Below are 144,179 nucleotides of genomic sequence, written 5' to 3'. Positions count from 1 at the left end.
CTTGTACACACAAAGACAGACCTTCAACATAGCTAGAACAAGGTCGCAAGCATGACATTGCAACCAACATGCTAACAGATGACCGGTGATTGGTCAAGAAAATAGGGTGTAAAGACTCGACAAGAGCTCATGGGATGAGCCCGAGTGTTTGCAATCCTCAAGGGAAAAACAAGGAAGGCTCTGAAGTTGGATGCAGGCCAAAATTTTGGAGGGTGTTGCATCCGCTACAACACTTGGCGACACACTGGTTGAATACCAACTTCTCTATTTTGGTTCATTGATAGCACAGGGCCTTGGTCTATCAGGGAGTATTGAATCGATGTGTGGGTCACTTCAGTTTCCTCACTTAACCCATGGACAGACACAGTTCACCTTTTTCCAACTTAGTCAAACACAACAACAAGTTTCATCTTGATCACAGTGTTTCAAAATATGGAAGGGTAGTTTTCCTCACGAGTTTAAAATTTTCAGAGTATAAGTTTTCATCTCTGGTGTTGCTCCGCTTCCAGCAGGCCTGGAAAGTACCCTGGAGGAGTCACGCAGGAACACATGCATTTCTCCACTACCAGCAAGCCTGGTCAGTACCCCAGTGGAGTTGCATGCTTCATCTCTCTGTGCAGGAAGCCTTTCTCTTCTTTCACCTTTGTATTTTTTGAAAAGAGGACTGTGCATAGGCATTTATTTATTTTGGGGCGGAAGAGGGATCCTGACTTATTGAGAGCAGAAGAGGTTGTTCCTTCAGAGAAGCATGTAAGACCTTTGAATTAGATTTGCTCATTTAGATTTCCCCTTCTCTATTTCTACTAGTTGGATGAGCTTGAACACACAAAGAAAAAGACTAAGTACAGGCATGGGGTTTTCCAGTGTGGACACAGGTTCACGGTTGGACTAGAGCTTCCCTTACAGACGGATCATATTTTCCGTCAAGACTTCATCATCTGAAGGTTATAACCAAGCACAGAGAAGATGGACACAGGATTGGCCAAGTGCTGCAATGTCACAAGACTATTTTGATCTTAGCCACATACTCATTCAAAAGCCAAAACTCAATAGAGTGAAGCACTTATTGGAAAAACCAAAAATAGAATGATATTAAGCAAACAAAACAAAGCAAAGAAAAAAATAGCAAATCAAAACGAAAAGACAAGCAGTGAAAATACTATGTACACAACGCGGGGCGTGGCCCCAGGTTACCGAAAATAATGTTTTAATTCTTGGTCATTGATAGGAAGGGTTCCAATCCTCCCGTCAAGTGATTGCAGATGATACGTGTGTGGGCCAAGGTTTTCCTAAACAGTGTATGGACCAATCCACAGGGACTGGAACTTAGTATGTTTTCCTTTGTCTTCATGGGGTTTGTCCCATTTTAAGACTAAGTCACCCACATCGAAGTTAGCGTTCCCTGCTAACTTCTTGTCGAACCATATCTTGATACGGTTTTGGTGGAGTGTGATTTTTTCTTTTTCTTTCATCCATTCTTCCTGCACCTTGTGAAGTGTATCCATCCTACGTTGAACTAATAGACATGGCTTGCCTTGAGATTCTTGGGACAATTGGAGAGCAGGCAAGTAGATGTTTGGCAGGAGGATGGCTTCTTTCCCATAAACTAGGAAGTATGGCAAAGTGTTCAAAGAGGGTTTGGGTGTTACACAGTCAACCCATAAGGCATTCGTCAAAGTAGAGTGTCAGTTTCGTTGTTCAAAGTAAATGGTCTTCTTGATAATGCGGATAAGGTTTTTATTCGTAGATTCGATGAGACCATTTCCCTGTGGGTAGTAGTTAGCTGAGTGTTTAAGCATGATACCATATTGCAATGAAAAATCATAAAGATTTAAAGATGAAAAGTAAGTTGCATTGTCAAAAACAAGTGATACTGGAATGCCAAATCGTGAGATGATGTTCTGTTGAAGGAAGTTGATGACTTCCTGGTCGTTCACTTGCTTAAGTGGAACTGCTTCTGTCCACCATGTGAAGTAATATGTAGCTATCAAGATGTAGCGATGTTGCTTCAAAGAGTGTGGGAATATTTCCCCAATTATGGTTAAGCCCCACTATTGAAATGGTTCACTCACTGCAATAGGGTGCAGCGGGGCTGCTGACCTTCGTGTTCTATCGGTGAATCCCTGACAGACCAGGAACTTGCGGGAATAAGCATGTGCATCCTTGAATAATGTGGGCCAGTAGAAATGAGCTCGCATGACTTTGTGTGAAGTGGTGTTTCCCGCGAAGTGACCCCCGGCTGGTCCGTCATGCAGATCATGTAAGACCTTCTCTGGATCATGTGCCTACAGGCACCTGAGCAAAATTTTGTTGTTGTGCTTTTTGTAAATCACTTTGTGCACCAACCGATAAGGTAATTCTTTGAGGTGGAGTGCCCTCTTTTGTCACATGGAGAAGTGAGAGGGCATGATGCCATGATCAAGGTATTGGTGCACATCTTTGTACCAAGAGTCTCTGTATGGAGTGGGTGGTGCTCGCTCAACATTGTACATCTTGATTTCTTGCTCCCAACCAGCGAGCTCTTGTTCTTCCTCTTGTGCATGGACTGCTTCGGCTATGAGTCTGCAGAGACCATGACCCTTTATAGTGTGAACTGGATTTATGTCAAGATCATACTCTTGCAAGCCTGTCATCTAGTTCACACGTCTTTCATCCATATCTTGTTGAACAAGCAGTGTTCTGATTGTTGGGTGTGGCACAAAGACTATGCATTGGTTATTCAGAAAGTAGGGTCTGAAGTGTTTCACCACCTTGTATATTGTGTATGCTTGTTTATCGACTGCTAGGTTGTTGAGTTTGGGTCCCTGCATGCTTGCACTCATGAAGGAGATGGGACGTTCGTTATTCATCTCGTGCTTCTGAGTGAGTAATGCAGCAAGCGAAGTGTCGGAGGTGAAGGTCTATAGCAAGAAATCCTTGTTAAATTTTGGGTTGTAAAGTGTAGGTGCATCTACTATAGCTTTATTGATACGGGTGAATGCATTATTTTCCTTCTTACCCCAGTTGTATACTGCATCCTTCTTGATCATGTCTTGCATAGGTTTCACCATCTGTGCATAATCTGAGATGAACTTCCGAAGGAAGTTGATCTTCCCCAAGAAGGATTGCATGGATTTCTTGTTGGCTGTGTGACGAATCTGTGTGATCGTTTGAACTCAGTCTTGATCAACCTTGATCCCACTCTTGACAATGATGTGCCTGTGGAGGTTCCCCTCAGACACTGCAAATATGATCTTCTTGGGATTCAAGGATATCCCGTATTTTTGGCATTTCTCGAATATCTTATTCAGATGGCATATGTGGTCTTATCGTTTTCTGGAAAATATTGTCATGTCGTCAAGGTAAACCTCTACGCTATGTCTGATAAGTCCACGAAAGGCGATTTCCATGGCGCGTTGAAAGGTTGTGCATGCGTTCACAAGCCCAAATTGCATCCTTCTATAGGTGAACGTACCCCACTTGGTGCGGAAGGTAGTTTTCAATCTATCAGGTTCCACTACCAGAACCTGGTTGTATCCTGAAAAACCATCGAGCAGAGGAAACATTTTTGCTCTAGATATTGTCTATAAAATATGTTCCTTTAACGGCACGGGGTAGTTATCTTTGTTTGAGGTGGGGTTCAAGTTTCATAAATCAACGCATAAATGTATCTCCCTGGACTTCTTACGTACATGAACTAAGTTAGAAACCCATGCAGAATGATGAATTTTGTAAATGATCTAAGCATCCAACAGCTTAGTCAGTTCTTTTTGTATAAGGGATTCAAGTGACAGATGTAATTTTCTCATATTCTGTTGAAATTTCTTGACCCCTTCTTTGATCGGAATCACATGTTGGATTATACACATGTCATATGTTTTAAGATCATTGTATGTCCACGCGAACACATCACGGTACTATTTGAACAAGCAGACAAAGGCTTTTCACTCCTGCAGGGTGCAACATGTACCGAGACTGATGAACTTCGGATCTTGTTCTATTCCCAAGTTGATATGTTCGTGCATCATGGTGGAACTGTGGGTTTTTCTTTTCCTAGGACCTTGGAAACGGTTCTGCAAGTCATAGATATTTTCGAGAGATACCACACCCTTGGAGATGAGGTTGCCTTTCTTATCATTAGTTGTGGCTTGCTAGGACTGCTCATTCTCATCTTCATCAATCTCTGCGTCCTTGAAGACATCAACGTTGGCCATGAAGTGTAGTATCTATTGATCATCGTCAAAAACATGTAAATTAGTTATGTTATTAGGGATATAAGGCTTATACAAAATTTCAATAGTAAACCTATCCCTAAGCGGTGTCATCCTAACAGTTGCGTTAGCTAAGGCATCAGCAGCTGCATTACGCATTCTTGGAACATAAATGATATTGAAATCTTGGATGTTATAGATCAGTCACCATACCTCTCGTTAATAACTTTTGAGGTGAGGTGAAAAATAGTGTGTGGTGTTACGTACTTGTCGTACCACGATTTCTTAATCACCTATCACTTTGACCACAACAACATTGAGGCTAATGGCTTTTGCAAGCCTAATACAAGTGCTTCATATTCAGTAGTTTTTTTCATGCACTTGAACTCCAAGTGGCTTGAGATCAAATGTTTCCTGTGCATTGGGTCTATCAAGACACACCCGGCTCCAGAGCCATCCTGTGTCTTTGATCTGTCAAAATACATGGTCCACAACTCATTTGTACACGGACCGCTTGTTGCGCTAGTACTACGATTCCTACTGCTACTAGTGTTACAATGAACTGTACATGTTTCATTTCCATCAGTTGGGCAAGGAAGGAGACCTAAATACGTGTCTGGTGGGGTTGGGGCTGACTATGCGAGATAGCACCCCAACTGTGTTTCCAGGAGGCAATTGTCGAACATGAGTTTCACGAAATCCAATGGTTCGTTCTCACCATTGATGGGAGTGACATTATGTTTCATGTATCTCTCGGGTAACAACTAGATCTGATTGCTTTTACCCTCGTACAGAACCCATAAGTGTGACCAATCTACAAAAAAGTATCCATTCAACTTGCTGGACCAGTCTCTGCTAAGTAGTAGGTCGTATGCTTATGATATGTCCACAATGACAATGTTGATGCATTTTTGAACTCAGTCGTCATGAGATAATCATATGATCACATCCCATAGTTCACCAATGGCTGGTACGCATGTCCGATCTAGTTGGATGATCTACACATATGTCTTGCTCCATTGTGCATTGATCCTCTTGGCAATGGAGAGTGGCATGATGTTAGATGATGCGTCAGAGTCAACCAAATAGTTGTGAACATTGCAATTAAAGATCTCAAATGAGAGCAAGAATGGAGGGAAAAAATTGTTTGCTTCTTCCATGTGGAGTGTGTTGAGCACAGTTGTATGTAGACCAGGAGATGTGCTTTCTCTCTTGCTAGTATAGGTTGTGTTGTCCACAGATGTTTGCCCCAATGCGCGCAGTAGAATATCTTGCTAACCCTTGATCTTAGCTAACTCGAACAAAGAGATATTGTTTGCACGAGTTTTCTTCATATTATCAACAATATTGTAGTCAAGAGTGGGTAAACTCACTGAGGTGTTCGGGGTTAGACTCATGTATGTAATTTCCAGCAGAGTGTTCTAAATTTTACTACTCATGGACTCTTGTCAGCAGTTGTCTTCCCAGGCTTGCTTTGTGTTTTATGCTTTGGGACGGGTGGTGGATCAACCTTCCTCATCATTTTAAGATTTTCTTGCACCTCCCCAATAGTAAGGGGATCCCCTTGACTTTTGAGATTGTATCGGCCATCTTTCTTTGGGGTTTGCTTCTTGGTGTTCATTTTCTGTGTTGTGCGTGCACATTGATACATGTTGATCACCTTCCCAACACTTGGTGCTTCATCAAATGCAGCATCTTCTTTGTCATCTTCATCTTCTATCTGACACTATGCATTGTTTCCCATGTTTCTCATACCATTATACATCGAGTCTGCAACTCAGTTCCAATCCAGACAAGTCCTTTCTGGGTGATGGTCATTATGGAATGAGAAAAAATTGGGGTTCACACACATTTTCATCTGGACCACTGAGTTGGACCTCTGCGCAGTTTTAGCCAGGTAGTTGTTGTTTCCTGATGACATGCTCCTCTTTGGTTGTCTGGGAGGTCAATTGCTAGAAGATGCCTCGATCGTTTCTTGCTTTAGTTCAAACACTTCTATTGTCAAGGTCTTGACAAGATGAGTAAGGGTTTCAATGTCACTTGCTTCCTTGTCTTTCCCCTTACTCGCAGCAGCCTGGGGCCTCCTGCTCACATCTTTGGAGTCCTTCATTGGTTCATCATCCTTGATGACTCCAATCACGCACAGGTCTTTTTCCATAGCGATCGCCTCTTCGCAATTTTCAACTAACGTTGGTTTTGCAGCACGATTGACGAACTACGCAATGTTGGTCGAAAGTGCAGACGTGTAATAGTCAACAGTGATGGAGTCATGAGGTTTTGTGTCTGCTGTAAACTTGTTCAAGATGCGTGAAAACCTCTGGTTAAATTCTTTCACTTTCTCTTTCAACTCCATCTTGAGACTGCCCAACTCTTTGAGCAACATGGCAGGGGTCTTGTCATCAGCAATTTTTTCCAAAAACATTCTCTTGAACATACCCCAGTTTTGGATGGAGTTGATAGGAAGGTTGTGATACCATATCGTTGCTCGACCATCCAAGGTACACAAAAACAATCTACATGCAACGTCATCGTAACGTACCTCGAGTGTCTGCGAATGTAGGTAGAAGTTGTCCATGTGATCTTCTGCCTTCACTGTTTTGTCAGGATCAAACTTTGTCAACATTATCTCTGAATGCTTTGGAATCTTGTGCAAAGCACCCAAGAAAGCCAATAGTCCCTGAGTTATCCATTCCGAGTTTTGTTCAGCCTTGTTTTCTTTTTCTTCATCCTCCTCCTCTTCTTCAGAATTTGATGGTTCCACCTCTTATTCGATTGGTTTGACTATGCCTCCACCTCCTCTACTACCTTCCCCTTTGTCTCATGTACCGGATCCTGAGTCGACGATCACGAGGGTGTTCTCTTCTCCTTGTCAGGAGACTGAAGGTTCCTCTCCATTCTTAACAGCTCTACCAGAGCTTCAAGAGTGGAAAGAAATACTTCTTCCACTGATGAGACAAAAACTCCTATGGGAGTGGTCTATGGCTTCTCTGATGCATATGGAAGATCTTGTATTCCTAGGATCAGTCTGACTACTTTGAAAAATTGACGGGTGATGGGACGGATAGAGCATAGGTGCTGATATGAAATATCATGTTCACGTCTAGGAGGTGAGGAGTAACCAACTTCATAGTTGCACATAGGTGAGAGGGAGAGAGATTTATTGCCTTGACCAAATGATTGATGAGTGGGGGTGAGAGGACATTTATCCATAAACTACTGGTGGCCCTCCTTCTAGCACTAGAAATGCTAATAGTGCTAGACCCGTCAACATTCGAGGTATCTCCCCGATATGAAGTCCAAACTAGACCTCACACCATTTGGTGTAGGAGTCCCATCTGGTATGATGGCTCGATTTCCATTATCTTAAAGATATGCCTTAGCTCTTTCTTTTCAGCACATGAGAGTGGTATACTTATTCTTCAAACAGCAAGGTTCATATGTCTATTGAGTTCTTAGTGTAACGTGTCTAAGTTCTTTCACTACAAAGGGAGAGGGTGAGAGTGAGTCTCAAGACGAGAGGGAATAGTCCCAACTCAGGTAGAGACACACAACATAGTAGGATCTATGCAGCTTCTAGCGGAGTAGTCCACACAGATGCGGTAGTCACAAACACAAAGTGAATAGATAGCACGTACAACACCCAACGGAGTAGTCCACATGAGTGCAACAAATGTTATAACAAGTTTACAAGAATGAGTCTGTCTAGTGTCCAGTGGAGTAGTCCACATGGGCGAGACAGTGATAACAACTAATACAACACATTTCCAACAATATATGCACTAAAACAACTGAAATAGTTCAACTATCTTAGTACAAGTTAAAGCAACATGCATTACAAGCGTCCAAAGAATAGTCTTACAAACGAATACAATACATGTGTGAAAACATGTTGGCTTGTTAACAGAATTTTGAATTAAGCGAAAGTTCCAAGACACATATTTACACCATACATCACTAACCCCAGTAGTGGGGTGTTGGAGCCATTGCTTGCTCCTGAAAGAAAAGACTACAGAATCTCAAGGCTATGTGGGAGGAGCCGAGGAGAAAAGCATTTTGCATGTACAAATGAGGGGTATATATAGCCAAGGGTGAACTTGACCCTTGTGACTCTTCTACTTCCCTCATGATTGTTTGACTTACATGACTCTTCAACTTCATATGTGGGTCTCTTGGAATTCCAGGTTACATTACATTGATTACAGTAGTATGGCCCATAGTAGTGATATGTTGGAGATGACTCATGACATGACTTGACATGACATTGTTGGTATGTTCATGTTGATGGTGGTGTCCATGTCAAGTTGTTGTGATGTTGAGTGATGAGTGTGCTCTTGGTATATCATAGCTTCACCTTCGCATGAAAAGGTGTGTGAATAATTTGATGGTCTTGGTGTTCACTTGATGTTGCATGTGCATATGTCCCCTTCGCTGGCACTTGGCATGCTTCATGTTTTCATCCGTTTGTGAAGAAGTCTCCTAGCATACGCTCTGTGTTCATCTCGTTCATCATCGCACCATGTCTCATTCATGTACTTGTTTCCGCAATCACTCATGATGAGATGACATCAAATCCAGAAATCCCCTAGTCTACCATGATACATCATCTTTCGTTTTCGGGTGCAGGTGACCAGGAGAGAGGACAAGGCTATGAACTGCGCGGATAACATTTCAGGCCGGGATGTGAGGCTCTAGAGCACTGTAGGAAAAACTGCATAGAGGTCACTAAGAGGTTGGGTTAAGAAGTCTGGGATAGCATGTGACATCTGCGGGATATGACTCAACTAAGAGGCATAATTACGTCGTTTTTCCGAGGAAGGTAGTGTGGGAAGCAGGAGGCATTGGCAGTCAAACTTCCGCAGATTTCCAAAGGAGGCCGGGATCAGGCTACGGGAGCCTCCTGGTCAGAACTGCGCAGATTTTGGAGGCAGTCAAGCAGGACATGACCGCGCAATTTCTGGGTTGAGCGGGGTACCGGGAAGCAGGTGGACTGTCAATGAAAACTGCACAATTTTCAAGAGGAGTGTAGAGTAGGCTAGCAAGGGGATTGCTTAACAAAACTACACAATTTCCTGGGACAATGCAGTGATAGGAAGCGGGTGCCTGTCCGTCATGTCTATGCAATTTCTTTAGGCAGTGCAAGCAGTCTGATAGCTTCTGCGCATTATTGGAGATGAGTGCAGCCCTAGGTCACTACTCAAGTCAAACTCTCTGGTTGACCAGTGGGAGGCTTACAGGAAGCACAGACTGAGATGGCTTCTTGGGAAAATTTTTGTATTGTTCTGGGTGGCATTCAGCTAGGTTGATTCCATAATTGCGCAGTGCAGACTTCCTGGAGGGAAGCCTCAAGATTTGCACAGTTCTGGGAAATAGTGCTTGGTCACTAAGGGTTGAGACTGTGCAGTGTAGCTCAGTGGAGGTCCGGCTAATGGAAGGTGGTCTGATCAACAAATCTTGAGAAAAATGGTTAAGTGTGTGAGAGAGTGAACTCGTGTATACATGACCTTACGAACACACACTCAACATGACTCAACGACAAGACACCTCAAACAACAAGACAACATATGCTCAGTATGACCGGCTAAAGGGTGAGAGCGACAAGTGCAACGCTTGAGATAGATCATTGAATGATCGTGACAACAGTTGCGTGACATTGTTTACAACGTCATGTGTGAGAGCGACAGATGATTACATAGCGAACACAACTCGTACACACAAAGATAGACCTTCAACATATCCAAAACAAGACTGTAAGCATGACATTGCAACCAACATGCTAATAGATGACTGGTGATTGGTCAAGAAAAGAGGGTGTAAAGACTTGACAAGAGCTCATGCGATGAGCCCGAGTGTTTGAAATCGTCAAGGAAAAAATCAAGGAAGGATTTGAAATTGGATGCAGGCCAAAATTTTGGAGGGTGTTTCAGCCGCTACAACACATTCCAAATTTCCTAACAAAATGACAACCATTTCTTTACAACATAATCGTAATAATACAAATTTTATTGTTAGTCATTTTTATTCATCCTAAATACATTACGTAATATGGGATTTCTTTCTGTAGAGGATTGATCTGATTTAGAATATTAGTTTGCAATGCTAAGGTCTTCCTCGGATTATAAACAAAACGCTTTCATTGTGCTTAAGGATTCATCAGTTTTTGCAACTGAAATGAAGAGTTTTTATGTTAATTTTATGAGCAATTTAACATAAACCAGAAACTAAACAGCATCATAAACATATACAAAGCAACATCAAAAACACATTACAACAAGCACATGATAAAGGAGTTCACCCCTCCTGGGCTACGTCTCCTTGGTCCAGCTTCCAATGGCTTGGGCCTCCCTATTATGCTTAAAAGTGTAAAAAATTGTGTTTACAATGCTCAAATGCTTCTGAAATCTACTCCAATTAGTCCATAATACTCAAAAATGGCTATCTAGCCTCTTTTTACATCCAATTTTGTGGAAAACTAAAGAAGTTATTACTTGCTCTTGTTTTCCCGCTATTCATTTCACAAATTACTTCAAACCTGAGATGATCCTACAAATTAGCTCTGAAAATCTGCTAACTAGGCAAAAATTTCATCGTGCGGCGAGCCATAATCTGTCAGAACTGACAGTCCATCACAAATTGCAATCGGCAAAGTCTGGCGAGTCTTATTGTCTGTGAACGCAACGAGTGATGTGAGATTGCGATACGGCGAACCCGATGGGACATTAAATTGCATCCTAACCTTATCACATTCGGGATATCGCAATCGGTGGAAAACCAGTGGTCATATACATATGCTGGACATGTCCTGTTGTCATATGCGATTGCGATATCGCATCACAACCCGAACCTTCTGGGGTCGATTCTATAGTGCCATGCGAGATGTGTGATTGCATCACAAACCAGTACCTATCTGGGGCCGATTCTATAACACCTCCCTTCACCGATGTGTGATTGTGATCCATCACATCGCGCCTCCGGCCGATTCTTGAATCCCTTCCCACCTGCCTTATCACATCGCAACCCTTCCCTGCTCGGGGGCCGAGTTTTAACACCGACCTGCCTACGATTTCGATTTTAGACATGCGGGGAACAATGTCGCTTGGCACTTGGCGCCTCCTCATTTGCTAAAAGACCTTTCCACATCATCCAATCCGGCCATGTGTCCAAGTCAAACCTGAATTTTGACTTGCTCTAACTTTTGCATATGAGCTCGGATTTGAGTTCCATTCACACCATTGGAATCATAATAACGAGTTCTTCGATCTGAAGCTAAGTTTATAAAGATTCTGGAACTTTCGTTTTCTAGCCAAATTTTGAGCACTTGATCACTCCTCCCCACTGGAAACCTTTTGGACCCAAAAAGGATCACTTTCAATTGTTCAGTAAGTGAGGGTACAGTTCCCTCACCTTTCCAATCTCGATCCATTGATCATTGAATTAGAACTTGTGATCTCCGCAATTCTTGTCGTGCCTTTCTGTGTACTTGCCTTTAACCTTTTCAAGTTGTTCTTGCACTTTTTGATGTACCATTTAGATTCATTCAATGAACTCTTTGGCCTTGTCCATGTTACTATCAATAGTAACATCCTTCTTACCAATATGATACAATACATTATGATGCAAATGGTAAACAAATTCCTCCACTTGATTCCTTTGAATCAAGCTTGAATATACATCTTGAAAGTATGTATTTTTCTGAACAAAACTTTCATGTAAAACAAAATGATGCATGAGGAAAGTAGTTATACAAACTATAGGCCTAGAAATTACATCAACAAACTTGTTGCTTATACCTTTTGACCAAGTGGAATAGTAGAAGAAAACCCATCCAATGGAAGTTCCTTTTTCGATGCAACTTAAACACTTTATCATTGAAAATTTCTATATGAAAATAAATGGGCTTACCATATTGAAAAAATACTGCACCCATGGCATAGTCAAATACAGCAACCTAAAACTTAAATGATTGTCTCAAGTCTGGAAAAGCAAGTACTGGAGCTGTACTGATATTTTGTTTTAAATCATCAAATGCCTCTCGTTGTTTTCATCCCCACTGGAAGACCTTTTTCACAACTGCCAACGAATGCAAATGAACTACAATAGAAGAAAAATTAACAAATTTTCTCCTCCAACATTGAGTTGCTCCCAAAAAACCTCTTATCCAAATGACTATCTTTAGCATGCCTGCATAAATTTCGAGCAGAGCAAAGGAATTTGTGGCTTCACAAGGATGTATGATTCTTTCACCTGTGTCTGTAGGAATGGAGTCAATACCACCACAGACTATTACAACATCAATCTTGGAGAGGTATAACTTCAACTCACCTTCTCCACCGCCCACGCAGACTGCCAAAAAGCCCTTGTGTTTTGGAGAATTTAGCATCTATGGATAAATACTAATTCCCTAGATAAGTAGTTGTATCTATAACAACAGTTTAAAGTGTTTTAGACCTTTCCTATAAGCAATAGATAAGATGAGAAGATAGAATGCTTACCTATAGTTTCTCTTTCCTCTCATCTCCCTAGTATCGATTTCGTCACTCCTTCCCATACTTAATCCGCTTGAGAAGAACCCTGTAAACACAACAGAAGACAAAAATTGATCAAAGCATACGATCTATTTACTATAAGTGAAAGGAATCAGATACAATTCACACACATAAGCATTATGAAACAATACAAACATATGGGGAAAAGGTTCAAACACTTTATTAGATACAAGAAGGAATTACAACCATGGGTGTCTGATTCAAAGCCATTCCTCCAGCTTAGATCTCATCCACATCAAAACAAAAGCATGAAAAACTTGTAGCATTACAATACTTGCTTCAAAGCCAAATCTCATAGCAGCATTATCTCCTTGCAATTCAACGTAATCTAGCCCCTGATCACTTAGATGAGTGGTCAAGTTATAGGAATATGAAGGAGGTTTTGTCATTCATGGTGGCATTGAATGGCCTTCCATGCTTAGAATTAGTTCCATGTAGGAAGGGATGAGAGGATAGGATGCACCTTAACTCATTCCTCATCCATTTTCGAGCTCATAAGAGTTGATAAGTGAGGGAACCTTCTAGATGACTCCAAAAGATAAGAATATTCCCCAAACCCTATGTGAATTTCTCTCATCCTCACCCAGCGCAGGTGAAAGGAAGCCTAAGTGCTCTGTAGAGCACCCTGGCAGTGAACTTAACTACTCTGCAGCGTACCTTCATAAGGGCTTACCTGCATTGGTCCCTCTAGAGGCTATTTCTGGATGTCTTCAAGTCATGAAACTGTCTGGGAAGGAGGCATTCAAAGGGGTGACTTGTTTAGGGCACGAAGCAATTGAATTTAGGGTTTGATGAGCCCTAAAACACTGATCTAGATGTTCGGATTTGTTGTGCCCAAATGGATCTGTATTAGTTGACCCCTAAAGCATGAAGTCGGAAAAATGCCAATGTCGAATGAAATGCTTTACGATGTGATGAGGAGGTATCCAAGTGGAAGGTGACCTACATCAATTACAATACATATATCATTATTTTTTATTTTACATGAATTTCTTAGGGAAGGCATACCCATGCTCAGCTTATAAACTTTCATTACATGTACATAAACAAACGTCTATAGATATAGACCCATGATCGGAATGACCATCAATGTAAAGCCATTGTACATATGATTTAGTACTCCTGAAATTGCAGCCCGGATGGATGAAACTAGATCTAGGGTCTTCAATCTCGTTCAAGCGTTCACTCAAGTACGAGTCTAACCATGTGAATATGTGATCTGAAGTCGAACATGGGAAGACACCATCTGATTACCATCCAATGATTTAAGTTGTTAACAGATGCGAGAGAAATCATCGATAATGATAATGATCCACAAGGTACTGTAGTACATTTTGCATGGTGTGAATGGATGATTTGATGTCAAACACCATACAAAGTCTTTCAGTCGAAGGCCATTGATGTATGCCTATCACCGGAAGCGAAAAACCCGCCATTCATGCATGCAAGCCTCAAGGTACTGAATGGGTGTTTCTAATTCAACTTCTTGGATAATGTGCTAATGTCGACAAGAACCGAATCGTCACAGGAGGGCCTTGATGTATCCCACATCAATGACATGAAATGAGTGTAGTGATTTTAGAGATGGAATTTTACTGACAACATAAGGTTCAGGAATGGCGGTCATAAAAATGAAGGTTTATGGTATTGCAAGAGATGAATTTTCACTAAATGACTTCTCTGGAACATGTCGGTGACACTAAAGTGAATTGGTAGCATTGACCCAAAACAAAGTGATGGATGGTATGATAGACCAACGGTGTGATAACCATCAAGCTAATAACCCAACCCAAATAGTCACAGTGATGGAGTGAAAGTGTCATGTTCAAAAGCAACCTGCTACCATAAAGTGGTTTTCCCCTTTTCCTATTTTCCCCAGTCATTGCTGACTAGTACCTCTTTATTTTTATCAAGCTTGAGAAGGATAACATATGTTTGTTGTATAATTTCACCCTTTGGGCGAATCCATCACTATTTTATATTTTAACGAGTCTAGCGAAGGTGAAACTCGGTCTCGTCTAGATGGAAAAGTTTGTCACTATTTGATGTTTTAACGAGTTTAACGACAAAGATAACTCGGTCCATTTCATGTTTAGAGAGTTTGAAAAGGGACAAAAAGAAAACTCCACAATTTCTTTTTCGTAAATTAATCTCTCAAGCCTGAAAAATCGTAAAATAATACAAAATAGATGTTGTTTCCAATCCGTTAACGAGCTGTAAAGGACAAGAGCTCGACAATCTTTTCATGTTTAGAGAGTCTGAAAAGATCTTAAAGAGGACTCCACTTTGAGGAACGAGTGGTGTCTAGGATAGCAACTAGTTCCTGTGATGTTGGAGCTTCTCAAAACATGTTGATTTATGTGAAGAGGTTGGGTAATTAGACCACTCATTGCAGTTGTTCCTCAAAAAAGGGTAAAACAACCAAGTGAAAGGGTATGATCGGCCGAAGGGATGGTGGCGATGGGATGAAAACAACCAAGGCTCATTTGATGGAAAAGGCTAATAAAATGGAATTCACGATGGTTAAAATGGAGATGGGTTCATTTTTATACAAGCTTGAACCATAGGGAACTATGCTTGGATTCATTTTCATGTTTACACAAGCTTGAAACGAAAAACTATACTTAGATTCAGTTTCATTTTTACACAAGCTTGAAACGAAAAAAAAACTATGCTTCAGATTGGTTTGCATTCCCCTAGCATGATGAAAGGGATATTCTCCTGTAACCATATGGAAGTCGATGCGATGAAGCAGGATGGTTATCCAACACCTTTCTGGCTTCGTCCAGATAGGGACAAAGGTGAATGGGGTGATTCCTTTCACATAACCTACAAGAAAACTTAACTTTACCACTAGGTGCATGCCCCCCAAGCTTCATTACATTCACCTAAGTAGACTACTTGTGGCTATCCGGTGGATGGAATGAAGGTTATTTTACAATATCAAGTGAAAGACTCAACTGGGATTTTACGATATCTAATCAAAGACTTGACTTGAAACTTTGCTCCAGGGGACCTTATTTCATTTTTTAATGAGCTTGACACAAGACAAGGAACTATGCTTATACCCTTTGTTTCATTTCTTAACGAGGTTGACACAAGACAAGGAACTATCCTCATGTCCATTGGTTTCATTTTTTAACGAGGTTGACACAAGACAAGGAACTGTCCTCATATCCTTGGTTTCATTTTTTAACGAGGTTGACACAAGACAAGGAACTATCCTCATGGACCTGTTTCATTTTGTAACGAGGTTGACATAGTAAAAGAACTATCCTCCACTCATTGTTTAATTTTTTAATGAGGTTGACACAAGACAAGGAACTATCCTCATGGGAGTTGTTTCATTTTTTTAATGAGGTTGACACAGTAAAAGAACTATCCTCATATTCCTTGTTTCATTTTTTAACGAAGTTGACACAAGACCAGGAACTGTCCTCGTACTTCTTGTTTCATTTTTTAATGAGGTTGACACAAGATAAGGAACTATCCTCAATTTCCTTTGTTCACAACTCATAAGAGGTCATGAAGGAGAGATCTGGTTCCAATGGCCCCAGTACATGATGTACAACATCACTAAATTTATCGTCAGTTGATGTAGGTATGGAATGGGTTGCCACATAATTAACCCATGGCGGGAATGATACCACTGGTACAAAAGGAACATTTATGGAATATGGTTGACTAGGAGCCATATTCGGACTGGGAAATGAAAACTAGTCAACGGTGACAATTCTGCCTTCATGCAGGAAACAAATAACTGGAAAGAGTGTTGAAACAATAGCTCCCATATCATAAACATAGTCGCGCCCAAGAAGTAAATTGTAATATAAAGGGCCTAGGACTACCATCACATTCAGATAAACGATTTTTCCTCCCAAAGAAATAGGCAACTGAGGAAGGATCCCTAATGGTTGATTGGTTCCTCTGTTAAAAGCTAACAGATTCTAGGTAACATGCACAAGCGGCGGCAAACCAAGCGCTTCCCAATCAATGGAGGAAAGGATACTCACAGATTCTCCTTCATCTATAATAGTGCTAGATACAATCATATTACAAACCTGTACTATGATCTGGGAAGGCACATAAGAAGGAAGTCGGAATCTTGCCAGTCGATTCCAATCAAAGGAAGTGACCAGACTACTTGGAGGGGGTACCGTAAGAATGGGAGAATTAACCCCTTGAGTTACGAGAGCAGGAGGATTTTCCTCCTGTCTGGATGGAACAAAAGGATTGCCCCCAAGCTCATTAGAATCTGAAGAAACAAAAATAACTTGAGTGGTACCATATTAACTCTCTTTGGGAAAGGTACAATTAGTTGAAGGTGAAATCAGGTCAACTGTTACCTCGACCTATTGATTTTGGTCGGGTATAGACTCATAGGATTTACTTTCAGAGAGAGTGGGTTTGGCCAATGGTTGATTTTGGTCAGTCAATTCATAAACTAGTGAAGGATTAAGGGATAGTCTCCTGTAACCAGATGGAAGTTGTTGCGGTGAAGCAGGACAGTTATCCAACACTTTTTTGGCTTCATCTAGATAGGGACAAAGGTGAATGGGGTGATTCCCTTCACATAACCTATAAGGAAACTTAACTTTTCCCTTGTTTCCATGAACTTTACTACCACTAGTTGATGGTGTGTCACTAGCATGATCTCCAAAAGTTGATGGCACAGGATGATGTGAATGAGAAGACCATTCTTCTAAGATCTAAGGAATATCAGGGCAATTTTGAAGAACATGGTCTCCCGCAAAAAGTTTGCATGGATATCAAACTTTGTGAGGCTTGACGGATGGTTTCTCATCAGATGTTGTATTCAAAGAAATGGTTGCTTGGTTGTCCCTCTGCTGAATTTTCTTCTTCTTCTTCTTCTTCTTCCCTTTCTTCTTCTTCTTAGCCACCTGGTTACTAGTACCAATACTTTCACCAAGCGAAGAGGAGGAAGGGGAGGAAGAAACAACCGAGGAAGAAGGCAAAGGGTCAACTTTAGGATCAACTAGAGGTTGATTTTGTCCAACTGGAGGAGTACTCGATTAAGGAGAAATCACGACATTTTGAACCAAGGAGGTTGAAAACAACCATACTGGAAAGCCAATGGTAAATCTCGGAAGGGACAATGTATCCATATAAGGAGCACCAATATTTCCAAAAGGAGGAAAAGGACTAGGATTCCCATCAAAAGGAATTCCTTGATCGGTGGGCTCCGGATTTGTCGCCATATGTTTCAACCTAAGATCAACTAAGGAGTGAGCGTGGAGGATGTTATCTGCAGTCAATTAATTTTACTTTAATCAAAGTAGCATAATAAAACAAAAGAGGGATAATCTAGGCAAAAGGTTTACCAAGCAACTGTGAACTGCAGAATACCTCCTAGCGAACCAAGAAGTACGGGCAGGCAATCTCCCCGAATGCTATGTTCGGTGTATCATAGTGTACAAGGTAGTCGACACAGTTACCTAACGATGGATAGAAACCTAGTGTTTTCCTCCCATATATACCCAAAAGTACGTGGAGGCCCAATCCGTATAAGCGTTGTCTAATGCAAAACCGCACAGTGAGAGCATTCCCATATACTTTACATACTGTAACACCGCCCTATATACCCAAAGGTACGTGGATGAGCTATGATATACTCACATATGTGGAATGAGGTATCACACTCAGGATGCATTGCAGACAAGTTAGCGATAGCTGCTTTGTTTTACGACGCCGGAACACGTCTCTAGCCTAGAACCACTAAATGTTTTTCGTTATGCAACAATGCTCCATTAGGTAAATTCAGATAAATTTTAAGTTGATATTATTTATAATTTGCCTTTCAAGGTTCACCACGTGATGTATGTTTGCATTTCCTAAAATGCAACTAATATGATAAGCATTATTTTCATTCAATTGAACAATGAAAACCTTAGCAAGCAGGGATAGAGGAATCAGATCTTTGACAAAGAGAAAAGAGCACATCTAATGCAATCTCCCTAGCTATTCCTTTCAAGCATTCACAAACTACAATATGAACGATGCAAGTTTTTATTTTTGAATCCCTTAATGTTATGATCAACAAAAATGAAACTAATGCAATACAATTAATCAATCTTTTTATAAGAAAGAAGACTTTACGACAATTCAGTTTCGAAGGAAAAGAAGACTTTTACGACACTTTCTTTCGAAAAAAGATTAATTGACTATAATCTAACTTTGATAATGGATCGATAATGACAAAGAAAACATTTAAGAAACGTTAATCAATCAAGTCAAAGTAGGTCTGGACAAGGAGATAGAAACTTGTTTTCTGAGACATGACATTCATTGATCAATCAGCAAGCAATCAAACAGAAGAAATTTGGAAAAAACTCAATCCAAAGGTGGGAATTTGACCTAAGGGTGCTCTACAAAGCATTGTCCCCTGACCAAGCCTGCGCTGATTCTTGAGAGGCCACTCAAGAGTCATCTAACCTCAATTTTTTACCAAAATTCAATGCAAAAGGGCTGGAATACAATCAATGAACAGAAGTAGGGTCTACAAGGATGTCTTAGGAGGTGAATAAGCTACTAGGAAAGGTGATATTCCCCATCGGAGTTGCAAATTTGTTTTGGAGAATTTAGCATTTATGGATAAATATTAATTCCCTAGATAAGTAGTTGTATCTAGAACAATAGTTTAAAGTGTTTTAGACTTTTCCTATAAGTAATAGATAAGATGAAAAGATAGAATGCCTACCTATAGTTCTGCTTTCCTCTCGTCTCCTCTGTATCTATTCCGTCGCTCCTTCCCGTACTTAATCCGCTTGAGAAGTACCCTGTAAACACAACAGAAGACAAAAACCAATCAAAGCATACGATCTATTGAATATAAGTGAAAGGAATCAGATACAATTCACACACATAAGCATTATGAAACAATACAAACATATGGGAAAAAGGTTCAAACACTTTATTAGATAGAAGAAGAAATTACAACCATTGGTGTCTGATTCAAAGCCATTCCTCCAGCTTGGATCCATCCACATCACAACAAAAGCATGACAAACTTGTAGCATTACAATACTTGCTTGAAAGCCAAATCTCATAGCAACATTATCTCCTTGCAATTCAACATAATCCAACCCCTGATCACTTAGATGAGTGGTCAATTTATAGGAAGATGAAGGAGGTTTTGTCATTAATGGTGGCATTGAATGGCCTTCCATACTTAGAATTAGTTCCATGGAGGAAGGGATGAGAGAATTGGATGCACCTTAACTCATTACTCATCCATTTTCAAGCTCATAGGAGTTGATAAGTGAGGGAATCTTCTAGATGACTCCAAAAGATAAGAATATTCCCCAAACCCTATGTGAATTTCGCTCATTCTCACCCAGCGCAAGTGAAAGGAAGCCTAAGTGCTCTTTAGAGCACCCTGGCAGTGGACTTAACTACTCTGCAGCGTACCTTCATAAGGGATTACCTGCATTGGTCCCTCTAGAGGCTATTTCTAGATGTCTTCAAGTCATGAAACTGTCTGGGAAGGAGGCATTCAAAGTGGTGACTTGTTTACGGCACGAAGCAACTGAATTTAGGGTTAGATGAGCCATAAAACACTGATCTGGATGTTGGGATTTGATGTGCCCAAATGGATAGGTGCTCGACTGTTAAGGAGAGGAGAGGGCTCGACCAACCTTTAGTTACTTATTTGAGAGGGGCCCACCCAATAAGTAAAATGAATTTATTGCTTGCTCGACAAAAGGAGAGCAAGGACCGGAGGGCTTGCGCTTCCTAGTGCAAGGACCGGCAATATTAAGGGGTATCATTCCGCCCGCTAATAAAAATGCATATAGATGTATATCCATTCCATATCCACGATGTATCCGGATGGATATGGATCATCTATATCTTTCTGAATATATCTATGAATAGATCTCCCTATCCATTACATGTGGATCTGGTTATACATAAGGATATATATATATATAGATATCTATATATAGATATCCGTGTATAGGTAGATAGATGCCCATCTCCATATCTAACTAAGTATATGGCATGATATGGTATGATCGATATCCTAGCCGTTCTGTAACACCTTGGGAACCTGAACACACTTGGAAGAACCAATTTCACAGCTCAAGTACATCAAAGAAGTTTTATCCAACATATACTTTGACATCTTCAAAAACAAATGTTCTTGACATACGACATCAAGTATTTTTTTCTCACACATGACATGTTCATAATGAAATTTTCTGAAAATGAAAATGTCCTCCAAATAAACTATTTTGTCTAGAAATGGCTTCAACACATCTTTCTTCATATGCGTAAAAGTAGTAGGAGCATGGAAAATACCGAAAATCATAACAATCCATTCAAACAAACCTTGATTGGTTTGAATATCATCTTCCCTATATCTCCTTCAACAACTCTACTTTGATGAAAACCACTTCTTGAATCCCATTCAAGGAAATTCTTACCATTCTTCTCGCCGTTGTTACGGGAATAAGTACCCTAGGGCTTTGGGTTGGAAGCCCAACATAGTAAGAGAAAACTACAGTAAGAAACACTCATACAACTCAGGAAAAATGCTTAAATAAACAAACTATGTGAGAGCAACCATACCCATATGTCCTTCATTCGGGTAGATCTCGCAGGGTTCAGACCCTCTGCAACTCCTGATGTTCTCCAAACCTGAAAATTATTCAATTCGAACATACATAGCAGTATATAGATAAAGCATTTTAATGAAACTAACTTTATATCATAGAATCAAATGATTAGTTATACATCAAAATAACATTCATATATGAATTACAACAGCATCTAATGCATAAACACAGTTAATATAGGAAACAAGACAGCGCTTATTTTATTGTAGAAAGTTATAACTAACACGGAGAGAATTCACTTAAGTCTTCTTCTTCCAGCTCCAAGCAGAACCGTCCTCCATATCCATCCAGTCGTAGTCTTCAACAGCCTCCTTCCATAACCAATACCATGATATCTCAATAAGAGGAAGAATATCAACAATCAAGGAAACAAGGGTTTCCTGAAACTTGGGGAAGTGCTTGAAGCACAGGGATACTTCAAAATCAGTCAGGGATAATCTCAGTATAATAACTCTATCTCTTCTCCTCCTTAATGCCTTCCCATAGAAGTCTATTTATACTCTTCACAATTAGTTTTTTAGTTGGGAAACAGGAGACAGTTGGGCCATGGGCAATAGGAGGTAATCAACGGGTAAAATCGTGAACTTCGCCCACCCTGATCAGGGGAGAGCACCCTGATCTGATGCCAGTTGATGGTAAGGAAATTTAATTTTTTTAAGTGTTTTAACACATATATGTGGGTTGGTTATCGACTAACCATGTGAACACGCTTTTATCTCAGGGAAAAGTAGCGTACAGGGGATAAAACACTGTTTTTAACATATTTGGACCAAGTCTGGAAGGAGGGGTTTCCCTAGGCCATAAACCAAGCATCACAAATACCAAGGGTGGTAAATGGTGTTATAATAGATGCCCCCTAATATATGAGGTCAAAAGGGGTACATGATGGCCGAAATGTATTAAGTATATGGAAAGAACCCTACCGAGACTGAGAAGGACTTCACCATAATTCATCTTGCAAAGCCATCAAAAAAAAATCAGAAAGAAATTGTTGTCTGAGGCGGGCATACCCATGCTCATAGAAAGTAAAGCATGTTCGCATATCAAGTACAAGCAGATACACTATGTATACAAGTGTAAAGAACTAAAAGTACATAATGGATCATCTAATCGTGATTGAAAAAGTACATGTTTGAATATCACATATAAGATGATGATCAATGAAGTTGAAAGATGAAGCTGATCACTGATGTCAAAAATTGATCCTAATAGTACCAAATGAACATGATGGAATAAAATTATACTACATCGCAACTCGTATGCCAGCATATAAGATGTCGTTGTGAAGAACTGCAACATATATGGTGGACGGTGTCAACTAGCAGTAACAGGAGCAACTGACAAGTGAACAAAAACATGCTGATGCAACCTGAGGTCTTCACTGACCGCTGTGGTACATTTCTACACAATGGGAATAAATGATTTGAGGTCTACCACGTGACAAATCATTTGATTAACGGTCATTGATGTATACTGTTAACAAACGTGAGACTACTCACCGATAATGATAATGAGAGTCAAGGTACCTAGTACAATCTAACAAGTGTGAATGAATGAGTTGAAGTCAAACACCTGGAAGGATCTATCAATCAAGGGGACAATGATGGTTTCCCACTGTGGATAGCGAAGTAATCTGCCACTAATGACTGCAAACCCCAAGGTACTACCAAACGGACTCTAGATCTTTGTCCCAGAGCAATGAGCCATAGTCGATAGGAAAAGATCCGCTAGAAGGAAGGCATTAAGGCATCCTTCATCAATCTAGCGCGAGTGTAACCCGTAGGCCAATAATGTGGAAGGAATCGGATAAAAAAGATGTAGTAATCCAACCGAATCACGTTTCCGACGTACACAAGATGTAGCTAGTGCACGATAGAAACCCTCTGAACCAACCAATAATGAAAGCTGACACAGAGGCGAGGAATCCCCCAATATGGTCAAATGGAAACCAAGGCACTACATGAATCCCAATGTATGATAATGAAAGATGATGTTGAACACAAGGGAAACCACTCAGTCAAAGACCCATGATATTGATCGATGCTGAGCACAAGGTGACCTATCAATAATGAAAATAGGGCCAGGGTGCGGCTCTAGGCCTACCCTCAGAGCAATATGTCATCATCGATAAGGACAAGACCCGCCAACAAGAAGTCAATGGAGACCTTCTCAAACTGGCATGAGAAAAGGACCAATATAACTGATGTGATGATAAACATGAAACTGACAACCAGGGATGGCCGACCAAAAAATAGGTCAAGGGACACCACAGAGAGGCCGACTCAGGATTACTTCCCTTGAACAAAAGCACGACTCAATGATGACTATATGGTAGCATATGATAACTCTGTATAAGTTCATCATGCAGGAGGCACGAGCGAACTCTCCATATGATTGGAAGAGGTAACCAATCGGAGGAGAAATGACTCAATAACAAGGTTAAGGCGTACCTAAGTCAAACTAAATCCCGCCCAAAATGGAGGAGAGACTTTCTTTTGAGTGCTTTGTTCAAGGGCGACACGACTGACTCTAGCTGCCAACAATATATGGAAATGTTGTCCCGTTCCCACTCTTTTTGGAATATATAATTTTTTGTCTTTTTCTTTAAGCTGGAAAAAGAATAAAAGAATGCTATAATACAGTGGAAAGAACGAGTGTCAGAGAAACAGATGATCTAGTTCCTCGGATGGGAACAATCCTATGCTTAATGCAGGGAGGTGAAACTGGCCAAGGACACTCAAAGGGATGTTCCTTCCACGGGTCAAAGGATGTGTCAAGTTGCAAAAGCTAAGTGATTGCATGGTTGATTTTGCAGAAGACGTGGTCAAATAAGTGGCTTAAACACGATTCCAATTGAAGCTGACTCAACGCCAAAAAGGTTCAAATAGTCAAAATGCAATGTAACAGTACAACTGAACACAAAGGAGCCTCTAGGGTATAAGGCCAGAAATAACCATAGAAGAAAGAAGAATGTGTCTTCAACGCACAAGTCATGGCAGGACTAAAGAGGACTCCCGAGCCTACTCAGTATAACAGCATGGGCAACCAACGTCATCGAGTTTCTAACTAAGATGCCCATGCAAAGGATGGCTCTACCATCGCATCATGATTTAAAAATTGGTGAATGAACATGCTTTTCTAACCAATACACGATGGGGTTGATCCTATGGCTAATGTATCACTGAACGGAGGCTAGTATGCAAGATGCAATGGAAAAAATGATTTTCCCTAACCTGTATGCCAGTGAGTGAATGATACCTGCCATGATGGGTCAGCGGTCATGAGACCGAAATAACATCTCGAAGAAGTCTCCAAAATATCCTGAAAAATAACCCATTATCGACAATCCAAGCCCACAAGTCAAAAAATTCATGAGATGAAAAATCAAGTTTTGAAAAAATATTTTGCAATTTCAAAGCTATATAATGACTTTTGGACTCACAATTTTTTTATTTCTGTTTGGAGCAAAGAGTTGTGGATCAAAAGGAGAAAACTTGCCTCTGAACAATTGGACCGTTCAAATTGCACCAAAGTTATCAAGTAACCCTCAAATCATGCTTGCAATGTTTTGTGATAGTTTTTAGAAGTTTTCATTAAGTTTTGACCGTGGGAATTCATGCCAAAAAATCCAACTCTACGTACACGCGGGTTGGATGTGATCAACCTGTGTATACAACGGCCCTACACGTGACTATGTGTAAAGGGAACCCGCGTGTACGTGAGTTGAAGTTTAAACACAAAATCTAATAGTTGAAACTCAAATTTTTTCATGATGACCATCACATGGAGAGAGAGAGAGAGAGAGAGCATACCACAATTGACAATGAGGTAATGAATGACCAAAATGCACTAGATGCATTGAGAGGGTGTGGTTTACTGAAATTCTTCAAAATGCCGAAAATGAAAGCCAACACACGCCTGCTCGAATTGTTGATCCACTACTGGAGTGTAGAGGATGACGCCTTCATGATAGATCATATGCCTCTACAGATTGAGGTTGAAGACATCTACTTTATTACAGGTCTCTCTCGGAGAGGGAGGTCATGGATCTGACTGGCAGGACAAGAAGTAGTCTTTCAGTAGAAGACTATGTACATATATATTGTCCTGGACACCCAGAAAATATTGGAAGTCAGATTCCAATCAAACACGTGGATAGTTTATCTCTAAGGATTTTTTTGTTTACCATTACGATGGTAAATGGATCAGCTTCACTGCATCAGGCTTCACGAGTGTTCATGAGCCTGGCAAAGAACTTTGGATATGGGACTAACTTATGCTCCTTCTTCTTCAATAAGGTACCTGTGCCACATCCCAAAGTATCTGTCTCCATCAACAGCCCTCGAGATCCTTGGATGGGTAGATGGGCTGACTTGATGAAACGCCTTGGAGGTGGGGACATGCCTAGGACGACTTTCGATGATGATTTTTTTGCCTGGTGGGACCAACAGATCATCGCAGTCGACGACTACCCGTATGCTGGTATGGATTTTCGATGGCATATAGACATGGTGTTGCCACCAAACGCAGCATGGGGAGACATAGGTAACAATTTTTAAGTTTTTGTAAATTTTTAAGATTTTTTTCTTTTTTAAATATGAAATGAATTTAGAAATATTTTTTATGGGACAAAATACTGACAAAATGACCATGTTCCAAATGTGGGTCTAGTGAGACCAAATGGATTTCCGAGGCACAGGCGTCGCAGAAGAGGTGCCGAAGAGGCAGCAGCTGAGACAGAGAGAGTCCTATATGCAGTTCAGAGAAACTTGGTGAGACTGACTCACTAGGTACTGATGATAGCCATAGAGGATCTACCTGAGGAGATGCAGCGTCGCATGGTAGGGGTACCACGGGACTGGGTCCGCATACTTCGGCGTGTAGCCAATGCAGTAGTTAACTTTTTAGCCACTCATCCTAAGCCGGGTCGATAGACAGACTGGACATGATTATGGGCATTTTGTCCCAATTTTGTATATTATTTTTTGAACACTTTATCTATACACAGGCAATTTTATGATATATATACAGATCCAATTTTTTTATGTTTGTTTAATTTGATGAATGATTAATATGCCAATCTAATGCTTGATTAGCAATAGAGTCTGCTAATGAATTCTCAGATCGTGGAATGTGAACATATGTAATATAAACAAATGATCGTTGCAACACTCTCACTCTCAAAAATTGGCGATATAAATAAGGATCACGAACCCGATAAATGTTATTTAATTGTGACACTACCAGCTGTGAGTCAAGATAAACTACCAATGAATCAATCCCATAAGAAATTGCTTTGGATAGTAAATTAATAGCGATAGTATATTCGGAAATTTTATTTGAAGCAGGACCAATACATCCCTCGACACCATCAACTTTCCAGATGGATAATAAATCACCCAAGCTACGGAAGCAAGATTCCAAGTGTGCCAACTAGCACCATCGGCAAATCCGAAATATATCAGATCATCCATCAACACCTGCCAAAGCAGATCAAAAAATGTCAATATCACAAAATGCCCGACAAATATGTACAAAAATACAATATATACAAACAAGCAATTGCTCAGTGGGAACCTAAGCAAAATACTTCTTAAGGTAGAGCCCATTTTGGGGCTCCACCAGCTTGTTCCCTTCAAAATCAACTAATTCATAAGCCCCTTTTCCCAAAACTTGTTTTACTATAAAGGGACCATACCACATAGACTTGAATTTGCCTGCCCCCAAGGCGTCTTTATCTTGGTCATAGACTAAGACAAGGTCGCCTTCAGAAAAGACCCGAGGAGGAAGCTATTTATCATACTGAGTTTTAACCCTTTTCTTATGGGCCTCGCTTATTATGGCGGCATCTCGACGCTACTCATCAAGATGTTCCAAATGAATGAGGAGTTCTTTGATACTAGATGTCTCTGGAAGAAGTTCTACAGCTAGTTTAAGGGACGAAATTTCACATTCGATAGGAAAAATAGATTCTAGCTCGTAAACTAATTGAAAAGGAGTAAAACCGGTGGCAGTCTTCACCGAGGTTCGGTATGCCTAGAGTGTCGGGTACAACATGATGTGCCAATTGGAGCGATTTTTGTCAATTGTCCTTTGCAGGATAGTCTTGAGGGACTTATTCACGACTTCGACTTGCCCATTGGCCTGAGGATAATACGGAGACGAATGCTCCTGCCGAAACCCAACTTGAGAACCAATTCGATCATCAGTTGATTCTGGAAGTGACTGCCATGGTCAATGACAATCTCTCTCGGGATACCAAAACATGAAATAACCTGATTGAAGAGAAACAAGGCTGCTATTTCACTATCGTTTTTGTAAGTAGGCATGGCCTCAGCCCACTTCGTAAAGTAGTCTACAGCCACAATGATGTACTTGTGATTCGCTGTCGAAGGCGAATTACAAGTAGTAAAGTCAATGCCCCACTTCGTAAATGGACCGATAGTGATAACAAGAAAAAGTGGAGCTGGATACGCACGCATTTTCCAAGTATAGATTTGACAAGGGTTGTTGCAAGCCTTGATAGATGACTGCCACAAGCTCCACTGTGGCAATCATTGAGTACAGATTCTACTTCTTCCAAAGTTAAGCAACGCCTAAGGATTGAATCAACCCCTCTGCGATATAATGTATCACCAATGATAACATATTTTTTGGCAAGGTGACATAACTTTCGACGCTCATCCTTGGAGGAAGCAGGCGGGAACTTCGAAGTCTAGAGATATATGATGATATCTCCATACCAAGGATCTTGTGAAGAAATGAGGAATAAATGTTCGTCGGGGAAATTTTCCTCATAAACAATGTCTTCCTCACAAGGCAGCTCGGAAATTAATTCCGCAAAAACCAATGACTTCTTAGACTTGGCTGACAAGAACTCGAGTTCAAATTCTTGCAAAATAACAATCCATCGATTGTATTTGCCCCCAATCACTCGCCTACTAAGGACAAACTAAAAAGGATTGACAGTCGCTAAGACAAACATTTTGTGTAGCAGAATATAATGACAAAGCCATTGGATAGCATGGACAGCTGCCAAGGCCAATTTCTCGATAGGAGAATATCGTTGTTTAGGACCTACTAAGCCTCGACTCAAGTAGTAGATTACATGCTCAGTGAGAGCATCATCCTCCTAAACCAGAACCATACCTATGGTTGATTATGCCGCTGCGAGATACAAAAGGAAATCTCTGCCATAATCTGGTGGACTCAACAATGGGGCAGAGATTAATGCCTGCTTCAAGGCATCAAAATATCGTTTTGCAAAGTCGTCCCATAAAAATGGAACTCCTTTCTTAAGCAAATGCATAAATCCTTTGGTAATATTGTTGTAATTTGCTATAAATCTTCTCAAGAAATTTGCCTTTCCTTGGAGATTTTGAAGGTGACGGATGGAAGATGGAGCAGGAAACTGAATTATTGCCTCAACCTTGAAAGGATCTACTCGAATCCCTTCAGTCGATATGATGAATCCTAACAACTGACTAGATGTGACCACAAAAACACACTTATTCAGATTCAACCGGATTTTATAAAATCGACATCTCTCAAAAACTAAACGAAGGTGGCTGGGATGATCAATTCTCTTTCGAGAACAAGAAGCTAAGTCATCCAAGTATGCTTCTATAAAATGATTGATTTCATGGAAAGAATAAGACATGGCCCGCTAAAACGTAGCTCCAGCATTTTTAAGACAAAAAGGCATCTTCTTGTATGCAAATGTGCCCCAGGGACAAATAAAAGGTGTCTTATGCTAGTCCTCTAGACGAATAGAAATTTGATTGTAACCAGAGAATCTGTCCATGAACGAAAAAATTTCATTACCCGCACATTCATCAAAAATTTGATCAATAAAAGGCGTGGGGTAATTGTCTTTTGGACAAGCTTTATTCAAATCCCTAAAGTCAATGCATACTCAGATCGTTCCTTGCTTTTTATCTACCGAGACTGGATTGGAAACCCACTCCGTTAGAGGAACGGGGTATATGAAACCCGCCTTAAGCAGCTTTTCAACTTCAGATTTAATAGTTGTTTCTTTTCGAGGATTGACCAGTCGAAGCTTCTGACGAATAGGCTTGGCATTTTCATACGTCTTGATCTCATGCTGGACTATAGATGGATCAATACCAGGCATTTCCTCATAAGACCAAGTGAACACATCTCGAAACTCTTTAAAGAGGTCGATGTAAATTTGAATCTCTTCAGGGAAACAATCGGCTCCGATGAAGGCATTTTCTATAACATTAGGATTCCTAGAGATGTTTATAGGTACATTTTTTGAGATAATCGACATATTACCTTTGAAAAATAATTGTGCTAGAGCCAAAGGGTTTGAAACTATACAAACATCACTAGTAAGCAGATTGGAGAACCTAGATTCGACTTCATGCAATGGAGGAAGAAAATATGAACAATGATGTAAATCTTCCCACGGTCAATCTACACCCATCATTGCTTCTAAAATTGCTTCCTCAGATGGTAAAATTGTATCTAAGCAATCCAGAGCAGAAGTAGAGTCAAGGGTCCAAGCTGGAGCCACATCACCATCTAACTCCTCTGAAAAAGGAGTGGGATGGTTGTCTGTAGAGTTAACGATAGATTGATAGCTAAGTTCTACTGCAGACATGGGAAATTCCATTCCACCAACCTGCCCTCCATCTAATGTGGTCGTAGATGAAGGTAAGGTCCAAGGGTCTGAAAAATAATGAGTTCAAAAGAACTCTTTCCGTGAAGGCCCCTTGGAGGATGAAATTGCATTGATTCTAGCTGTAGGAGGGGGAAGGTCAAATATACCCATCAAGGAAGAGTACATCCCAACTCCTAAATTCTCAATAGGTTGACAGGAGTCACCTGGAGAATAATCTAACTGGTCAATTTTAACAATTCTCCCCTCATGAGAAAAACAGAGGATGCGGAATAAAGATGAAACTGTGGCATCCATCTCGTAAATCCAATTACTTCCTAAGATGTGGTTGTAATCCAGGTTGGCATAAACAATTTCTACCTCAATATTAACGACCTTTCCTCCAACACATATAGGAAAGGCCAAGATAATTCCGTGTGGCCTATGAGAGTGTCCATCAAATGTTGTTAAGAGAGTCGGTGAAGGAACAGTTGAAGGTGATCCAATGGCCTTCCAACATGACATAGACATTACGCATGTGGAAGCTCCCTCATCTATAACTGTCCAAAAAATATTGGTTTTTCGGTAAGTGGACTTTATTTGGAAAGCCATATGGTGAGGAAGTCTCTTTTTGACATTTAGCATATCAAAAGTGAGCACTAAAGAATTCTTTGGATCCACTACCTCGATTGCCGAAAGCAAAGCACTTCTCTAAGCAAGACACAACTGGAGTACCTCCAATGCAGACATAGCACAAGGACTTTGAGCCAAATCTTCTACAATCGAGTAGTTCTGGGCTGCCCTAGCATTAGGGTTAATATTCAAGCACTTTGCGGAACCTTTTGGTATCCAAGGTATAGACTCAGCAGAGGGTCGCTCAATATGAAGTGGGTTTGTGGTTTCGAGAATAGATTTAGCCTTAGATGTTTCTGTTTCACCATAATCGCGTGCTCGTGTAGCAACGTCAACATGAGAGTTCATCATATAAACATTTGAGGAATTTTCCCCTTCTTGGTTGCCCCCTGCGGAGGTACCAGCGTTCGAGTTCGCACCAGCAAGTAATTGCTGCCCTTGGGGAAAAGGGTTAGTCAGGACAGCTTGGGAGCTAGAGGACCCTTGCTACACTAACAAGCACTGAGCATCTTGAATCTTAGGGTAGAGGTGAGTCAAATGATCTCCATTGCATAACTTGCATGGAAATTTAACCTTTTTCTTGGACTCTTTTCTACCCTCACCGGCACCGTTGTCGGGCTTGTTCGCATTACCCTTCCCTTCCTGGTTCTTCTTCTTACCTCGTCCCTTCTTCTTCCCATCGGATTGTTGATTTCCTTTGGGGTTAGAGGCCTGGACGACATTTATAGAGGTAGGTTGGGAAGGCGAAGGTGTAGACGATGTTGCTTGGTTAGAAGAAGCAGTTTGTAGAGACAACTGCTGCAATTGGTTCAAAAGGTTCACCGTATTTGCGTCAATTGATCCAACTATACCATCGGTGTGAGGGCTTGGCTTCGGTTTGGCTAAATCAACCTTAGATCTAGGAGCATTAGGTAGGATTTTCTGAAGAGTCCCAGACTAAGAATATATCAGTTCTAATTGTTGGGCTTGAAAAATAGCCTGCTCTTCCGAATAAACACCAAAAAGAGAAACATCCTTTGAGATCTCAAGTTGTAATGATTTGAGAAACCATTCGAGATGGAACTCTGGTGGAATTTCAGCTTTGATAAGCCTTTTTCTCTGTCTCCATTCCTGGATATGATCCAAAATGTGAGTTGTTGTGTCTTGATGAAAGTTGGCCAGAAGCTCAGTTCTGGCTTCATAGCGGACAGGCAACTGAAAATGGTTCAAGAAAATATTAGCCAAATCAGCGAAAGAAGTATAGGTGCCCCTGGAAACTCTATATACCATTTGGCCACATTCCCGGTTAGGGTGTGCTGAAATAACCTCAACCTGATCGAATCATCTATCAGGGAGTTGGATGAGCACCATAAGTGAAATGTGGTCACATGGTCTCCTGGGTCTTCACCACTCTTCCATTCGAACTTTGGAATATCCAATGGAAGTTTAGTTGGGGCTGGAGGCCAAGCCAGATTGTACCTAATTGGATCATTCATCAATTTAGTTAAGTCTGGCAAATTAAGAATGGCCAGAAAAAGAAGTCGTGTTGGACCTTGGGAATTCCATCCAGAATGGGTGGGGTTTCCGAAGGTCTAAAAATAATGACCTGGATTTTGAAAGGCACCAGGTTTCCTGAAGTAACTCGTAGAGCCTACTGAACCAAAAGGTGATCCTTGTGGTCCAGCAAAATTCAGAGTTTGACCAACTCCTGCCGAAAATCCTCCGTAACCAGTGAAGTTACCCCCTAACGAAGTATTGAAAGGAGCTGACAGCCCCTGATAAGGGTTCCATGTGTTAGCAAAGGGTGAAAAACTTTGAAATGAATTAACTGAAGAATACGGCACATTCCCTTGTTGGCCAAAAAATTGATTCCCAGCTCCTATCCCACTAACCGCAGGGTTTGTCCAACTCTGGAAGGGGTTACTACCTTGACTTGTAAAAGGAAAAGGCATTGACCCTACTGTCAGATTGGAATGTGGTATATGACCACTTCCAAATGGGAAACCCTAAAAATAAGTCAATCCACTCATCATGGATGTAGAGGCGGTTGATGGTATATTCAAAGGAACCGAAGGAATACCTTGAGAGGGCATTCCAAAAGGGAAAAATCCAAAACTGGATGCATTAGCTTGAGAACTTCCACTCATCGACAGAATGGAAGTAGACCCAAATATAGTTGTGCTAGGAGTGTTAGAAGGGATGGAAATAGTTCCTCCCCCTTGTACAGATATGGGAGTCTGCATGCTCGCAACACTTGTCGTGGATGCCATGCTTCCAGTAGTGGTCATCGAAGGGATAGATGTATGTAAACTTGGGCTTGAAGGCCTATGAGTCAGAGTTCCAACGTATAACAAAACGTTTGGATGATCAGGAGGGAGAGGAGAATTCAGATCCACAACCAACTCTAAAAGCTCTTCTACTTCAATACTATCTTCCGATTGGAAGAGTACTCGAGAAAAAGATGGTGTGTTCCTCTCTAACTTTGTACTAGTACCAGGTCTATATTATGAACTAATTCCCCCAAGCAGAGGATTAATCTCTGATGCGCCTGTTGCCACTGGTTGGAAACCACTGGAAGAATCACTCCTATGCCTTCTAGGAGAAGGCTTCGGACTCATAGGTGAAAGCCCACGAAGTCTCCGAGACCGTCGAGATGGTCGGTCAGCCACTTTGAATTATTTAAAAGATCTACTTAAAGACTCAAGAAAATTATAAAGCTAGGTCGACTAGGAGCATAGAACACTCATTAAAATGTCCATAAAGATATCAGCAATCAAACAACTTCCAAGTATTTTCGCTCCGGGTGATTAGGACCGGACACCACAATACAAGAAAGTTAATAATAAGGGCCTTCTGAAAATAGACTGGGGTAATTACGCCCCAAGCCTACTAGCGAAGGTATGAGAGGTAATTGCGCTGACCTCCAGACAATAGCCTTTATCGGTTCAAGCCCCCAAGCTTCGCAAGGGTGCCCTCCAGAAGTACTGTTGAATGTGATACAATGTCAACCTCAGGTGCCACAGGATTCCCCTCCACAGCCACCTGTGTGGTTCCTAGGATAGGCAACTATGGTCACCAACTCGTATCAGAAGCTGGGTGGAACAGTCGTGAGGTAGGATCCGACAAGTAAGAGAGGGGGTATCTCTCGTCCTTATCTTCACTAACCCTTGTGCTTTACTCCCAGTCACGGAGCTTTCCCAGTCTCCTTAACACTATTGGATTTCTCTCTTTAATCAAACTTTTATGTTTTACAATTTAGAGCGGCCTTGGAGAGTTAACTCTCCTCTCGCCTAATCCAAGGCCCAAATAAACCTAAACTTCTTGGCATATTTTGATGACAATACAAAAGTTCTAGTTTATTTTAATTAAGCGCTTGATTTTTAATGGCTTTTCTTTTAAGTCAAGGGTATAAATGGAAATGAAACCAATGGTGTTTGTATGACGCAAAAGAAATCAATGAAAAACTAACTACATGAATGCAATCGTTTGTTCTTTGATGAAAAGAGATCTCTACGTGGGTTCTACGAAACTTCTATAAAGCAAAAAACTTTTTCTTTTCTTTTCTTAAAACACACTTCACACATACAAAAACTAAAAAGACTATTGATGCTTTAATAATGCAAAACTACCCTAATGCAAGGTGTAATGAAGATGCAAGATCCTAAATTACTCTAAAAAAGAACGAAAGAAATTGTTTATAACTATTAATAAGCCAACTTAATTGTTGAAAAGAATACAAATTTTGAATACAAAATTCTCTCCAAACAAGAAGGAAAAATCCCAAAAGATCACAATTCACTTTCAAAAAATCAAAAGAAACCAAAATCAAACTTGGCAAAAGAAAACAAAAACAATGTTTTTTAAGATCTTTTCTTTTTCAAGAAACAATCAAAACAACCTTTTGAAAGCACTCTAAATGCCACTAAGACTCAAAGACCGAAAGAAGAGCACAAGGAGTCTTTGCAAGTTACAAATTTGACAACGAATGAAAACTTGAACAAAAAGGCTTCAACTTGTACTAAATGACCCAAATAGTAGCAAAGAGCTTGACAAACTAACCAAGAAGTCAGGAAAGAAATACTTTCAAATTCGTCAAAAAAGACTTCCAAAAAGCAAGAAAAGGTATAAGGCCACAAAATGACGGAAAGCAAAGCAAGTAGACCAATAACTGAGCTTGACACTAAGATTGAAAACAATCTGTTGTTCTAGAGGACCAGAACAATCAAGAACCTCTGTACGAAGTCTTGTGTGCCAAAACACAAATCATAAAACTCACTCAAAAGCAAACCTAGGCCAAATCTTTTCAAAGCGGAAGAGACTTCAAAACAGTAAGCTTGTAGAATAATAAAATTCTAGAGAAAAAAATCGACCATTCAGAGACTAAATAGACCAAGAAACAAATCTTTCTAGGCAGAGAAATTTGAAAAACAATACAAAAAATGGTATACGCAACTATGTTCAAGCACAGAGGCGTGTTCACGCGCTTCTGATAAAGGAAGCTCGTGTATATGTGGGTTCACTTCACAGAAACTAGCATGTGTATGCTACTTAAATAGAATAAAGTGTGTATAGAAATATTTGCAAGAAAAATAAAAAACAAAGCCAGATCAAAAAGATCAGACTTAAGGTCTGATATTCTACTATACCAAATAATATTGTCATAGCAAGCAAACCAAGAACTGAGCTTTGGTTGACACTGAACAACCCAAACTAGGAATAACAAGATTGTTATCCCCAATGGAGTCACCAATTTTGTTACGGGAATAAGTACCCTAGGGCTTTGGGTTGGAACCCCAACAGAGCAAGAGAAAACTACAGTAAGAAACACTCATACAACTCAGGCAAAATGCTTAAATAAACAAACTATGTGAGAGCGACCATACCCAGATGTCCTTCGTTCGGGTAGATCCCGCAGGGTTCAGACCCTCTGCAACTCCTGATGTTCTCCAAACCTGAAAATTATTCAATTTGAACATACATAGCAGTATATAGATAAAGCATTTTAATGAAACTAACTTTATATCATATAAGCAAATGATTAGTTATACATCAAAATAACATTCATATATGAATTACAACAGTATCTGATGCATAAACACAGTTAATCTTGGAAACAAGACAGCACTTCTTTTTATTGTAGAAAGTTATAACTAACACAGAGAGAATTCACTTGAGTCTTCTTCTTCCGGCTCCAAGCGCAATCGTCCTCCAGATCCGTCCAGTCCAGTCTTCAACAGCGTCCTTCCATAACCAATACCATGATATCTCAAGCAAAAGGGAGAATATCAACAATCAAGGAAACAAGGGTTTCTTGAAACTTGGGGAAGTGCTTGAAGCACAGGGATACTTCAGACTCAGTCAGGGATAATCTCAGTATAATAACTCTATCTCTTCTCCTCCTTAAGGCCTTCCCATAGAAGTCTATTTATACTCCTCCCAATTAGTTTTTTAGTTGGGAAACAATTGGGCCACTGGCAATAGGAGCTAATCAATAGGTAAAAACCATGAACTCCGCTTAATTAAGGAAATTTAATTTTTTCAAGTGTTTTAACACATATACGCGGGTTGGGTATTGACTAACCCGCATGTACACGCTTTTATCTCAAGGAAAAGTAGCGTACAGGGAATAAAACATTGTTTTTAAAATATGTGGACCAAGTCTGGAAGGAGGGGTTGCCCTAGGCCATAAACCAAGCATCACAAATACCAAGGGTGGTAAATGGTGCTATAACAGGGGCCAAAACAAGAGGTGCACCACCTGGTAAAGTAGTAGGCCGAATGATCCTTTTATTCAATAATCCCTGAATTTCCTTCTTAATTTCTGCTCTTTCCATCACTGACATCCTGTACATGCCAATGTTAGGAAGAGGACAATCTTTTTTCAACTGTATCTCATGTTGGATTCCTCTCTTGGGAGGTAATCCCTTTAGTTCTTGAAACATCTCGTCATATTGGTTAACTACGTCAACCAATTCATATTTCAAATTCGAATCACAACCTTTAAAAGCTTCATCATCAACATCATCCTTGGGTTTGATCATTAGAAGCACAAAATTCTTGCTCGAATTCACTAGTCTTTTCATCTGCCTTGCATTAACAAGCGAAGGATTTATTTTCTTGCTATGAGCTCTAACAATATATTCTACTCCACCTTTGAATAAATGATATTTTTTTTCATGTCTATGAAGATAGATTTTCTGTCATAAAGGTACGCACTGCCTAAAACTATGCTACAGATATCTAACAGCACAACATCAAGCTCCACTTCATCCATGAAATTTACAGTGAAAGCGAATTTCAGTTTTCAATTTCTTGTAACCAGCAATTGTGCATTGTCACACACTCATCCAAGTGGATACGGTTTATGATGTGGAACATTTTCCAAATTTAAACTCTTGACAATGTTTTTAGAGATAAGATTGGCTTGAGAGCCGTTATCGAAAGCGTATCAATCTTGTTATGTTTTGAGATCACCCTAATGTGAAACAATTCTATTCTCCTCTTTTCATTTGGAGTTTCATTATGTGAGTTTGAAGAACTAGTGTTGGCAATGGATTCCTTTCCTTGAAACCCCATGGCTGTGATTTTTGTTTCATCACCCAATTCGGATCCCAAATCCTCTTCTTGAGTGATTGCAGTTGTCTTTTCTTTTCCTTTGTTGTTGAATTTCTTTGGTTTCATTTCGGGATGAAGCTTCCAACAGTGAAATTCATCGTGACCCTCTCTGGAACAATGTTTACATATTGTTTTCTCTCCTTCCTTTTTAATGGAAACTCTTTTCTTTCTCTTTACCCTTAAACAACTTTTTACTACCTTCTTCTGAGATGTTTTTCCCTCTTGCCTCAAGATGAGTGGCTTGCACACACACATCATCTAGATTATTGGGATTAAACATTAAGATAGTATGTCTAAGGTAACTGTGTAAACCCCCTATGTACTTCAACAATGTGTCCTGTGACTGCAAATCTACACCTAACATCAGAGACCCTTTTCTAAATTATTGGGTCTAATCTTGCACATTTTGACCTTTAAGATGTCTAAAGTTCTGCCAATTCATGATGGATTTATGCATATAAGCTAGAGGGTAGAATTGTCTTTCAATTGCAACAATGAAATCATTCCAAGAAATAGAGATCTTATTGTGTTTTTTAATCCCCTCTTGGGTCTTTGATTCCCACCATACTAGTGTTTCACCCTCAATTCTCAAGGAAGCTAACTGAATCTTTATGTCGTCCTCTTGAAGGTTTTGAATCCTGCAATAGACCTCCAACTAACGAATCCAATTATCAAGCTTATTTGCATTCACTTCACCATTATACATGGGCAACTCAAATTTAACATCAAGTTTTAAAAATGATGATTTACCAGTTCCTTTTGAAGTATGATGATGAGTATGAGTAAGGGTTGTGTTAGTGGAAGAGGGTGGAGATGCTTGTGAAGAAGAAGATGAAGAAGATGGTGGAGAGGATGGAGGTTTGTCTCCATTTCTATTACCTCCTTTTCCAATACCTCCTCCTAAAGATCCTTCTTCTTTGGGAGGTTTAGAACTTTCCCCTTGCAACCTATTACTCCTCTCTTCATAGAGGACCTTCACCGTCTTTGTCATATCAAAGAAATCCTTTCTAAAGGTATTCTCATATTATGTCATGTTTGTAGGTTCTCTTTCCTGAGACATGATCTCTAGAGTCTCAACTACAACTTGAGGCTAAACTGGTGTTGGAGATTGTGGCAACCTTGTTCTCCTTCCCCTTGACCCAACTTTAGGGCTTCCAACCAACTTTCCTTCACCTTTTTTGAGTTTTAACCTTGTAAACATGACATAAACTTGCAAAAAATTAAATACTTCTTTTACAAAAAAAAACCTAGTGCTCTGATACCAAATTGATATTATTTAGAATATTAGTTTGTAGTGCTAAGATCTTCCTCGGATTATAAAAAAAATGCTTTCAATGTGCTTAAGGATTCGTCAACTTTTGCAAGTGAAATGAAGATTTTTTATGTTAATTTTATGAGCAATTTAACATAAACCAGAAACTGAATAGCAACATAAGCATATACATAACATCATCAAAAACACATTACAACAAGCACATGATAAAGGAGTTCACCCCTCCTGGGATGTGTCTTCTTGGTCCAGCTTCCAATGGCTTGGGCCTCTCTAATATGCTCAAAAGCGTAAAAATTTGTGTTTTCAATGCTCAAATGCTTCTAAAACCTGCTCCAAGCAGTCCAAAATACTAAAAAATGGTTATCTAGCCTCTTTTTGCATACAATTTGGTGGAAAACTGAAGAAGTTATGACTTCCTCTTGTTTTCCCACTATTCGTTCCACAAATTTCTTCAAACCCGACATGATCCTACAAATTAACTCTAAAAATCGCTAACTGGACGAAAATTTCACCGCTCGGCGGGCCATAATCTGTCAGCATCAACTCTCCATCGCAAATCACAATCGGCGAAGTCTGGCGGGTCTTATGGCCTATGAACGCGGCGAGCAATGTGAAATTGCGCTACGGCGGACCCAACAGGACATTAAACTGCAGCCTAACCTTATCACATCTGGGATATTGCAATCGGCAGAAAACCAGTGGTCTTATACATATGCGAGACCTCTCATGGTGCGATATGTGATTGCGATATCATATTGTAACCCGAACCTATAGGGGTCGATTCTATAGTGTCGTGCGAGATGCGCGATCACATCGAAACCTGGTACTTGTCGAGGGGAAATTCTGTAACACCTCCCCTCGCCGATGTGCGATTGTGATCCATTGCATCACGCCTCCGACCGATTCTTGAATGCCTTCCCGCCTGCCTTATCGCATCGCAACCATTCCCTGCTCAAGGGCCGATTTTTAACATTGACCTGCCTGCAATTGTGATTTGTGACATGCAAGGGCCAATGGTGGCTTGCCACTTGGCACCTCCTCATTCGCTAAAGGACCTTGCTACATCATCAAATCTTGCCATGTGTCCAAGTCAAACCTGAACTTTGACTTGCTCTAACTTTTGCATATGAGCTTAGATTTGAGTGGCGTTCACACTGTTGGAATCAAAATGACGAGCTCTTTGATCTGAAGCTAAGTTTATCAAGATTCTGACACTTTGATTTTTGAGCCTAATTTTGAGCACATGATCAAGGATAGACATATCTCAAATAGCCATATATTAAAATTTTAAGAAATCTTATGTTGTTTTATAGTTTCGCCAACAATTGTGCTTTAAAGTAGTTTTTTAACATTATCATTTCTAACTCTATTTCAAAATTAGTTTATTGGGCTTATTATTCAAAAACAGGGTTGCGGGGGAGCATGCTCTCATCGGGAGTGCTTCGGGAGGTAGTCAAGAGCGCGCTCCCGAAATCGCTTCAGATGAGGGAGTGATTTCGAGAGCACACTCCCTAGAAAAAACAAACAAAAAGAAACAAACAAACAAAAACACTCCCTGGTTTTTTGAGAGCATTTAGTCTTTTTTGCAAAAAAAAAAATGCAGTAACATTCCAAGTGCAATTTTTTTCAAAGAAATAAATAATTTTTGAGTGGGGCAACCCAATGATCAAGCCTATCACCCTAGTATTGATATGTGATTCATGGTAATGTTAAATTCTTAAAGTAAAAGTGGCATTCTCCTTAATCTTCATTTTCATCCTTTTACTTAAATTTTTAACATTACCATGAAATGACTCAGAATGTTTTAGAGTGGTTCTAACCTCATTGGATTTCATATGGACAAAGTAGAATTTTAGATCTAATTCAAAATCCAGCAGACTTATCAGTTTTTCAGGATTGCACGATTGGGGGGATTGTAATGTTTTCATTGGATTTTTTCATGTATTAAGGTATGGAACTCATATTTAATCAAGAGCACCAATCCCTCTATCTACCTTGATGTTAGTGACATTGGTTTTTGAACTCCTCTATCATGAACCTCCAAAAAATGTACGCATCACTCGAAAAAAATCTTGACTTGACATGCTATGCTTTTTCTATCTTATGTTAATGCTTAGAGGGTGATATTAATGACAAAGATACCTCTGGATATTAATGCTTAGAGGGTGATATTAATGACAAAGATCCTGGTTTTCCAACAACACTAAAAAATTAGACATTTCTCGTGGTGGCAAGAGGCCCAAACATTAGCAATAGATAATAGATTTACTTGTCTTTTCTAGTTTCTAGTAGTTTTTATAACTATTGAATCTTTCATATTTATTATGATATTTTTTGTAAACAATATATGACAATTTAAGTTTGAAGTTTGAAGTTGGCAATTATAACTCACTAGTAATGAATTGTGAATATGATGCTTCGTGAAAGTTGAAAGTTGTTTCATTTCATTTCATTTTATAACATTTCATTTCATGTTAGATATTATTTGTTGTAATGGTTACACTTAGCTTACAAGTACAACTTTGGTGATCAATGAAGATAAATGTTATATATTGAATTTTTAAAGCTTGAAACTTTAAGATTGATGAATCATGAGACTCAATATGTTGTATGTTACTATGTTACTAACTTATGGACGTGGTTGATGAAGATTATAACTTCTAGATGATTGTTGTTATATGGTTCAATCTATGTTTTTTATATCTAATTCATCATTCTACATGCTCTTGTTGACATATATGCACCAAAATATAAAAAAATATATATTATATAAAAAATCACTCCCCGAATCGCTCCCAAACCCAAAGCTTCTGAAAATGTCGCTCCCGCTCCCCACTTTCGCTCCCCATTAATTAAAAAAGTAAAGATATAACAATTTTTAAAACAAATCTCATTAAGTTGTCTTGTAACATTTAGTTTAAAATGAATTGTTAATTTTACATTCAATATATTTACATATAATAAAAATTTAACCTTTTTGGCAACGTGTTTTGTTCATTCTTCAAAGATATGTTAGTACTTATTGATTATTAAATTAAAACTCCAAAAAACTTATTCCAAAATAAAAATACCAAAAAACATAATAAACTTTAAAAAATTTAAAAATTTATTTCCCTTCATTTTACTAAATTGTCATTAAAATGTAAGATATTATTTACGTATTGATCGTTCAACAATGATTCAGGGTTGAAGTTAAAATTGTAAAATTGTCATTAAAATGTAAGATATTGTTTACATATACTAACTGTTCAACAATGACTCGGGGTTGAAGTTAAAATTTCCAATCACGTGCTAATGCAATTTGAAAATGTCATCCTTCCCCACAAAATTACATCATGTGAAACGTGATGAATATTTGGGATGTTGAGGATTTATCTTTTACTTTTGTTGTGTCTCCTAAAAGGTTCTGGAGGTTCATAATCAAAATATCCATTAAGAAAGTGTTTGAAAGGTCATAACGTCTTGCAATTATTTGTAGCGATTCAAATAGGGTTTGAGTTTAAACACCATGTCGCAAGGACTAAATTGTAACTACAGCAGAAATAGCAAGCCAAAGACATAAGAGGATCAAAAATCAAGTGCAAGTTATCCGACTTACATTGGTGTCAGCAAGAAAAAGTGGGGGAGTTAGGTTTATGAAATTAGGAAGCAATCAATCAAGGGTAGTTTCTCACCTCTTATTCTACCACAGAAAAGGAAGCTTTTGTGCATGATGTTGCAGCTTTTGCTCTGAGAAACTACTCTGCCATTCTCAATTTTCCCCATTTCATTTAGTACCTGCCTCAACCTGCTACCTCTTCTCCCAAAGCCATTAAAGCTCGTGTATTAGGAGCAAAAACCAAAACCAAAATTAGTTTAATAATCGGTGAATCATTTCCATAAAGCATAAACCTAGATGACATAACCAACGAAAGTGCGCGAGATAATGGAACCGATGAATATTCATATTTCGTTGTGAATTTTAATCCAACGAGACAATTTTTTGCCTCCATATTATTTGATGAACTAACGTGGAAGAAATATGTTAGGAGGATCCATGCATCAGCAACCCTGCAAATGACTAGGAATGAAGATCGGCTTATTGTGGACTCTTCTAGTTCACTTATGGATCCTGTAATAACTAGTATGTACTCACAAATTGTCCAAATTAACTCTTCTTAAATTCAAATTTTCAAATTATCCAAATTCAATTCCACTTAAATTCAGAATAAGATGAATAAAAAATAATTAAAAATTCTTACTCGCATTTTCAATTTCAAATTCAACTGGTATAACCCTCATATTTAACATGTATGATGCATCCCCCTAATGAGGGTGCTCATGCCGACATACAAGTGTCTCATGACAAGCCATCGGGCCCTACTCCTCCTCCACGCGGGTATTAACTCCCCCATCATGAGTTGTCCCGTAATTCATTCCTCCTATATGATGATCTCCCTCACGCAATCTGCAATTAAATTCAAAGCCTGGAAAGTGACCCACTTGAGATTGGAAGTTTGGGCAACAAATTTGGGTTGGAAGGCGAGTGGAAGTGTCTGGGTCTATATCTATGGCACCTCATTGGGGTTTTTGCCTTGTATGAGCAGTGCAAAAGACGACTACAATTTTTGGGTGTGGGTTGGGATATGTCTCCTAGTCTTCCCTTGGGATCCAGGCACCCGAACAATCGCAGTTCGGTGTTGTTTCCACACCTTCGCTAGCTATAAGGCCTCTTCGCTCATGCGGCAGCTTCTGGTTCCACTGTCATTCACGAGGACTCTTGTTGGTCTTCACAAGCATGTGGGTATCATTCTGGTCACTGGTAAATTGTGTTATGGGTTTGGGTCTCCTCTTTGGCCCAAAGATAACAATAGCCTCTTCTTCTGTAATTGGGGTTGCGTTTTTTTTTGCGCCAAGCTTCAAGGTTGTATACGGACATTGCTCCACTTCGTTACCTGGACTAGGTAAACTCTTGCATGTCTCGCCCCTCTAGTTCCAGTGTCAGTTTGGTGATTCATACTTGTTTGAGGCAGTAGGTTCGTGGTATTGGACATTGTTGTGTTTTGTTCAGGTTCACTAAAGGTCTCTATGTTGACTCCTCATGTAGCGGGTCGTCAACCACCATTACTTGCATCATGCCACGACAACGGGGTCATCCTCATCGCGGGAGGAACCAGCATGCCCAGGCATGGCATCCCGAGCCAGGTCACCGTTCGTCCTTTGCTAACTCAACCCTGAGCCAGGAAATAAAGGACGTTGAAGAAATTTCTCCAACTACTTCGCCAAGCCACCTTGTGGCCCCTACTTCCATGGAATCCATTGCAGGGCAGCTGCGACACATGCAACTTGGAATTGACATTCTTAGGGACCACAAGTATGAACATTGTAACGAGATTGCAGCCTATCTTGTTGATATTCAATATAGTCAAAATATAATTCTGGAGCAATTGGACAACCTCTGGCACAATCAACACCACACAAATGACCACCTCCATAGCTTGGAAGCACAGGTGGAACATATTGACTTTCATATTCATGATCGTGTTGGTTACTTTCCAACTCTCCTTGTAATTCCCCCCTCATCCCCCTCCTTGATATTTTTTTATCAGTTCAAGTCCCTTTTTGTGTTACTCCTAGTATGCTAAGGCCACAACGCCCTTCAAAAATAATGTATGCAAACTGACTTTCCTGGTATTTGTTGAGAAAGGGATACAAGAAATTTCAGTTTAATTTGTCCTTGAATTAAACTAAGAATTAAAATCAAATTATATTCTCATAGCAACTTGTAAATAGTTAATTAAGTTTAATTAACTTAATTAGCTTAGGAATTTCGAGTTGGAAGTCATTCTATAGTCATGTATATGTTCCCTAAATTTTAGGGGTCCAGTATGAGTTTAAAATGAGTTGGAAATTAGATCACTCAATTTGTTGAGTTAAGTTCAGATTTGTTTTTGGAACTAATAGAGGACTAACAATCAGTTGGTGCACTAATGCATCCACTAGTGCTACTCCAGTTAACTGAAGATTCCCTCATGAGAAACTCATGCATGTCAGTTCAAAGAAAGACCCAATTGAGACTAGAGTGCAGGGACAATGTATTATCAGTGGTATTATTTACTAGAGTGTAAATATCATGCATGCATCAAAGATTGATCCTATGTTTGGATTATGCAGTTTTGGAAGCATGAATTCCCTTTAAATACAGGTTATTCATCCTAGGAATTATGCAAGAGATTAGGGGCTTGGAGAGCTGCAGAATTGGCTAAGTGTTGGCCAAGATCTAGCTTGTGAGCTGAGAGAGTTGAGCATACTTGTGTGGAATTGTTCTAGTGAAAACAAGATTTCTATATTCACTCATATTTTTTATATATGCAATACAGATAGAGGGTTTTTGAGCAGTGGCTTTCCCCATATACATCTTTTGTTATGTGTCATTGATTTATCTTCTTCTTGTTCATATTGTTTTCATTGATCTATTGGCTTTCGTTGGTTAAAAGTAGAAGTAGATTCTTGTCTTGTGATTTAGTACATTCCATGATCTTGTGAATCTACAGTATTTTCTACATGGTATCAAAGCTTAAGAACAGTATACTAGAGGAGATTTCGAAGTTTTGAGTTTTGGGTTATAAGTGAAATTCGAATTTTCAATACATACTTCAGGATCTGTAGATGGCGTTCTATGGTTTGTGGATTGAGTATGCCTTGGAAGGTAGCTCAAATTTTATAGCCTGGAGTGAAATAATGGAGGTTTTGCTAGAGGATAATGGCTTGAAGGAATTTGTTGATCAAGAAATTCCTAAGCCAACAACATCGGATGCACAGAATTTGATCGAATGGAAGAAGTGTGTGGCGAAGGTGAGGCCGATAATCCTTGAAGGAGTTTGAGACCACATTATCTCAAGTCTCCATGGTAAGGAAACTTTGAATGTTATGTGGAAAGAATTGACAGACTTGTATCAGAACAACAATGACCAAGGGAAATTGGCACTGATGGACAAACTTCGAAAATCAAAATGGAGAAAGGTGAGACAATTCCAAAATACTTGACCAAGTTCACTCAGTGTCTTAATGAACTTGGAAGTGTTGGAATCACGGTTGTCAAGGATGATATGGTGAGTCTTGCTCTTCTAGGACTCCCAAAGAGTTGGCATAGTTACTAGGACTCTTTCAATGGTCGGGAGAAGCTGCCGGATTGGGAACCACTATGTTCGGATTTGATGCAGGAGGAGATTAGGAGGAACACCAGGGATGGATCTTCATCAAAGACTAATAAGGAAGAGAATTGTGCCTTAGCGATTAAGGCGAAGAAGGGGAAAGGGAAAGCTTCCCGTTCCAAACTGGATTCTTATCATGGAGGTAAGAATAAAGACATGACAAAAGTTAAGTGCTTTCACTGTCATGAGATGGGCCATTTTGCTACAAATTGTCCACTCAAGAAGTCCAAGAAGAAGTCCTCAGGAGGAGCGGTGGGTGAGGCTTTGGCCTCTCAATTCGATTTGGACTTTTCCCTCATTGCATGCATGGTGTAATCAATGATGGGAAAGTGTATAGTACTTAGATAGTGGAGCTTCATTCCACATGATTGGTGACAAAGAGTTATTCAGTGACCTAGAGGAGAAGGATCTCCAGATGCATATCGAGATGGGTGACGGCGGGAAGTATAGTGTTACTGGATTGGGCACGATTAATTTTCAAAGGGAGCATGGGGATCCACTCACCTTGAAGAATGTTATGTATGTGCCTGGGCTGAAGAAGAACTTGGTATTCGTTGCCATGCTTGAGGATAGAGGTTATGATGTGATCTTCTCGAAAGGAAAGGCATTCCTTTGACACATAGCCACAGGTCAAGTAAAGAAGATAGGGATTTCGGGTGAATAATCTCTATAAGTTGAAGGTAGAGGAGTGTGTGTCTTTGAGCAAAAAATCATAAAGAGTGCAGAGCCGAGACATTGGCAAGTTGTGGCATAGGCGATTGGGCCACTTGCATCATGGGGCTTTGAAGATATTGCAGCAGATCTCTACTGGTCTTCCCAAAGGTACGCTTAAGCAAGTTGATACATGAAAGGGGTTTACTTTGGGAAAATACACCAAGTATTCCTTTCACGATAGAGAAGTCGAGCAAAGGCTATTCTAGAGCGAGTCCATTTAGATGTGTGTGGACCATTCTCGACAGCATCCACGGCCAAATATGGGTATTATGTTATATTTGTTAATGACTATTCTCGTAAATGTTGGATACTTTTCATGGAGAAAAAGGATCAAACTTTCACAAAGTTTTGTGAGTTTAAAGAATTGGTGGAGAAAGAGTCGGGAAAGAAGGTTAAATATCTACAGAGTGATAATGGTCGTGTGTATGTCTGAAACGAGTTTAAGAACTTATGTGTAGCGGAAGGGATTAAATGGGAGTTGACAGCACCCCATAACCCTCAACATAATGGGGTGGCCGAGAGGAAGAACAGAAGAATAGTAGGGGAAACAAGGGCGACGTTGCATGATTAGGGCCTACCACTACACTTATGGGTTAAGGAATGCAATACAGCGTTTTGTGTTCAGAACCGTAGCCCACATCGGATACTTGGGATGAAGACACCAGAGGAGGCTTATTCCAGTAAGAGGCCAGATGTTGGTGACTTCAGGATTTTTCAGTCATCGGTATATTTCCATGTGACCAAAGATACATGGAAGAAGCTTGAGCTGACAACAGAGTTGGGAATATTTGTGGGGTACACTGATACACCTCACAACTATCAATTGTACTTTCCGACCAACAGGATGACAGTGCTTCGCAGGGATGTCAAATTCAATGAGGAGAAGGCCATGTGACTTTCCCTTGAGAGGGAGCTTGAGCTACATGCGGATGAGGAGATTTTAGCTCCTAAGGTTGACGAGCCTCAAATTGATGTGGAGCAGCCACATGCAGAGGATCCAGGAGTGGAGACATCCACTCAGGCAGAGTCTTCCAGAGAGGGAAGAAAGCACACCAGAGAGGCTGACAAATTGTTGGATGATGCATGGGAGAATGTGGGAGAACCCACTTCTCAGCATAGGTAGAGGAGGTCACCTGAGAGGTACACTCGATACATGGCTCTTATGGGTGATTGTGTTGCGACAAAGCCATTTTCCTTTAAGGAAGCAGTGGAGTAGTCGGTTTGGGTTGATGCCATGGTGGAGGAGTATGACTCCATACTTCGTAACAGTGTTTGGGATGTGGTCCCGAGACCAGAGGATAAGTCAGTGGTGAGCTCCCGTTGGATTTACAAGGTAAAGAAAGCTGCAGATGGTAGTGTGGAGAAGCATAAGGATAGATTTGTGGCCTGTTGCTTTTCATAGGTAGAGGGGATTGACTATGATGAGACCTTTGCTCCTGTTGTAATGTACTTGTCAATCAGATCTATATTGGCACTATCAGCACAGATGGGTTGGAAGATACATCAGATGGATATGAAGACAACCTTCCTTAATGGCAATGATTGAGGAAGAGGTATACATAGAGAAGCCTAAAGGTTTTGAAACCTTTGACCGTGAGTCGCATGTGTGCCAGCTCAAGAGAGTGTTGTATGGGATGAAGAAAGCACCTCATGCTTGGTACACCATGATAGATAGCTACTTCACCGGGTTGGGCTTCACGAAGAGTGAAGCGGATGCGAACTTGTACCACATAGTGGTGGAAGGTAAATTGTTGATCATTGTACTTTATGTTGATGATATCATACTGACATGTGATGATCCACTGATCAAGTATTGCAAGGAGGATCTTGAAAAATATTTTGAGATGAAGGAAATGTGGCTCATGCATTACTTTCTTGGCATGGACGTATGGTAGGGAGATGGAGAGTTGTTTGTGTCTCAGGGCAAGTATACCAATGAGATACTCAGGAGATTCTGCATGGAGAGCAGCAAACCCATGGAGACTCCTCTAGCAGGTAACTGGAGGAAGGAGGATGCTACTTCAGGGGAAGTAGTGGAAGCTACTGTTTACAGGCATCTTGTGGTTTCACTCATGTACTTGGTGAACACACAACCGGATATGTGCTATGAAGTTAACCAACTTAATCAAGCGATGGTTAGGTCTACCAAGTTGTATTGGAAGGTGGAAAAGCATGTGTTGAGATACCTCAGGAGAACTTCTCATTATGGATTATGGTACAGACAGACATAGAGTGTGAAGCTTCAAGGCTTTAGCGATGTAGATTGGACAAGGATTCCTTCCGACCGGAAGAGCACATAAGGAGGGATCTTTAGTATTGGGCGAGCGGTAGTTTCTTGGTACAGCAGGAAATAGATATCGGTTGCACTCAATTCGGCAGAGGCGAAGTACATGGCTGCGAGTCAGGCAACATGTGAGGCCATATGGATGAGGAAAATCCTGGTTGGTTTGTTTGGTTAGAAGATGGGTCCAACTGTGATTTACTACGATAACCAGAGTTGTATCAAACTCTCTGAAAATCTAGTTTTTCATGATCGGTCCAAGAATATTGATATCTGATATCATCATCTCAGAGATTGTGTATTGAGGCGGATTATTGTTAGAGTACATTCCCACGTAGGAGCAAGATGCTGACGTTTTGACAAAAGCATTATCAACATGTAAATTCGAGTTTCACAAAGACGGGATCGGGGTAGCTGATAATCCCTTTCTTGTTGAGAGGGAGTGTTGAGAAATAGCAACAACAAAATCCAGTTTAATTTTTCCTTGAATTAAACTGAGAATTAAAATTGAATTTTATTCTCACAGAAACTTGTAAATAGTTAATTAAGTTTAATTAACTTAATTATCTTAGGAATTTCGAGTTGGTAGTCTTTATATAGTCATGTATATGTTCTCCCTAAATTTTAGGGGTCCAGTATGAGTTTAAATTGAGTTCGAAATTAGATCACTCAGTTTGCCGAGTTAAGTTTAGTTAAATTAGTTCTAAATCATTTTTGGAACTAATAGAGGACTAACAGTCAGTTGGTGCAATAATGCATCCACTAGTGCTACTCCAGTTAACTGAAGATTCTCTCATGAGAAACTCATGCATGTCAATTCAGAGAAAGACCTAGTTGAGACTAGAGTGCAGGGACAATGTACTATTAGTGGTATTATTTACTAGAGTGTAAATATCATGCATGCATCAGAGATTGATCCTATGTTTAGATTGCACAGTTTTGGAAGCATGAATTCCCTTTAAATACGGTTATTCATCCTAGGAATTATGGAAGAGATTAGGGGCTTGGAGAGTTACATAATTGGCTAAGTGTTGGCCAAGAGCTAGCTTGTGAGCTGAGAGAGTTGAGCATACTTGTGTGGAATTGTTCTAGTGATAACAAGCTTTGTATCTTCACTCGTATTTCTAATATATGCAATACATATAGTGGGGTTTTGAGAATTGGTTTTCCCCAGATACATCTTGTGTTATGCACCATTGATTTATCTTCTTCTTTTTCATATTGTTTTCATCGATCTATTGGCTTCCGCTGGTTAAAAGTGGTACATTGCATGAACTTGTGAATCTACGGGATTTTCTACACTATTCTCCAGCCCCCAATCTCAAAAATTATGGTCAGAATGAGAGAGTGGGGACTGTTGAGATCATTTTTATATGCTATGTTATTTTGAAAATATAATGAAATCCGTTTTGAATGAAAAAACAAACAAACAAATCAAAACAAAACAAAAAAAAAAAAAGCAAAAAGACAAAAAAAACATGTATGATGCATCATCTAAGTCATTGTCACCTCAACTTTGACAGGAAATTAATAGGGACATGACTTGGTAGGACTGACTATGACTAAGTAAAGAGGATAACGGAGCTCACAAAGTTAAGTCACGTTGAAGATAATATGTTGCACATGTTTATAATCTATGTATGACCATGTATGGATAACAAGGCCATGCACTAATCCAATCATTGGCTTAGTGCATGGCTCTTAATGTTTGTTATGAATTTGCATCACAAATGTACATATTAGTGAAGTGGCTATACTCATCGATTAGTGTTTAATTAATGTCATAGTTTAATATTTATATATTTTGAGGTTTTTAGGGTACATTTTATGGTGGAATTTGCTTGAAATTTGATAAGGATTTGTTTGAATCATAAGTTTGACTTGTGAAATCTCCATAGTCCAAGTTCCCCTGAGGTTTTTCAGGGTGTTAAATCCATTTATTCATTAAAAAGACATTTTAAACAAGATGAGGTTTTTCAGGGTGTTAAATCCATTTATTCATTAAAAAAACATTTTAAACAACAAGATGTAGTAGTTGTTATGGATTTGACGGAAAGATGTTTTTTACAATTATGTATGGCACAAATTAAATGATTATGTAATGAGAGAAGGATCGATTAAAGGCACACTGGTATGGCGAACATTGGTTAAATTTGATGGGTATTTATTCATATTTCACTTTTTTAATCGTGATTTACTAGCATTTTTGAACTTTACACATCATTAATGAAGTGGTATGGCAAAAGGTCGTTAAATTTGATGGGTATTTACCCGTATTTCACTTTTTTAACCCTCATTTACTAGCATTTTTAAATTTTGCATGTCATTAATGACATTTAATTAATTCAATTTGACTGGTATATTTAAAATTTACCATATATATATATATATATATATATATATAGATATATTCCCAGGGAAAAATCGTAATTGTCCATTAATTTGAAAAATTACATGTAGTAGATGCCATAGGCATATGCATAACTGTTGGTCGAAACCAGGTTCATAGTTGTCAAAAAATAATATATGTGCCGAAGCCATAACCATTAGAGTGTTGTACATATTCACCACACAGGGTGTTTAGAGTTTGCGTAAAAAGATAGATTATCAACATAAATATATACATATATAAAAAAATTGAGTTGTTATGTCCATCAAAAATTTTGTGCCTAGTCCCTCTGAGGATAAGATCTGTCGATGTAAGGCTGGTGGTAGAACTGATATTGTTCTGCTCCATGTTGTTCTAGTATCATCCACAGTCCTCTGGGTTGTGTCGTGGTCTCCTTGGATAATTTGTCAGCAGCCTCGTTATATTCCCTGTAAATGTGTTGGCAGATGATAGAGTTAAATTGAGCCTTGTAAACCATAATCTCATCCAGAATGTTTCTGAGGGAATGTGCATGACAGGTATTTATGCTTTTGAACCAGTTTATGATGATTTTTGAATCCCCAAAAAATTGTATGTTATTGTATGAGTGTGCAAGTGCAAAGTGCAGTAAATGTCTGAGTAATCAGTTCTGCAAAATTGTTTGTACCCTCCCCCAATCCTATTTTGATTTTGTAATAATGTTGATTAGATAGGTATAGAAGAGATCCTCCCCCACATCCCAAGAATGGCTGCACCATCGAAGTATGCCCACGGGGTAGTTCGATCAATAATTTTGGGGGCATGAGGACGTGCTGTAGAGGGTTGTGTCTCTTCAGGAATTTCATGATAAGCAGTGATAACATTTGCAGTGATGAGAGGCCATCGAGCCAGAGAACCTTGGAAGATGATTTTGTTTCTAGTCAACCAGATCTTCCAGCATACGATGAGGGGTATGCATCGAGTCTTGCTTTCTGAATGCACTCTATTCCAATTTATCCATGCCTCAGTGATCGATAGTCCATGCCAACTGCCTTGTTTTTTGAGGAGGTGTATTATTTGTTGCCACAGCTGAACAGTGAGAGGGCAGGTTAAAAAAAGGTGTTCATTGGTCTCTGCTGCCTATGTACAGAGGACACACCAGCGCGCCCAAATTGTGATCTGCGCATGAGGTTTTCTCCAGTTGGAGTCTTGTTGCGAATCACATTCCACATGAAAATTCTGGCTCGAGGGGGGACTTTTAGTTTCCAGATTTTTGACCACCATTCAAGGAGAGCACGTGGTTGACAATCCAATATCAGGTATTGATATCCTGCTTTGGGAGAGTATTTCCCGTTCTCTGTCGGGGACCAAATTAGTTCGTCAGATCCCTCTGTTATGCGAACATGTGCTTCATTGAGGGCATGTATATAACCCTCCCAGAAATGATGCCAGGGTTCGGGTATGCCCAAGTGTCGTGCAGAGAACCAGACTTGTTCAAATATGGAGTTGTTTTCCCTGTCTGCGATCTGTCCGATCGTTTTAATCTACCTCTGGTTTAGGAATAGTATAAGATCAGGTGGTAAGTGATGCATATTGCCCCCACCATACCATTATATATATATATATATATATATATATATATATATATATATATATATATCCACTTTATTGGTTTTCCATAAAGTAACAAAAAGTTTTGATTTTTCTATAAAAAATAGCAAGTAGTTTCAATAATAACTTTTCCATAATTAATAATGGAGAATTTGATTTTTTACATAGCTAATTATTGAGCCAATAGACTCTCCAGCCAAGTCTGTAAGAGATGTTATAATGTTTGGTTTTGCCCATGGTATTTGTTATGATTAAGCCTATTTAAATGCTTGAGGAAGTCCATTATGGAGATGTTATAATGTCTGGTTTTGCCATGGTATTTGCTATGATGAAGCTTGTTTAAAAGCTTGAGGAAATACATTATGGAATGTAAGAGTAGTGTAAATCACTTCTATATATCAATCCACTCAATCACAACGCACCCACTTGATGCCAAATATCAATCCACTCAAGCCCAACACAACAACTTGATGTCAAATATTAAGTTTTAATTTTTCAACTAGTTTAGATTTTTTTGTAAGATAGTTTTGTTTTCTCAAGGATTCATTTATTTTGATTTGAATTGATATTAATGAATTTTATTTAATGTATTCAAGTTGTTCGTGACTATGAATCTACCAATTTGTTCTATGAGAAAGTTGTGACCAAAAAAGAGGAGAGGTCTGAGGAGCAGCACTATAACATGTGATTTAATTTGAATTTGTTTACTTTTAAAGTCACGTGTATTCATAAAAATTTAATGGTTGCTTAAGAGTGAAAGTATGTTTTAAAATTATAGTAATTTAATTTTTATTTTAATTTATTTATTTCTAAAGTCATGTTTATTCATAGAAATTTAATGGTTGTGTAACAAGAAAGTATGCTTTAAAATCATAGTAAATAGTCTAATAAGATAAAGATGATTATTCAATATTTAACTAATAAAAATATTTAGCCTCTCTATTCTCATAGCAGAGGGTGGGATTATACAATTCCTATTTCTCATAACTTACCCAAAAAAAAATTACTTATTTATTTCTAAAGTCACATTTATTCATAAAAGTTTAATGTTTGCTTAACACTGAAAGTATGCTTTAAAATCATATTAAATGAGTTTTAATTTGAACTTGTTTATTTCCAAGTCACTTTTATTCATAAAAAACTAAGGAGTTGTCTTTAGTGCGACTTTTTGGACTTTCGGGAATCCGTTGAAAAAAATTGAGGTGAAATCTTGATTTGTGTTATTTAAATTGGTTTTTTGATTGCATATATGGATTCAACACCTTGAAAAACCCTAGGGCACTTCGATTGTGAAAGGGTTACCTATCAAGTTGTGATTTCAATAAATTCTTGCGGGATTTTAGAGAAATTAGAGTGGAAAAATCCACAGGAAAAGCTTCCGAAAAGTCTCACTATAGACAACTCGAAAAATAATGGTTGCCCATGATTGAAATTATGTTTTAAAATTACAGTAAATAATTTAATAAGATAAAGATGATTATTCAATAATTAATTCATTTTAATTTACTTTTTATTATTATTTAATTAATTAAAATAATTAGTTTTTTTATATGGAAATTTATTTTTCTCCTCAATTTTTCTCCTACTAATAAGGTAAGAGAATTTTCTTCCTTAAGAAAAAAAATAGGAAATTAAATACATAGTAAAAAAAAATGTGATAAAATAACCTTTGATATTTTTAAAGTAATTTAAAGCATAAACATATATTTAAAAAAAAAATAAACAAACAAACAAAAAAACAACACACAATTTATAATAAATAAAATTGTTTTTATATTCACAATAAAAAATAAAAATAAAAATAAAACATGTAAAAAAAATTAAACATAATATAAATAAATTAAATCTTAAAAAAATTCTTGACATAGAAGTGCCCATCAAATTGTGCAAGCCAATGGTTGTAAGGCATTGCACCCGCAGAGTACAGGCAACTAATTATATGATTGCACTGAATTTGACCATTGAATTATGCGGGGAGGTACGGTGTTGTAGTGAATGAGTATGAAAAATGGTGTGATAAAAATTTGATAGATGTATAATTGGATTAATTGAGTTGAGAGGTTTTTTCTATAATTTAGTATGAGAGATGTGTAAGTTTATTAGTTTGTTTGTTTTTTTATCGAGTTGACACATGTTTTTTTAAATGAAAATAAATTTTGTTTTTTTTAAAAAAAAACAATGTTATCTATAATAAAAAAGTTTTGTATATATGATGAAAAAAAAAAAATTGTTATGGTTGAAGTGTTTATTTGATTTTATATATACTTTATATAAAATTCAAAATACAATTTAAACAATGAAAAATTACATATTATATTTATGTTTTAAAGAAATTTACATGTGAAAAATTTTGATTTCTTTCTATTTATATTAGATCCATATTTAAAATAAATCTATATTAATTTAAAAATATCTACGACTTCTTATTAACTAATTTAGTATGATTATGTTTACGACTTTTTATTAAATAATTTATTATTGTTATGTTTACAACATATGCAGATATAAATCCACAATTTTGAACATGGGCACGGATCATATTCAAACAGATATTTTTATAGAAATATAAAATGTATTGATGGATCAAAATGAAAAATGAATAATAATAATAAGTATGGGAAACTAGTCGGTAATTTAATGTAAGTTAATGGAATTTAATTAAAGTATAAAAATTATTTATCAAAGAGAAGTACGTGAAGATTGGTTGAGCTAATGTAGATTGTTAATTGTATTATATATTTTAAGAGAGATTATTAAAGTATAAGGTTTATACGATATAATAAAGTCATCGATTTATTATAACTAGTATAATGATAATTAGATGTTGTAAAATTATAATACAATATAATGATTTTAGATGTTGTAAATTTTATAAAATTGTATTAGTAATATAATTATTTATTATTAATATAAAAAGAGGATCAACCTCACTATATTAAACGATTTTATTATAATAAAATCATACCTTCTACATGAGTTGACTTCTAGTCATGTTTGCAAGCTCTTTTAGATGTTTGAAAAAATAACATTACTAAAAAAGTGGAATATATATTGGAATTTTAGGTTTAAGATGTTTATTCAATTTTTCATTTTATTTTCATTCTTGTTAGTCGTGGCTTGTTTGTATATCAAATATTATAATTAATATTATTATTTTTAATAATAATATTTTTTTAGATGAGTGTGTCTAAAACAACTTTCACATACCAAATTTCAATGCTTTTAGACTATAATTGTTCAGTGACTTTGATGTTTTGGATAGAATATTTACTCCTTACATTTTTGCTCAATGGATTTAGTGTATTTCATAAGTCTTTTTCATTCTTGCACAATAAACAAAAGCCACGTGGTGGCACTATAAAAGAAAAGCAAGAGCAATGACATTGCCACCATGTGGCTCTTGTTGTATTTATTATTGTTATGTTTACAACATTAATGTTGGAGATGTAAATGAAAGACTTTGAGCATGGCTAGGGATCAGATTCATACTGGCATGAGTATACATACTATATCAACTTTGCATGTGCATCTACTTGTAGTTGTTGTAGATGTAAATGCAAGATACTTAGTATGACTTGGTTGGATGAGATTCAAACTCAGGTTTGTTGCACATCACCTTATAATTGTTCCAGATGTAAATACAAGATACTCATCATGGTCAGGTTGGATGAGATTCAAAATCAAGTGTGTTGGTGTTGTTCATACAATACCAGCCTTCCATGCACATATCGTTTTTGTGGAGGTACATGTAGGAGCCCCAGCATTGATAAAAAAAATATTTCAGAGAGTCAACCCATTGTAGCAGTTATCCCTCATGGTTAATATTTTTTTGTGGTTCTAGTGATCCTTTGGTTGCAGGGACATATTTTGTTCTGTTGTTCCATATAACCCAATAGGGGGAAGTGGTGCCACATTATCTAGCTTCCCAACTATAGAGAGTGGTGTTGACTCATAATCCAGCTTCCCTGCTAGAGTGATCTATCTCAACTCATCTTATTGTAGTCTTAAGCATGTCAACTTATTGCCTCAGCAAGTCTCTCAAAAGTGACTTTAGACTTCTGAAGTTCTAATATCGATACCAAAGTTCATGAACTAAAGGCACATGAGTGTCATGATAAAGAAATGTATTAGGCATTGCATGCATTAAAAAAGGGTAATCATCGAATCGTCCCCACAATTTTCACTAGGGACATTTCATCGGACTACTAGATGAAATTTTGGCCTTCTTGTTGATCAGGTGCTCAAAAAATAGCTCAAAATTCAAAGTTGTTGGATTGGTGTGGAACCTAGATGACCGCGTAGTTCTCGCCATCCTGAATTAGGCACAAATCGTTTCACACAAAATGGACTCCGTATGACTCTAGAAACAAGTTTTGTTCACTTTCCCAAACAGACGAATTTTCAAAAAAATGGCAGCCCAGGGAGCAGTCTGTGATGCTGACGTGGCGCTGCCTGGGCAGGTTATGTGGATGTTTACTTGGTCAATGGGATCCTCATTAAATCACCAAGTGACACATGGTTTGGTTTCATTGGTTGGATTTTTGTGGTTTTAATTAGTTGAAGGAGTGGCCAACCACGGGTTGACATGTGGCCCAACCAAAGGCCGTCACGTGGTAGCCCGGGAGGCCACCAAAAGTTTTGTTATAGTCCAAACGAAGGCAGCGGAAATTGAACCTGCGACCTCCCAACACCAATACAAAGGCCTTTCCAACACACCATGCGACATGGTTCTTAACTATACATGTTGGTGGGTTCTATTTGAATTATGATGACCACGTTGTTCGGAGGAGTGGGCCAGCCCGTAGTTACAGTTACGGTTAACTGCTCATGTGACCACCACAACGGAGGAGTTGGGGCCCGGTCGGAGGGGGCGGAGCATTGGCCTTAGCCCCCGGGCACGTAGCCCCCCCACGTGGCCTCATTTTTCAAAAATTAAGCGTTAGCGGTCTTTTTAATTGTCCGACAATTTCGCCTGATTTCGGCGAAATTGTCACTCCGTTAGCATGCTTTGCCGAAGAAATTGTAGGATGATGCCGTATGTTGGGGAATTTGCAGTGCGATTAGCAGAAGATTGGGAAAGGTCATAACTTCTTCAGTTTTTGACCAAATTAGGAGTAGAAAGAGCCTACACAGACATTTTTGGGCATTTTGGAGCCATTGGAATAGGTTTCAGAGCATTTTGGGTATTGTAAACTAATGTATTCACATTTTTTAGCCTAATAGAGAGGGTCAAGCCATTGGAAGTTGGACCAAGGAGATGTAGCCCATGAGGGGTGAACTCCTTCATCATGTGTTATTGTGATACTGTTTATGGTGATGTTTATGTCTATCATTTTTTGTTGTTCAGTCATTTATTTATGTAAGTTTGCACTTAAATAAGTTTGCACTTAAAAATTACATAAAAACACTCAAAAACCCATGTTATAAATTGCAAACAATCTCACAAATCCTCAAGCATATTTAATATCATCTAAAAAGGAATTTTAGCAAAAAAAAACTAATTTTCTTAATCAGATCAAGTTTGGTATCAGAGCTCTTGGTTTTATTTGTGCAAGAAGGATTTAACTGTTTGTGAGTTTATGTCATGCTTACAAGGTTAAAACTCAAAAGAGGAGAAGGGAAGTTGGTTGAAAGCCCTGAAGTTCGGTCAAGGGGAAGGAGGGAAAGGTTGTCACAACCTCCAACACCAGTTCTTCCTCAAGTTGCATTTGAGGCTCCAGTGAGTATGTATCATGAAGGAGAACCTACAGACATGATAGAGGATGAGAAGTTATTTTAGAAGGCTTTCTTTGATATGAAAGAGATGGTGAAGGTCCTCTATGAAGAGAGGAATACTAGACTGCAGGGTGAAATCTCCAAACCTCCCAAAGGAGAAGGTTATTCTAGAGGAGGAGATAATGGAAATGGAGGTAAAACTCCACCCTCTCCACCATCTTCTTCTTCTTCTTCTTCACAGGCATATTCACCCTTTTCCAATAACACAACCCTTAGTCATACTCATCAACATACCTCAAAAGGAACTGGTAAATCACCCTTATTAAAACTTGATGTTAAATTTGAACTGCCCATGTATAATGGTGAAGTGAATGTAGAGAAGCTTGATAATTGGACTCGTCAGTTGGAGGTCTATTACAGAATTTAAAACCTTCAAGAGGATGACATAAAGGTTCAATTGGATTCCTTGAGAGTGGAGGGTGCATCGTTAGTATGATGGGAATCAAAGACACAAGAGGAGATAAAAAAACACAGTAAGATCTCAATTTCTTGGTCTGATTTCATTGATGCAATTAATAGACAATTCTACCCTCTAACTTATATGCAGAAAGGCATCATGAATTGGCAGAAATTTAGACAACTTAAAGGTAAAAATATTCAAGATTACACCCAATAATTCAGGAAAAGGTCTCTAATTCTAGGTGTATATTTGCAATCACAAGCACATTGTTGAAGTACATAGGGGGTTTACACAGTTACCTTAGGCATATTATCTTAATGTTTAATCCAAATAATATAGATGACATGTGTGTGCAAGCCACTCATCTTGAGGCAAGAGGGAAAAAAACTCTAGAAGAAGGTAGTAAAAATCCATTTAAGGGTAAAGAAAAATAAAAGGGTTTCAAGGGAAAGAAAAATGCATCCATTAAAAAGGAAGGAGATAAAACAATATGTAAACATTGTTCCAAAGAGGGTCACAGTGAAGCTAATTATTCATCCTGAGATGAGGCCTAAAAAATTTAACAACAAAGGAAAATAAAAGACAGTCACCATCATTCAAGAGTATTTGGGATCCGATTCGGGTGATGAAACTAAAATTTCATCCGTGGGTATAAAAGGAAAAGAATCCATTGCTAGCACTATTATATCAAATTGTCACACTGGTACTCCAAATGAAGAAACAAGGATTGAATTATTTCATGTGAGGGTAATCTCAAAACATACAAAAATCAATGCACTTTTTGATAGTGGGTCTCAAGCCAACTTAATATCTGATGACTTAGTCAATAAACTCAATCTTGGAACCATTTTACATCCCAAGCCATATCCATTGGGTTGGATATGCAAGGACACAAACTTACAGGTTACAAGAAAATGCATTTTTCAATTTGCAATCACAGCAAACTTCATTGACGAAGTTGAATTAGATGTTGTACTGCTTGATATATCGGGAATTGTTTTTGGTAGTCCTTACCTCTATGATAGAAAATAAATCTTCTATCATCATGAAAACAAGTACCACTTGTTCAAGTATGGTGTGGAGTATATTGTGAGAGCTCATCGCAAGAAACTAAATATTTCATTAGTTAATGCAGGGAAAATGAAAAGACTAGTGAATTCAAGCAAGAATTTAGTGCTTCCTATGATAAAACCCAATGTTGTTGTTGATTATCAAGCGTTCAATGGTTGTAATTCAAAATTGAAAACTGATTTGGTGTTTCAAAAAGAAAATGGATTTCCTTCCAAGAGGAGAATCCAACATGAAATACCATTGCAACAAAAGTGTCTTCTTCCTAACATTGACATGCACCAGATGTCAAGAAGGGAAAGTGTAGAAATAACAAAGAAAATCCATCGATTGTTGAACAAAAGGATCATTCGACCATCTCCTTCACCATGTGGTGCACCTATTGTTTTGGTGTCCAAGAATAATGGAGAGCATTTCATTGAATGGGAATCAAGGAGTGGTTATCATCAAAGTAGATTTGTTGAAGGAGACATATGGAAGATGAAATTAAAAACCAAGCAAGGTTTGTTTGAATGGCTTGTTATGATTTTTGGTATTTACCATGCTCCACCTACTTTCATGCATATGAAGAAATATGTATTGAAGCCATTTCTAGACATGATAGTCTACTTGGATGACATTTTAATTTTCAGAAAATTTCATTATTAACATGTCATGTGTGAGAAAGAAATACTTGATTTCATATGTCAAGAACATTTGTTATTGAAGATGTCAAATTATATGTTGGGTAAAACTTCTTTGATGTACTTGGGCCATAAGATTGGAGAAGGTGAGATGAAGTTAGACCTCTCCAAGATTGATGCCATTATGGATTGGTCAATTCTCAAGATAGTCATTTGGATAAGAGGTTTTTTTGGAGCAGCCCAATGTTGGAGGAAATATTTTGTTAATTTTTCTTCTATTGTAGTTCATTTGCATTCTTTGTCAGTTGTGAAAAAGGTCTTCCAGTGGGGAGGCAAACAATAAGAGGCATTTGATGCTTTGAAACAAAATATCAGTTCAGCCTTTATACTTTCTCTTCTATATTTGAAAAATTCATTTGAGTTTGAGGTTGATGTATGTGACTATGCCATGGGCACAGTCCTTATGCAACATGGTAAGCCCATTTCATTTCATTCAGAAATTTTCAATGGTGCAGTGATTAATTTGCAGCGACAAAGGCACTTTCATTGGATGGGTTTTCTTCTACTATTCAACTTGAACAATGTAAATTTTGAAACAGGAACTCTGTCCAAAAAACCCTGAAAAAACATCAAAAACAGTGCTAAAAGCGAAAAGTGTGTATACTTGAACGATGTTTTTTTTTTAGGGTCAATTTTGAACATGTTTTAAAAATGGTAGTGAAAACAAAATTTTCGTGCAAAAAACACCCTGAAAACGAAAAGTGTCAATACTAGAACGATGGTTTTTTTTTAGGGTCAATTTTCAACATTTTTAAAAAATGCCAGTAAAACCGAATTTTTATGTGCAAAAAAATAGTTGTTTATGAGGAAAAAAACACACTAATGTTTTTGGTAGAATAACATTTTTCTTTCCTAAGTATAAATTCAACATGTTTTAGTAATGACCATAAAGATAAAATAATGGGATCTGAAATACATTAAAATTCTATTAGTTTTCATCCATGTTGTTAAACATATAATAACATCACACTAAAGATTACTAAAATTCTAATTGTTTTCAACCATAACATTAAAGATACAAAAAAAATTGGAATTTTTTCAACCATAAAATTAAAAAACCATGACATTATGAACAAATTACATGACTAAATTAATCAAAATGTCATTATTTGTATATTGAATGAAACATACATTATATCTCTAATTTAATGTTGCATTGTAGATATTCTAAACAATAAAAATCATCATAATTAAGACATATAATCCAACAACCTAAAATGACTCATAACTTTTGATTTAACACCATATGGAAATCAAAAATTTTATTTCAAGATACAATGCAAACATCAGTTATATAAATTGTCTTAGACAATTATTCAAAATCACTCATATTTTCTTGCACACCATCAGAATTCACATCTTCAGATGAATGACTGGATGCAGACGAAGATGTTCCATATTCTTCTCTTTCATCAACTAGTGCCTCATCTGAGTCCACATGCATGCCCACCATTTCAAGTTTCAAAATTCTTCTAGATCTACAACTGGTTTTAGCAGACTCCCATCTCAACATTGTTCCTTCTAGTAACAACCTTTTCAGAATTTTTATCGTCTTGAATCGAAGGGTTTCTCTCTTTGTTAAATTGAATTCATAAACAAGTATGTCAACATCCTCCAATTTTAAGAGGTCCGTGCGGCGGCGATTTATATTTGTACCCTTTCTTTTTCTCTTTCCGCTAATTTTTTTGTCAACTACCATCTCTAGCTCATACACACCATTGAATGGGTGTGTGTTTGTGGCATACCAATGTACTTCAACACCTGTAACATCCTCATTTTCTGTAAAGACCTTTACAACCTTAGCAACCCATAATGGATAGCCATTGGGATCTCCATCTACTAGCACTGCGATCATGCAACCATCCTTAATACCCTGTACTGAACCCTTGTAAAGGTCTTCCATGATTTCACGTTGTGCACAAGATCTTCTGGAACCAATATACATCTTTCTTTCCTCTACTTGTGAAGAATTAATAATACCTTGAGATTATTGTTGTTCAACAATGTTTATTTCCTCATGTTCATTTGACACATTTTTTGGCCAAATAAATGGATTTTTCAAAGGTATATCTTCATTTTTTGTTGTTGAAATGATATCACTTTGATTATTGAAAAATGACTCTCACCAAACTGAATCAGCAATGTCAAAGTACTCATATGTATATCTAATAATTTTTTTAATTTCTTCTAGGCAATCAGAATAATTTATATCTTTATTCTGTTTGCGTGCATTATGAACTTCAACAACTGATTGTAATAACAATATTTTTGATGCAAATATTGGATGCTCTGGAATGAACTTCAAAAATTCCAAACCTGATGACGATGCCCATTCTGCAGTAGTTGAATACTTCTTGCCCCATATTAGTGTTTTCCAATCAATTTTTTTGATACGAAATTGATGTTGGAAGCTAATCTCATTAATTTCTTCACTGCATTTCTCCTCACCATGCGATCCCAAAATAAACCTTCGCATGTCAACAGTTTCTTCCAACACATCAAAATTAGGCTCTAGGATGTATGATTTCTTAATACATTCCATTAATGATGGCAAGATCCCAACTTCCTTCCTCCTCAATGTGACTGAAAAACGATTGAACACCTGATCAATATGGTCATGAGTGAACTTGATATAAAGCGAGTAGAAGTGAAGTTCAATGTTGGGAGCTCTGTAGATGCTGAAGACGGCACCCATGGAGGCCCTCGAGGCCAAAAACCCTGGACTTGATGGTCATGGTTTTATCGCCTTGCTCGCCTGACCTCTACCTACATTCTCCCCAACTCTCTGCGGCGTACATCCCTCCATCTCGTTGTTACCTGGTCTTCAGTGGCCTCACTTGGCAGTTACCTGGTTTAACCTCCATCCCGTTTACATACCTCGACATTTGTAGTTCCTCCGACCGTTTATTGTCGGCTACAATGGATCTAAACGATGTTGACTATGAGGCAGACCCTCATCCCAAACAGATTATCTGGTCTCACCATCGAATCGTGTCGGGCTCTGGCCCCTTTGCTGCCACCCTACGCCTGTTGTCAACTGCTCCATCTGTTCAGGATCGTCCTGGTCCTTCTGTGAATCATCCCCCACCCTCAGTACACATTGACGATGCTCCTAGATTGGATTGTCCCCCTCTGTCTCCGACTACCCTAAACCTGCTTGGAACCTACCTACATCCCTCGCCCACCTTCGATGCTCCCTTACCCGACCTCCCCCATATCTCTGCATCCCATTGTACCACCTCCACCTCCCGCATCCCTTCATCCGGGCCTCCTCCCCTCAGTAATCGTGCCCTCTCTAGTGCAACCCTAAATCCAGGAGGCTCAAACCCTAACACTCCCATCTACTCCGGCTGCTTCATCTCCCGGATCCCTATCCCTAAATCTACCCCGTCCACCCCCCAAAATATTTATTAGGGTTGTCTTGGTCTTCTCAAGGACTATCCAACTGCTCATCGCTCAAACAAACCCAAGAAAGGCAGGTGCCTTAAATCAGTGGAAAAAGACATCAACTTAACTCTAGGCAAAGACATTCTGATGGACGAAGTTGCAGAAACTGCAAAGAAGGTTCTGGTGGGTCGTGTGTGTGGCAGGAACTACTCTGTAGAACGTCTTCGACTCTGGACCTCAGAGATTTGGGGCTCCCTGCTCAAAAAATTTCCCATCATTAGGGTACTGGCTCGTGGGTGGTTTGCCCTGCGTTTCCATAGGGAAGAATACACCGACTAGATATTATCCTAATTCTAGCATAGAGTTTGCTCCAGCACTGTAAAAAATATGGGATCCTTTATTTGATCCTGAGAGGGAATAGATGGGCTCTGGGACAATCTGGGTCTGTTTGTCGGGCCTTCTGATGTAGCTCTGGACCCCTATAGTTTTCAAGTGCATTGGAAACGCCCTGGGAACCTATTTAGAACATGATCAATCCTTCGAAAAGATAGGAATCGTGACAATGGCACATATCCTGGTACATATGGATACTAGGGGAGGGCTAGAGGAAAAGATAACCCTCCATTGGAGACATTTCTCGCATCGTCAAAATCTGGACTATGAAGGTGTTCCCTTTCGTTGCAGAAGATGCCACAAGGTAGGCCACCTATACAAGGACTGCCCACTGCTCACTCCTTCTTCACAGGTGACTGCAAGGGGAACGAAACACCGCCAGCCGAAAGACTCGATTGTGGATGAGCAGCCCTCAGGTTAGGATCACTCAAATGATGTGGATGGATTCATTGCCCAGCAAACCAGTTCTCCATAGATACACCTATATCCCCTCCACTGACTCAATCTTGGTCTGCTGTGGAGGCTGCTCCTACAATGGGGAGCGTAATGAAGGTGCGAACAAGCTATCAAAAGAGGTAATGCATCATCCTCGAGGAGAATGGATGATCACAGAGCACACAACTAAGCGGACCTATCAGTTCTTCCACAGACCATATATGGATCAGGAACTACGGAGGCTAGACAGACCCTAATATCAGCAGTGTTTATGTGTTTTTTCACAGTTTTTCTATTATGTAACTATCACTTTTTGGCAACAGAACAGGGAACATCATTGGTGAATTTTTGAATATGTAATTATTTATATATGTACATCAAACACTAGCACACCCAACAAGGTCTTTTTGTAGAACTTACAGTTCATACTCCACACAGCTGACTACGTTCACAGTACTTGCATATGCCTATGGCATTTACATCATGTAATTTTCAACAAATTAATGGAAATTATGATATTTTATCCCCGAGAAAAAAAATTATGGTCATGAGTGTGCCCAACAAGAAGGAAACCAACCTTTACCTTCTGAAAAATTCTCAATTCAACAAGCATGTTTAGATATCCAAAAACAACCTGATTTTTGTTTTCACGACAAGTGTTGTCCAATTGTAGATACAAAACTTCAGGAAGATTACCATACCAATGAGAAATCACATCATGAATTATGGTTATTTTCATATTTGCATCATTATGAATATTTTGAGTTGTGAAGTACACCCTTGGCAACATTTTCCCATTGAAGACCATACAACCGACCAAGTTATATTGAATAGAATTTTCCTCCTGTAAATTTTTGGGTGTGCGAACAAAATGTGGTAAAAGTGTTTTCTTCTGGTCCATACCATCAATTATCAAACCCGAATATTTATTCAGATTATCATAACACTTCTTTCGATGCTTGTACAACTTTTTCCTTTCACTTGTTTGTTGTTCGTGATGCTCATGAAGTTCTTTGACAATTGAATCTACACAACATAAAAGAAAGCCATTAAGAAATACGTTTTCATAGTTGATGACTATACAATTTTAAAAGTTAAAGTTATGAATGCTTACCTCTTTCTGACCCTTCACATTTGTTCCTTTTTTATTTAAGAGAAGCACATGTACTGCAAATCTCCATCCTTGTCTACTTAGGAATATGGACATTATTGATTCTTTCTTCCGTACCTCCACAAAATATTGATATGTAATAAACCGACCATGTCCCTCAGAACCTTCTGCATATTCTTTGTATAAGTTGTAGATTTCTCATCTTGAAAAATTATCTGGAATATGTATTGTCTCTCTATTTGGCATACACTCTCCATGCTTTGAAAAGAAATCCTTCATCCATGACATTGCAATATTTGATAATGTCCCAAACTGTCGTTTATGACGTACTTCTGAATAAAATGTGGGATCCTTTTCCAAATTTTCTTAGATTCTCGAGAGACGAAAATTACCCATCGAATGAAACATTTTGAAAGCCTTTATACAGATAAATAAAGACCCAATATGATAATCATAACCCGAAAATGTAGATTGCATGCACCCAACTAAATATGAATTTTACGTGCTTTTATTCATTGACAAATATCTCTTCCTTTTCTCTAATGCAAATTTGAAATCCATATGTTTCAAGCAATCTTTTTGACAACATTCACTTGAAATGAGAGTGCTGATAGAACTTCTTCTCGTCAGATATTCTACTCTACCCCTTGTATAACTAGAACATCTTGGATTGATACGAAAAGGTCTGCTCCTACTCCTCGATACAATATTTCTTGGCAACATCTCCATCATTGGATCATCATTTGTATAAGCATTTTCATCATCATTCTGAGGAATGTTATCCACACTATGATCAGTTGTGATTTTCAAATACTAACTTGGAGGATATTCTTCATCTTCCCCTTCTTCAGTGCTATTGTCATAGTCCTTAGAATTGGGACTAAATGGAAAATTTGACTCAATGTTTATTGGATATTCTTCCTCATGTGCATTGTCAGTGCTACTCTCATAGTCCATAGAATTAGGACTACGTCAAAAATGTGACTGTTTACTTACTAAAAATGCTACATCCTATCCTTTGTCACTGCTACTCTCATAGTCCTTAGGATTAGGAATAAGTGCTTCATCATGTCCTTCATCACTACTGCTCTCATAGTCCATAGGATTAGGACTAAAAGAACACCATGACACTCCATTCTTTTGAAATTTTTCATCACTGCTACTCTCATAGTCCATAGGATCAGGACTAAGTGGACACCGAGGCACTCCATTCTTTTTAAATTCATCATCATGCTCTTCATAATTGTTTCTCTCATAGTCCATTAGATTAGGACTAAGAGAACACCGTGACACTCCATTCTTTTGAAAATTTTCATCATGCTCTTCATCACTGCTGCTCTCACATTCCATAGGATTAGGACTAAGTGGGCATCGTGACACTTCATTCTTTTGAAATTCTTCATCATGTTGTTCATCACTTTTTCTTTCATAGTTCATAAGATTAGGACTAAGTGGACATTGTGACACTCTATTTAGTAGAAATTTTTCATCATTGTTGCTCTCATAGTCCATAGGATTAGGACTAAGAGGACATTGTGACACTCCATTCTTTTGAAATTTTTCATCATGCTCTTCATCACTGCTGCTCTCATAGTCCATAGGATTAGGACTAAGTGGACACCGTGACACTCCATTCTTTTGAAATTTGTCATCACTGCTACTCTCATAGTCCATAGGATTAGGACTAAGAGGACACCGTGACACTTCATTCTTTTTAAATTTTTCATCATACTCTTCATCATTTTTGCTCTCATAGTCCATAAGATTAGGACTAAGTGGACACTGTGACACTCCATTCTTTTGAAATTCGTCATCATGTTCTTCATCACTACTGCTCCAGGATTAGAACTAAGTGGACACCATGACACTCCATTCTTTTGAAATTCGTCATCATGTTCTTCATCACTGTTGCTCTCATAGTCCATAGGATTAGGACTAAGTGGACATTGTGACACCCCATTCTTTTGAAATTCTTCATCATGCTCCTCAACGCTGTTGCTCTCATAATCCTTAGGATTAGGACTAAGTGGAAATAGTGACTCTTTATTTATTTGAAATTCTTCATCCCGAATTTCATCAGTGTTGCTCTCATAGTCCTTAGGATTAGGAATAAGTGGAAGAATTGACTCTATTCATAGTGGAAGAATTTCCATTATATTCATCAATATGAATAGAGTTGTTAAGCGACGAAGATGTTGATGCTTCACAAAGCGAAACTTCACTATCAGAAGAATCCATCGCTTTCAAATAGAAGAGGTTGAATGATACAAATGCAGACTCTCCTAATGATAGTATATAGCTTAAAGAATGAAATTTTCCCTCCAAAAAGTTTCGACGAAATTTTTCCCTCCAAAAATTTCGTTTCATGTATTTCCCTCCATTATTTTATTCTACAATTTATTGAAATTTTTTAACTAAAATTTTTTATGAAATAAATCTTTAAATTTAAAATTGTAAACCAAATCTTTTACCTAAATTAATTTAATAGTTAAAAAATATAATATTCACTAGACACTTGAATGTTTTCTTTAATTTTTATAATACCTTCTAAAACAAATTAATCTCACATTCACCATGCTGTAAAACAATTTCATAATATTCGCTTTATCATAGTTTTCTATATCGCCATAACAAAATTAACATGTTAAAAAAAATTTAAAAACAAATTAACCTCACATTAACCATACAGTAAAACATTTTCGTAATTTCACCTATATAATAAATTTCATTATCACTATTACTCACATCACATCAAGGTTTTCTGAGGTTCGTTAAAAGACTTGGAGAGAATTTGTAGAGCATCTACATTGTTATCAACAACATATTCAACGGAGGATTCTCACATTTGAAAGCTTAATTAATTTTTCATGCTTTGCATATTTTAAAATTAAATAAGTTTAATGAAGTTTAAAAAAAAAAATTGTGGGCCAAATTTACCCACTATGTCTGCAGTGGGCATGGTGGGCCTGGTAATGCTCATGGCATCCAAACAGGTCTATGGGTTAGGGGTGGTGGGGCTAGTTACCTAGTACCCTGCCCCACCTCGGCGGCCCAAAGGCCCGCAGGGGTGGCGGCCGATTCTCGGAATTGGTCGCGCCACAGTCCTCGCCCCACCCTGGCAGCCCAACGGCCTGCAAGGGTGGTGGTCGATTCTGGAATCGCCCCGCCACCCCCGCAGGTCGTTGGGCCACCAAGTTGGGGCGGCGGCTGCGGCCAGGCCCTGCCCCACCCCGGTGGCCCAACGATCGACCACCACCCCCGTGGGCCATTAGGTTGCCAGGGTGGGGCGGGGGGCTATAGCCAGCCCTCGCAAGCCGTTGGGCTGCTAGGGTGGGCTGGGGGGGCGAACCTAACAGTCGGCTCAGTTGGCCAGCCGATTTTCAGGGTGGGGAGGCAGGGCAATGTATTTTTTTAATTTCTTATTTTATTTTATTTTAAATTGTTATGGTTTACAAAATTAATTATCATTTATCGTTTTTGTTGTTAATTTAAGTTTTTTTTTTGTGATTTACTGATTTATATGCGTCTTTTTTTCAAGAAAATGGCATCAAAGAAGATTTATGTGAATCTTTCGAGGCCAAAGATGCTTAAAGGTGGATCTTCAAAAAACATTGTTAAACGAACCCCACCTGAGCTGATGGCTACAAATATTTCAAGTGCCTCAAACGATAAGAAGATGATTTCATCCTGGAAAAAATCAAAAAAAATGAAACTTCCAACAAATGTCTGGGATGTGAAAGAAAGAGAGCCAATATGTGCAGATATATCTATATGTTTGTTATGAAACCAGCTCACAAAAAGATAGAAAAGAGAGATCCACGCCTTAGAATTTAGCCTCTTCGAGGGGGCAACCTCCTTTACATTACATAAATGAGCAATTCTTCGATGATTCAAATGACAAAACCTCGTTTCTATATATAGTAGTCTAAGGAGTCACAATATAACCAAGCCGACCTAACAATAATAATATAAAGCCACAAAAATAACAATAGAGGGATTCTATGGGGCACAATAATAAAGATATGGGGACAATAGGGGCACAACAATATTAATAAGGGATACAAATACAATAGTAATGGGGTAATCACTAGTATTATAGGGACCCAACATGCCCCTCTCCTTCAAAAAAGTGTTGTCCTCAACGCTTCAGTAGTTCTGGATGCTTCTGTATAAAATTTTCATCCTCCCATGTGGAATCTTCAGCGGATAAGTTCTTCCACTAAATAAGATACTCCAAAATTGATCGATTTCGTAACTGTCGAGTTCTTGTTTCTGTGACTGCTTCTAGTTCCAATATAATTTTTCCTTCCTCATCAAGTTCTGGCAATATTGTTTGAACTGGGAGTTTGTCACCTATAACCTTCTTTAAACATGAAACATGGAAAACTGGGTGCAATCGAGAAGTTGCAGAAAGCTCCAATTTGTATGCCATAGTACCAATCTTTTGCAACACCTTGTACGGACCATAATACTTTGGTGATAATTTATTATCCTTCTTAGCTTGCTTGAGGGACATTTGCTTATATGGTTGTAGTCGTAGGAATACCCAATCACCTACATCAAAACTTCTTTCACTGCGATGTTGATCTACCTGTTGTTTCATTCTATTTTGTGCCAACACGAGGTTATCCTTTAAGAGTTGGAGGACTTGTTGTTGATGTTCGATGTGATGTTCCACTGCTTGAACCTTAGAATTTTCTCTTAAATATGATGTGATGGATGGTGGCTGATATCCATAAAGTGACATAAATGGGTTCATTTTTGTTGTTGTATGGAAGGAAGTGTTATACCACCATTCAACCAGAGGCAACCATTTGACCCATTGTGTCTGTTTATCAGATACAAAGCAACGAAGATATCCTTCCAAACATTTGTTTACTATCTCAGTTTGCCCATCAGATTGAGGATGATAAGATGAGCTATGAGCTAACTGAGTACCAAGACAAGAAAATAATTTTGTCCAAAAATTTCCAGTGAAAATGGGATCTCTGTCACTTACAATAATCTTTGGGTTTCCATGTAGCTTTTGAATTGTTTCCATAAATGCAGTAGAAACTGTACTGGCTTTAAATGGATGTGATAATGCACAAAAGTGTGCATACTTGGTAAGTTTTTCAACTACCACCATGATGACACTCTTTCCCTCAGACTTGGGTAAACTTGTGATAAAATCCATTGAAACCTCCTCCCAACGTTGGCTTGGAATGGATAAAGGTTGTAATAGACCCGGTGTCTTAATTGTTTCAACTTTATTTTGTTGGAAAACCAAACATTCCGCCACAAACTTTTGAATATCTGATTTAAGGCCATCCCAAAAAAATTCCTTCTTAACCCTGTGGTAAGTTTTTAAAAATCCTGAGTGCCCTCCTAAGGGAGAAGTGTGCAATTCCATAAGAATCTTTTGTTTTAGCTGGGAATTCTTACATAAGCGATCTTTGTACCATAACGAATCATTTTGCCAGCTAAATGTATCAGACGTACTGGAATCTTGTTGTAACTTTCGAATAAGTGCCCACACTTCTTCGTCATTCTTCCATTCCTCCCTTGCTTCATTTATCCAATCTGGTTGGATAATAGAAATGGCGCACAACAATGCTTCCACATCCTCATCCTTTCTTGAGAGTGCATCTGCCACCACATTTTGCTTCCCTTTTTTGTAGATGATTTCAAAGTCATAACCCAACATCTTTGTGACCCACTTTTGTTGCTCTTCAGAGGATAATCTTTGTTCTAAAAAGTATTTAAGGCTATCATGATCCGTTTTTACCTTGAAGTGTCTTCCCATTAGGTAGGGTCGCCATTTCTTAAGTGCATGGAGTATTGCCAACATTTCCTTCTCATAAATAGCTTTGTAAAAACTTTCCCTTGATTGGACGACTTTCAAAAGCAATGGGTCTTTCATCTTGCATTAAAACAGCACCAATTCCATTTCCTGAAGCATCACATTCCACAATAAAGGTTTTTGTGAAGTCTGGTGTAGCTAAGACCGGTGCTTGGCACATTGCCTCTTTAAGATGTTCGAAGGCCTTTGTTGCTTCTGGAGTCCATGAAAATGCATCTTTCTTCAATAATGTTGTTAGAGGTGCTGCTATTCTCCCATAATTCTTAACAAACTTGCGATAATACCCTGTCAACCCGAGAAATCCTCGCAGATGCTTTATGGATGTGGGGATTTTCCATTCCTTAATGGCTTTAATTTTGCTAGGGTCTACCTTAACTCCTTCATGAGATACAATATGACCCAAATATTCCACCTCTTGTACTCCAAAGAAACATTTGGATCTTTTTGCATATAATTGTTTCTCCTCCAATAGTTGTAGCACCCTGTCAACATGTTCAACATGATCCTTCCAAGACTTGCTGTAGATTAGTATATCATCAAAAAATACTAACACAAATTTTCTAAGGAATGGTTTGAAAATGGAATTCATCAAACCTTGAAATGTTGAAGGTGCATTGGTAAGGCCAAAAGGCATGACCAAAAATTCATAATGACCCTCATGAGTTCTAAATGTTGTTTTCGGAATGTCTTCAGTCTTCATTCTGATTTGATGATATCCTGAACGAAGATCCAACTTGGTGAAGTAAATTGATCCATGCAATTCATCCAGTAATTCATCAATGACAGGAATGGGAAACTTATCTTTAATAGTGAGCTTGTTGAGCTCCCTATAATCCGGACACATGCGCCATGATCCATCCTTCTTGTGCACCAATACTACTGGAGCAGAGAAAGAACTTTGACTTGGTTGAATTATACCAGCCTCTAGCATTTCTGCAACCATACGTTCAATTTCACTCTTTTTGGCATAGGGATATCTGTACGGCCTGATGTTTGGAGGAACACTTCCTGGAATCAGATGAATAGCATGATCATGATCACGAATAGGTGGGAGACCTTTGGGAGTCTCAAATACCTTGGAATGATTGTCCAAGACTTTTTGGAGATCTGGAGAAATAGATGATTCCAATGTGGAAACATCTAGCGAACATAATTGTGCAATTACACCTCTTTGTTCCTTTTTTAGAAGCTTTGTCATACCGTTAGAGCTGATTATCTTTCCTGGTTTCCCTGCAATACCCCTTAATTCAACTTCCTTTCCTTCCACAGAAAATTTCATGAAAAGTTCTTGAAAATTAAAAGCTATTGTACCCAAGGATTGTAGCCATTGGACTCCTAGTACAACATCAGCACCTCCCATTGGAATGGAAAGCATTGGGCTAGTCAATACATATTCTCCCATGGATAGCTTGATATTATGGCACTTTCCAGAGCAATTTATTGTTCCTCCATTTGCAACCATCACTTGACACTCTGGTGCTGGATATAAGAAGCAATTCAATTCTTTTGCTACCTTACAATGAATAAAATTGTGGGTACTTCCTGAATCAATCAACACTATTACCTTTTTCTTCTTGATTTGTCCTTCTATCTTGATGGTTTGAGGAGTGGTAATTCCTACCAATGCATTACAAGATATGGTCGGATTCATTTCTTCTTTATCTAGGCTTTGTTCCTGGAGTATATCCTCTTCTTTTGACCTTTCTTGCTCCTTTTCTTCTTCCTCTTCACAATCTATGTAGAATAATTTCTTCTCAGCACACTTATGACCTTTAGTGTATTTTCTATCACAACTGTAACAAAGCCCTTTTGCTCTTTTTTCTTCCAATTGTTGTGGTGTCAACCTTATAGGTTGTGGAAGACTAGGAGCAACAACACTTCCATCTTTATAGTTGTGAGTGGTATGCTTCCTGGTTGCCATAATTTTGCTTTCCATTTTTCTTGCTAACCTGAATGCCTTCTCTAATGAATCAGGTTTCCAAAGGCGAACATCATGTTGGATATTATCCTTTAAATTCCCTATGAACACATCAATCCTATGCTCCTCTGGAATATTTTTTACCCTTATGTTCAATTTTTGGAACTCCTCAATGTGCTCCATTATTGAACCCTTTTGTTTGAGACTTATCAATTGGCTAAAAAAAGTGTTGCTTTTTGTATCCTCATAATGTGCTATCAATTCTTCCATAAAAATTGCCCAAGTGATAATTTGTTTACGAGAGCAAAGCCATTGATACCATACAAATTGATTTGGTTCCAAATATAAAGTTGCAATACGTACCTTTTGTGTGTTTTGCACATTATTGAGATCGAAAATTGCTCCATTTGTAATATCCATGTTGCAGGATCCTTGCCATCAAACTTCCTCATATCAATTTTTGGAATATGGTGGGTCTTCGATCCAACATTAGAGTCTATGGAATCATGATTAACATTTCTTTTGTTCTCATCATGAGTTTCCTTTACTACCCTTTCACCATTAGTGACCATTTCTTGTAGCAACTTATTCATATTTATCTTCAATTCTTCCATCTTATCATCCATGCCATCAATTTTAGCATCCATGCCATTCATCTTAGCTTCCATGCCATCCATATTAGCTTCCATGCCATCCATATTAGCTTCTACACCTTTCTTTAAACAATCCATCTTAGCTTCTACACCTTTCTTTAAACCATCCATCTTAGCTTCTACTCTTTCCTTAAACCATCCATCTTAGATTCTGTTGCTTTTTGTACAAGTGACACTTGTTGCACTTGGTCTCGTAATTTTGATATATCATGTTGCATTTCTTCCTCTTCTTCATAAGTCATGCTAGAGCTTTCAGATTGCTTACTAGGTGTTTTCATTTTCTTTCTTCGAGGCATCAATTACCGATTCAAACTAATTTTTCAAACCAAGCTTATGCAAAAAATTTAAAAAAACTACACACCTTTTTTCACTTTGTAGAAGCTTGATATTGAATCTGATGTATCTTTGCATTCGGATCATCCAGTTCTAAAATTGTGACCTGTAGTAGCCCTCTGTGTCCTCTTTCCAATGCCACCAATCTGATCCAAGTTGGATTCTCCAAGAAATAGTTATGCACAATCTCCCAAGATGACCTAATTATAGACTAGTTCAGTAGAGCGAACTTGTACTACGTGCCACGAGTCACTGTTTCTACCTTTGGATCTGAAAAAGATATACAAGAAACTACAGTTCGTCCTCTTTCTGTACCTTCTTACAAAATTTCAATTCGATGCTCAGAGAGAAAGTTATGACGATTTTCCCCAAGTCACATGTTAGGAATGTAATTCAGGATTCTGCAAAAAGACCAACTTCCTCAGATCATATCTCCTCAAATATAGCGCAAAAAGATTTGAAATTCAGACCCAAGATTCAGCGCGATTTCTTCTCAAATGGGTTTTTTTTTAGCTTTTGAAACGTCGCAGAAAAAAAATTATAGCGAAAATGCCACGATGACCTGTTTGGAGCAGCGAAACCCTAGAATCCAAAGCTCTGATACCAAATGTTATGAAATCAGCTCGCAAAAAGATAAAAAAGAGAGATCCACGCCTTAGAATTTAGCCTCTTCGAGAGGACAACCTCCTTTACATTACATAAATGAGAAATTCTTCGTTGATTCAAATGACAAAACCTCCTTTCTATATATAGGAGCCTAAGGAGTCACAATATAACCCAGTCGACCTAACAATAATAATATAAAGCCACAAAAATAACAATAGAGGGATTTTATGGGGCACAGTGATAAAAATATGGGGGCAATAGGGGCATAACAATATTAATAAGGGATACAACTACAATAGTAATGGGGTAATCACTAATATTATAGGGACCCAACAATGTTGATAGACCTAATGATAATGCAACTTATGAGGTGATGGGAAAGGTCATAGACATGTGTTCGGTATCGGACAATGAAGTTGTTTACATACTTACAAAACCGCCCAAGTCATATGAAAGGATTAAATACCAGTTATCATATTTATTGTATGACATGAGAGAGGTATCTACAAAGTTGTGTAAACAAATTGTAAATGAGATGACACAAAATATCATAAGTATTGTTATTTATATTTTTGTTTTATGTTCTTGTAATTGTCTCACTATATTTTTATAACTTTGTTTTTATTGACATATGATATTTTGTTTGGCAAAATTTTATTGAAAGTTGTTCAATTAGGTTGGGAGTTATTCATTTCATAGAGCGTGATATTATGAAAGTTGTCAACATTTTCTACTCAGTGTCAGAAGAACATTTGGCAAACAAGCAAAATGTAGTAATTCATAATGCTACAAAACTACATCCAAGGGATCAGAAAAAGAAAGCCTCTAGTGGATAAATCTAGCAAAGGTAGACAGGTTACTTTTGAAGATGAGGAAGTTGAAACTAACAATGAAGAATATGTTGTCGTTACCGAGGATGACATTGGAACTGAGAAGAGCCATAAAAGACCAAAAGTAACAATGCCCAAGAATAAATATGTTCCAGTTAATGATGAGAATGTTATGAGGAAGAAAAGTAAGTTGAACATTTTGAAGTAGTCATTACCAACAGTCAAGAACCTAGTGAAACTTCAAAAGAACGCAGAGAAATCATTACACCAAGAGCTGATTTAGAGAATGGAATTATCAAAACAAAACAAAATGTCATTCGAAAAAACTTGACAAAGAGAAACTTAATTGAAGGTGGTCGTACATTTCATCTTAATGTCAGACAAATATATAAGGCAAGTGAAGGACAATGTAAGTATCAAATCAGAAATCCACACCATCTGCATGTTCACAACTTGAAGACATTGATGAGGTACAATCCATATGCTCATGTGGTTAATTATGTGCTTCTTGTTGATCCAGTTCAAGTTCCCAACTTGTCCTGACGATGAACCACACTAGTTGGTTCGAAACGCGTTGACAAATGATAGATCTTGTGATTTATGCCGAAAAATATCTCGTAAACCTGATATGGATCATAGAAGCCTCAATTCAAGCATTTGATAAGTCAAAATGTTTTCAATACAATTATTATGTGCTTGGGGGGAACCATTATGTATAAGCTCAAAGACAATTGATGGAGGAATATCCCAATAACCCACGTTTTGAAGCAATTAAATGTATCATTTATGTTGGTTTATCAGATACAGAAGCAAAGTTAGTGGCATGGGATCATAATTTAGATAATAAATATAGGATGTCTATGACTTTCATCCAAAGGGTTAGATTTATTCATAGTGAATTTGAAGAAAAATGTGATGGGGATAAGCTAAATGTTACTGTAAATTTCTAAAAGGAATGTTGTATGGAAAGAGGCTATCAAATTGAAGAGAAAATAAATTCAAAATGCGGCAGAGTTAGTGATTTATTCAGAGGTATTGATAACATTTTCCAGTTGGCATTTAGAACTCAAGAGATATGGGAGTTGATTAATGATATTTTTAGCATGTGGGAGAACATTGGCATTAAAAACTAGAAGGTCAAAAGATATAAACCATTGATATGTAGCAACAGTAAATCAGGTCCTGAAATGAAGCAGCTTCCAGAAGATATGACTATCACACCTTGGAGAGCATTGCAAGGAGTGAAGGATGAAAAACTTGTCAAAACAATATTATCTCATATGAGGTCAAGAGAATTATCATTGGAGGAAATGTCTGAGGAATTTCAAAATTAAGTTTGTTGAATTATTTTTATTTATTTCTACATTATAAATTTCTTTTAAATATAACATATTGTTCTTGGTAGTATTTGTTATACATATCATTATATTAACTTTTTTTACTTTATCTGTGTAGTCACAAAGTTTACATGAAAATTCAAGAACAAATGGTCAAATTATTGAATGAAGATAGTTGGGATGATGTTGTATGCAACTATCTAAATTCAAGTTCTAAATCAACATTAAAAAAAAAATATCTTGCATTTAAAAAGGTATGTTAATTTATACATTCATTTTTATTCATCTATATACTATTTTTAATTTATAACTTACACATATATTTGTTATTTTATAAAATATGAAGAAGGATGCAAATGGAGCACCAGATAGTTTCAGAGCCTTAATTGAAAACATTAAGATCGAAAGACTGAAGAAGCAACGTCTTAAGAATGTTGAACTTGATCCAACTCTTACTCATTTCACTTGGAATGGGCTTGACACTATTCAATATCAAGTAATACAAAGTGATTGTGAAGACATTGCTAAACTCATACCTACAAGGGATTATGCCCTAGTTATTGCAGATATTCCCCATGGTTTCAATATTCCAAACATTGACTATGATAGTGACCGTTATACTTATCAAGCTCTTAGTAAAGTGGTTGTGGGATTTCTATAAGTCACGTCATCACCATTATAGAGATTTGTGACATTTCATTTAGACACACAATTGGCAATGTTATTGTCAAGCTTCAAGGGGAAAACAAATTCAAGGATGCAGCTTACATGGTAAGACGTTTAAAATGTATATTTGATTAATGTTAAAAAATTCATTTATGTATAAGTTAATTGAACTTTTATTATTTCATGTTACAAGCAAACGTCAAATCTTTTTAACCGTGAAGATCAACCATTTATAAATGATTGTGAGTTCATCCATATTGATAGTTTGGAAAAAGATAATAGATATATGTCTATGATTTTTAATCGAGTAGATGGAAAGAGTCATAGCCAAATATTGACTTATGATGTTGTGAGAAAACTAATATATGAAGACAAAGAAACAAAATGAGAGATAGTTAACATTTATCAAAAGCCACAGTTATTGATTAACTATCTTATAGACATATGTTCAAATGAAGGAGATTGGGTTCTAGATTTATTTTCTGGCTCAGGTAAGTTTTATTATATGGAATTGAATTTCAATATGTTATTTCTTAATTTATATGTCATTGTACTAATTTAATTCATTATTTCTTTTGTGCTTGATAATTAGGTACAACACTAGCATGTTGCCTTCAAAAAGGAAGAAATTGCATTGCCATTGAAAAAGATCCAATACAGTGAAATTTTATTCAGCAAAGAATTAATGCTCTTCAATTTCTTCCAGATGCAATGGAAGAAATTGGGTTGAAGAAATGGGACTTTAGTGAATCACGTGTGGAAAAAAAGGCAAAGGAACCCCAACCACCATTACACGGAATGATTGGAAAGGCATACATTGGGAGATTCGCAGACATCAAAGATCCATTAGAAGAGAAAAATGATCAAAATGAAGCAGAAAATATTGTGGAAGAAGACAATGATGAAACTCTAGAGGACGAAGAGTTTGGATTATGTGACATTGTTGATTAAATTTAGGTTATGCTTGGAAATCAAGCTCAATTTTTTGTAACTATTAATTAGTTATACTTGTAATGTTTTGACTTTGACATTTTATGAGAAGAATAAGTACTCAATTACTATTGTTATGCATTCAATATTTGTATTATGTGATTTTCGCGTTAATTTTTATGTTAATGATTATTTTTGGAAAAAAAAATAGTGATTATTATTATTTTTTTGACATGAGAAAAAAAAAAGAAACAAACAAACAAAACAAAACAAAAAAACACTATTATTTAACCATTTTTAGTTTAAATTTTCCTATAAAATTTGTGATTTTGACATGTCATTTCTAGCAAAAAAATTATCAAAATGTGTAGTTTTTTAGTTATATTTATGTTGAAAATGGTTCTTTTTATGTCAATTGTTAAAAATTATTGTTTTTTAGAGACAATTATTTCATGTGGATTGAAAAATTAATTAAAAATGTATAAATATGTAGAATATCAAAAATTCAAAATATTGACTTTCTTCTTTAAATATGCAAAACAATAAAAACCTCACTACCTATATATATATATATATATATATATATATGAAGAAGAAGACCACTTCAAAAATTATTAAATTTAGAAAATAATTATTTACATTTCATACATTAGAAAATTTAAAATCAAAAATAGGTCTTTTAAAAAAAGGGCCTAATGCAGAATTACCACTTTTTAAATCAGCGTGAAAATCACTACCATTCTAAAACGTAATCTGCATAAGAAAATTAAAGTGCCAAAAACTATGCTCTAAAAAAACATGTGTGTTCTGCATCACCCCTTTTCAAAATCGGGTCACTTTTTTGCTATCTCTATGAAACAGGTAACAGTATCAGTTCCTGTTTCAAAGTTTACTTTGTTCTTGGTGAAAAGGAATAAGGAAGGTATAAGTGACAAGTTTGTTGATGGAATTTCTATGCCTATAGTTTGTATAACTAATTTCCTCAAGCATCATTTTGTTGTGCATGAAAGTTATGTTCGGCAAAATACATACTTTCAAGATGTACATTCAAGCTTGAGTCAAGGGAATCAAGTAGAGGAATTTGTTTACCATTTGCATCATAAGGTTGTTGGAAATAATACTGAGAGGGGGGGTGAATCAGTATTATCAAATCAAACACTTTTTCATTTCCATACTCAGATTCATATACGCTACTTCAGTGAAGGGAACCTGCGTGTACACGTAACTGTGTCTAATGCAACTAGCGTATATCCAGTAAACTTATGATTCAGTTAATCCATTAAATGTTGATCTTTAGTTAGTGCATCAGAACTTTTATTAACCATATGAACAGTAAATAGGTGCAGTAAAACAGAACAGATCATCACACACAAGAAGCACACATGAACACCATGATGTAAGGTGGAAACCTAATGTGGGTGAAAACCACCTACTGCAAGTCATCTCTATCTTCTTTTAATAAGAAACTTCTTTTTACAATATTTTTTTACTGGTGCAGTCTTATACTAGTACACAGGCTTCTACCTGCAGAAGGCTACAACCTTCTCTCGTTCTCCAGTTTCTCCTAGAAGGGAGCTACAACCCCCTTAGCTCTTGTACTAACCGATGTACTAGTACGTAGGTGTCGGCCTACTGAATGCTCCAACCTTCACTCATTTTCCAGCTGCTACTGGAAGGGAGCTACCACCCCCTTAGCTCTTGTACTAGTTGATGTACTAGTACGTAGGTGCCAACCTACAGAAGGCTACAACCTTCTCTTTCATCCTCCAGGTACCACGTTTCATAAATTTTCAGACTGGATACTCTTGAAGCACAACATCGTAATCTGAAAGGCCACGTTTCATCCAATTTTCATACTGGACCCATCAATATCATTGAAGCACAAAATCAATCAACAATAGCATCATCAATCTCTAAATCACCCAATACTGAATCACTGAAACCCAGTCAACAAACTGCAATCACCAGAACACAAATCAGAACATACAACTCTGCAACAATATTCAAAACCAACTGTATCATCAGAAATCATGCATATGCTACTTGGAATAGTCGAACCAGCATGTATATGCAACTTCACCAAAGTGAACCAGCGTATATGTCAACAATTACTTACTGATAACTTCGCTGCACTTTATGACTTCAGACATACCCAGATCATTACATATGCAAGGATAATACATATGTTAGCAAACAGATCTAGTCCATCAGATCACATAAAGATAAGTCATTATGATCCTGATCCATTATAGATCTCACAATCAACCAAACTGAATATGCAGAATACTGACACCAGTAAACAGTCACCAGAACTCAGACTTTGCATCAACAACCAGAACCACCTGTAACTTCAAACATCATAGTTCATATTGTATACGCTACTTAGATGTATCTAACCTGCGTATGTACGCGCTTTTATCAAAGTCAACCAGCGTATACATCTGTAAATATTCATTCATGTTTTGCAGCTATTTCAATCTTAAGTTATACCCAAATCAGAACATTACATGCTTCAGTATACATATCTAGGAAAAGCATGATCAAACCATATAGAGATGATTCATTCCAAACCATTTGATCCCGATCTATCCTTAGATCTTGTTCTCCATCAATTGCTAAGATTCCTCCTTAGCTTAGATCAAGCAAAGCATCATGAACCCATAACCTGCATACTAGATCTCATACATCATCAGATATTCAAGACTTTCTGAATGCCTTTGCCTAATGATCTTCTTCTCCTTTTATAGTCTTAGGCCTTACTCAATACCATGGTCCAAAACCATTTAGAACCAATACTAGGGACCCAATACCTGGGTTCAACACTTTGGACGCAATACCAAGGTCCAAAACCATAGGTCTAAATACCACGGACCCAAAAATAAGCTTTCCCACATGTACACACTTTTCCGTGCATGAAAGTGCATGCATACGCATACGCGACTTTTGATCAGCAATCCCGCGTGTATACGCGCCTTTGTATATAGTGAACCTACGTGTATAACCTACGTGTATACACTACTTGGTATATAGCGAACCTACGTATATACACGACTTGGTATATAGTGAACCTGCGTGTGTACACGACTTGGTATATAGTGAACCTACGTATATACTTTTCTTTCTTCATTCTTTGTAGTCTGATCATCAATTCTTTGCTACTGACCTGCTACACTATGATCTGTCATCTGTGTGAGTTGCCATCAAGGACAACACTTGTATCATAATGCCAACAAAGGTATTGTATCATCTTGGTAAGAAGGATGTTACTATTGATAGTAACATGGATAAAACCAAAGAGTTCATTGAACGACTCCAAATGGTACATCAAACAGTGCAAGATCAACTTAAAAAGAGCAAAGGCAAGTACAAAGCAAGGCACGACAAGCATTGTGTAGATCACAAGTTCCAAGTCAATGATGAATGGTTTAATATTGGAAAGGTGAGGGAACTGTACCCTCACCTGCTAGACAATTGAAAGTGATATTTTGGGGTCCAAAAGGCTTTCAATGGGGAGGAATTATCAGGTGCTCAAAAAATAGCTCAAAAATCAAAGTTGTCAGATTGGTGTGGAACATGGATAACCGTGTAGTGCTCATCATCTTGAATCTGGTGCAACTCGTTTTGCACGAAATAGACTCTGTATGACTCCAAAAACAAGTTCTGTTCACTTTCCTAAACAAACGAATTTTCAAAAAAACAGAGGGCCCAGTTAGCAGTTCGTACTGTTGATATGGCGCTGACTGGACAGGTTATGTGGATGTTCACTTGGTCAATGGGCTCCTCAATGAATCACCAGGTAACAAGTGGCTTCGTTTCATTGGTTCGATTTTTGTGGTTTTGAATGGCTGAAGGAGTGGCCTACCGCGGGTTGACATGTGGCCCAGTGGGAGGCCGCCACGTGGAAGCCTGGGAGGCCAACAATGTTTTGCTATTGTCCGGGTGTAGGTAGCGAGGGTCAAACCCGTGATATCCCAACACACCATGCGCCATGGTTCTTAACTATACATGTTGGCGAGTTCTATTTGAATTATGATGACCACGTTGTTCATAGGAGCAGGCCAGCCCGCAGTTACGATTACGGTTAACCGCTCATGTGACCACCGTGATGGAGGAGTGGAGGCTTGGCCGTCAAGGGCAGGTCATTGACCTTAGCCCCCAGGCACGTGGCCCCCCCACTTGGCCTCATTTTTTAGAAATTAAGTGTTAGCGGTCTTTTTAACTGTCTGACAATTTCGCCTGGTTTTCGATGAAATTGTCGCCCTGTTAGCACGCTTTGCGGGCAAAATTGTAGGATGATGCGGATTTTGGGGAATTTGCAGTGTGATTAGCAGAAGATTTGGAAAGGTCATAATTTCTTCATTTTTTTACCAAATTAGGAGCAGAAAGAGGCTACACAAGAATTTTTGGGCATTCTGGAGCCACTGGAACAAGTTTCAAAGCATTTTGAGCATTGTAAACTGATGTATTGACACTTTTTAGCATAATAGAGAGGGCCAAGCCATTGGAAGTTGGACCAAGGAGACGTAGCCCAAGAGGGGTAAACTCCTTCGTTGTGATACTGATTATGGTGATGTGTATGTCTGTCATTTGTTGTTATTCAGTCATTTTTTTATGTAAATTTGCACTTAAAAATTACATAAAAACACTCAAAAACCCATGTTATAACTTGCAAACAATCTCACAAATCCTCAAGCATTTTTAATATCATTTGAAAAGGGATTTTAGCACAGCAAAACTAATTTTCTTAATCGGATCACTTACACATCCAAACAAGCTCAAGTAGGTGAAGTGTGGCTTTAACTTTAGATAATGGCATGTGTCTATATATTTCGCCCATGGATTTCATGGCATCTTCATTTCACATAGAGGTGTTTTACAATGTAGTATGGGAGAGATTATTACATCAAAAAATAAAAATAAATTATAAATTAAATTTTAAAGTATAAAATATAAAATAAATTTATTATAAATTTATATTTATATTAGCCATGCACATGAAAATATAAATAACTTGTGAACCTTTAAATTTCACACCCAATATAATTTAAGAATTCATAGCATGTTATGAAATAGTTCTGAAATGTGGGTCTTGGATGTGATTATGGAGTTAGGGTTTCTCTAAAACGCTATCAAGTCGGTAGGCCATATCCAATCTATGGATCGGCCCAGTGTATGATCGAAGGATGCATTTAGACATGGAGGAGATCATATATTACAAGCTAAGTCTGCAATGTGGAAGAATATCTCTAGGGTAGTCACCGAAAATGGTTTTACCAAATAATATTTCCAAGGGTGAGTCAAGTGGGCTATCATGCTTACAGAAGATAGTGGAAGGTGGTTCATGTTCCTCCTACATGCAATCCAATCCTTAACTCATGGCCAGTGTCGCCTCAATTTCAACGCCCTTCTTAAATGCTCTAGGATTTGACCTCCCGTCATTCCCTCTGTTGGCTAATGAAGGTGCTAAGAACGCCAAGGAACTAGAACTCCCCCCTCGCCATTGTAGGAGAAACAAGGTTATCAAGCAACAGTAAGAGGTGGTAAGTCTCACAATAGGGAAGGATATCTCCCTTTCGCACATAATGGATTTTGAAGGTAAATCCTTGGTGGGTCGGTTCGAGGTAAAAACTATTGCAATTTCAGCACTAAAACTATGGGTTTCTTCATGACTCCCTCTCTTATGTTATGACTTTATGATTCATACTATGGTTCGTGGATGGTTGGCCTTTGTTTTCATGACGGATGGGGACTACCACCTAATTATGAAGCAAAATTGGAGTTGGGATATGGAGGGTTTGCTATTAAAGCCATGGTCTATTGCTTTTGACCCTGAGAAGGAGCCAGAGGACAAATAAATGGTTTGGGATCTTATTCCTGGCTTACCACTTCATTTTTTCGGTATGGAGACCTTCACAACCATTGGAAATAGGTTGGGTTCTTTTTATGGAGTGGAGGAGAGCTAGCAAGAGAAAGGGACATACATATAGTGTGGATCCAGGTTGACATATATCTTATGTCGAGACTAATAGCTAAGGTGGAACTTTTGTTAGATGGGAGAGCATGGAATCAGAGGATGAACTACTGTGATTTTCCCTTTAGATGCCATCAGTTTCATGGAACTAATCATTTAATGAAAGATTCCTTCAAGCAGGGACCCCTTGGGCTTGCAAAGGAGTCTATTTGTCCCAAGAAAAAGTTGGGCGACTTTGCTAAGCCAAAGTACTTAGTCAAGCTAGTATCTTGTCTAGAATTTGGTACTGTGGTTTGTGAGGAGTCTCTTCCTTCCTCATGTGAAAAGAAAAGGTGCGTTTCATCGGGTAAGTCTTTGCCCTCAACCAAGCCGATAGCATGTCTAGAAGCTAGTATTATGGGTCGTGAGGAGTCTCTTCCTTCCTCATGCAACAAGATTGGGCATGTTCTATTGGTTAAGTATCCTCCCCCTCTTTGTCATTTTGATTTATGTCCCTTTCCCCCTTCAATTTCACTTGGTCCCTCCCAAGCTAGGGAGCCCCCTCATGTCCCTCTCTCTATTCCCTCAAACTCCCCTCACGCATATGTGCATGCGTTTCATGTTCCTTCTGGTTCTTTATCCCCTTCCCCTCGGTTAATCCCCCCCCTATAGCCCTGGTGATTCTTGTGTCCCAAGATGCCTCTAAGATCTATTATCTTAAACCAAGCAAACTTGAATCTATCATCCCTCCATCCTCAAGAGGCCTCGCTTTGGACATTCCTACATCATACTTTGTAGGTAGGAAGTCCAATTCGCACAAATATCATGAGAAAGAAAGGAAGAAAATCAAAATAGGTAAGTAAGTTTCTATAACTAAGATGCTTAAAGCAAAGGAAGCCATGTGTAGAGGGATTCCATGATAATTATCTTCTTTAACTTGAGGGGGTTACGGGGGGGGGGCAAAAAAGCTTACTCTCAAACACGACATGTTGGAAGTATGTTATTTGAATATCCTTATGATTCAAAAAACCATGTGTTCCGGCCCAAAATCCCAAAAAAAAATGAAAAGCATCTGAAAAGACTAGACATATTGTCATTTCTGAGGTAGTGGGTATGTTAGGAGGGTTAAATACTGGGTGGAATAGGGACTGCAAGGCCCTCACTTCCTCTCTTCTCCCTTCTCCTATATTGGTGAATCTTTTATTCAAGGATAAAGTCAATTATTTTTCCTTGCTTAATGTATATGGTCCTTATGCTGATAGAGAATTGTATTGGGAAGGATTTTTTGAAACATGTGCTTTTTTGAATAGTTATGTTATTGTTGGCGGTGACCTAAAATTTACCTTGGGACTAAGGGAAGTTTGGGGGCATCACCCTCGGTTGGATCTAGCTAATGGTTTTTTCTCTTAATTTATCTCCAATAATCATTTGGTGGATGTGGAACTAATAAATCTCCTCCAAACATGGTCCAATGGACTCTTAGAAGGTTCGGAGGTTTCAAAGTGACTAGACCATTTTTTTGTTTCAGAGTTTCTAACATATTCTGGGTTGTTATTCAAATCTATGGTTTGGATCATCGGCCTATTATTATTCAGGTATCAAATGGGGAATCCCCTAAAAGGAGTCCTTTCATATTTCTTCCTGCTTGGTTAAAGGAGGCGTATCACTCTTTGGTATCATGCATTTGGCTTCATCTTGCTCCTTCAAACTCCACTCCCTACATGTAGTAATTTTCTAGTAACTTGGACTCAGTTAAGTGAGCATCCCAAAAATGGGACTTGGGCTTCCACAATGGAAAGAAAAAAAAGGCTAGGAAGTTGAAAAAATGTTAGAGGAGAGTGCCTCAATGATGGACCCAAGAATGATTTTGAGTGAGCAGTAGGAAAGGTTGAAGGCTCTAGAAGTAGAAATTAATGCTCTATTATTGGTAGAAGAAGAACAATGAAGATTTAAAAGCCAAGCATTATGGTTGTTTTTTGGGGACAATAATGCCATATTTTTTCACAACTATGTGAATGGAAGTATTAAGGGATCCTTGGGGGATCTAAAGGTGTCTTTCAAGGACAAAGATGAGGAAGGGGTAAGATTCTTTCGAAATATTTATTCAGATCCATAAGGATGCCCAATTCTAGAGATATTACACGTGGTGGAAAAATACCCTAAAATTGTAAATGAGGAGATGAATGCTCACCTATCAGAGGTTGTCTCAGAGCAGAAGATATACGCAATTCTTTCTTGAATGCAACGAGGAAAAATCCATGGCCCTAATGGTTTCCTGGTGGAATTTTATTTATGCTTTTATGAACTGTTAAAGGAGGATCTCATCAAGGTAGTGTGAGAATCCATCAAACATAAACTATTAGATTTTTAAGAATACGGACTACGATTTTTCTCTGCACCCTCGACCTAGCTCTGATGGCGTGTTTTCTCGCTACCTTGGCCTCCAACAACAGCCATGGCCCCTCTGGATCCTCCCCCAGATGGGGTTCCTCCTCATGAATATTCTCTCCTGTCTGAGCATCCTCCAAAAGAGTCTTCCTCTACCTTTGCCTCCTTGATATCTTCTCTTGGTCCTCCTCGATCAAGGCCATCTATCTCCAAATTTGTTAAGAAACTCGATGACATTCCAGAAATCATTTTAACACCCTCTCTTCCTTAGTGAGATGCCCTCTCTCTTTTAGAGCATGGTTTGGTGGGTCATTTTATAGGCCTCTGGCCTTCTCCTAGATTAGTGCAGAAGTGGGTCGAGCAGAATTGGTCCCCTTCAATCAATGGGAAAATATCCATTCACTTCTTTGGAAGATGATATTTCACATTCCACTTCGAAACCAAAGAAGACAGAGATCTCATATTCAAGAACGGGCCATATTTCATGGACACAAGGGGACTTTATCTAAATCGATGGACACTAGATTTTGACCTTGAGTTGGATGTTTTCAATGTTGTTCCAGTATGGGTTCGCCTCCCCCACCTCCCCCTCCACTGTTAGGGAGACGAATCAGTAAAAGTAATAGGAAATGTAGTTGGAAAATACATAGACAGAAGTGAACCAAAGCAAAACATGCACGCTTTTACAAGGATTTGCATGGAAGTCGGTCTCATTTAAATGAAACGTATGTCACGATTACGGTCATTTTGCTAATAGATGTCAAAACAAGCAAGAAATTGATGAAATAGAATTCCAAGAAACCAAATGGGAACCAGTCAAAAAAGAATACAGTGAACAAATCTTCCTCTCAAAAAGCCCCATCCCAATCAGCTCCTCTCAATCCCTCCCCCTCTCTTTCATCCATCCCCCAACCTCCCCTCCACGACCCCAATCCCTTCAGGACCCTTGACCCCTCCTTCGATCCTTCTTTGGCTCTAAATGATCCCCTCATCCCCTCCTCCTCTCTTCCTCCCCAAACATTCCTCCCATCCCTCTGCCCCCCATCCTTTGAGAGAATACTCACAAGGAATAAATCCTCCCTCTCCTCCCCTGACCTTCACAAAAGACGAGGAAGAAGAACCAACAAGGAAGTAAGAGACGATGTTGCAGCAAATTAAATGGCAATGGGAACACAAAAACCAATGGATTCCTTCCTCAAAAAAAGTACAGGAAACAAGGAAAAAAACCACCATTCTAATCGAGGGAAAGGTCCCTTTGCCTCAACCCAAAATAAATAATGATCTTGGTCTCCTAGAATTGCAGAGGATTGGGACACTCCTCCAAATTCAATTCATTCAAATACATTATATCAACTAAGAATCTATACATACTCATGATCCAGGAGACCAAAATAAATCAACAAGAAATGGGGAATATTATCCAAAAACAAGGAACTGCGATGGAACAACTCTCCAAGCAACGGGGGCATCTGGATGAATCTGGACAATATGGAGAAATGACATCTGGGAACTACAGCACCATCAAAAAGATCTACATTGGATTAAAACATAATTAAGAAATAAAACAAATGAAGAGCAAATATGTATCTTCAATATCTATGCACCAAATCACTACAAAGAGAAATATTTATGCTCAAACTCTCTCAAATACACTTTACTTCTGGACCATAACAAGAACATCATTATAGGAGGCGATCTAAATCTGGTAATGAATGTTAAAGATAAATCTAGAGGCACCTTCCACGTTGATCCTTCTCGTTATTTGTTGGAAAGTATAATAGAAATTCAAAATCTTCTGAACATTCCTTTGAATAACGGTAAGCATACATGGAGAAACCAAATAATAGGTCAAAGCAATATAAAAGAAAGTTTGGATCGAATTTTAATTAAGGATGGCATTATAGCCAAATATAATTCAGTTATATCAAAAATTATCCATACTTCTGCATCCGAACACAAACCTGTTATAATAAGATTAGGGAACTTGGGAAATTTGGGACCCCTCCCATTCCATTATTTCCCATCATGAAACGGCAATGAATCAGCAAAACAAACAATAGCTAAAGCTTGGTCACAGGAAATTATTGGATCCCCAAACTACGTCTGGGAAACAAAATTAAAAGCAGTGAAAACAGAATTAAAAGTTTGTGCCAAATCCAACCACAATGAATCAAATAACAGGAAAAAAGAAATGGATACATTACAAGAAAGGAAAGAATGCACAGAAGAAACAAAAGAAAGCTAGATTAAGGAGAAAGAATTACTTTGGGAAATCTACAGAAATAACAGAAAGGAGGAAGAGGAATGGAGACTTTAATCCGGGAGCCTATGGATTCAAGCAAGGGACAAGAATACGACCTTCTTCCACAATAAAAAAAGGGTGAGAAGAATAATGAACAAGATCGACACTCCAAAGGGCGAGGGAGACCATGAAATCAAAGGGAAAGAAGACTTGAAAAAGAAGCATTCACCCATTTCAGAAATCTTCTAACAGCTGACCCAACAACTCTTGAATTCGAGAATTTCATCAAGCACATCCTGAAAATAATATATGGATAATTAAACTCAGATATTTTGAAGGAGGTTGAAGAAAGCAAAATCCAAAATGCTTTTTGGATCCTACAGCCTAACAAGGCTCCTGGACCAGATGGTTTCTCAATTTCTTTCTACCGACACAATTAGGCCATCATCAAAAAGGCCTCATAAGAATGATTAGAACTTTCCTCAAGAAAAATAAGATAGTTGTATACAAAAACTCGACATTCCTAGCCCTCATTCCAAAAGAACCTAACCCTTCATCCTTTAGTCGATTTCGCCCCATCTCCTTGTGCAACTCCTCATATAAAATTATCACCAAAATATTTGATAATCGTCTAAAGCCTATTCTCCCCAAACTTATCTCTGAAAATCAAGGCGGTTTTGTGCCTAATAGACAAATCATGGACAATATCATGATTTTCCAAGAAGCGTTGCACTCAAGTTTAGAAAAAAATGAGCAAGGCATCATCATAAAATTCAACATGGAAAATGCCTTTGATCGAGATAATCTATCCTTCCTAGCAGTTGTTATTAAAAAATTTGGCTTCTCTAAGGAATTTATAGAAATCATAAAAGATTGTTGGTCCATGGATTGCACCCCTCATCAATGGAAGACCAAGTAGGTATTTTCAAAGCTCACGAGGGATGAGACAAGGCTTCCCTTTCTCTCCCTTTCTCTACATTCTTGTCACAAACTCTTTGAGTACACATCTTGAAAATTGTAAAACTGACCAAATATTAATTGGCCTAAAAATAAGCTCAAATACCAAAAGCATAAATCACTCTTTTTTTGCAGATGATACCCTCCTAATGGGAGGAGTATCTTGCATAGTTTCACAAAGGTTCAAAACAGTTCTAGATAGCTTCATGGAGGTCTCAGGAGGTCTTCTCAACAATAAAAAAAAAAAAAAAATGTCGGATCTACGGATGAAATGCACCATCCTGAACTCTTCAAAAAATTGCAGAAATTTTGGAGATTCCCCTTTAGATTCGATGGAGTCACTTCTTATATCTAGGCCTACCTGTATTCAAAGAAAACCTAAAATTAGAATTATGGATCAAATTCATTGAGAAAATGAAAAGAAAAAAAATCCAAAATTGGGGAATGATTTGGCTAAACCTAGCAGGCAGAGTAACTCTAATCAAATCATTGATGTCAGCTCTACCTATTTATCAATTTGTAGCAATATTATCCCCGGAAAGTATCCACAAAAAATAGAACTAATCATAAGGAGCTTCCTATGGCAAGGAGGAAAATCAGAAATAAAAAAAGTTCAGTCTAGTAAAATGGGATAAAGTAACTTCTCCCTACGTAAATGGAGGGCTTTCAATTAGACTGTCGAGACTAATGAATTTGGCCCTTGGAGCTAAAATTGCCTGGAGATTCATTACTGGGGACTACTGTTGGTGGAAGCACGTTTTGGAGTTGAAATATCTAAACCACTCATGCTTCTCCCTCCTTTTAGAAAGAAATCCATTCAGGCCTTGTACTCAAATGTGGAAGCTAATAAAAAAGGTCCTTCCTCTTCCTCAAGGAAAACGCCTCAAGATTGCTAGGGAATGGTCGTGAGATCAATGTCTGGAATGACAGAATATTGGGAAAACCACCATTATATGATCTTCCATAAATTCAACGATTAAGAAGATGGATGAGTACAAAATGGATCCCCTCACTTGAGTCTATCTCACAATGGCATCAAGTTGACAATACATGGAAAAATTGGAATGTTCCCAACCTCCCCCGCAATCTCAAATATCAGTGGGAAGCATTAACCTCACTTCTTAAAGGAGCTTCACCTATCAACCAAGATTCCCAGGATTCATTTATGTGGGATCCCTTTGGAGCTGACTATACAGTGAAGTCGGGATACATGAAAACTCCAACAACATCAAGGGAATCAGGATTGGACCCCTTGGAAGTCGGTTTGGAAAGTTGAAAGTTTGCCAAAAGTCAAAAATTTTATTTGGACCCTTCTCAAAGGAAAAAATTTCACTGTTGACAAATTAAAAAGAAAAGGAATTTGCAGACCCTCTTGGTTCCCTATGTTCCACAAGGTCTAAGAGAGCATTCAACACCTTTTTCTTGACTGCTCATTTGGAAAAGAGCATTGGACCTTGTTAGAAAGTCCTTTGGATCTTGATCTGAATTTTCAATGCTCATTCAATGAGTTTTATCTTTCTTGGGGGAAATATTACCCATACTCTCTCAAAAATAAACATACCATCAAAATATATTGGACTAGTATCCCCTCCTTCCTTTGCTGGCAAATTTGGCTTGCTAGGAATCATAATATCTTCAATAACAAAACTCCTGAAATAGGAAAAGTTCTCTCTAAATAGTGGGGATTAACTTCTGAGTTTCTATCATCCAAAGGCATGAAAGCAGTTGATTGTAATCAGCTTCAGTAGGAGGAAGGAGTCTAGATATCCTATGCAAATAGCAGACCCACTCTGCCATCCACTTCAAAAAATAAAGATACCTGCATGAAGTGGAAATCAAACTTAAAAAGGGGGACTTCATCCTATGGATGAATTCCCTCAAAATATCATGTATATTCTTCAATGGAGCATCTAAGTCAAATCCTAGGAAATCAGGAGCAGAAGGTGTTATATTTGAATTGGGCAAGAAAATCCCCATTTCCTTTGAATGGGGATTGGGCACAACTACAAATAATAAGGTCAAGGCTTACATCCTCCTCTTGGGTGCAAAACTTTTAAGAAAGAGAAACATTCTGAATCCAAACATCTTTGAAGACTTAGTCACTCTTATTCAATCCATGGTCAAAAAGACCAATCCAAAAAACGCTGCATTGAATCAAATATAAAAAAGGATTAGGCACCACCTAATCAATCAAGGACAAGTCACCTTCATGCACATTCTAAGAGAGAACAACAAAGAAGTTGACATTCAAGCCAACAAGGTTGTGGCACGGCCTCCTAGAGAAGTTTGCATTAAACATGATTCTTTTCACCTCCCAATACCATAACACTTCCACCTTCCAGCCAATCCAATTAGTGTCTTTTCGTAATCTGGGTTGGCCTGCCACTAAATTTGCACCTATCTTATCAATTTTGAATCATAATCCTCCTCAAATCCTATTTGATCTTATTCTTTGGTCATGTTCGCTCTCCAATACTGACACCCTCCCCTTTGATTCTCGTGACTCCCCTCCCTCCCCTCCCATCATGTTATTTCCTCTCAGCCTCCTCAGTTATTTATCCTCTTTCTCCCTCACTTATTCCCTCACTTCTCTCTGCAACTTCCACATTACTGGCCCCCTCTGATCCTCGTAATAAAGCATTTCACCCGACACTAAAAGATTAACAGCCTCATACTTTAGGGGGCAACTGTTATAGACATTTTTGGGCCCTACAACCCCAAGCATGAAATGTCCATAAACAAAGGGCTCCTAAGTCCCTAAAAGTGTTGTTCTAACCCCTAAAGGAACAAGGTCAACAGATTACAACTTCTCCCAGAAGTTCTCCATGAGAAACTGCTCAGAATTGATCAAAACAGGATCATTGCAGCTGCTCCACTGCCTAAGTGCGTTGCATCTCACCCAAATACACTGTGAGGGTGCGTTGCATTTCAAAATTCCCTTCTGTGGGGTGCGATGGGCGAGAAATGACAAATGGCAGTGTCATTCCGCGAGGTGGAGAGGCAATGGAAGCTTCCAGAATCTTCTCCTGTGACACTTGCCTCACTGAATTTGACCAAGGATGAGTAAGAGGCCCTCAGTCTCCAAGTGGAAGCAAAAACTATCAGAGAGAAGACACTAATCAAATCACACGCTGACTCATCCCCCTTACAGATATCTATATATGGATCCCTCATCCCAGAGATCCAGGGGGCTGGAATTTTGCATACTGTAAGGAATTGTTGTTGGTTTCCTGAGACAAACATCAAATTGTTGGGTGATCTAAGCTTTGTTTGAGGTGAAGAGGGGCTTCTTTGCTGGGAGGTTGATGCTGGGTCAGAACAACCGGTTGTAACTCCTCTTGGCTCTTTTCTTGTTTATCAATAAAAGCTATTTGAGTTTTCCTCCACGCTTTTGTGTCATTGATGCTTGTTACATTTGTATGGTCAATTTACATCTGACCCTAGATTGTTTATGATTATGGATCCATGTATTTGTATAGTGCTATGCTTCTGTGATCTTACAGGTACTTTGTGAAGCTGGGTGTGCAAGGGAGCAGGTAGCTGAGGACTATCAAAGAAGAGAGGGATCAAATCAGGAGATTGGCGCAAGACAGAGGTTGGTCTTTTTGTTCCTCTCTATCTATAATTCATAAAGGAAAAACAAAAGTAGCTTTTCTCTGTTTGTTTCTAAGGCAGCTGTCACACCTTAGTGGGATAGAGCAGTTCTAAATAGACACTTTTCCCTGTAACAAAATGGCGACTCCGCTGGGGAGCTAATTAGTTTGTTTGTTTATCATTCTTTGTTGTTTGTTTCATAAACTTACAAGTAGCATTCGAACTGCATTTGCCATAACAAATGCAAAGTAGACAACTGCTACTTCAATCCATCTACTGGATCTGTTTATGATTTAAAAAATTGATTCACAAACTATCTGATTGCCCTTGTGATAGCTCTTAGATCCTCCTTAGATCTACCCCTGATTGTTGAATTACTAATTGCTTTTTGCTCGGCCAAAACCCAAGAACTGAACTGCAAACTGTGACCCGGAACCCGAACAGAGTCTCGTTTCTGGCCCAGCGCAAGTACTGTTCAGAGATTCTGAATTTCAGCGCACTTCCCGAGTGGACAACCTGCGCTGCATTTTAGATTCTTTGTGTTACAGGTGTGCTGATCAGACTAGCTCTGTGCAGTTGTGGATTCTGTGGTTCATTCTTTCCAGTTCTATTCCTGAATTTTGCTGCCTGTGATCAGTATATGTCTGTTTGAAACCCCTTTTCCTTGCTTTTATTCCGCCTCCTTTGTACAAAAGAACTGTAGATGTTTTTGTGTGCTTGTTGAGTCGTTTACAGTTCTCCTTTGCAAAAGTAGCGTAATCGTACTGTCGTCCTTTGATTTGAAGCTGTCGCAAGTGTCGATTTCAATCATAGGAAAAAGTTTAATTGTTGTTGATGGTCGATTATCTTGTTACTGTTGCTTTTGGTCTGAATTTGTAATTTTCTAGTGTCGAGAACAAGTATTCATTTCAAAATTGTAAGGTGTTGTGATCGTCTCCATTTTTTGATTTCGAAAAGAAACTTGTTGATATTTGTCGCTTGAAAAGAAATTCAGATTTGTGCATCAACTTTCTTTTTAGCATTCATATACTAAGAAAGTCGAAAACAAATACATGCATGTGCATTTGCATATAGACAGTCTGATTGGCTTGATTTAGGAAAGTGCATTTAGAGTGTGCTTTTTGCTCTTTGTGAAAAGATTTTGTCTTTCTTTTCCCTAGTAGCTAGGATTTTCATTGCATAAAGGAGATAAAAGTTTGTTTATCATCTTAGATTGCATTTTAGGAATTACATCTACATCTTGTGGTGAACCTGAAAGGCAAACTTCATAAACAAGATCAACTTAAAATAAATTCAATGAATCTAACAACGCTTTGGAACTTAACGCACAACATTTAGAAGTCTAGGCTAGAGACGTATTCTGGCGTCGTAAAGCCTGGTAACTGTTGTTCTCAATGATGGTTGGGTGATTCCTCCACTTTGAGACGATAAGTGCCAGTACGGACTTGTGCTCCCACGTACCGTCGAGTATATTTTGGGAGACCCCGATAGGCTTAATCCTTTATCCATAGGAAGCCGTGTCTGCCGCCCTATCGATCGCAATGCACTGAACACAGCATTCAGGAAGATTGACTGCCGTACCGTAAAAAGTATTCTGCAGTTTTGCGATTGGTTTGGTAATCCCTCTACCTAGATTTCCATAGCAATCCCTTTCGTTCCTTTTCAGACTCCTTAACGGAAAAGGTCCATCTGAGCACTTGTCACTTCAGGCTCATTAAAAATCGAAGGAGACTAGAGTCATCTTTTGTTTTTTCTCGACTCTTAAAAACTGAAAAAACAAGTTGTGTCAAAGTGTCTAAAATTTATTTTAAACGGAATATTCATTACCCTTTCCTACGTTGATCTTGGGTTGAGAAAATGGAATCCACCAACCAAGGAATTCCCCTTGCAGGAAATCCTAGTCCCTTCTCCTCTTGGGGAGATGTTGGTGCACCCCATATGGCCAAATTGTCGCTTCCAAGACTGACAATTGGTTTGCCTGTATGGCTCTTCTCAACCTCTGTCATTCAGAACACCACAATTCCTGAACAATCGAATCAGCAATTAGACGAGTCCAGAGTTACCCACCAACCCTCTACTTCCTCTAATTCTTCCTCTCCTCCTTCCTCTTCGCTTGATGGGGCTGGTAAAGCCAAAAGTCAAGTACCTAAGGAGAAGAAGGAAAAGAAGAAGAAAGAGAAGAAGAAGAAGGAGCCAAAAGTAAATGGGGGCAAACGAGTGTCGTCTAGCGAAAAACCACACACCGCACCGACCAGGCCTAAATCGCCATGTGTCATTTGCAAAGGAGACCACTATCACAGAGATTGTCCTTGCATCCCTCGGATCTTAAGGGACTGGTCTCCTCGTTTGCACAACCCGGTGTCGTCAACCTCTGATGATCATGTTGAAAACACACCGTCAACTAGTGAAAGTGAAGCCCCAGGACAAAAAGGAAAATATAGATTTCCTTGCAAACTGTGCGAAGGCGATCATGCCGTCCACCATTGTCCCTTCTTAGACGAAGCTAAAAGAGTTTTGGATGATCGTCCGGTTTCACCGTTACGACTTCCTCTTGGATATAAAAAACTCTTGCCGAGTCCATCACTAGTTGAAAATTCGGCTGGCCCGCTCAGGTGGTCGGCCGAAGCATCTATCATTGAAGATAAACCATCTGAATCCATACCAGACGAAAGTCAAAAGGTCGAGGTGGGAGTTGACCCGGTCTTGCCTTCAGAGGTTCCATCTTCAGATGATACAGTCACTGAAGAGAACAAGGATGACACCGTCCAAATTCTTTTCATAAGCACATACTCCAACGAACATGGGGGCAATTTACCCGTTCCTTTACCGCAGGAAGGAAGTTCGTCAGAGTCGCACCCGGTCGTCTATTCGGTCCCACCTCCAAGCAACCTAGTTGTCTCCTTCAACTGGAATCAACTAGGCAAACCCCGTTTACCAGCTAGTATACCATTCCGAATCATTGTTCAAATATATAGAATGGTTATGGCTGGTACCATCATAGATGAAGGGGCTTCTATGAGTATCCTTTCCTCAACTGCTTGGAAAGCGCTTGGTTCGCCATCGCTTTTGCCTGAGATGAGAAATCTAACAGGCTTTGATAAAGGAACCAGTCGACCGTTAGGGATCCTTCCCGATGTGCCCATAACATTGAGAGGTAAAACCGTTCACATGAACGTTATGGTAGTTCAAAGACCCCTGGATTACAATCTACTCCTTGGACGAGACTATATTTATTGCATGAGAGCCATTGTCTCATCACTCTTTAGAGTGATGTGTTTTCCGCACGAAGGAAGAGTGGTCAAGCTCGTAGACCAGCTTTCATTTCCCATATCACGCATAGAAAATAGTCATATACCATCCCTGAATGGTCTTTTCACACAAGAAATGTCTCAATCTCCAGTCAGTCCACCCGATGAGCACGAGTGATTCGAGGGGACATGACTGAATCCGAGGGGGCATGCACCCTGGTCTGCTTCGGCAGGAAAACTTCGGGTATAGGGTAGGTTTCCACGAGAGAATATGACCTTCGTACTCCCGTCCGTGATTGGAAGAGGGAGTTGGACTGGAATAAGATCCTCTTGTCAAAGTTATGTGAGTTGGCGGGCATCACCGTTCACCTCTGTTTATTTCGGTAGACATCGCCGAAGAAGTGTTTTGTTTGCGCTGTGAATAAAACAATCTTTGGGTAACCTGTAAGAGGTAGGCCTCTCTCAGTAAAACAAATGTTTTAACGGAATAAAGAAGGGGTAACCTTGAAACTCTGTTTTATACCTGGGGGCATGCAAGCCTTTTGGTGTGCAAGCGAAGAGCGACTATTTACTTTTTTAAATTTGTAGGACCTCTAACCCTTTAAACTCGTAGGATCGGTCGTCTCCTAACTTGCATAAATAAAGGATGTGGGGAAAAACTCTAAAAGTTGTCGTTTTATATGAGACATTCCTATCACACGACTGGATTAATCGAGCAGTTTTAGCACATAGTTCAAGCTCGTTAAAAAATAAACATAAGACATGAGCAAATGTTTCCCCCCGCGTTTAAGCTCGTTAAAAAATGAACTATTCCCCGGTAAATAACCATCGTGAATGTAGTACTTCAGTCGTTAAATCCTTGGTCGTGTTTGCACCGTCACCTCCACTTTTTCATTGGCCGATCATTCACCTCCATTTGATTGTTTACCCATTTTGAGGAACAGCTGCGAAGAGTGATTTCACTAGCCATCCTTGTGACACTGCCATGATTGGAAAATTCCAAACCTTACCTGGAATCAGCTGCTACCCGTTTTATCACTCGTTCCTCAAAAGACGAGTCTCCTTTAAGCTCTTTTCAACTGACTCGTAAAATATGAAAAGGTTGCCGAGCCATTGGTCTCTCCAGCTCGTTAAAGGGACAGGAAGTGCTATCCCTCCTCTAGATTCTAATCTTTTTGGACCTAAGGGATTATTACACAAAAAGATCGAGCGCTTGTTTTGTTTGGCTCGTTAAAAGTATCGAAAATTCATCCCTTCTATATTGTTTTATACTTTTTCGGACTTAAGGGATTAGATGACGAAAAAGGAATTTTGGAGTTACCTTTACGTCCCTTTTCAGACTCTCTAAAATTGAAAAGGACCGAGTTATCTTTGTCGTTAAACTCGTTAAAAATATTAATATCAACAAACTTGTCTATAGACGAGAACGAGTTTCACTATCGCTAGGCTCGTTAAAACATAGCGATGGGTTTGCCCGAAGGGAAAATTATAGAACAAGCATATGTTATCCTCCTCAAGCTTGACAAAAATAAAGAGGTACTGGTCAGCAATGACTGGGGAAAATTGGGAAGAAAACTTAAAGAAACTTTGTTGGTAGCAAGTCGCTCTTGAACATGACACTTCCACTCTATGTCCGAGTCGGGTTGGGTTGTTTCATTCACCAGTCACATCACCATGGTCACGCCATACCATCCACATTTGGGGTTAATGCTACCAATCCATCACATCAGTGTCACCGATATGTTCAAGAGAAGTCATTCAGAGAATTCACCTGTGTCTCACCCACTACCATACATTATACTCCATTCTTTCATGACCGCCACCCTGAACATTATATCACTAGATCGTTTTCACCTCCATTAAAATCATTTGCTTCGTTCCATGTCATTGATGTGGGATTCATTAAGGCCCTCCTGTGACAGATCACTTCTTGTCGACATCAGCTCATTATCCAAGAAGTTGATCTAGGAACACCCCATTCAGTACTTTGAAGCTTCCATGCCTCAATGGCAAGTTTCTCACTTCCGGCGACAGGTTTACATCAATGGCCTTCGACCGAAAGATTTTGCGTGGTGTTCGACGCCAAGTCCTTTATTCACACCACGTGAATTGTACTGCAGTACCTTGAGGGTCATTATCATTATCGATGATTCCTCTCGCGCTTGTTAACAGTTTACATCACTGACTGGTAATCAAGCGATGTCTTTCCATGTTCGACTTCAGAACATTTCTCACATGGATCGACTTGTACTTTGAGTGAAGATCGGACGAGATTGAAGACCTCGGATCTAGTTTCATCCATCCGGGCTGCGATATATATTCAAGGAAATAAAGACATTAAATGTACATCATTGCTACACAGATAATCATCCACTCAAAAGGATGATGGCTCTATCAAAATCATCAATCTACACTCAGACGATTGTCTGTCCTATGTACATGAAAATGAATTTATAAAGCTGAGCATGGGAATGCCCGCCTCAGCTAGATCATGAAAATAGTATGAAGATAATGTATTGTATTGTATCTTATTACAGGTCTCCTCCCAGCATTGAAAGAACTTCGGATCCTCGTAATAAAGCATTTCACCCGACACTAAAAGATTAACAGCCTCATACTTTAGGGGGCAACTATTGTAGACATTTTTGGGCCCTACAACCCCAAGCATGAAATGTCCATAAACCAAGGGCTCCTAAGTCCCTAAAAGTGTTTTTCTAACCCCTAAAGGAACAAGGTCAACAAATTACAGCTTCTCCCAGAAGTTCTCCATGAGAAACTGCTCAGAATTGGTCAAAACAGGATCATTGCAGCTGCTCCACTGGCTAAGTGTGTTGCATCTCACCCAAATACACTGTGAGGGTGCGTTGCATTTCAAAATTCCCTTCTGTGGGGTGTGATGGGTGAGAAATGACAAATGGCAGTGTCATTCCGCGAGGTGGAGAGGCAATGGAAGCTTCCAGAATCTTCTCCTGTGACACTTGCCTCACTGAATTCGACCAAGGATGAGTAAGAGGCCCTCAGTCTCCAAGTGGAAGCAAAAACTATCAGAGAGAAGACACTAATCAAATCACAAGCTGACTCATCCCCCTTACAGATATCTATATATGGATCCCTCATCACAGAGATCCAGGGGGCTGGAATTTTGCATACTGTAAGGAATTGTTGTTGGTTTTTAGAGACAAACATCAGATTGTTGGGTGATCTAAGCTTTGTTTGAGGTGAAGAGGGGCTTCTTTGCTGGGAGGTTGATGCTGGGTCAGAACAACCGGTTGTAACTCCTCTTGGCTCTTTTCTTGTTTATCAATAAAAGCTATTTGAGTTTTCCTCCACGCTTTTGTGTCATTGATGCTTGTTACGTTTGTATGGTCAATTTACATCTGACCCTAGATTGTTTATGATTATAGATCCATGTCTTTGTATAGTGCTATGCTTCTGTGATCTTACAGGTACTTTGTGAAGCTGGGCATGCAAGGGAGCAGGTAGCTGAGGACTATCAAAGAAGAGAGGGATCAAATCAGGAGATTGACGCAAGACAGAGGTTGATCTTTCTGTTCCTCTCTATCTATAATTCATAAAGGAAAAACAAAAGTAGCTTTTCTCTGTTTGTTTCTAAGGCAGCTGTCACACCTTAGTGGGATAGAGCAGTTCTAAATAGACACTTTTCCCTGTAACACTCCCTTGTCGATCTTTCTCTGCACCCTTCTCCCTTTCTGTTTCTCCTCCTCCACTGTCGAGAATATCTTCCCTCTACAACTCATTGGATTTCTTCGGCCAACCCACTGCATCAAAGGCAGCATCAAAGGCAGTCCACTACATCAAAGGTCACCATCAACATCAAAGGCAGCCCACTGAATCAAAGGGAATTTACAACACCATGGTAATTATGGATCCATTGGAAGCAGCATCTAAGAATGACAAGTGTGTTTATTGTAGAGCAAACAAATTGATTAGCTCTGAGAGACTATCAAAGATATTCGGTATCAAGCAAGGAATGAAAACTCTCTACTCCTCAACAAACTTGCTGTCAAAATTCTAAAATCAAATCTCTTAAAAATTGATGCACTCACTTGGAAGAAACCATCACCTATCTGAAAGGAATTATCCTCAATCAGTGTGGAGAGAATTATGGGCATCAAAGCAGCAGAATCAAGTCAAAGCTACAACCATCAGTAAATCAAAACTAGGGGCTATCAGCAATTCTAATTATGTTCTATCTAACTTCAGTAGTTTCCTATGAAATGAAAATGTAATGTTTTTCTGTTTCAGTTTGTAAGGATTTATAAACAGTTTGTAGTAGGAAAACTAGGATCATACAACCTCAACCTCCATGCTAATTGGGTTTGTTTCCTTGAATTCCTTCTCAGCTTGGCTGGCGCCAAAATATTTGTAACGGTATTCCACATCTTTTTTGAATGAAAATCAGTAACCGATTGTGTTAAAAAAAAGGGTAGTGCGAGAATCCAAAGCCTCAGGTAAAATCCTTTATTCTTTCAATTCAACCTTCATATGCCTCATTCCAAATAATCAGGATGGATCATTGTTTAGGAATTACAAGCCTATTTCTTGTAGCAATCTAATATATAAATCAATTTCCAAAGTAATTGTAGTCATAATCAAATCGATTCCCAGTGCATTCATATCAAAAGAACAGTTTGGAATCCTTCAATAGCATAATATTCATGATGTGGTTGTTGTTTCCCATGAGTTATTCCATTCCATTAAAAAGGATGATTCAAAAGTGGCGACCCTAAAACGAGACTTGTCCAAGGCTTGTGATAGAGTGAGTTGGAATTTTATTTGATTGGTGCTCATTCAGTTGGGGTTTGGTATCAATATTGTTAATTGGATCATGGGATGTGTCTAAATCACTTCTTTTGTGGTTTTGATTAATGGGTTTCCCTCCCATTTTTTCATTGCTTCTAGGGATATAAGGTGGGGTTCCCCCTTTCACCTCCTTTTCTTTATTGGCGTTAACACTTTCAATCTCCTAATGTTAGAGTCTCGGAGTAGGCTGATTTTTGGAGTATTCAAAATCTTGGACTCTATATCTATATCTCATTTGATGTTTCTAGATGATATGTTGGCTTGATCCTCAGGTTCCCAATGAGAAATCAAATCATTTAAGATTTCTCTAGACTTATCTTGCAAAGTAAAAGGTGTTGGGTTGTGTTATATTCTTTCCACGACTAGCCCGCGTAGTTAACAGAGGGGTTAGAGGGGGGCAGATCCCCCCCTTCATTGTGCCAATTGCATAGCGGGGGGGTTATATGGGGTTTGAGGGGTGCAGGTAACCCCACTCTATGGGGTCCGGGGCAGCGCCTTGGAAAATTTTGGTTTTGGACCCTATGTTAGGTTGGGCGGACCTACCTATGGTTTTGTGCATGATTTTCGCACATGGTTTTGGATGGGATGGTTTTCGGTCCAAGGTTATGGACGCGATGGTTTTCGATCCATGGTATTAGATGCTTCAGCATGTATAAATATGTATTGTAACATTGAAAGGAACATAATGAAAAATCACGCTGGTAGTCCCGGTTTTGGGATCTAGGGGAAAATCTTTGTGTATATGTGTTTTATGTGTTATGCTCTCGCATTTTTTATTTTTTGTGTTTAGAATTCGTATGCAGGTAATTTCTGTACGGGGTTAAAACCTACAAAAGGTATGGAAATTAATGGTTTCAAATCTTGTATTATGTTCAAGGGATGGTTTGCGAAGGCTATGTTGCAGGCTCAGGAAATATTTCCCTTTCCTCACAAAGAGCTGGAAGATGGCATTAAATACTTAGGATTCCATTTTAAACCTTACAAATATTGCAAAGACAATTGATCATGGCTTTCTAGGAAAGTTGAAGGGAGAATGTTGAGACAGTCGTATCGTTTTTTATCTAGGGGAGGGAGATTAGTTTTGGTCAAATCAATACTAGAAAGCATTCATGTATATTGGAACTTTATTGCAGTTAATCCTAAAGGCGTCCTCAATCAAATTCAAAAAAATTGCTTAAGATTCCTTTGGATAGGCTCAGTGATCATAAGGGTATTATGCCAGTAAAGGGGTCTTGTATCTTGGGCATAAAATAACTCAGAGATTGGGGATGTAAGGAGATTAATCTTTTTACCAAAGCTCTAGCAAGCATGAATTTGTGGCACCTAACAAGAGGGACATCCTTGTGGTTCAAATTCATGTAGACTAAATATTTCTCAGGTATGTCAATCTTTGACTAGTTTAGATCTATAGATAAGCCTATTATAGGATCTATTGTCTGGAAAACCTTGGTTAGGTCTCTCCCTTTGGTTGGTCATTGGACGGTCTAGTCGGTTGGGAATGGTAGAGCCATTAGAATTGGTTGTGATCCATGGTTTGGAGTTGGGAATAATTACAGGCTTTTTGTTCCACTTCTCCAAGAATTGAGAAAGTGGAATAATTTTATTTATGTCTGATGTTATTGCATGGATCCCTTGGGTTAGAGGTAGGTAGGGATGTAAAACAACCATGGATTTATGGATTAATGTTGATTTGGCGGAAGAATGGGAAAATTATGTTGGAAGTTTATTTGAGTCGCAGATCCGCTTGAGGGATAGCATAGATGACTCTCTGTGTTGGACTAAGAATCCCCATAATGGATAATTTACAACAAAACTATGATATAACTCAGGGTTTGAAGAAAAATCCACTGCATCCAAATCCCGATGGTGGAAGGTGCTATGGAGGATTAAAACCCTGTTGAAATCAAAATTATGTTTATGTTTGGCATTCAATAGCAAACTCCTGCCTTGGGACAAACTATGAATCCATATAGGTGAGGAAAGTCTTAGATAGAGGAGGAATGACCTGTTATAGAGTTTTATGAACCCAACGTTTCGGACTACCAAGTGAGTCCATCATCAGGGGATGTGTCAATGGATATTCTGAAGATATTGGGACAAATTGTTATGAAGGGGTTGGCATGGCCCAAATCAATGTGCATTGTGCAAACAATAGAAGAAGACTCATGTACACCTCTTTTTCATTGTAAGTACATCAGAAAAATTGCAGAAGCCTGTGATCATATTTGAATTTGAAGTGTAGCTAGACGGGTCCCTCATTAATCGATGTTTGCAAAACTTGGTGGCATGATAAAATTTGTAGCAGATTATGTTGACATGACTTGTCTATTAATATATCATGTATGGTGGGCTAGGAACCAAAGTATCTTTCAAGAGAAATATATTTCTTCATAACTATGCACAGCCAAGATTGTGGCGTTGGCTTAGGAGTTCAAGTTAGATCCAAAATAGCTTCATCTCAGGAACCTGGTCATGCCTCTTATATATTTTGGATGTCCATGGGGATTCTTTGATGGGGCCATCCAAGGCTTCCCACCTAGGTGCAAGGTGGGAGCGGTCCTCTATCTCAGTCATAATCATCATATAAAATGCAGATATGCCGCAGGCAGAGGATCAAATAACAAGGCAAAGTTTGTAGCCATGTGGGTATTGTTGAAGTTAGCAAAGGAGAAGGGTGTATCACGATTGCAAGTGTTGAGGGACTCAAGGTTGGAAATAGATTGGGAAAATCATAAGGCATAGGTGAGAATTTTGGGAATGGAATCATTATTAGCTGACATCCATGAAGAAGCAAATTCTTTTGAACACATTCTATTCTGTCACATTCTTCATGAACTAATATGGAGGTCGATACTCTATCCAATGAAGCTCTTGAATTGTCATTTGGCTCTATTAATTATCATGTCATGCTGGTTGGGGAGGAGGTTGAGTCAATAGGGACCAACCTCTTCCTCTAATCAAGAAATTTTTTACTTTGTTTTGTTAGTTAAGGATGTCTAGTTAATATGATGTATTTTTAGATAGGGAAATTTTGTATAGGATTTGATGGAATCCATATTATACAATCAAGTTTGAGTCCTTTTAAAAAGACAAACTCAAACAAATTTTGTTTCAGACTACTTATGTATATATTTTTGCTATATAAATATAGATGATTTATTTTATAAAAAACAATAAATTTATATTGATTAATTGAGTTTAAATTGACTTTATATATCAAAATACTTTAAAAACTTACACCAATACAATACTTTTACTTCTTTCAATGTGTCAAGTATGAGTAAGATATACTGCATAGCAATTATTGACAAAATTCCACAAAATTAAATTGCAGTTTTTCTGAAAATTAAAGGGAATTCAGCAACCTTTGGCAAACATCGTGTGATTATTATAGACAAGAACAATGTTGATTTCAATATGGTCCAAGGTGTCGCAGGTCATTAATGCAATTCTAGTGATTACCAAGAACTAAGTTATCATAATGGTCAAATCCAACATTTATAAATGAGTAATCAATAAAACCAAAATTAAAATAAATTATTTGGAAGTGAGTTTCTTTCCAATGGAGAATCTTGATTGAATTGAAAATATTATTGAAATGATGATCTTCTAAACAAAATAATAATAATCAACATCAGAAACAGGGTTCTTGATTGAATTGAAAATATTCCCAAATGATGATCTTTCAAACAAAATAATAATAATAATCAACCTCACAAACAGGGTTCCTCGTTATATGGCTAGATTTCTAATTCATGATTTTGGATGAAATTTCAAAATGTGAGAAAACAACCTAATTGAAGATAAAAATACATAAGGTTTTTGTTTAATTGATTAATGTATAATGTTATGTAACGAAGTTTTGAATTTTATAATATTAAATTTTAAATTTTAGATATAATTATTTTTTATATTATATAACGATTTTTTTTATAATTATTATTGCTTAGTTCTAAATATTTATAATTAAGAAGTTTTTAATAGAATATATATTATCATATTTAAATTTTTTAGTGTAAATAATTTATAAAATCATTTAGATTTATTTTAACTTTAAATTTATCGTGTTTTTAGATATATGTATTTCAAGAGATTTGATCATTTTAAACACTTGATAAATCTTAAATGAAAATGAATAATGTTTATAATAGTATCTACTAATTTAAAATCACTATTCATTGAATTTTAATTTATGTTTAAGAAATACAAAAAGAAAAATAAAAATTAACATTAAAGAAGGATCTAATAAAAATTAAATTTCATTGAATTTTATTAAAATGTCATTTTCTTTTAAGAATGTAAAATAGTTTTAAATAAAATAATATTAAGATTAGTCCACAGGGAGTAAAGCATGGTGATAGAGCGTTTTGTTAAGGTACTTCGTAGTGTGAAGGTCACCGATTAAAAACTCCATGGGCAAACATCCAGTCATGCTACTCTTAATGGCATAAATGAATACTTAAATTCACTGTCATTAACATTAATAGCAAAATCTTCAAAAATCCTACTAAATACTTAAATTCACTAGCATTAATAGGGTTAAATACTTAAATTCACTAGCATCAATGGAAAGATCTTCAACCAGCCTACTTCCAAATTATTTTAATATGAGAATGAGGAGTAGGCAAGTAAGGGGTGCATCAATGGTAGGATATTCAACCAGCCTATTTCAAAATTATTTTAATATGAGAATCGGGAGTAGGCAATTAAGGGGTCACGTGACTCATAACATGAATCAACCATATAGTGCAGTGGAGCTATGAGAAATGACCCGAGCTACCTTTTCACATGTGTAAGTTCTTGACACCACATGAATATGAATCCTCAAGAGGACTCCTCTTCTCTTATCAAAGTGGGATTATGACTTCTTAGTATGATAAGTGATTATGGAGGCTTTGTTAGTTAGCCTTGTGAGACAAATTGGTGAGTTATGTTGGATTATGACCTTTTAGTATGATAAGTGATTGTGAAGGCCTTAGTTGTTAGTCTTGTGAGACAAATTGGTGAGTTATGTTTGTCTGTTCGAAGTGGTATGTTTGTTTGTAATCTTGTTAAGAAATGTTGATGAGCCTTTTTCTCTATTTTTTTTCTAGACCATGGGAGCTTAAATTTGTCAGCTTTGATTCATGTTCTAGAAGCATTATTGGTGATTTTTTATTCAATGTGGGGGACTATTGTTCCCTTGTCTAATTTTTTGTGAAATTGATAAACGCTTTGTTACATCGAAAAATCTCTATCATGTGGAAATAGTGTTACTTGTATGGTAAATGGAATTAGACATCTTTGGGTTTCCAAGGGGTAGAAGGTGTTGAGCTCAAAGTAAAGTTTAGGTTTTGGGAACTTTCTTTGCATCCTCGTACCTTTTTCTAGTGGAAGTTTCCTCTTTCTATTTTAATACCCTATGAATTTGTACAAGTCTCCCTTAGGTATATTTGAACCCAATTTATATTTGCGTGCAAGTGAATCATAGTAGTATAGAGCACCTATAGGTGTTTTGGGGCCTTCAATATCACAAATTCAAGATAGTATAGCCACACAAAAAAATTGTATAATATTGAACAAGAAATTCACCTAGGTATCAACAATCACGAGCACACTTGTCGAAGAGAAATATCATATAATTGTTTTGGAAACAGAATGAAATATCCTTCAAACCATGGTTATTAATCTGAGAAAAAGAAATCAATATTGAGCCTCAAATCAAGAGAAAAGAGTGAATTCGAAATATAAAGTGTGGAAGGAAAAAGAAACAATGCATCAACACGTTGAAGACATGGAAATTGTAAATCCAAACTCAAATCCAATCAATGTAACATGCATTTTACTATTTTATATATTTCATATAATAATTAGAATTTTAGATTTATTTTCGAAAATCTATACCATTTGGAAAATTTTACAAATCATAGATAAGCTTCGTCATATGCCGATAAACAATATGGATCTTTGTTTGTAAGAAAACTTTGAAATGAATTTGAAGTGATTCGTCTATAAGCATTAAAATTTATAAATAAATAATAATAATAATAATAACATTTATTTATTTGTTTATGTGTTTTTATTAATTAAAAAAAATTGGCCCAAGGACAACTAGAAATTAGACCCTATGCACTTAAATGAAAGAGACAATGCAAGAAATTAAGTGGGAGTGGGGAACTCTCACGGGTATTAGAGTTGTAGAAACTATCAAATTTATCGGGTGTTTCAGATTTAAAATTCCTACCTTGGATGCATGTCTAAGTAGGGCTGGAATTTGATGTTCTAAAAAAATGCATTTTAAACATATTTATCTATGAGGGAAAATTTTGAAATGTCAAAAGTGACCAATAAAAAAAATTGAAACCGTAAATTTGGCCCATAAGTATTTAAGTTGTCCGGCATAAATTCTAATGAGTAATTTACACAGAGACTAACTTAGATAGTTTGCTTGCTTAGTTGCAGCACTTATTTCTTATCAACTTTCTTTGATGGATTGGCTAGAAATCATATTCTTATATACACATAAAGAAATACAACGAAATATTGTAGTAGTAGCATTATCTAGTTAAACACAATTGCCATACATTTCATAAATAAATAATTTTCGGTGTTATAGAGCTAAGTCAGTAAGCTATTGTGCTTAAAGATTCTTCTTCTAAGTATAACTACCTGCAAGCCTATCTCAACTATTGTGCTTAGAAGATTCTTCTTCTAAGTAAGATATAACTACACAGACCTACTTCAAGCTCATAAATTTATATATATAAAGTAAAGCCACGAGTACAAAAAAACAAATGACGGTCATTAAATTTCCACCCGGAAGACAAGATAAATTTGAAATTGGTATCAGAGCCAGTAACGTCTGGTTCATATGGGTATTTATCTTTTAAACTCTCTCAAAATATAACATGGAACCAGGAAGAATATCTATTTCATTTAGAGAACTTCAGAAAGAAGAAACATAAGAAAATAATTTCGATATGGAAAATTTGTTTCATAATGCATCATCTTCAATGATTAACTCTGCAGAAATAGAGTTAATAGAAAGTCAGCCATCATCCTGATGGGCCCTCCCTTCCATTAGCCCATCAGAATTTTATGGTGATTTATATGTGTTTCATTTGAAAGCTATAACTAGAGTCACTGTTAAAGAATGTGTCTCTCATATCCAAGAAAATTTTGAATCCATTCAAACCATTTCCCTTTTAGATCCTAAAAAGCTTCAGGAAGAAGCTTGAAGACATGGTACTTCTTCTCTACATCTTGATTGTATCTAGTGGGCATAAATTATTTAACCCACAGAGGGCTTAATACATATGTTTTGGCTACTATCAGAGATCTCATGCATAACAGATATACTGATTCATTAATTGGTGGTATCATGGCTCCTTTATCAAATGGTCCTATATGGTTTGATTGCCACCAAAATTTCTCAATATTTGTGTATGATGAACACATTAACGACATCCTCCAATTGCAAATCAAAACTAGTGGTTTTGATCTGAAAATAAAAAGGACAAACATTACAGTTCATACTAGAGGGTGTTTCAAGCACACCAACACATTATATCCAGCCATTCTGTATACACCCAGTCAAGAGTCAAAATCCAGCACCCTGGTAATCACAGATGCTCACAATCAAAATATTGAGCACCAGACCATCAAATGGGAAGATCTCAACTTTCCTGAAAACTGGGTAGTAGATCTACCTCAGTCGCCCAAAGTTCAAAGTATCACGACTGCTCATATACAAGAAGGACCAGTTAAAGCTACTATGTCCTTCCCTATAAGATCTACTTTGAATTGCAAAAGAATACAAGAAGCCTGTCAAGCCACAAAATACCATATAAACCCCGATAATATTTCATGTCAACCATCTACTTCCACATATGTAAATACTTGGTCTGTAAGCTGCTCACATGTTGATTTACTTGAACTCACTCAACTATTACATTTTTCCACTCTCGAAGTAAAATGTCTTGTCTTCCATACAGTAGTTTGCTTACAATCTCTCGCAGATCTAGTTCTCCACAAAAATCATAATCCCAGGACTGGAGAGGCCCCTTCCACTGTTACTATAAACTCATGTCCAAACCCAAAATGCTCTAACATTCCATTCCCTCATGACACTGTCCTAATGATTCATGAATTACCCACTCTGGAGAATGAAGACCCTCATCTCACTGAAATATTTAGCAAGATGAGACACCTGGGATGCCAAAATATGGTTTGGGATATCTTGAAAGACTAGACAATCTCATTCCATCTTCAAGATTTCAAAATCCTATTCCATTAGATTGTAAGAAGCCATCAACCCCAGAAATGTCAAAATTATTCTCTCTCATGGATGGGTGTCCCAAACATAAGATTAATAGAGAATGGATAAAGAACATGCTAAATTGGGTTCTCTATAGACATCCTGAATCCAAAAAATTTAGTCTCGGCACATCTATTGATGAAAAATATGCTCCTTCTCTGGAATGGAAAAAGTACATGGAAGAAACAAACTCATGGATCTCTTTTTATGTCTGGAAGAAATTAAAGGAAAAACCAGAAGTACATATGGCAGATGCAGAATCTTCATCTGTACAAAAACATTTCTGGACAGCTTTTGATGGAAGAAAGTTAGAAACAAATACCACATTCCCTCCATACAAGGGAATTAGGGGAGGAGAAGCTAGGGCTAGAGATGAATATGGTAAAAACTTCTGAATGGAAGGAATGTTTTGACTCACTATCAGTTGTTGTACATAGTGTGAATAAAACTTTGAATGATGTCAATTTTTCAGTTTTTGTATTAAAAGGTTTTGTCAGAGAATCAACAGCACAAATTAAAAGCATAGAGGAAAAGGTAGACTCTGAGTTCGACTCTACTTAGACTCTTATGGAAAAAATTTCTGAAAAAATTGAGCAACTTTTGTATCTCCCAAAGATAAAAATATCCCAACCTCTATGTTGTTTAGCCACCATGTACCCATTCAGCATGCCTCAAAACCTGTAGAGAGGTTTCCATTTCTATTTCCCCAAGAGAAACCAAAGCAACACACTGGCACCAAAGAATATTTTAGTGAATCCTATTCTCTTTTCATAGGGACCATGACCAAATAAGAAGAGTCGGGATCCTTAGGACAACATATTTTTCCTATATATGAACCTTTGTCTAGCCAATTCACTAGATATCCAGCTCCTGACCTCAATGGAAAGGGAAAGATGCTAGAAACTCATACCTTCCGGTCTAGATCTTATAAAGAATGGAATATTGATGGCTTGAGTGTTGGTCAAATCAAGCAAATGATTGACCAGATGTATACTGAATATAAGCTTATGTGTATGAGAGGAAAATCTGAAATTGAATCTTGCAAAAATCTCATCCAGTTCTTTATAGGTACCCTACAGAGATGGTGGGAAGTAGAATCTTCCCCTAAATTACTTGCAAAAATGGAAGCAAAATTTGTTAAGGATGAAGTTGGAGATGTTATCCACAATGAAAATGGTGACCCCCAAAATAATATGATTGGAGCATTAACCTCCTTCATCCTAGAACATTGGTGTGGAGCAACAATAGAAATTGCAAATAAACATGAGATAATCCTGATGAATCTCAAATGTAAGAAAATGTCCCAATATGAAGATTTCCACAAAGATTAGACACAAAGAATTTACGAAGTAAAAGAAAGTCAGAATGACCTGTGGAAACAAGTATATTTAGCAACATTACCCTCCAAATTTGTTGAATACATCTAGCAACAAGAAGTGTTCCAAACTTCTTTTGAAAACTATACATGGGGAGAGATATATTGCAACATAACAAAAGCCTTGGTAGGACTTTGCACCAGCATGAAAGTCAATAATTCCTTACAAAATATGTCCAGACTACTTGACAGCAAATCCATCTGCAGTAAATATGGATTGATTATTGATGATCCAATTGTGCAAAGAAGAAAACACAGAAAATCCCAGAAGAAAGGTCATAAACAGTCAGCTAAAAGTCATCCTCATAAGTCAAATAGGCACAAGAAATGATCATATAAAATAGTGCCCAGAACACACTACTACAAACCCAAAGATATTCATCTTAAGTCTCAAAGAAAAATATGATTACCTATTGCTTATGTGGACAGACTAGACATACTGCAAACAAATCTCCTTGAGGAAGAGAGTCAAGGGAAAATAGAGGCAAAAAGACACAAGAATATGCCTCTAGAAGACCTAGAATCCACTTCAAGGAAGAAGTACACCTGATGAAGCAAAATTGTTGCAGTTCATCAGAATCATCTGATTCGAGTTTATCTGAGTCTGAACATAGTGAAGAACATCTAAATGTCCAACAGAGCAATTTCATAGATGTTGATGAGTGCAACTGCAGCCCTTCTGAGATAGACTCAAAATTTAGCTCAGAAACAGAAACAGAAAAGGCACCATCCAAAGAGAAAGTTTGTATGGCACACACTATTGATGATGATGAATCAAAAGTTTTGGCAGGCATCAAGATGCTTGCAAAAAGAGAAATGAAAGAAAAACTTCTAGAAACTTTTTCACAAATCACACAGAGATCTTGGTAATACATCAAAAGGTAATATTTCTAAAGCATTGTTTGTTGATGATTCTTATGAGAAAAACACAAAATATTTTCAAAGAAACCAACAGCATACAAAACCAAGGTCTTTGACTCTAGGAGAAGTCAGTCATGAGATTCATCATTTAAAAAAGGAAATAGTTGAACTGAAAGCAAAAATATCTCAGATAGAAAAATGGAAATGGAAAGAACCAGCAGAAAATCCTAATGTTGATATTTTTGAAGATATGCAAAATAGTGGCATAGGGTTTGGCAATATGAATATCATGACCATTCAGTATCAGCAGCACCATGTACTATTAAATGTTAATATACAAGGAGAAAACTTCACTCTCAGAACATTAATAGATTCAAGTGCACACATAAATGTTTTAAACAAAAAAGTGATCCTAGCCAAATACTGGACACCTGCATATAAGCAAGTCACTGGGGTAGGTACATAGGATTTTCAATATGAAGTCTCCAATGCAACTCTTTTTTTTTCAAGATATTGTATGAAAATGAAATTTGCAGTCGGAAATATTCCAATTGAATGTATTTTAGGAAATATTTGTCTTGCTACTATTGAACCACATGGATCGGCTAGATTACAGGATGGCAAAGCTGGTTATTTTATATATGTCCTTGATAACAAAGGTTTCTTACAAACCATCACATTTCCTTTTATTTCAAAACCAGGAATATCCACCATGGTTCAAACTATGCAGGAAGTTAATCTGACAGAAAGAAAACTGGGAGACTTAAAAGACTTCAAGTCCTCTCTCAGAATAAAAGAACAGCTATAGTCCCCAAAGGTACAATAAAAAATATTAGAGCTCAGAGAGCAATTAGAAAAGGATTGTTGTTCTGAAAACCCAAATGCTTTCTAGCATAGAAAGAAACACAGATTTTCATTGCCGTTCAAACAGGAATATGATGGAAAATCATGCAAGAGTCGATCCATACCTATGAACAACAAATACAGAACTTTGTGCCAAAAATAAATCTCAGATCTCTTAAAAAGAGGATTGATCAGAGAATCTAGCAGTCCTTGGAACTGCTATGGGTTCTATGTAAATAAACACTCATAACATATTAGAGGTGTTCCCAGATTAGTCATAAATTACAAACCTCTAAATTTTGTACTATCAAATGATAGATATCTTATTCCCCACAAAGGAAGTCCAATAGCATGAGCTAAAGTTTTCTCCAAATTTGATATGAAATCTGGGTTTTGGCGGGTTGCGGTAAAAGAAGAAGATAGATTCAAAACTGCCTTCAGCATACATGTTGGTCATTATGAGTGGAATGTCATGCCCTTTGGCCTAAAACATGCACCATCCAAATTTCAAAAGGTCATGGACCAGGTTTTCAAGCCATACTTTGATTGGCTCATTGTATATATTGATGATGTGTTAATCTTCTCTAAATTTGTAGAAGAACATTTCAAACATGTACATATTTTTACACAGGTAGTCAAGAGAAGTGGGCTCGTACTAAGCAAGAAGAAAATGGAATTGTTTCAAACAAAGATCAAATTCCTAGGACATACTATTGAGGATGGCCAAATCACATTACAAAAGCATGCACTTGAATTTTCTGATAAATTTCCAGATATGATCACAGATAAAAAAACAATTGCAGAGATTCCTAGGTTGTTTGAACTACATCAGCAATTTCTATGAAGGATGTGCCCATGACAGAAAATTGTTAAATCAAAGATTGAAAAAAGATCCAGTGCCTTGGACTTCAGAACATACCAATGCCATCAGAAAAATAAAATCTAAGGTAAAAAATTTACCTATTCTCTACCTTGCATATGAGGGTTTGCCAAAAATTGTAGAAAGTGACGCCAACAACATTGGATGGGGAGGTATTCTCAAGAAAACTAAAGGAGAAGAACAAGTTATGCAGTTTGCTTCAGGCACATGGAACCAAGCAGAGAAAAACTATTCTACAATTGAAAAAGAGGTAAAAGTTGCATAGAATTGTATAGACAAATTTGACATGAACCTCATACATAAAAGGTTTCTTCTCAGGACTGATGCTTTTGCTTTAAACAAAGTGTTAAAAAAAGACATCAAAAAGCCTATAGAATCCAAGATTACCATATGGCAAGCTTTGTTTGCAAATTTTGATTTTGATGTCGAACATATAAAGGGAGAAAGAAAAAGAAAAAGAAAAAAAAAAACAAAACAAAACAAAACGAAACAAAAAAACATCTAATGGTTATTGTCACTAAATGGGACCCTAAAACACAACAAGAAGAACTTAGAAATATCCCAGACAGCACCTCATGGCCAATCTATGCTGAAAAATGGAAACCCACTTGGCAATTAAGAAACACCAAAGTAATGGATGCAAATCTACAGCCTCATCAGGACTTACAGCACCTTGTACCAGAAAGAAAGATTTACCCTAAGTCCAGCACTTGGATACATGATATGGTGTATAAGAATTCAATGATGTATTCTGATCTTGCAGACGAAGCATTAAGGGAAAGTTTTCATGATATCAATTTGATATGGAATGAGGGAAGCAATAGAACCAAAACATTTCATAAATATTATACTATCAATAGAACCAGATATCCTGAACATCCTGCAAGAATAATGTGGCCACAAAAGGATCTGAGCCTTGTATTTCCTGACACTGTCTATAATTTCTAGGGCTATAAAGATCTCTGGTGGGATCTCTTATTCAGAGAATAAATATCAGAAATACATTATACATTATTAAAATTTGGACTTGTCTTCATTACACAGTTATTGTTACAACCAACTTGGTTACAGGAATGGTGGAGATGGTATGGGATAAATAAGACTGTTATGGATCCAAGGTACTTTGAAAGAGACTTTCAAAGTGATTGCCAGGAGTGCATGGAGTGTAATGGCATGGAGTGTTTTCACCTTCCCTGTAAGACTATTGAGGATCTAAAAAACAAATATGATGATCACATATTAGGCTACTTCATGAGAGGACTTCATCATTGGTTACTCTTAACCAAAGTAAACCATCAGATTATCCTCGGGAAACCAATGATTTCTCGAATGATTTATACAAAATCATGGGAGACTACCATCATAATAATGGTTGATTCCTTGGTACAAATCCATTAGGAACATAACTTAAAAGACCCCAAGGGGTCTCGTGGGCTTCTCCTGAAAAGTATCCACAGTGTACAGTAATGTCTTGTCACTTGAATTTTATAGTGACTGATTTTCGTGGGATTTTACGAAAAAAATCTCCACATTGTAAATATCTTTTCCATAGGATTTGGAATAATATCTACTTTGTAAAAACTCTGATTTTTCGAGACTCATAGCACTTATCCGACTTTTGGTGTGATTTGATCCACATCTCGGAATCTCAGTATGATTGTCTTTTAGTGTGATTTGATCCATATCTCGTAATCTCAATACGAAAAAAATCTCCACATTGTAAATATTTTTTCCGTGGGATTTGGAATAATCTCTACTTTCTAAAAATTCTGATTTTTCGAGACTCGGAGCACTTCTTCGACTTTTGGTGTGATTTGATCCACATCTCAGAATCTCAGTACGATTGTCTTTTGGTGTGATTTGATCCATATCTCGGAATCTCAATACGATTTTCTGATGTTTGTCCCCTTCTCATCTTATAAAAAGAGAGAAGTGAGGCTCATTGGGGCATTCGGAGTTGGAGAGTCTGAGAGATAGAGTCTTGTTGTTTTAAGTCTAAGATAATCTTCCTTCTCTGCATCTACGAACAACTATATTCGATCTGCTTGCATCACAAAGAAATTCTCCTTTAGAGTCGAGTTTGAAAAGCCTACGTATCAGGGCCTAACAACCCTAGTAAGAACCTAAAGTGGATGAAATCATTAAGTTTGAGTCTGTGTTTGTTTCAGAAAGTTCAAAGACAGAGCCTGCAAAGGTCCAGGTAGCCTCTGGAGTCCATCTTAATTTGAGGTGTAGCGTCTGGTAAATGCCCAAGTAGTCTATCTCTGATTGAATTTTATCCAAGTCTTCCAACATTGTAATTCATCTTTTGAAAAGAATAAAAGAGAGAATTTTTTCGAAATGTTCCACATGAGTTTATGTTCTGTTATGTTATTTTAAATATTCTGTGAGAGGAGAGGTTCATCTAAGGTTCGTCAGAGGTTCACCGAGGATCGAGGGACGTTTTTCTCGTGTTGGCAAGAGGTCGTTGAAGAGAATTATTGCGTGAAGATCTAGAGGTTCATGTACAGGTTCATGTAAGAGTTTGTGTATTCATCACAGAAGACATAGAAATTGCACAACAAGCTTCATTTTCTCCTTCGGAGGAAGCCCCTACTTTAAATTGAGGCCTAGTCCCAAACATCGTTGGGAAACGTTGGGAGGGTAAAATTGTGAGAGACTTATGCCATTTCTCATGAAATCATGGTAGCAGTTGGTTGTTCTATAATGAAATGAATGACATGGATAGTTCTCATATCCAACATAGCGGCCAATCTAACTGATGAGAAAGTGCAGTCTCATGTCTACTTTGGAAAACATTTATCTTAGTTTAGGATGTTTCGATTTGCTTCTCCATGGTCGATATCCAGTTTGGAATGAAAGTGATAGTGATAGTGCCATATGCAAGCATAGCCGAAGGGGATAAACTTCTTTTCAGCTTTGGGGTAGTATGGAAGGTCTGGTACTTCTGGTATTTGGTTTTTATTGAAGCCCTTCTGATTTCTCCTGTCAACCCAATTATTTTCCCTTTTTGTAGGACAGTAACTTATCAAATATTGTGGTCAGTGGGCACAATTTGTCGATGAAGAAGAGGATTGTTTTCTCGTAAGAATTATTTTTCAATCAATCTGGGTCACCTCTTTCTGAATGTTGCAGAGAAAATTTGTTTAGGAAAATCCATTGTCCAAACATCTTTGCACGAAAACCCCTTTTTGGGCTTGGTAAGGTTGGTCCCTACTTGGTCTTATGGTCGACTATATTTGGTGGTGGTTATGTCTTGGGGCACTACTTATTTTCGGAAATATCTTCATGGATACTTGATTAGGGTGGTTTTGTGGGGGAAATTCCTTGTCAAGGGATCTTTGTTAGCCTATAGTGTAGCTCGGGCCCCTTAGGTTGATTTTCATTATGGGATTGATGTTTGGTTTTCATTGTGGGTGGTGATAATGATGATGATGATGATGATGATTAAAGTCCACTAAGACAATATGGTCTATAGGATGTTAAGAAAGTAAGAGATTACTTGACATTCTTTAACATTTTATTTCTATGATAATAAAAAAAAATGGAGAGAAACATTCCTAGATCACCGCAAATTCGTTGACTTAACAAGTCAAGAAGGTTGGTAGTGTGACAAAGGTTTTGAAAATTAGAACAGATGTGAGTAAGAGTTGGGAAATCCAAGAGAATTTTTTTTTCATCTTCAACCCTAGTATGGAAAATGTGACAGACTCTTTCATCCCATAGTGTTTTGGGAATTGACCAACGCCCCATAAGAATTAGTTATTATCTTGGCGTTGTTAATTTTCTTCTTAGCGTTAGTCAAAATAGAGAGAAAAAATTTCTTTTTGAGATTGGGTTGATCACCTCCTTCTCCTTAAAATACCTTAGCTTATTTTTCCCTCTAACTCCCTATCTAAAAGAAGGGATAGAAGCATTCCTAGATCACTACAAATTTTCTGACTTAACAAGTCAAGAAGGATGGTAGTGTGAAAAAGATTTTGAAAATTAGAACAGATGTGAGTAAGAGTTGGGAAATCCAAGAGAATTTTTTTTTCATATTTAATCCTCTTAGTATGGCAAAGGTGACTGAGTTTTTCATCTCATAGTGTTTTGTGAATTGACCAACATCCCATAAGAAAATTCTGGTTTTCGAGATTGGGTTGATCACCTCCTTCTCCTTAAAATACCTTAGTTTATTTTTTCCCTCTAACTCCTTATCATCCTAAAACTTATCCTTAAATTTGGAATTAATAATATTTATAAGATTATCATTATTCTTCAAGATAATATCCTCCTTGGGCCCAATGGTCTAGCCAAGACTGGGCATTCTTATTCCAACCTCGCTTAAGCTAGAGGTAGGGGTTTTGGCTAGAGTTCAAAGCAATTTTAGGAAACCTCTTGGTTTTCATGTTGAATAGCTTCTTCTTGTACATGAGATACTTATTCATAGTCATCCTTTCAATTGGGTAAAGGCTCGCTCAATCAAGAGGATAGGGTAGGGAATATTTCTTTTAACCTTGAGGTTGTAGATTATAAATTGTTTTTGGATCAACTTAATCTTCCTCCACAATTCTCTAGATATATTGCAACCCCAAACCCCGCATCCATATAAAATAAAAGGGATGACAAGAGTCTCAAAGAGGAACTTCTTTTTACTCCATGCCCAAAGATTTGTCGACTTACAATTATTTTCAAGCCTATAATAAGCTTTCCAGCATCCAGTGATTTGTTTCTCAATTTCCAATTGAGTTGATGATGGATGTTGATTCCCATATGTGTATGAAAAATATTTATCAAAGTGGTTATTATCATAAATGAAATTATCATAGTTGATATTTTTGGATTTAATTATCATGACTTTGGTCTTGTCGGTATTAATGGTCATATCCATCTTGCAGCAGTAATCTTGGAGGATTCAGAGCTACTTGTCGATATTATCGTGGCTTATAGCTAAAATAATTATATCATCAACGTGAAGAAGAAAAGTAATGACCATATCAGTGAGCCTAGGGCCATTTCATCCTGCAGCTTCGAAACACTCTTCTAGCTTATCAATGAAAATGCCAAAAATGGTATTGGATAAGGGACATTTTCGCTTAACTCTGATATTGTATGTAATTTCTTCTTACCAACCCTAAGTGGTCATGTGCTTGACAATAACATTTTTGTATAGCCTAGTCACAACAACCCTCAACTCAGGATGAACTATTATCTCTTTTAGCCCCTTCCATAGGCTTATCTCGAGGAATGATGTCAAAATATTTTCTAAAGTCAACAAAACCACAGAAGAGATCAGTCTTATTATTATGACATTCCTCTACAATTATCCTAAGAGTAACAAGATGGTCTTTAGTTGAGTGATGTCTCCTAAATCAAGTTTTCCCTTTAGCTTTTTTACCATGGATTTCAAGTCAAAGGCTAATCTTCTTTACCAAAATTATTCCATACAACTTGGCTAAAATGTTACTAATCATAATGGTCGTATATTTAGAGGGAATGTTTGTGTCCCCACTTTTAAATATAGGCACAATAAGGCTTTGCATCCAAGACTTAGGGAAGTCTTGTTTTACTACCATATTAAGGAGTATGTCTATATGAGAGATGAGGACAAACCTTCCCATTTGGATAATTTTAGCTTGGTAGCCTTCAATGTCCCTAGCTTACCCATTAGCGAGTTGCTTAATCCCAAACGCAACATCTTCCAAAGATAAGATATCCTCCTCTAGAGGAGTGTTCAATATGGTGCCCATGGTGTCAAGGGAATCATAAAGATTCTTAAGGTAGATATCCCAATTCTTTAAGGGGATCAAGTTATTTTCTTTCATTTTACGAACAAGAATTTTCCTCCAAAACTTTTTGGGCTCAACTTTAGAAGGGTGAAGAAGATGCTCTTTCCTCTTATTTATATGGGATCTTTTATTACTTTTGATAATATTTTTTTACATGTATTTTTTTTCCAAGCTTTATAGTTTCATTAGGAGCATTCTTAATCGTTTCCCTGGCAATTTTACAATCAATATCATACTAAGGGTTGGAAGTTCTATTATTCTTTTTATAAGACACCTCAGTAGAGAACTTGTTAATGGTAGTGGAAAGGTTTGTAGTTATAAAAATGTGGTAGATATGATCAATGTTATCATTATATGTTAAGAAATATAAGTGCATATTTAAATCCTTTAAGAAGATATCTATTTTACTTATGTCAAAACGAATGTGCCTTTAACTCTCACAATTATCTCGCATGAATTTGGTGTGAATGTCAATGTTTAGATTAAGGTTAGAGGTCTACGGTCATAATCAGGCTTGTGGTCGTTTAGGAGGTCAAAATTTACAATATTGTTGAGAACATGAATATTAGATATCGCATAATCCACAACACTACTTCCAAGCCCATGAATACAAGTCATCTAGTTGGAGGTTGGATACTTATTAATTCCATTACAAGTTATCAGAACTTGGGAACTACAGAGCTTGAATATCTCGGTACCAAATAAGTTCTTGGTTATGTCTTCAGAATTTCTTTTGAATCTACTAGCTAATTCAAAGTCCTCATCTAGCCAAAGGGAATTAGGGTGAGAGTTATTACTTAGGAGAGTATCTTGGTTAATAGTGCTTCTAGCATTGGAGTCCCCTAAAAAGAGGATATTACCTTCATTCCTTTGGACTATGAATATATTTCTCTAAGGTATTGAAGGGGCAGTTCTTATCCATGTTGTTTCTCTTATAGGAGGTCGAGTTGATAGGATCAAAATAACAAATTGTGAGATAAATATTATTGACGTTAGAGTTATAAATTACGATCCTAATGTACCAATTGAGAGGGTCAGACTTATAAAGATAAATGTGAGGAGAAATATTATTTTTGTATAACAAGTTATCCCACAAAAACCTCTACGAGAGGATTTCTTATTCAAGTTGACCAAAGAATAAATCCATCTATGTGGGGGACCTTAGATTCACCATGATCCCAAATTTCAACTAAGAAACAAAGAAAAATATCACTTGGGATCCAATTTAACATATGACCTTTAGGCCATGGAAAACCACAACAGTTCCAGAAGAGGATCCAGAGTGTTCCCAATTCCTATTTATCACTTTTGTTTTGGTCCTTATATCTAATAATATCTTTCCTGTTTCTAATTATTGTCCATTTACCTTCCTTTATTTCCTCCTTTACCTTCTAAACTCATTTCCTTAGTTCATCTTGGTCTTTTGGAATAAGCTCCTTATTTATAAATATTATTGACCCTTTTAGGATTGGAGATTCACCAAGTATATCTAATTTATGTTCGTTACAACTTACCTTAACACAGATTAGTCTATGTTAGTCTTCGAGTGGTTTATATGTTTCTTTGACTCGGACTTAGTCTCCTCTTTGGTCTCCTCCTAATTTGTCTGCTCTAGTTCCTTATTTAGGAAGGTTAGAATGTCGCAGGAAAAGGGCACTGGAGGCTGCAGGGGTTGATGCAATGCAAGAAACACATCTTCATCAAGGGCTTAACAAGTTGCATAACTCTCAATTGAACGTTATCATAGGACAACTCCCTTCCACGTTAGAGGGGAGATTGAATCAGCAAAGGAAGAAGCTAAACAACAGAGAAGGAAAAATACGTGATGTGTATTAGCAATTAAATATGGTTATATGAAAAGTGTTAGTAGAAATATTAGAGGTACAAGTGGAAATATCGATCAAGTGAATGACATGCAGAAGCAATTGGGGAGAATTGAGCATAACATCATAGTGATGGCTCAAAAATTGGGTAATGTTGTGTTCTTGGATTCGGAGGAGGTTGATGGCTCCCTAGAGACCATATAAGCTAACTCCCCCAATGCGTAACCATATGCTTCTCTGTTTGTTTCATTTCATATATGGTTATGTTAGATTTTGTGTAGTTAAATATGCCTTTGTATGTAGTAGATATGTTGTTATGCAGTCTATTATTTTTGTTATATCATTACGATATTTAGAATATAGATAGTAAGACTATTAGTTTTTGTTTGGCCCAAAAAGACAACATTATACTTCTAGTTTGGTTTTCCATGTGGCAGACGAGAAGACATAACAAGACTATAAGTTCTTTTCTATAATATTTTCTATGGTAATTCAAAGACTACCCAACTTTTAAAAAAAACAACTATATCATCTTTGCCTCGTAATATTTTTCGTTAAAATGGTATTGAAATAGATGAGAGATAGGCCTAACATCCAACTGTAATCCATTTTCTAATATTTTTCTTCATTTTTTTTAACAGAAATCCAAGTTCATATACTTTTAACATTTTATCTATAAATCATAAAATGTGTTAAATTTAATTTTAATAACCATTTTCTTAATCTTCAATATCTAAAAATGAAATTAAATTAAATTATTATTATAATACTACCATACCCCTTGTCCACGGGGTCTTGGATAGACGATGATCGGGTGCTCTATTAAGGCACTCCTTGATGTGAAATCATTGGTTCAATTCCCCGCCCCGATCTGGGTGATATATTAGACATGTTGAAGATGTAGTCCTACCACGCTTACGAAAAAAAAAATACTACCATACCCCCTAAGTGGGATATATGGAAAAAAATGAGAAGAAAATTTAGATATATGTATATAAAATTTTAAAATTACACTAAAAATATAAATAAAAATGACGAAAAGTAGGAGAAAGAATAGAAGAGAGGTTTCATGCAGGTAAGTAGTGTTTTAGCCCCAAGGGTTAGCTCAGTTGGTCAAAATCGGTGCCTCGCCATTCGGGAGGTCACAGGGTCCATTCTCCCCTAAGCCCTTGGGGTTAGGCCTAGCTAGTGGGCCGCGGGGCTAGATTCCCTTCGGGGTCGATCAGCCCAGATTTTTTCATGGACGTAGCCGCCACCCGTTGACTAGGGTGTCGGTGAACCACAGCAAATAAAAATAAATAAATAAAAAGGTAAGTAGCGTTTTTTTAGCACCATAGAAGTTTGGTATGGTATTGGAATCAGTACAATTTTTTTAGAAGATGTTGGATCCATGAAACATATCGTAAAAAAGTGTTGTAAATATATTTTAGAAATATATTATAATTGGATATCAACCAGAACATTATGAGGAAGAAAAGGTCCATAATACATGGAGCACAAAGACAAGTAGCATGTAGCACATAATTATGAAGGACGTTCATAAATGGAATATGTAGGCAAGTTATTGCATTTTGAAGACATGTATTGATCTTAAAAGAGTTTAAAATGTTATAATAACAAAGCATGTAACAATGTTTCTTCTTATTTATTTATTAGTGTAACAAATGCATTATCTTGCATTTTTTCATAACATTGAAAAGAGAATAAAGATGAAAAGCCTCAACTTTCTAATGATTTGACATGTGAAGTCATTGTAAAAGTTAAGCCTCATTAGTCAATGAACTTTTATTGTGTTTAAAGTTGCCTTGGATAGTGTTAAGCCATGGAATTTATGTATAGTCATGGCCCAAGCCACCTTGAGCAACATTTTACACACTTATAGAGGTATCAAATAGAAAATAGCATTAATAATGAAATTGTTACACATTACTGCTACAAATTTAACTTATTAAGCAAAAATGTTAAGATGAAGATTAATATCTTGATAGATTAAATAAATTAAAAATTTTGAAATACAAAAAAAAAAGAGTTTAAATCAAAAAGCATTAATATATTTAAAACTCGATAAAAGAAATAAAAAGGAATTTAAAGAAAAAAATCATAAAAATATTACAATGTATTAAATTTCATAGAGAATAACTATGGTTCATTTTTTCTTCGTTTTTCTACCTTAATTAACTTTTTGAACACCAAAAAGCATTGTCTTCTTCCAAATTGGTAACTAAATCCACTCATGACCAAAGCCCTCATCGAAAACCCTTAAAATTGAGGAAGTTGTTATAGATATTGAATAAAATTGCTTATCATAAGCACTCTTTTTAGGGGAGCTAAGTTATCACTACCAAAGAAACAGACTTTCATTTCGTTGGTGTTCTCTCTTCAAATACCTCTAAACTTGTCCACCACTATTATACTCAAAGCCTTTCTAAATAACGACGAATTCCGAAATTCATCAAACATGAAAAATAAACTCCATTTTCCTCCAAAACATTTTGGGCTCAACTTTAGAAGGGTGAAGAAGATGTTCTTGCCTCTTATTTATATGGGATCTTTTCTTCCTTTTGATAAGATTTTTTTACATTTTTTATTCCAAGCTTTACAGTTTCATTAGGATCATTCTTAATCGTTTCCCTTGCAATATTACAATCAATATCATACCAAGGGTTGGAAGTTATATTATTCTTCTTATAAGACACCTTAGTAGAGAACTTGTTAATGGTAGTGGAAAGGGTTTTATTTATAAAAATGTGGTAGATATGGTCAATGTTATCATTATAATTTAAGTAATATGAGTGCATATTTAAATCCTTTAAGAAGATATCTATTTTACTTATGTCAAAATGAATTTGCCTTTGACTCTCACAATTATCTCGCATGTAGTTGGTGTGAATGTCAATGTTTAGATTCAGGTTAGAGTTCTACAAGCATAATAAGGCTTGTGGTTGTTTAAAAGGTCAAAATTTACAATATTGTTGAGAACATGAATATCAGATATCACATAATCCACAACACTACTTCCAAACCCATGAATACAAGTCATCTAGCTAGAGGTTGGCCACTTATTAAATCCATTACAAATTATCAGAACTTGGGGGCTACAGAGCTTGAATATCTTGGTACCAAATAAGTTCTTGGTTATGTCTTCAGAATTTATTTTGTATCTACTAGCTAATTCAAAGTCCTCATCTAGCCAAAGGGGATTAGGGTGAGAGTTATTACTTAGGAGAGTAGCTTGGTTAATAGTGCTTCTAGTATTGGATTCCCCTAAAAAGAGGATATTACCTCATTCGTTTGGACTATGAATATATTGCTAGAAGGTATTGAAGGGGCAGTTCTTATCCATGTTGTTTTTCTTATAGGAGTTCGAGTTGATAGGATCACAATAATAAATTGTGAGATAAATATTATTGACGTTAGAGTTAGAAATTATGATCCTAATATACCAATTGAGAGGGTCAATCTTATAAAGCCAAATGTGAGGAGAAATATTATTTTTGTATAACAAGTTATCCCACCAAAACCTCTACGAGAGGATTTCTTGTTCAAGCTGACCAAAGAAGAAATCCATCTATGTGGGGGACCCTAGATTCACCATGATACCAAATTTCAACTAAGAAACAAAGATCAATATCACTTGGGATCCAATTTAACATATGACCTTTAGGCCATGGAAAACCACAACAGTTCCAAAAGAGGATCCAGAGTGTTCCCAATTCCTATTTATCACTTTTATTTTGGTATTTATCTCAAATAATAGCTTTCCTATTTCTAATTATTGTCCATTTGCCTTCCTTTCTTGCCGCCTTTACCTTCTAAACTCATTTCCTTAGTTCATCTTGGTCTTCTGGAATAAGATCCTTATTTATAAATATTCTTGACCCTTTTAGGATTGGAGATTCACTAAGTATATTTAATTTATGGTCGTTACAACTTGCCTTAACAGGGATTAGTCTATGTTAGTCTTCGAGTGGTTTATATGTTTCTTTGACTCAAACTCAGTCTCCTCTTTGGTCTCATCCCAATTGTCTGCTCTAGTTCCTTATTTAGGAAGGTTAGAATGTCGCAGGAAAAGGGCACTGGAGGCTGCAGGGGTTGATGCAATTCAAGAAACACATCTCCATCAAGGGCTCGACAAGTTGCATAACTCTCAATTGAACTTTGTCATAGGACAACTCCCTTCCACATTAGAGGGGAGATTGAATCAGCAAAGGAAGAAACTAAACAACATAGAAGGAAAAATATGTGATGTGTATTAGCAATTAAATATGGTTATGTGAAAATTGTTAGTGGAAAGATTAGGGGTACAAGTGGAAATATCGATACAAGTGAATGACATGCAGAAGCAATTGGGGAGAATTGAGCATAACATCATAGTGACAGCTCAGAAATTGGGTAATGTTGTGTTCTTGGATTTGGAGGAGGTTGATGGCTCCCTAGAGACCATATAAGCTAACTCCCCCAATGTGTAACTATATGCTTCTCTGTTTGTTTCAGTTCATATATGGTTATGTTATATTTTGTGTAGTTAAATATGCCTTTGTATGCAGTAGATATGTTGTTATGCAGTCTATTATTTTTGTTATATCATTACGATATTTAAAATATAGATAAGTAGGACTATTAGTTTTGTTTTGGTCCAAAAAGACAAGGTTATACTTCTAGTTTGATTTTCCATGTGGCAGACGAGAAGACATAACAAGACTATAAGTTCTATTCTATAATATTTGCTATGATAATACAAAGCTACCCAACTTTAAAAAAAAAAAACTATATCATCTTTGTCTCGTAATCTTTTTCTTTAAAGTGGTATTGAAATAGATGAGAGATAGGCCTAACATCCGACTATTTTTCTTCATTCTTTTAACAGAAATCCAAGTTAATATACTTAACATTTTATCTATAAATCATAAAATGTGTTAAATTTAATTTTAATAACCATTTTCTTAATCTTAGATATCTAAAAATTAAATTAAATGAAATTAATTATAATACTGTCATACCCCCTGTCCATGGGGTCTTGGATAGATGATGATCGGGTGCTTTGTTAAGGCTCTCCTTGATGTGAAATCACTGGTTCAATTCCCCGCCCCGATCTGGGTGATATACTAGACATGTTGAAGATGTAGTCCTACCACGCTTACAAAAAAAAAATACTACCATACCCCCTAAGTGGGTGAATGAGAAAGTCATAGTGATAAAAGGGTCGTGTGCATACTAATATTGGCAATTGGAAAAAAAAATGAGAAGCAAAGTTAGATACATGTATATAAAATCTTAAAATTACACTAAAAATATAAATAAAAATGACAAAAAGTAGGAGAAAGAATAGAAGAGAGGTTTCATGTAGGTAAGTAGTCTTTTTTTTAGCACCCATAGAATTTTGGTATGGTATTGCAATCAGTGCATTTTTTTAGAAGATGTTGGATCGATAAAACATATCGTAAAAATGTGTTCTAAATATATTTGAGAAATATATTATAATTGGATATCAACGAGAACATTATAAGGAAGGAATATTCCATAAGACATGGAGGACAAAGACAAGTAGCATGTAGCACATAATTATGAAGGACGTTCATAAATGGAATATGTAGGCAAGGTATTGCATTTTGAAGACATGTATTGATCTTAAAAGAGTTAAAAATGTTATAATAACAAAACATGTAACAAAGTTTCTTCTTATTTATTTATTAGTGTAACAAATGCATTATCTTGCATTTTTGCACAACATTGAAAAGAGAATAAAGATGAAATGCCTCAACTTTCTAATGATTTGAAATGTGAAGCCACTGTAAAAGTTAAGCCTTATTAGTGAGTGAACTTTTATTGTGCTTACAGTTGCCTTGGATAGTGTTAAGCCATGGAATTTATGTACAGTCATGGCCCAAGCCACCTTAGCAAAATTTTACACACTTATAGAAGTATCAAATAGAAAATAGCATTAACAATGAAATCGTTACACATCACTGCTACAAATTTAACTTATTAAGCAAAAATGTTAAGATGAAGATTAATATCTTGATAGATTAAATAAATTAAAAATTTTGAAATACAAAAAAAGGAGTTTAAATCAAAAAGCATTAATAGACAATGAAATGTTATTGTTGGCGGATGAACAACTGAGAGCGTTGGAGCTAAGGTTTTGAACAGGGGGCGAAAACAACGAACTGGTAATGATGGAAGGGCTTGGAGGAGGGAGCTCCACTCCCTCCTACAGTAATGTGGTTTCAAACAGAAACATAGAGGCGAGTCTGAGCAATTTTCGGAAACCAACTGAGGCAGAGATAAAATCAACGGAAACTCACAAACAGGGAGGCAGCAATTCCCATGACAAGGAAGGGACCCACCAGGAAGCTAGGTGGGAAACAAATCCTGGCGAAAACAATCAGAGAACTGAGAAAAACTCTGCGAAGGGGCCCTACAAGCCCAAAGCTAACATTAAACCCAGGGTGGTTTTAAATGATCTTGCGCTACAGGTGCACAGAGAACATATGGCGACTTATGCAGTCATTTGCAAGTTTATGGGCATATGGCCCACAGATAAAGCATTGTATACATGGATAAGAAACAACTGGAAACCGAAGGGGGCAATAGAACTACATCTTGGCTCCAAGGGGTTCTTCACAGTGGTTTTCACTAACCTGGAAGACAAAGACAGAGTCTTCGAAGGAGGACCATACTTCTATGTCGCTGCAAGGCTATACATGCGACCCTGGGTGATGAACTTTGTTCTGGAGCGAGAAACGTTCACATTAGTCCCAGTATGGATAAGATTATACTCCTTACCTTTAGACTACTGGCTGAAGGACTCGTTAAAAGCTATAGGTAACAAATTAGGGCATTTCATAAAGATATCAGAGGCGACTCTACGAGGAAAATATACTTCCTTTGCCCGCATATGTGTAGAAATGGACTTATCAGGGGCACTCCCAGATGAAATCATTCTAGAAGTTTATGACGAGGAATGGGTCCAGGCAGTCGACTATGAACACATCCCTTTCAGATGTTGTAAATGTCATGAACATGGGCATCTCTTCAGAGAATTCCCACTCAACAAAAGGGAGGAACCCCCAAGACCCAACAAAGGAAAAGACCCCGAGGGTTTTACCAAAGTGGGAGGTACTGGAAAAGGGAGGGGGAGGGAGAGGGGGGAGTCCCAAAAGAAACCTAGTGAAAGCAAGATACCAAGTCATAACAGTTTTGGGATTTTAGAAGAGGAAGGAGGAGAAAATGGAATGCACAAGAACACAGAGGTCTATCATACAGAAATGGAAAAAGAGGACAACATGGTGCTGAAAATGCAACAAGATGATGGAGCTTAGTGAAAAAAAGTCGTCTTCACTAAGTGGGCCCGCAGGCTATTTTTGGCGCAAAGTCTATTTTTAGACATATGGATCATGGTCTATGAGTTGCAGGATGCTATTTGTGGATGATTGGTCATGTTGGTAAAAATAGATGGACTTCTATTTTTAGACATATGGGCGGTTTCTATTTTTACACTGCTAAGCTAAAAATAGAACAGTCGAATATTATTAGCTCATAATAATATTTGGACTATAAACATTATCTTATCCTCTTGGAGCACTTCAGTTTGAGCTACAGATGTGGCACATGCAGCTGTCAGAAGGAAATAGGCTTTTCTTGTGAGTCAGTTGAGCTATTGCATGCAAGACTTCAGTTAGAACTCAAGTGGTTGAGTTTTGGTGGAGTTGATTGAGGAGTTGATGGATTTGTGTTCAGTTTGACTTGGTTGAACTAGTTGTATTTAGTCTAACTGCAAATACACTAGTGATGAGTGATGTGAATTAATTGTTAAATTAATTCACTAATTATTAACTCATAAAGCAACTAAAGAATACATCAGTTAACTCAGTGCATGGACAGTTCAGTGGAGACAGGTGTTAGAGGTTGAGATTGCTATCAGTTGTGACTATAGTTGTGCATGAGATCTTGCACAATCAATGGGATTGAGTAATTCCAATGAGGATTGCATGGTTCAGCCAAGGAAATACGAGTTTGGTTCAGCCATTCATCATCTATTCTCATGCAGGATTGCGCAGTGGAGGCAGGCAAGCAGCGGAGGAAATTTGAACCTGTGATTGATTCAGATCTGAGCTAGTTTGTGTGTAACAGGTGGAGATAGTACTGAGTACTTGTGAGGAGTATTGTACTATGTATTGTTACATGTTCTCAATCATTATAATATACAGATAGTGTGGGGTTTTCAGCTGTATGCTTTCCCCGGGTTACATACTGTGTTAATGTGCACATGCGATTGATGTTTCATTGTTTTTAATTCCGCAAAATTGATGATCAACATAGAGGAGGTTATGTATTATGCATGTATTCCGCAATAGTGTATAATCGGGATAATCTCTATGAATAAATGTCATATTATTCAAAATTTCTACATGGTATCAGAGCAGAGATGATCATCAGATCTATTATTCAGAAAGTGATTACATTTTATTTCTTCAGGCAGAGTCTGTAATCGGGCCAGGTAGCCTCTGGATTCATCCTTCCTTTGGAAGGTGAGATATCTGGTAAAAGCCCATACAGTCAATCTCCGTACAAGAAATACTTTGTTCTCACGAATTTTAGATCGGAAGCGGTTGAGTTTTGAGCTGGTGGAATTCGAATTTGCAGCAGTGTTTTCTTGGTGTCAAAGTTGAAATGTCTTTCAACGGATTGCGATTGGAGTATGCTCTTGAGGGTAGCTCGAACTATATTGCATGGAAACACAAGATGGAGGCAGTGTTAGATGAGAATGGGTTGAAGGATTTCATAGAGGCTGAGGTCCCAAAACCTATTGATGCTACTGAAATTGTGGTTTGGCAAAAGAAGACAGCAAAGTGTCGAAAGATTCTGTTGGAGGGCGTGAAGGATCACATTGTGTCCAGCATGCATGGAAAAGCTTTTCCATACTTGATGTGGAAAGCATTGACAGATCTATTCCAAAGCAAGAGCGACCAAAGGAAGTTGGCGCTCAAGGATAAACTCAGAAACATCAAGTGTGAGAATGGAGACAGTATGCCCAAGTATCTCACGAAGTTCACCCAGTGCCGGGATGAGCTGGGAAGTGTGGGAGTGACTATCGATGATGAGGACTTGGTGAGCTTGGCTCTCCTTGGTCTTCCGAAGAGTTGGCATTCCTATCAGAAATCTGTCAATGGTCGAGAGAAATTGCCAGATGGGAGAGACTTTGGTCGGATCTTGTGCAAGAGGAGATCAGACGGAGCACCTGAGACAGTTTTTCATCCATGCATGATGAGGAAAATTGTGCCTTAGCGAGTAAGGTGAAGAAGGGGAAGGTGAAGGGTTCTCTTTCCGAATCCAATTCTTCCAATGATGGGAAGAAGGTTGACAAGTCAAAGGTGAGATGCTTTCGTTGCCATGAGTTGGGCCATTATGCTACTAATTGCCCAAAGAAGAAATCCAAGAAAGGATCCGGGGAAGGATCTGAAGGTGAGGCACTTGCTTCACAGTTTGAGTTGGATTTCACACTCTTCGCATGCATGGTTTCATCCATGGTGGGAAGTGGTTGGTTTCTTGACAGTGGAGCTTCTTTCCACATGAACAGCGACAAGAGTTTGTTCAATACTTTGGAGGAGAAAGATCTCCAGATACTCATAGCGATGGGTAATGATGAGAAGTATAGTGTCTCAAGTGTAGGCACGGTTATTTTTCAGAGGGAGCATGGAGCTCGCCTTACCTTGACCGATGTCAAGTATGTACTAGGACTGAAGAGAAACTTGGTGTCGATCGCAATGCTAGAAGACGGAGGCTATGATGTAGTCTTCAATAAGAGAAAGGTTTTCCTTAGACACATCATCACTAGACAGGTGAAGAAGATTGGTTCACGGGTCAAGAGCCTGTATGATCTTGAGGTTCAAGATGCATGCAAAGCCTTGAGCAGCGAGGCAACTGATCGAGACTTGGTGGTTGAGAGGGAGCGTATATTACCTCTCAACATGCATGGCTAGAAGAAGTCTCAAATGATTGTGGAAGAGCCACGATTGGTGCAGCAGCTTCAGGAGGTTATGGAGCAGCCACAACAAGGGAAGCTGAGAGGAGATCAAGTAGAAACATCTACTCATGCAGAGACCTCCAGTAGGGGGAAACTTCGAGCCAGGTGGGCTGAGGGATCACATGCAGCCATACCTCCAGGTAGGAGTTGGGGTGGTATAGAGTGATCGTCCCAAGGAGGAGGGGTGGGATCCTTGAGGTACCCAACCTCTTGGATGAGACCTTGCTACGGGAGCCCCGATGTGGAGTAGCAGGGACTGACTGATTGGGTAGAGACAGATGCGGATGGAGCGGCAGAGAGAGCGACAGTGTAGGGAATCCCAGGACAGCGCATAGCTAGCAGGTTGCAGCGATGCGAGAGGCACAAGTGTTTTGCACAGTGCTAGGTGGAATAGAGAGGTGTGCAATGGTGCGAGATGCATGGAGATGTTGCAGTAGCGCAGATGTCAGAGAGGGAGCACTTATCAGCAGCAGGTAGAGCTTCAGCATCAGAGTATGTTCCTATCCCAACAGAGTGGTCAGTTGGGAGTGTTTTTGTTCCTAGTGTTGTTGGAGCAAGTGGACCGGGCAAATGTGTTGCATGCAGAACATTCCAGAGTTGCAGGATAGGAGTTGCAGATAATCCATATCTTGTTGAGAGGGAGTGTTGAAAATGCAACAAGATGATGGAGCTTAGTGAAAAGAAGTCACCTTCACTAAGTGGGCCCGCAGGCTATTTTTGGCGCAAAGTCTATTTTTAGACTATGTCTATTTTTAGACATATGGATCATGGTTTATGAGTTGCAGGATGTTATTTGTGGATGATTGGTCATGTTGGTAAAAATAGATGGACTTCTATTTTTAGACATATGGGCGGTTTCTATTTTTAGACTGCCAGGCTAAAAATAGAACAGTCGAATATTATTAGCTCATAATAATATTTGGACTATAAACATTATCTTATCCTCTTGGAGCACTTCAGTTTTAGCTACAGATGTGGCACATGCAGCTGTCAGAAGGAAATACGCTTTTCTTGTGAGTCAGTTGAGCTATTGCATTCAGGACTTCAGTTAGAACTCAAGTGGTTGAGTTTTGGTGGAGTTGATTGAGGAGTTGATGGAGTTGTGTCCAGTTTGACTTGGTTGAACTAGTTGTATTTAGTCTAACTGCAAATACACTAGTGATGAGTGATGTGAATTAATTGTTAAATTAATTCACTAATTATTAACTCATAAAGCAACTAAAGAATACATCAGTTAACTCAGTGCATGGACAGTTCAGTGGAGACAGGTGTTAGAGGTTGAGATTGCTATCAGTTGTGACTATAGTTGTGCATGAGATCTTGCACAATCAATGGGATTGAGTAATGCCAATGAGGATTGCATGGTTCAGCCAAGGAAATACGAGTTTGGTTCAACCATTCATCATCTATTCTCATGCAGGATTGCGCAGTGGAGGCAGGCAAGCAGCGAAGGAGATTTGAACCTGTGATTGATTCAGATCTGAGCTAGTTTGTGTGTAACAGGTGGAGATAGTACTGAGTACTTGTGAGGAGTATTGTACTATGTATTGTTACATGTTCTCAATCATTATAATATACAGATAGTGTGGGGTTTTCAGCTGTATGCTTTCCCCGAGTTACATACTGTGTTAATGTGCGCATGCGATTGATGTTTCATTGTTTTTAATTCCGAAAAATTGATGATCAACGTAGAGGAGGTTATGTATTATGCATGTATTCCGCAATAGTGTATAATCGGGATAATCCCTGTGAATAAGTGTCATATTATTCAAAATTTATACACATGGAAATCATACAGGAGCAAAATGGACAAAAGGAGAACACACCGAGCATCATGGAACCTGGAAGGGACCAAGAGATGACCCCAAGCGAAGGAGGAACGGAAGACCAAGACCTACAGGAGATCCTTGAGAGGGAGAACCTTGAACTAGAAAAGTTCCTAGAGTAGGGAAACAACACAGGAATAGACTCTCTACCACAAGAGGAGTATGACAGAGTACAACAGTTATTCCTCCGAAGGTCACACACAAAAGCTGCAGGAGTCAAAAGAAACCACGACAGCCAGGAGAACCGAGGAGTTAAATCAAAGGAGAAGATAACAGGGCACTCCACCAAGAACCCAGGCAAGAAACGAGGAAGAAAAAGACAGAATGAACTACTGACAGAATGTGGAAAACTCATGATTAACTCAGGTAAGATGAAAGATCTCACCAGTTACTCCTTTACAAATCCGTCATTATGAAGCTCACAACCTGGAATATTAGAGGACTAGGAAGTAAAAGGAAACAAAGAAATCTCAGTAACAGAATCAAAGAAGAAAAACTAGATATGGTGTTTATTCAGGAAACAAAATGCTCAGTAGACAAAATTAGAGAAAATCACAGCAAATGGCTCAGTAAATATGAGTACCTAGAAGTCAAAGCAAATAATTCAACTGGAGGTATTCTCACTCTATGGAACCCTCAGAAGTTTGAAATCTTGGATGCAGAGGCTTCAAGAAACCACCTCTCAATGGTTATCCAACCTTTGGGGGACAAAGAATGTTACATGATTACAAATGTATATGGTACTCAACTTCTGGAAGACAAACTCAAGCTTCTCACCTCACTAGAAGAACTGAGGGAGAGACATCCAGCAGTGCCCTGGATTCTGGGGGGGGACTTCAATATGATCAGATCTCTCACAGAAAAGAAAGGAGGAACCAGAGCGCTAGGAAGAGACTCAATAGCCTTTCAGAACTTCCTTAACAATATGAGACTGGTGGATATGGACACAATAAATGGCATCTTCACATGGAACAACAAGAGAGGAGGAACTGCCCAAGTTGCCTCGAGATTAGACAGATTCATAATCTCGGAGGAACTCCTTCTCACAGGCAATATAATGACTACTTTTATCCTGCCTTTCGGAGGCTCGGACCACTGGCCCATCCAGCTGGAAGCATCCTTTATTGGAACCCCGAGGAACAGACCCTTCAGGTTTGAAAACATCTGGCTTACTCACCCTGATTTCACCACTAACATTGGAAATTGGTGGGCTGAAGAAATACCCTACCAAGGCACAAAAATGTTCCTCCTGCATCAGAGACTCAAACACATCAAGAGAAAGCTCAAAGAGTGGAATAAAAATGAGTTTGGCAACATATTCAAAGCCAAAGGAGCAGTGGAAAAAAAACTACAGGAAATCAATCAAATTCTCATCACAGAAGGCTTCACAGAGGAAAGGAAAATGCAAGCAGACTCACTACAACAAGAATGGAACAATAGGTGCCAGCAGGAGGAAATATTCTGGAAACAGAAATCCAGAGTGCATTGGATAAAGGAAGGGGAGAGAAATACCAGGTTCTTTCACAAGTCTACCATGGAACACAGGACTCATAATAGGATCACAAAACTTATAGATCTTAGAGGAATGGCACAAAATACCCACAAGGAAATGGAAGATGTTCTGGTTCAACATTTTCAAAGGATAGCAGAGGAGACCATGGAAGACAGATCTCAATTTACTAAAGGGTTTACTAAGCACATTCCAAAATTAGTAACCAGAGAAGATAATCATAATCTCAACAGGCCAGTAACGGAGGAAGAGGTCTATGAAGCCGTCAAAGAGATGCACAACGGAAAAGCTCCAGGCCCAGATGGTTTCAATGTTGACTTCTTCAAAACATGTTGGGAAACAGTCAAACATGACATTCTGGAGGTGGTGGAGGACTCGAGAAAATCAAAATCAGTTCTGAGAGCACTTAATGAATCCTTCATCGCCTTAATCCCCAAACAGGAAAAATCTCTGACTCCAGACAGATTTAGACCCATTGCTTTATGCAATGTGGTGTACAAAACCATTTCTAAAGTAATTGCTAACAGACTCAAACCCCTCTTACCAACACTGGTGTCAGAAGAGCAGACTGGATATGTGGAAGGTAGACAAATTCTTAATAATATCATCCAAGCACACGAAGTGGTGCATTCCCTCAAGACTAATAAGCAAGCAGGCATGATAATACAGCTGGACATAGAGAAAGCCTATGATAAGTTAAGCTGGTCTTATATAAGGGACGTTCTTAAAGCTTATGGCTTTGACCATAACTGGATAAGATGGGTTATGGCACTCATCACCACTGCTAGTTGCTCTATTCTTCTTAATGGCTCTCCTTCCAGAACCTTCAAGCCTTCGAGAGGCCTCAAACAAGGAGATCCCCTCTCCCCCTTCCTCTTCATTCTCATGATGGAAGGATTGGGTAGAGCAATCTCAGCAGCCAAACAGGAAGGCAGAATCCAAGGTCTTAGACTCACTCCGAATGGGGACTCATTGACCCACCAACAATTTGTGGATGACACTATGCTGCAGGGCACTCCATCTGTCAAAGAAGCCAAAGCTTTCAAACAAATCCTGAAGGAGTTTGCATTGGCTGCGGGTACTGAGGTAAGCCTCATAAAATCTAAAGTTTTCTTTTTTAATACTGATATTTCAATACAAAGAAATCTCTCCAGAATTCTAGGATTTCAAAGGGATCATCTTCCTTCGAAATATCTGGGAGTACCCCTCACTGACAAACCTCTGAGCAAGGAAGTCTGGGAGACAGTCATAAATAAATTGAAGGACAAAGTCAACAAATGGACAAACAAATCCTTGAATTTAGCGGGGAGGTTAGTTCTCACAAAGGCAGTCCTACAAACCATTCCAATCTATATGTTATCAGCGCTTCCGGCACCTAAAAGAGTAACACAACAAACCATGAATATTCAAAGGGATTTTCTTTGGGGTAAAGGGGAAGAGAAAAAGAAATGGGCTCTGGTAGCTTGGGACAAGCTCTGCAAACCCAAAACCCATGGCGGTTTGGGTCTGTATGACCCGGACATTCTAAGCAAAGTCTTGGAGGCAAAGCTTTGGTGGAGATGGTTAATGGAAGTAAGAAACCCCTGGGGTAAACTCTGGAAACAGAAATACGCAATGGATTGGTGAGAAACAAACCACATCAGAATGACAGGCCACATTAGAGGTTCCCATATTTGGAACAGGGCATTAGAGGTTCCCATATTTGGTTCAGAAACATAGCTTCTGGGAGATCAAAAATGGGAAGACTGCATGGTTTTGGGAGGACAACTGGCAACAAGAACAAAACCTCAGTAGAGAAGAACTGGACCTTATAAAAAATGACACCATTAATAAAGGACTGGAAAAAGTAAGCGATTACTGGGATCAGTTAAGGAACACAGGTAAATGGAGAATTTGGAAGGTACCAGACTACAGTGCAGAGACACCGTTGAAGAACCAAGCAAAAGTTTTGGAAGCTATTCTAGAAAAGAGACAAATTTTGACCTCTACCTCAAATGATCTATTAAGATGGGGGAAAAACAATGAGGGCATCTTCAACCTGAAAGAAGCAAAAAGAATAGCCACAGGACTTAACTACCCAAGCCCTGATAAGACATGGAAAGACCTATGGAACAACCCACACTGGATGAAGATCAAACTGTTCAGGTGGTTGGCCCAGCATAGAAAGATTCTAACTTGGGAGAATCTCAGAAAGAGAGGTTTTGCTGGGCCTTCAAGATGCCAACTATGCGGTCTACAGGAAGAAACGATGGATCACCTTCTCAACCTCTGCCCTTTCACCTCCACCTTATGGAATTGGGTAGCCTGTATCTTCAAGCAGACAGATAGGAATGAAAATGACATCATTGGTACTCTAAGGAATTGGAGGAAGAACTTCTCAAACAATGAGACAGTAAACACAGCCTGGACTATGATTCCAGGATTCCTGATTTGGGATGTTTGGAAGGAATGCAACAACAGGATCTTCAAAGATAAGTCAAGCTCAGTTCAAAGTATCATAGACAAAATCCTAAACCAGCTCAAAGAAACAGTCACTGCCCTTCAGAAGCAACCTCCAGAGAAACCCACGGGTCAACGGGATGTTCAAATTCTAGAACTGTTGGGACTCCAGTCTCATGTCCCTCAAGGAACATTTAAGAAGACAAAGAAAATCTCAGTAGGAAAGGCTTTCTGGCAACCACCTCCCCATGGCTTTTTAAAATTTAATATAGATGGAGCCTCTAAAGGTAACTGCAGGTTATGGCGGAGTCATAAGATATGAAGAGGGAAACATAAAAGTCATCTTTCACAGCCATCTGGGAAGGGCCACTAACAACATGGCTGAGCTAATGGCAGTTGAACAATGCTTAGATATTTTGATAGAGTTAAATTTACATAACACAATTATAGACGCTGACTCATAATTAATAATTAACGCAGTGAAGCGGTTGAGCACAGGAACTACACCCGATAAAGTCTCAAAACACTAGATACTTCTGCAGGTCTATCACCGAATCCAATCGCACCTAAGAATTCTAAGAACTCTTAGTTTTGTGCATGTACGCAGAGATGCCAACAGAGTAGCGGACTGGCTTGCCAATGAAGGGGTGAGATGCACAAAAGACAACAAGAGCTGTGTGGGAAAGGATACCCGTAGGGCAACTGCGGGAGAGTTGCCATACTCTAGCCCTAACAGACAAGGAAAAATATCAACACATGAAGGGGAATCTGCCTGCCGACCTTTAATCCATGGATGTTAGGGATTCAAGTGATAAACAACATGAGCTTTGGCACAGTCGGGGCTCTGCAGGTGGGCGGGCAGGCAGAAATATGATAATGATCAGCTATAAACTGCGAAACATCGGTTCATTTGGGTGGCGCAACAGAATGGATGGAGGCAGTGCAGAGAATAAGTGGTTTCCGGATTATCAGGAGTCAAGCGGTTTCCGGATTATTGGGTGTCCTCAAAACCCGAAGAGGTTTCTCAGCAAAGTCTCTGATGCCACTCAACGAATAACACGTGGCTCTCGGAGGAGAGAGAAAACTGCCTTCATCGGGCGGGTATTCCTCTGGCTCCTTCTCCGCCTGATATCACCCTCGACCGTCAGATCCAGCAACTGTAAATCAAGGGCTCTGACTCGTCGAGCAGGTCAGTGGGTCCGGGTGCTCCAAAAGCGGACCCGAAATTCTTATTTTAAGGTCACTATTCCCCACATTGGGTCTGCCCAAAGTTGTTTAGGGTTATCAAAAGTCAAGCAGTTTCCGGGTTATCGGGCATCCTCTAAACCTGATATGGTTTTTCAGATTTGTCTACGATGCCATTCAGGAAACAACACGTGGCTTCCGGAGGAGAGAGAATATCGCCCTCATCGGGCGGGTATTCCTCAGGCTTCTTCTCCGCCCGATATCTCCCTTGGCCATTGGATCTAGCGGTTGCAGATCAAGGGCTCTGCCTCGTTGTGCAAGTTTGTGGGTCCGGGAGCTCCATAGCGGACCTGAAGCCTTAATTATGTGGTCTCTATTCACCTTTTCGGGTCCACCCAAAGTTTTATTTAAAGGGTTTGTGTTTTAGTTCCGTTTAAATATGACCGCTACGGGCGGAAGTGGTGGTTTGTTTTGGTCTCTCTGGGCAATAGGCCCATTTCCCGAGCAGTTGACTCTTCCCATAAGCTCGAAGTGATGGCTAAGTCTATAGCCCACTTCCTCTTTGGGAGCAATGTAATTTATGTATTATACTTCAAAGTGACAAGATAATAGAAGGACCGACTCTTGCTCTAGCGAATAAAAAAAAAAAAGCATTAATATATTTAAAACTTGATAAAAGAAATAAAAAGGAATTTAAAAAAAAAAATTATAAAAATACTACAATGTATTAAATTTCATAGAGAATAACTATTGTTAGTTTTTTCTCCATTTTTCTACCTTAATTAACTTTTTTAACACCAAAAAGCATTGTCTTTTCCCAAATTGGTAACCAAATCCACTCATGACCAAAGCCCTCATCGGAAACCCTAAAAATTGAGGAAGTTGTTATAGATATTGAATAAAACTGCTTATCAGAAGCACTCTTTTTAGGGGAGCTAAGTTATCACTACCAAAGAAACAGACTTTCATTTCATTGGTGTTCTCTCTTCAGATACCTCTAAACTTGTCCACCATTATTATACTCAAAGCCTTGCTAAATAATGACGAATTCTAAAATTCATCAAACATGAAAAATAAACTCAATTTTGGTTTTTTTTTATTTTTTTCCGAGAAATTATCTTCTCTCTCAGCTCAAGGTAAAGAGCGAGGGTCAATACAACAATATTCATAGGCAAGTAGCCATCAATTCGATATTTCTCATCATGTCACTCACAAATAATAGAAACAAGGTTTGAGACGTATGAGATGACCCCAATTGACTTTATTAAATACTATCAATATTAACTATAAAATTTCCCGGATGCAGGTGTTCATTAAAGCGTTTACGGTGATGAGACGGGACGACAGCGGATGGGGTGGCCACATGGCCCTCTGCAACCATCCCAAGATCAAATTAAATCATACTCAAGGCACCTCACAGGCGGCATTAAATGCCAGTTATAGTCGAGGCAGAGCCATTCCTTGTTTAACCATGGCGCTACGAAACATTCCAGTCATTCTGCACCTGTTTCACTGTGCTTGCCCTCCGCAGGCGGAAGAGCCAACTGAGAGAACCAGCACGGGGCGTCGCTGCTGGATTGTGTGTTGCCTTGACTTGGGCAATGGTTACCACCATTCCCATTCAAACCTCTGCAACTCGCCTTTTTTCCTCCAGCATTTTGTAACCTCTGCGCAAAATTCCTCTGTCTATTCTCCTTCTGCTTCCCCTGACTCTTTCTCTGCTCCTACTTCCACCATGGTTCACCACCGCATGCGTAGCAGATGCGGTGGCACGCAAGGAGGCAGCTCTCGCTCCCCGACTCTGCATCGACGCAATTCGGTTTCCCCGGCTTCCTCTGCTGAAAATCCCCAGTATCCGAATACCAGAAGTGGTCGAGGCAGAGCAGGTCTCCACAGCTCTAGTCGCAAAGAGGTGGTTGTTCGCACTGCACCCTTTCCTCTTCCTCTGCACCAGGTCCCTCACACAACGCAATTCCGGTTCCGCAGCGCTCTGAACTGCCCGGTCATTGTTGCCACAGTCTCCATCTCCATCACAGAAGACACTGAGCAGCACATTCCCATGACATTTTCCATGGAGGAGACGCACAGAGCTGGTCCTAGCCAGAACAAAGGCAACGACGAAGAACAAGGTGGTAATGGTGGTCGGAACAGACAGCATGGGAAGGCCATTGCTGGCAGCTCGCATGATGACTTGGGCCTTCAAAGTGACACACAGGCTGTGGAAAGACGCATGGAGGACACAGTGGGTCCGCAGGTGGAAGCCGGCAGCAGGGAGGGAGAACATCAGGCGGTGGTACGTGGCGAGGCGGACAACCCGGCTGATTGGGCTTGTCCTATTGTGGAGGAACCTGCCACGAAGGAATTTGTCGCGCGTGTCACATCTGCCAGGTGGCACTTCTTTTAGTTCTTGGTTTAGTTATGTCTTGTCTTGTGTGGCCTCAGATTTTTCTGGGGGGTGGAGGTCCAGTCCGGACAAACTGTTGATTTCTGGGTGGTTTGGTTATGTCGTTTTTTGATAGGGCAGTCTCTTCAGAAAACTGTGGTTAAATATGTTGTCTTTTTGGACTTCTTTTTCTCTTTCAGACTGGTTTCCCCTTTGTTGGGGCAGTGTCAAACAATGTTCATGGTTGCATGCTGATTAAGGTCGGGTCCCTTTACGGCCAGGAAACTCTATAACTACTTTTTGTATTATATCAATAGATTAATCTTACTTAGAAAAAAAAAAATATATATATATATATATATATATATATATATATATATATATATATATATATTATAAAATTTCATTTGTTTTAAATTTTAAATTGTTTTTAATTAATTAAAAAAAAAATATACACACACTTAGTCTAAATAATAGATAAAAGACGCCAAAAAAATCATTTTCTCTATTAGTTAGAGAGAGTTGTGTTATTATTAAAATATTGTTAGTCTATTTTTATAATAGGCATTCCACAATTTTAATTTAATTATCAATAATTATTTGGTGAATGTAAGAGATTTAACCTCCATGGTATGTGATGGAATACTCATAGTAGTATTCACAAATCAAGGTTAAGATTTATCTCCAAATTAGTTATGCATGTTTAATTAATTTATCTCAAATTAATTAATTAAAAAAATTGTCATATCAACACATATAACTATAAAGATGTGGTATTGATAAGCCATAATAATGGAGTTAATTACAATAGAAAATTTTCCTTTGTAAATGAGTGAAGCTCCATGGTTAAAAATATTGTTGAATGTTTTTGAACTAATATAATAATTCTCTTTATAAATAATACTAATAATAAATTTAAAATAAAATTATTATTTCATTAACTTCATTGATTTTTTTAATTTAAAAAATGTGAAATGTACCATAGAATATATGTTTTGATGCCTATTAATTTTTATGAATTATGTAATTATATGATTACCTTAATTATTATCCTAAATCAAGTTAATAGAAATAATAATATTTACTAAAAATTATTAAAGGTTGAAACTAAATATCTTTATATATAATACTTTTTAAAAAATGAATACAAACTCTAAATCACTCTATCCAAAATATAAATAAATAAAAATATCAATAATTACAAATTCTAAAACACTTGGAGAAAATGAGAAAAGGGAATCTATTTATTAATAATATATTATTGTTGTTATAGATTAATTAAATAAATTAGTGAATTAAATAAATTGTGGAATATATATTTTTCCATATAATAATAATTTAAATTATTATTATAATAATAATTATCAGGAAGGCTGGAAGGGGAGGGGTCATTATAAGCTTTGATGAACAAATGATTTTGCAATATGCTTGGGGCTTTGAAAGGCCATGAACATAACCACGTAACGTTCAGCGAGTGAAGTGAAGGGGGCCCGTATACTAAAAGCATTATATATATTTTGTGATCCCCGCCCACTGAACAATAAAGGTTGGGATAAACAGTGAATCCCAGCACGCTAAGTTTCTTGCCATTTGGAAAAGGTTCGAGCTAGCCTCAGATCGAGGAAGATCACTGTTTTTGGGCATTCTCTATTTGTTATAAGGCAATTTACTAAAGCAAAGAGATCTATTAACTCCTCCTCTCCCTTGATTCTCAGGATACAGGCCACATTGACAAAATTTGGCAAAGTCAAATTTTTCCATATTCTTAGAAATTTGAATGAAATGGCAAAAAGAGGACCCTCATTGTCCCAAGGGATCCTTGAAATCAATGCAAAATCATATTTATACCTAGTTCCATAAATGAAGAGTAATCGTTATATCTTGAGGAATGCGGGGAGGCGATCTAAGGATGCATCTTCCCAAACTTCAAATATCAATGAGCTGGTGGAAGGCTCTCGAAGGCAGGGTCACTTCCAAGCCTTTAATCGACCTAAGTCCAAGTGGCAGAGTAAGGTGAATATGTGGCTCATGTCGCTCACTCTCAACTATCATTTTGTATTAAATCTTTCTGAAACAAAAGTAATGCTCCCTCCTCTTGTCGTGGTGAATCCTTCATATCAAAGCAAGGTGGTTTCATCTCTAATGTCTGGCATGAGCATAGGGTCACTTCACCTCTACCCTGTTGTGATTTTCATTGTGATGGGAGATCTTTGGCCTCTGCAATGCTTGTGTTTCAATTGCAAGTATAATTATATATGGCTCTATGGATTTCGTTGGCACTCCTATCTGCATTTTCAAGCATATGTTGCACAGATTAGGAAAACGAGTGTTACTACAGTAGTGTCCCAGTTCTCTTTGTCCTCGGCCCTTTTTGGGCTACCAAGTATTTTATTGTTCTCTTCACAAAGAGTTTCATGGCTAGGCTGAATAATGATGGACTCCATGAGACCGTCAAGGCCTCAGGGTTGATAGACAAGCTTATAGACTCCACGCAAGCCTTGGTCTCCACCATCAATAAACTGGAGGACTTAATAGAGCGCCAATAGTGCTATTTCTAGTCCATTGTGGAAGACAAAATTCTAAAGCATAACACCTCCATGGAATCCTCGTTGGTCAGGGTAAATGCTAAGGTCCAGCGGTGCACTAAGCGGGTGGCGGTCTTGGAGGCTTCCAATGTGTGAAACATCGCTGAGGGTGGCGTTGTTGGTGCTCGTGTTAGGCGCATACTTATCATAACCGCACTGGTCATTGC

Source organism: Pinus tabuliformis, chromosome 2_1 (genome assembly GCF_031772625.1).
Source record: "Pinus tabuliformis cultivar Carrire ecotype Pingquan chromosome 2_1, CPIR1, whole genome shotgun sequence".
NCBI lineage: Eukaryota > Viridiplantae > Streptophyta > Pinopsida > Pinales > Pinaceae > Pinus > Pinus tabuliformis.
This window is presented reverse-complemented; position numbering follows the sequence as displayed.